The sequence below is a fragment of the Tachypleus tridentatus genome, chromosome 7 (assembly GCF_004210375.1).
Source record: "Tachypleus tridentatus isolate NWPU-2018 chromosome 7, ASM421037v1, whole genome shotgun sequence".
NCBI classification, from domain to species: Eukaryota; Metazoa; Arthropoda; class Merostomata; order Xiphosura; family Limulidae; genus Tachypleus; species Tachypleus tridentatus.
In genome coordinates, this window is record NC_134831.1 from 146,592,421 (window position 1) to 146,736,599 (window position 144,179).

The 144,179-nt window shown below is 34.2% G+C and overlaps 1 protein-coding gene and 2 long non-coding RNA genes across 8 annotated transcripts; 1 reads left to right on the top strand and 2 right to left on the bottom strand.

Moving 5' to 3' along the window:
* Window positions 1-1,825: 1,825 nt before the first annotated feature.
* On the top strand, window positions 1,826-72,922 carry LOC143256850 (uncharacterized). Of its 5 annotated transcripts, XR_013031576.1 has the most exons (4): window positions 1,826-1,946; window positions 2,364-2,428; window positions 66,132-66,295; window positions 72,722-72,922. It is a non-coding gene; the product is annotated as an uncharacterized LOC143256850 (long non-coding RNA). The 5 variants fall into 5 exon arrangements; XR_013031574.1 differs by lacking the exons at window positions 66,132-66,295; window positions 72,722-72,922 and adding an exon at window positions 60,687-61,019; XR_013031575.1 differs by lacking the exon at window positions 1,826-1,946 and having other exon boundaries at window positions 2,247-2,428.
* Window positions 65,175-120,106, bottom strand: LOC143256849 (T-box transcription factor TBX20-like). 2 transcript variants are annotated; one of them, XM_076514605.1, is made up of 6 exons: window positions 119,187-120,106; window positions 96,452-96,833; window positions 84,732-85,005; window positions 80,908-81,072; window positions 73,389-73,465; window positions 65,175-66,572 (listed from the first exon to the last, which is right to left on the bottom strand). In XM_076514605.1, the coding sequence occupies exons 1-6, from the start codon at window positions 119,335-119,337 to the stop codon at window positions 66,074-66,076; spliced, it is 1,548 nt and encodes a 515-aa protein (XP_076370720.1). In that variant the 5' UTR covers window positions 119,338-120,106; the 3' UTR covers window positions 65,175-66,073. The 2 variants fall into 2 exon arrangements, with proteins under 2 accessions (XP_076370720.1, XP_076370721.1); XM_076514606.1 differs by lacking the exon at window positions 65,175-66,572 and adding an exon at window positions 68,265-69,417.
* A 17,331-nt stretch (window positions 120,107-137,437) lies between these two features.
* On the bottom strand, window positions 137,438-141,392 carry LOC143258160 (uncharacterized). The gene is made up of 3 exons (XR_013032168.1): window positions 141,240-141,392; window positions 140,360-140,543; window positions 137,438-137,793 (listed from the first exon to the last, which is right to left on the bottom strand). It is a non-coding gene; the product is annotated as an uncharacterized LOC143258160 (long non-coding RNA).
* Window positions 141,393-144,179: the final 2,787 nt, after the last annotated feature.

Genomic DNA, 144,179 nt, shown 5'->3' on the forward strand with positions numbered 1-144,179 from the left:
CTACTATCATATATATCTCTCACGAATTTCCTGTTTGAGATTTCGGAGACTGTTGTTGTCTGTATACCCTTCTTACTGCCTTACATAATAAACATATAATGAATGAAATAAAAACTAAATTCGTACAAGTAAGCTCTATGTTAAATGTGAGACTGAAGTAAACTCTTAGTCTTTTTAAATATTTGCAGCAAAGATTTATTAATACCTTTATTTCCCATAGGGTGTATTCACCATACCAGTTTATAATAAGTTCCAGCGAGAACTTTTTATTATTGTTTTGTTTGGGTCATTCTACACTACTGTGGTGTAAGTTGTTTATTTAAGGTAGGTTTGCTGAGTGTAATCTATATGAATGTTTAAAGCATTTTGTGCTATAATTTGAAATGTTGACCTACAACGCATACCTTTCACACAGCATCTGTTTTATACTTTGTGTGTGTGTTCTGTTATAGCAAAGTCGCATCGGGCTATCAGTTGAGTCCACCGTTTATGCTTTGTTAGAATGCTGTTTTTGTCTACTACTTTGCGTATGAACATGATATAATCTCTCACATGTATACACATGAACCGAATTAAAATAGAAGTATGAAGAAAAATATTGACAAAAATAAACGAATTGTATGACAGAAACAAAGAATCGACGCTAATGCACTGGGCATCCACACATTAAACTAATGATGTACGATTAACGGCTTTCACTGTATCGTGAATAGGTTTAGGAGAAGGTTTGAAGCACATAATATAATAATTACACAACTCGTTTATATTGCATTGCTTAATGACTAATTGATGAGAAAGACATTATATTGGAGATACTGATTTTCAACTTACAGCATAAAAAACTTTTAAGGTCCAAGTAGGCGAAATAATCACCCGTACCAATATTCATTCCATATGAATAATATAATAAAAAGTATTTTACGCGCCCATCTTGTAAAACCACGCAATTTTAGTATCCTTATTTCAAGGACAGATATAAGTCATGTGCCAAATTCCATGTCATATTTACGTTTCCTAATTATAATAGGCTCATATTTTTCAAAGTTACGTATTAATTACATCTGATCAGTTATTATGTTTTATATAAACATTAATTCTGTGAAAAGAGGCATAATTACCCCTCCTTTTGTACTCAGCATAATGACATTTTTATTATTTTTACATTATTTAACCAGCTGAAAAAAATTATAATTTTAATTTAAATCTTTTTATGTGTTGGCATTAGTTTTAGTTTATGTACTAAAATATCACGGAGATTTGTTAGTTTGTTTTTTGTTAATAAATTTGAAAATAACTTGTTAGTATTTTTGTGCTAGTAAACATATTAATTTGATATAAAATTATAACAAAACCAGAGGGTGTTATTTTTTAGCAAAGATTTGGAGGGATGTGTAATCACTTAAATACTGTCATGTGATATGACGGATACTTTTTTATATTTGTTTAGTGATAATTATACTTTTACATCTTACACAATAAATTTAATTTTCTAACTAATCGAGAAAGAAAATGTTATAAACTTTGGCATTATTATGATGTTAACAGGATAGATTACAAATTGCGACGATAAAGTGCTAGAAAAATACATCCAAAATATTTTGATTGTTACGAAATGAATGTTACAAAAGACAAAAATTCTACTGTATAGGTTTCGTTGTTTACGTATTATACAGTAAAGTGTTTCATATTCAGTAATCATCTCATGATTAAATCTATAAAACAGAAGTTATATATAGCAGTTTATTTTCCTTACAACATTCAAAGCGTTCATTGTGTTTACAGTTATATGATGTAGTAGGTGGTATCTTTTAATAATTAATAAATAGCTTACAAGAAGTAGGCCTAGGCTCTAGAGGGTTAACTTTGAGCGTTTACTTGGCAGATGGAAAACATACGGTTTGATCAGGGATATGCAAAAGCTGAACTATCATGCCTAAAACAATCCGGTGAGTAAAATAGAACTTAAAGTACTGTCGCCCTAAAAAAAAATCTGATTAATTTTGTAGAACACCAGTTGTGATTAAAAAAACAGGATTCTTCTTCAGTCTTAAAATTTCCTGTTGTTCAAGTATAAGTTTCGTTTGTATCTCTATAACTGAAGGATATAGTCTAAACTAGGTGACATACGATAAAGCGAGGAGACAAAATTATTGAACATTAATTGGTGCGAGTAACTTGTTATAATATTATAGTTTGTGTTAATGAACATGTAACGTCACAGGTTTAGTGACGTTGCATGTCACGTTTTCGTTACTTCTGCAGAAATACGTTAGCTGAAGGCACACATTTAATAGAGAACCACGCCTTGTAGACTTAAATGGTTTGATTAAAAGCACAAATAAGCATTAAAACTGTGTTTATAGGGTGAATGAAAACACTGAAAAGATGAACTGAAGACGAACTTATAGCTGTTGGAAAATACTATGAGGTAAATACCAAAATTTGTGTATATTTTCATAGTGCAGGAATCTGAACTAGGCCTAATTTATTTAATACTACCATGTTAAATTCGATACAATACAGACATAAGATTTAACATTTCTGGTCTTATTTATTTTTGTATTTATTATTATGTTCAAAGCTACCATAGAATTATTTGGTATAATACAAAAGTTAACCAAGTTTTAGTGTCATAGTTTTACCTACAGTATTTTATTACTAATGCCGTTAGTTTAAGTAAACATAGATACACATTACACGTGATTTTGTGTCTCGATGAATCTTGGCTTTGAAGGTATGGCAAGTAGTTATATCTAATAAAATAAAATGCTATATTTCTTCCAAGTTATTCAAAAAAATAGCGTCAAATAAATTTCCTTGGCGGTACAGTAGACAGTAAATTTGTTTCTAACTTTGTTAATATACTTTGGTCACTCGAAGAAAGTATGCCGGTCATACATACATCATAGAAAAGTGTCACGTACATGAAAATATACTGAATGCAGAACAAGATTTGAAACTTCAGCATTGGCAAAACTGTCAAGTTGAAATTCATCTATCCGGGTTTTTTACTTTTTTTTTATTATTAAAATACAAGTGTTTGTCTGGAAAGGAGCACACAAGTTAGATTTAAAAATAGCACTACAGGATTTTTTAAACTTAATTTTGAAGTTGTGAGGAAGCTTCTATGGATTATTAAATATGTGACCCATCGGAAATCTGGTTTGGTTGTCATATGGATTTGTATAGATAGTAAATATAATCGTTGGTACACTAGACAAGACATCTGTCTATCTGGGAGGTTTTTACGTTTTCAAGTGTTTGTTCTAGTAGTAAATTCTAGTACGTTGGTGATCTAGTGACTTGATAAAAGTTGATGATCTCAGTAACAAAACCGCACAAACTTTTTGTGTTTCACCTTCAGACATGTGTTCAGTACACTTCAGATCTTATTAATGATAAGAAATAAGTTTATATACAAGATTTGATCTACTGTCGTTAAAAAGTGTGAAAAATATGACATTCTTAGCTGGAAATAAACGTTGTGATTTTGAGATGTATCATTAAAGATTACAAAATTTTTATCTGGTTGTGGATTATCAGTATTTCCCCAGACAAACAAACCGTTTTTTTCTTTATACTTTTTATCAGCTCTCAATAAAGTAATTGTTAATTTTTTACTAATATGAATGTCTTTTTTTTCATAAATTTTAAAATGTTTGATAAGTTGTAACTAATGTATTTCCAGAGGTCAAGTCTTATGGAAGAAAAGAATTATAATTTTTTTACACTTATTGAACTATTTGGTATGTATGAAAATAACGAGTTTTGTATTGAAACACGTAAGTTAAAAATCGAATCGCGCGCAAACAGAAATACAAATTTTCACTAAGTCGATAACTTTTATGCGTATTAAACTTAAACAATTAAAAGTTTTTTTTTTAATTACCCCCGAAACTGCGAAATTACTAACTTTTTTGTGGCTAAAGTAAGAGAGATACTGTAGTTGACTCTTACTTTTGATCGGAAACAATCCGTCATAATTGACTATTTGGTTGTAGCTGGGTGTAAAAAAAAAAAAAAAAAAAGTAATCTCATTACGTATAGGCTTGGTATATACAGGGTGGCCCGTAAGCCCCTACCCATCCATATATTGTGTTTAAACAACGTTATAATACCAATGATGAGTTGAAGGCAGCTGTTACCGCGGCATTTGGAACAATAACCCCTGCTATGTTGAGGAAAATGTCCCACAGAACATGGTGTCGTATAATATTATGCAGCGAAAATGAGGGACAGCACACAGATACTCTGGATACACAAGATATATGGATGGGTAGGGACTTACGGGCCACCCTGTACAGGTACTATCTTAAGAGGTCATGTATCATTTCGAAAACAGCAATAGATTTGGCGCACAGTTACTTTCTTATACTCGTGAAATGTTCGAAAATAGAAGTCAAGGATATTTATCTTTCCCGAGTCGAAAGTTAATGTCATTGATGCCATTTGGATGCGATTCATTTATAAAAGTAAATAAATTCCAAAGAGCGATTGATCCTTTCATGTAGCTACGAATATGCCACGTGCATAACGTTTATAAAAAGTGGGTGGCTTGATGATATTGACAAAAGAATAACTCTTTCAAAGTGTTTACAAGAACAGTGACAAACAGAGGAGCATTTGTTTGTTTGAAGTTAAGCACAAAGCAACACAATGGGCTATCTGTGCTCTGCCCACCACGGGTATCGAAACGCGGTTTCTAGTAGTATAAGTCCACAGACATACCGCTGTGCCACTGGCGGGCACGCACTGAGGAGTAACTCGTTTCTCAGTAGTTATTCCTTTAAGTTGTCGAATGGATGACTTTAATTGTATATTAAATTGTGGGGTGAATATGTATAGTTCAAATTTTGCATTGTTATTGTTTACATTGGTTTCTACTGTGATGTAATTGAATATTAATTTTATAGTATGGAAAAAAGTAAAAACAAGACGAAAGAGACGATGTGAGTTAGACCAAAGAAAATGTGGTAAGACTAAACCTGATTCAGTTCTGTAATCACAAATGGCATGTTGGTGCTTATGTCATATATTATGGAATTTCTTTAACAAAATCTAAAGCTGTAAGTAAAATTCAACATATAAATTTATTATGAGTATAAATGAAGTTGGAAAAAACTTATGATGAGGAAAGAATAAAACTAATTATTACTACATCTTTAGAATTGCGGGCATGTGATTATTTTGTGTATTACTCCATTTAACTTTATCTTTGGATCAGTTAAGTTTTTAAAATAAAGCTGAGATTTCCAATTTCAAATAGCAGAAAGGAGCAAGAAACCTGTACTTCCTTCTTTTGTACTAAAGAATGTATCTGTAGAAATACATGCAGTTTAGGAGTTTTTTTTTGTTTGGGAAGAGTTGACAAAATAAATTGAGGGCAGAGCTATGGTTGTGAACATCTTTCCAGACGGATTTGACAAATGTTCAAACAAATAAAAATCTGTATAAAATCATTTGATAGGTGCCAAAACAAGATGTGCTGGCAATAAAACATATTTTGTAAAAAAAAAAAAAAAAAAAAAAACCGTTGTGTATCTACTAAAGATGCTTTTATATAGGGTGTTTAAGACCTATCTATTAAAATAAGTGACAGCAATGTTGTGATCAAGGTCTCGTAAAGAGTCGACAACCGGATTGGTAAGAGGAACGTTGAAAAAGAGTTTTGAGAGCTACAAGAAGAAAAGTTTAATATATAAAAGCCTTACGAATACACTATGAAGTACACAAGTTGAAAATGGAAGTGGTAGTAGAGAATGATTGGTAATACTGTTCACGTTTTCATAAGTTTGGTTAAGTTGCTCTTATTGGTAATTCAAAAGATGTGTGCTAGTTTAGTTTGGGAAAATAATGCCTACTAAATGTTAGAGCTGGTAATATTGTGGACGTTTTTCATTAGTTTTTATTAAATTGCTGTTAAACATGATATTAAAGATCAGTTAGAGGAGATGTAATCATCGAAATATAAAGAAATATATAACATTAGGAAAACACTGAATTGTAAAAAAAAAGCTTTAAAAATGCTTACAGTAAAAACTTCAAAATATAACAGGGAAATGTTTATTTATTGTAACGGATTTATTATTATATATTTATTTTGATATCTGTGTTTCTTTTAACTAAATATATGGAAAACGTTTGTAAGTTGTATTGTTAAATGTGCATTCGCCCCTCAGTTGCACAGTGGTAAGTGTGCGGACTCGCACTGCTAACCCATTGTGTAGCTTTTTGCTTAATTTCAAACGAACAAACAAACAAAATGTGTATTGCAAGAGTCTCGCCTATTCTTTAATTTTATAGAATATTTTGGAGCGTAAGAGTCAGCATAACACTATGCATGTAAAATGCTAATTATTTATAGTATTATTGTCAACTGAATTTAGCCTCGTCTTAATGTTTATTAATCAACGCGCGAAAAGATAAAACAATATTTTTGGTTTAATACAGTTAGTATACTATACATCCAAGAAGTTATAATTATGATAAACGCTACTCAATTGGGAAACCAAGGATAATTGAACATGAACAAAACGATTTCGAATGTTTCAAGCCGTTTAACTTCAGAGAAATGACTTCGGACTTAGTATTCTTACGAGGACGTTAGATATATTCGTCCGACAAAAGTTGGCTTGTAAACGGCGTGAGGTCAGTGAAGAATAGAGAGCTAGCTAGTTTATCAACGCAGAATTAATTCGCTCATAGCGAATAGTCAATGAAATATTTATTTTCAGACCAGATAGAAAACTCAATATTATTTGTAATTGTTTAAAACTTTTGCATGCGAGTCATTATTTGTAATAACTTATTATAAAGTGTATAGTTTTTTGTATACTAAAATATATGTGTGCTAAGAAAGAAAATTGTGTTAATCTTGCTAGCAAATACAAATTTAATACATATCTGCTACATTCATTTAATCTCTTAAAGTCAAATTCAAATTTGAGGCTGTTTCAAACTGTAATACGTAGCATAATACATTAGAAACTGGTCTGGGATAAATTATAATGCGCAAAAATATATGTACACACACACTGCTAACCCAAATGTTAAGGCCAATGAACATAAAGAAAAAATATGCATTTTGCGTTGTTAGACTCAACCACTTACTTGAGTAGAACTTCGAAAGATGAAAATAAAAATAAAAAACTTTTTTAGCATTTTATAGGAAAACTTTGAACACTATGAAATTATTCTAAATACTAGCTGGTTAAAAGTTTAAGACCATATTGAGAAGAAGAATTAATCGGTAAACACGTAACGAAATTTAGTCATTTATGTTCAAGTATTAGCGTTGTCTACATCTTCCATTGACATCTTCTGTGTTACATTGGGTAAAAACATGGCAAAGGCTAAAAAGTTGACAGAGTTTGAACGTGGCAGAATTGTCGAGCTACAAAAGCAAGGTCTCTCTCAACGTGCCATCGTTGGTGAGATTGGGCGCACTAAAACTGCTGTTGCAGATTTCTTAAAAGACTCTGAGGGATACCGAACGAGAATTTCAAGTGGTCGGTCCAAGAAAATTTCGCCGGCGTTGAGCAGGAAGATTCGATGGTTTGTCTGGCAAGACACCAGCCGATCGTCGAAACCAGATTAAGGCTCTTATGGATGCAGAATGCAGTTCAGGAATAATAAGACAGCATCTACGAGAGAAAGGTTTTAAAAGCCGTAAAAGTCTTTAAAGACCACACCACACCACAAAACAGCTCGGTTAAATTTTGCTGAGAAGCGTTAAATATGGAACGTAGAAAAGTGGAAGAAGGTTTTGTTCTCTGATGAGAAAAAAATTAACCTGGATGTTCCAGATGGCTTTCAACGTTACTGGCACGATAAGGATATCCCACCGGAGACACGAAACAGTGAACAATGGAGCTTTCAGTTTATACAGGGGCGTCAAACAGCAGCTGGCTACATTGGCATGTTGGAGAGAGTATACTTATTGAATGAAGGCTCTCGCTTGTGTGGAAATGACTGGATCTTTCATTAGGTCAACGACGCAATCCACAATGCTTGCAGGACAAATGACTTTTCCATGGCGATTAACGTGATTCTTTTGGACCATCCAGCGTGTTCGCCCGAACTCAATCTCATTGAAAATGTTTGGGGGTGGATGGCAAGGGCAGTATATAGAAATGGACGCCAATTCCCAACAGTGCATGATCTTTACCAAGCCATCTTTACCACTTGGAATAACATTCCAGCCAGCCTTCTGCAAACGCTTATATCGACCATGCCAAAGCGAATGTTTGAAGTTATTCGCAATGACGGCCGTGCAACTCGCTACTGAGATCTTTTGTTGGGCATTTTTTACCCTGTTTAGGACTTCTTTTTGGTATGGTCTTAAACTTTTGATCAGTTAGTATTTAGGCTAATTTTATAGTGTCCATATTTTCCCTATTAAATGCTAAAAGGTTTTTACTTTTATTTTTCCTTTTTTATTTTCATCTTTTGAAGCTCTACTCAAATAAGTGGTTGAGGCTAACAACGCAAAATGCATATTTTTTCTTTATTTTCATTGGCCGTAAGATTTTGGCCAGCAGTGTATATCGTCAGCGTGATGCTCTATCACATTAAATGCTTGCATATTATAGTCTTCTGACTGGAAGCCCGTACATGACTAGCAAAGAAATATTTGTGATAAAATTATCACCAGTCTCATTTTAACGTACTATCACACAGTATATCAATCTGTAGATCATACTTCGCTATATGATACATTTAAATTCCGGAAACGTTTAAAAATTGAATCTATGAAAAGGTAAAACATAAACTTGGTGTGAAGTTTGTGACGTTAACTCTCGATTCTAATTTATTTCGAAATGTGACGTACCGCTTTGTTGTTCATTGTGAGTATCGAAATCCGATTTTTAGCGTTATAAGCATTTGGACTTACCGCTGAGCCACGTGGTGTGTATGAACTTAATTTTCAGTACATTACTTCAGAGGTCCTCAACTTTTCTGTTATTTTAGAATTTGTTTTTGATACTTCAATACAATTAACAGTGTGTTGTGCTACGTTTCATCGAATTAATTTATCTTTCTTTACACTGTCAAAATAACTTTTTATTTAATTAAAATATTTTTTTACTGAAATATAAAATTTGTTTAGTCATAAATAGGATTATAATGCCGAATAAACGTTGTTTTCAGGGTTATTTAAATTTTATTTTGATTTTGCTCGTAAGATACCTATATACCTAGTAAGATATATTACAGAATTTTGTATATATATTTTACTTCCTGTGTTTTCCTTTGGTATAAATATTTTCAATTTTTAATGAAGTTCGAGTCTATGAATTATTTCCTGGATCGAAAAGCAGTTTTTTTGGAAAAGTTGGTTTGAGTGGGGAGTCTGTTTCTGAAATAAGCATATCGTTCAATACTCAAGCATGTTACTGATACAGCGCTTTCTGTACCAAAAATATTTGAATACGCTACATTTTTAGCTACAGCGGTTCGATATTAATCATGACTGTTTTCTGATCATATAGATAATAATAGATATAATAAACAAATAACCTTACGATACTTTTGAGCAACGTAGTAGCCATTAAACCATTACCTTCTCTGAGTTTGGTAGTTATGGATGAGAAAGAAGTGCATTAATAAAGGTTGCAACGCATTGAAGTTTCGGAGATTGACAAGCGTGAAACATTACCAGAAAGCTCGGGGAATCCCCACTCAGTAGTTAACAGTTTGTACAGAGTCAAAGAAAAATCTCGCTTGACAACAACTGTCACGATTCCAGTATTCACACACTATTGTATAGTCGATAGGTTTGCCGATTCTGTTTTAAGTTTACAATTTCTAGACTGTTAGAAATTATCAGACACTTTACTCGGTAGTTTAATAATAACATACAGTATTTATCTATATAACTAGAACAATTTTGAGCCCAGAAATGTGACTATAAATATATCTTACTATCCTGAGGGGACATAAAATGGTTGTAGTAGAAACAGCATTATTGAAAGGAAAACAGTAATTATTAGTTTTCACATATTGCTTGAAAACAATTATTCATTTAACTTTCACAACTTTCAGGGCTCTTAAAAAAATCTCCGAATGTCCATATTGTAACGGATTTACTGTTATACATTTATTTTAACATCTGCGTTTGTTTCAGTTTAAGGTATGTGACGTATATTGTTGGATGTGTATTGCACAAGCCCCACCTGCTCTCGAAATTTGTAGATTTTTGAGAGTAGGAATCAACAATATACATTTTACGAAAACACTGGCGTATCATGAATATTGTTGAACGTTCGAAAATCTCGCCTAACTGGTATAAAAGCTAGCCGAAAGACAGTTTAATATTACTGATCAGTTACAGTCAGTATACTATAAACCTCGGAAGCTGTAACTGTGACAAACAATCGGAAAAATGCAGAATTTGACTAGGAAAGTTTATAGACCTCGAACGTTATGACCCGATCAACTTTAAAGAAGTTTGCAGCTCTCTTTGTTAATCAGAAGATGACCTAAGAAGGTCGAAACGTTTTTCTCTACTTTATTTTAATACCTATACCGGTCGTCTTGACGTACATTTTTACTTCAAGTGGGTTTCTCGTCATTACGAAGATGGTACGTTTTTCTGCCTACAATTTGGTTATATTAATCAAGAGCCATTAAATCTTTAGTTATACTCGGAACACAATATTTAATTTTAAGATAAAACACCGCCACATTTTGTAGTTTGATTACGTATTTCTTTATAATATAAGCTATAAGGATTTATGAAACCAGTTTCTTGATTGAATCTACTAGTTCTTTTTATTGTGTCAGGGCTGTCATGGACAGGTGGTTAAGAACATTCGACCCGCAATCTGAGGGTCGCGAGTTCGAATCACCGTCACACCAAACATGCTCGCTCTTCCAGCCGTGGAGGCGTTATAATGTGACTATCAATCCCACTAATCGTTGGTAACAGAGTAGCCTAAGAGTTTGTGGTGGGTGGTGATGACTAGCTGCCTTCCCTCTAGTCTTACACTGCTAAATTATGGAGAGCTAGCACAGGTAGCCCTTGTGAAGCTTTGCTCGCAATTCAAGCCAAACCAGTCATGAAAAGTATCCACATTTCAACTTGCCAAAACTAAATTGATTATTATTGTATTGTTTTTGATGCAAAACTACATACTTGGCTATTTGCGCTCTATCCGCTCCGGTGATTTGAATCCCAGGTATTAGACTTGCTGCTGACTCAGTGGAGAATAATTTTGTTTTTGTTTAAGTGCACGTTTGTACAATAAGACGTCTTCGCTGAGCCCGTCACGGGGATCGATTCATGAACTTTTAACATTATTGCTGTGGCATTGGGGGCATTAAGGTTAAATAGGTTGTGTACAAATAAGTTAAATATAAAACTCTATATTGTTCTCATATTTTGATTAATTTTTATGTAGGATTTACTACTTTGGTGTAATACATGTCTTCTCATCCAACCTAAATCTCGCTTGACTCCATAAAGTTGTTACCGTATATTGTGTATACACATCAATTTTCGTTTTTCAACAAAAAGAGAAAAAAATAGAAGACATTTGTATAAAGTTTCTACACTATTTTATGTTCATGTTTTCACCGTGCCCCCCGCTAGTACAGCGGTAAGTCTATGGATTTGCAACACTCAAGTCAGATGTTCGATTTCCCTTGGTGGGCTCAGCAGATAGCCCAATTTATATTTATTTATCGTCGCGCCAAACATGCTTACCCTTTCAGCCGTGGGGGCGTTATAATGTGACGGTCAATCCCACTATTCGTTGGTAAAAGAGTAGCCCAAGAGTTGACGGTGGGTGGTGATGACTAGCTGCCTTTCCTCTAGTCTTACAATGCTAAATTAGGGACGGCTAGCACAGATAGCCCTCGAGTAGCTTTGTGCGAAATTCATAACAAACAAACATTTTCACCATGTCTGTAACTCGTATAGTTTATTAACACTCTTAGGGGATGGTTCACGAACAAAATGTAACTGTATATACTTGTTAATTACATGTTTTAATCTTTCATACGGGTATTTTCTCGTATCTTAAACCTTCTATATTATAAAGTAAGATAATATCAGTTTCTTTGCGATTTACATATACGTGAAATTTAAAGATCATTTATTAAGTTCAATCTTTTTTTTTATAGTGTCAGATTTTTAAAAGTGGTACATATATAGCCGATTTCAGCAAATCAGTGATCTGTGTATAGATTAATTTGCAATTTCGAGATTAAGCCCCATAACGTCCATTTTAATATTTGTTAACTCGTTATGTACAGTGAATAAGCCAGTAGAAAACCTTTCATGCGAGTATTACTGACGATAAGGGAATGAAAAGAGTGGAATGGTTACAGAGAAAATAAGTAATTACTGTTGCTGCGAAATCACACTATGACGTTGCTCTTATGTCACGAAACGGTTTGATTTGCTTACAATTTCGCGCAAAACTACAAGAAAACTATCTGCGCTAGCTAGTCCTAATTTAGCAGTGACGAACTAGATGGAAGGCAACTGGTCAACACCGCCAACTCTTGGTCTATCCTTTCACTAACGAATAATGGGATTGACCGTAACTTTATAACGCCCCCACGACAGTAAGGGCTAGCATATTCGATGACGGGTATTTGAACCTGTGACCCTCAGATTGGAAGTTGAACACCTTAACCATCAGGTCATGTCAGGCGCACGTATATAAAAATAATTCAAATATTGAATTATTAGAAGAGAAAAAAATTCAACATTCTGGCACATCAAACTATTGCAGTACATAAAAAATCATGTATGTTTTTGAAATAGTTCACATACGATTTGAAACTGAAACATAATTTAATCACAACAGACTGGAATGTCAATAATTTATATGTAACTGCTTTTTTTTGGAGGGGACGATTTTTATTTGTAATCCTCCAAGAGGAACAACAAATATGCATTTTATATAAAATGTAAATTTTGGTCCGTCGTAAAGGAACCTTTTGTAAACTGCTTAAAGGTGGGGTGCATACTTTTTTTAAGAATGATCCGACGTTTTGTAATCGAGGGATAAAGGTAGGCCTGAATTGTTTTGTCACAACTACAGTTGTAAGAGTCTTTTGATTCGCTTTCTTAGTCTTCATGCGAAAGTGCTATTAAAGCATTTATGGAAAAGTATTTGGCTCACATGGACGTCGAAGGAAGGACATTAGCATGTGGATGGAAAGCACTGGGAACTGTTGGCTTATCCCCAGGATCCATGTCCAGGGTACACGAGGCTGGAATCACAGTAGAGATCTTTGCTTTAAACACGAATGTAAGACCTAAGATACAAGAGATGAAAATCTTCAGAGACTGAAATAACTAAAAGGCTTAAACGAGTGAGAAACTTTGAAAAGTGAAAAAAAGCTACACACAAAGTAATAATTAGCCGTAGATCCATTATATTGATTGATATGATGCTACTGTTGTTATGTACAGCACTGAAGTGCTGTTTGTCGCTCTGAAGAAATTTCCCAAACCATTCATAGCTTGTGTATAACACTTGGGAAATATCCAGTACAGAGCTGAAGACTTATGATTTTTAAAGTAGTCTTATGGGAAACTCCGCGATGGATCCAGTTACAAGCAACTCCAATAGTGAATCAGCTGAAGTGAGTTTTCGCATAACAAGAGATGAGCACGTACTTTGTTATGACTGAGACACAGTTCTTTATAGAGTCGGATCTGAGTTATGACTGAGACACAGTTCTTTATAGAGTCGGATCTGAGTTATGACTGAGACACAGTTCTTTATAGAGTCGGATGAACGTTTTGCATGTTTAAGGAAACAAACTAACAGCAGAGAGACAACCCAAATCCATCTATCTATCTGTATATATAGCAGCTCCCTCTAGGACTTTACTACAACATGTTTTTACTTGCACACATAACGAACTTTGGCAAAATGAAATTCTTACGTCACACGATATATTCCTGTCAACATTGATTTGTGGTGCCACCTACTCTGTGAAAAAATTTTGCCGAGCTCCGCCCTTTCAGTAGCCACATTCTAATAGTGCGATCATCTGATGTTGTTATTATTCGAATTATCGAGAACAAATCTAGGTAAAAGAAACTTGGTGTGTTGTAAGAGGAGAAACTGTCGTAGAAATCGAGTTCTGATTGGGTTTCGGATTTACGTAGTTTGTTACTGATTGATATTTCTAATGTTTGTTTTTAAGGAAGAACACCTCTGTAAACAGCACTCGATCATCCTTGGTCAACGGCTGTTAATGTTGTCATGCCTATTTACATTTTGTGCTGTGGAATAATAATAATAATAATACGTGTCACATAACACACTAAACTGGGCTTGGTCTGTAAGGCAATTAATAGTGACCTGCAAAACAATTCTTGCACACACTGAGCGGAGCTCTAACGTCGATATTGTTGACTAATATATAAAATACTGGATTTATTTAGAAGTCAGAGTAATAAAAACTTTAAATATCTGAAAATTATTCTTGTTTATATTATTCACAAGCCACCGAAAAAGATTTGTATATGGTTAAGGCACTCGACTCGTAATCCGAGGGTCATGTGTTCGAATCCCCGTCACACCAAACATGGTCGCCCTTTCAGCCGTGGGGACGTTATAATATGACGGTCAATCCCAATCTTCGTTGGTAAAAGAGAAGCCCAAGAGTCAGCTGTGGGTGGTGATGACTCGTTGCCTTCCCTCTAGCTTACACTGCTAAATTAGGGACGGCTAGCACAGATAGCCCTCGAGTAGCTATGCGCGAAATTCTAAAACAAAACAAACACTCCTTTTCTAATTGGGCCTGGCATGGCCTAGCGCGTTAAGGCGTGCGCTTCGTAATCTGAGAGTCGCGGGTTCGCGCCCGAGTCGCGCGAAACATGCTCGCCCTCCCAGCCGTGGGGGCGTTATAATGTGACGGTCAATCCCACTATTCGTTGGTAAAAGAGTAGCCCACGAGCTGGCGGTGGGTGGTGATGACTAGTTGCCTTCCCTCTAGCTTTACACTGCTAAATTAGGGACGGCTAGCACAGATAGCCCTCGAGTAGCTTTGTGCGAAATTCCTTCAACAAACAAACCTTTTCTAATCACTTTGACCTTTGTAGGAATTTTTAACATAATTATCCAAGTCACCAGCGTGAAATGTGAATTGTTATATAACTTAATAGTTTCCTTTTTCCATTCTGTTATAAAGTTATAAACTTTTAATATTCAATAATATATTCAGATATACTTTTATCAAGTAGAAATGATGGCCCTGCAGAAATAATACATAGTCACATACAAAGAGCGTACTTTCAAACATATAACGACCACATCTGTGTATCGAGTATATCTTTTTATTTCAATGTGTTTTGTAGATAAACCTTTCACAAATCTATAACATCCTACAATGAAATATAGATTATAAAAAAAAAAAATTTTTCCTAAAGCTTTATTATTTGACTTACAATTATTACGTACTATAATATATACTGTATGAGTTAGTTACACAGTTTCTTTGAAGTCGTCTTACAAGACTAGACGAATTATTTTTAATTTACATTAGAGAAACGTCAGTGATCTTATGAACTTGTAAATATGTAGTGTACAATAAGGATAATAATAGAACTAGGCCCATTTCATGTACGAATAACGCAATCTAGCAGAAATGGATTTGTTTCTTACTATTCCGAAAGATCATTAACCGAAACCCGAAAGTTCAATTATAAAGAATTGTGGAAGATAGGGGTAAAATGATATCAGGAAATACACTGTAATGTTGGAAAATGTCACAATAATTAATAAATTTTCAATAAAATTAGTTTTATGATATCTTACTTGTATCTTATCTCATTCTAATATGTCCCCGCTTGTACAGTGGTAAGTCTACAGATTTACAACGCTAAAACTAGGGGTTCGATTCCCCTCGTTTGAGTCAGCAGATAGCCCGACGTAGCTTTGTGATAGGTAAACACACATGCTGAAGAGTTATGATTCGTAACTCTAAACCTTCACTTTATAGACGAAGACGTTACTGCGTCCTAGGAGGGTAGTTTGTAAGATCTTTGTTTGTTATGTGCTGGTTTCATAGAAAACATTTAATCGTTGTCTCTGCATGGTTTAGCAATCCTGTTAGACTGATATCCTTCTTCGAAAAAGGTTGTCACAGCTCTTTTCCATGATGCCGCCGCATTGTTGAATGATCAGAAATTCGCCTTGAATGAAATATAAATACTAAAATGTGTCGCCCTCGAGCCGTGGCTTACATCTGCAGTAACACGACATTGTGTTAGCTTTATATAAATCTTTCTTATAAAGTGCAATTAACCTTCAGTAAATATACTATAAATAAAATCCACGTAAAGGAAAGTAATAGAAGACATACATCTAAAACCAGATTAATAAGCTAAGAATAAAAGTGTTGGATCGGTTGATCAATTTTATTTCCCGACAATACAAGAAACTAGTGAAACATGTCGTGAAATACATTTCTCAAAACAAAGGATAATGGGGAATTTTAATATCACGGCTATGCCAAGGCTAAGCTGTTGTTAAACTGAAATGTTCTTCATCCCATTCGGTTGATTCTTATGAAAATGTAATAAAATTGAAGCCAATCGCAGAGCTAGAGACATCTTGATGTTTTATTGGTATACAGATGTTAGTCTGAAAATCACAATATCGTATTATAAACTGGTGTTTAGTATTTCACAATGTAATTAGCAAAATACACAACTACCGAAAAACAAGTGTCACGCTTTTCCATCACCAAGAAAAGGAGGACAATTCCTTTATACAACTGTTTTTTGAATTAAAAGCCGGAACCAGAACTGGAACTCTTTACTAAAATACGGTGCGTTGGCCGTACTCCCACCATTAAGCTGCTATGTGAAATAAACATATCGGATTTAACGTGCTTTGAGTTACAATTATTATATTTTTATATAACTTTTCAAAAAAAAAAAACCACTGAACGGTTGTTTTCAAATCGACTAGCACCTTGTACCTATTAATAAGTTGACCTAACGTTGTTACAGACTTCTTGTGCATGTTAACATTTATTCCTTTAATGCGCTTTATTTCTAGCTGTTCTAGAAACTGGTTCAAAATATACCGTGTAAATTCTGTGAACGCATTCGATTTAATCTAAAACATACGTTGTATTTTCTATTATTCTCGGAATGATCGCAAACACTGAGTGTATTATCTTTATTATAAAGCATAATATATGTTGTTGTTTCCAAATCAATTAAAAAATCTCAATCCATATCTGCGATTGAACGCATTTGACTAAACTATAGCCAGTTTTGACCGACAACAATCCATACCACATCAGAACTATACAGCTTTTTGTGTTATGGGTTCTCATCACACTTTGTGAGAAGATACTGAAGATATGGCTAGTCATCTCGCATGTCATGTTGTTTTAAGCAGCCTTATAGGCATCATGTCCGTAAGTTTTGTTTTTGCAATTTTTAAAAAGGCATAAATATTCATTTATATTCAGATCTAATAAAAAAAAAAAAACAGCTGTGAAAAACGGGTGCGGTAAAAAATGATTGAGCGTGCGACTTAAAGGAACAAAATCAAAATTGGCGACTAAACTGGTAGCTCCACCTATAACATTGATAAGCAGTTTACAGCAAGTAATCATTAATTAATTACATAGGCCGTGTATTTTGTTTTATCCACTACTATGCCTCAAATGAGATGATAGAGTTAGGATAAATAATTCACTCAGGAACCCGACTGAGTATGGAAACAAACTACTTCTGAAAAATTTAAGACGTCAGAAAAACACGTGGGTTTGAAAAGTCTTAATATAAAAGGATAAAAACTCCGCTGGTGTTAAAGGTATCCGGAAAAGTGGAAGTGTCAGTAGAGTTGGCCGTCTGTATGTTTAAAATATGTGAATGTGTTGTGCTTAAACATACATAAAGCATTTACTCAAACCCTGACAGCTGGTATCCACTTGTACATATTATGCCTCAAGCGTATGTTGTTGCTCATGTTTGTCTTGTAGAATTACTACCATAGTGGTGTGATGGTGAAGTTTCGTACTTTACTATGGTGATATTCAAATAAACTACCCAACGAAAGTTTGATTGGCTCTTAAAACAATTTAGGAAAGTTGTTGCTTTAAACATCTGTACTTTAGGTATTTCTTCAGTACGAGGGACATTTGTTTCTCTTTGGAAACCACATTTTAAAGTGGTCACATTGACTAGTATGTTGCACAGAAAAGAACCCAAGCTGCAGGACACTCTTCATTGAAACACTTCAAACCGGTCCCAATACCGAATTTCATCTAATAACCAGTAGCACCGTAAGATGCACAAATCAGCTGTCATAGTATCTACTGATCATATAGGGTTACCGAAGATCAGTGTGATCAGTCAGGTGTGTGCAGTACTATAGCTATGTCAGAAATTGTTTTATTCAATTCAGTACCTACTTGTTTGAGAATACGTTAATATGTGCGTTTAGAAGTAGACAGACAGAAAGCTGAGGTTTTATTAGGTACTGTCGCTGCCACAGTTTCTTAAACCTTGCTCTGACTGAGGCCGTCACTTTGTCTACACGTATAACTTATTCTAAGTGATGGAGATGTGCCAGAGATAAGCAAAGAAGCATCACTTCATAGTTATTGGTACTGTCGTTTATAATATAAAGATTATTATATGTCATCTTAGCTGAAGCAGTGGTATCTTTGAGATTAGTCTGCTGCAGAAGTTATAAGCTAGTCTGTAGGGGCAACAAGCATGAGGCTATGCAGTATTAGTCTGAAGTGTTGCCATTGACAAGATTAATTCAGTTATGATTGGTACATATGAACAAATTACACTGGGGAACACTTTTTCAGTAACTTTGAGTTGCATTGGATATTTTAACTGATCCTGAAGGAGTTTTAGGCGCTGATTTCAAATCTGAAATTAGTTTTTCTCTACAAGGTCTAGTTTGTATGCAATTTGAGGTTAATGAAATTGTACAAATGTGAACTTGCGTAAATCATGTATAAGCATTTTCACGTCCATATATATATATATATATATATAGATAGCTTCTAATATTTTGATCATTCTTCTTTTGTTTCACATCAAACATGGCTTCCAAAAATAGATATCATTGCAGAAACAAGCCTGATGCCTTCTGCTACATATGTGGATGCTACACACTCAATCGTCAGAGACGTAACATATCCTCGTTCGTCAAGCGTGCCTACAAGGCATATTTTGAAGTTTATCTTGGTGATCAAGACAAGCAATGGGCTCCTCATGTTGTGTGCCACAATTGTGAGGAAATGCTTCGAGACTGGACCAAAGGAAAACGCAATGGTCTGCCTTAAAAATAAATAAAATGTCAAATTGCATAAAATCTGTAGCTTGCAGACAAAAACCGATTTCAGATTTGAAATCAACACACTCAAATTGACTATAGAAAGGTTTTTTTTTAAATGCAACAAAATGAGTGTTCCCCAGTGTTATCTATTCAGCTATTAATGGGAATAGTTTTTGACATGTAAATGGATGAAAGTAGAAGCTACTAGTTATATAGTTAGCGTAGACAATTCCCATACACCATGAGGTTATTGATTTTGCAACAAATTCTAGTACTGAACAACAGATATAAGCCAAGTGTTGCTTTGATAACTTGCCATTGTGTTTCTTGGACTGAAACACTAGTCACAACAATAGTAACAGATCACATACGTACAAGCGGTATATCTTCAGTAATCCACCTGTCACACAGGTTTTCTTGGAACACTAAGAATACTTCAACACTGAAAAAGAAATGATTTAAAAGGAGAAATGTACCCACCAGTGGGCGCCATTCATCTTCATTGATTATAAAGATAGGGAACCAAAGTTTGTTTAAAATTTTAGGTGAATAGGAATAGTAATGCATCTCAATATAATCTTACTTTCATGGACAGATAAATATCTTGAGGTTCATTTTAGGGTATTGCCACATATTTTAATTTTCTGCTGATAACCTAAGAATGTGTTTGACACTTATGGTTTATTAGCTATAGAAATGGAGTCTTCACTACACTGCAGTGATGTCTGCGGTGGTTAAACACTGAGCCCAGCCTGTCACTGAACAGTAGGTTCACAGTTTTATATTGTATTATCTTCCATTGTATGCACTGACTATATTAACACCTTAAATGGGCAAGGGATGTTTTGTTAAACATTTCAATCATTCAAATATGATTTAATGAAGACTGTCATCACCTTATCTCAGATTGTTATTCAATCCCCTCAGCTACAGATGACAATGACAGTAAGATCCTAGAGGATATTTAACGATTGAAAAAGAAGTGCAGTGCAAAATCTTCTATGCAGATAATGTGTTGATGTTCCTTGAATACCACTACTGCACAAGAGAGAAAAGGTTATTTACAGCTGTAATATTTATCAAGTAGTACCACCATTACTTGACTGTTAGGAAAAAAAATGGTTTGAGTTGATCATGTATCAGATTTGTGGCTTATGAATTTCAAAACCAAAAAAAACAAAACACGCCTGTATGTTTGATTACAGTGTTACAGGTAATATAATGTTCCATATACAGCATAGTGTCAAACGATAACATACTAAAAGCCACAGATTGTTTTGATAGATGGAGACTGCTTATTTGCTGATGTCCAGATTGTAAACGTTATGCTTGTTTGAAAGACATTGTGATGGTAATGATGATAAAGTCTGTAACGTCTTTACTAGTGCAAGAATTTCATTGATGTTAAATCAGGAACTTTGAGAGGAGCAACTGAGAAATCCAAATTTAGTTGGGGAAGTGCTTTTTCTGGCACTTATATGAACAGCTGTGAGGATAATATGGTATGCTGTACTACTACAATGATTATTAAAACTGTAGATTTTTACTGATTAGTGATTCCAACGTCTCTGAGACCGGAAATGTTTTAAACTTTGCATAATACAAGGATTGAAATACACCACACAACCTATAATAATGGGATTTTGAACCATATTCACAAATCAAGATTTGAATCAATGGTGTAATATTCTTCTGTGTAGAATATTCAAAGAAGAATCTGTCCAGGACAAAGGTTTAGGAAAAGAATACTTTTCATTGTAGAGAATAAACAAATGTTGTTTTCACCAAAAGATTGATGAGGAAGATTGCTTTTGGTTGCTCGTTATTAATTGCTTCATCAAGTGGGGCAAAGCTAATCCAACGGCTGATACCTCATCAAACAATGTTTCTGATGAATTAGCTGTACAGTGATAACATAGTTTGGAATGTCTTTATAACTTCTCTCAGATCAAAGGGGAAGTTTTTTTCGGGCTGTTGTTTGCTGTTTTATAACCTGGATCTAATGGGCTTAAAAGATTGTGAACTCTGACCAGACTGGGAGTGTTGTCTCTGATTACTCCAATGTGACCGATAAAGAGAAATAAGCTGGTACGATACATCCAGTGGTCTAAGATGAAAAAGAAATGACCTAATTGTCATTGAAATAGTTCAATTGCTCTACAGCTCAACTAGGACATAGAAGTAACTTTTAAATTAAATGTTAAGATGATTTTGAGGTCACTGGCTACAGCAAGTCATGACGAGGGAGACTGAAACTGAAAGTCAAAAGAGTATATAATTTCTTGGTTTCTCGTTTATATTGTGAGGTATGACAATGATTCTGCGCAACACGTCTCATTACATTCACTTGGTAACAAGAGCTACACCAGCTGATGTTATTAGATATCATGCCTAGGAAATAAGAAATAAATAATTGAGATGACTTGAAATGATCACTTAAAAATTCTAATGCATTTTTATGATTGAAAAAACTTTGCATTTTTCATAACTTTGTTAGATTCCCCTATCTTGCAATGATCACAATTAATTTGAAAACAGCTTCTCAGTAGTTAAACAATGACAGGTAAAGGTCGTTCACAATAACATGCTTTATGAAATGATTATCGAACATGTTAATTGGAGAATTAGAAGAAGAATTACGTTTATGATTTTGTAATTATAACGTAAGGTTCAGCTTTGCTCTTCTACTCCAATGCTAAGAGTTACCTCTATGAGTTAATGAAGCTTTTATTAGAATGTAATTTTAAAAAAGCGTTGGGTCAACAAAAACAAGAATTTGTTTGTAAATATTTTTTAACATTTAGGAAGCTGATGGTTTATTGTTATTTATACAAGTAAATGTAAAGTTATGTATCAGAGCACACAGAATATAAGGTGGTGTTATGCTTATATTATAAACTAAACTCTTGTTGAATTTGATATTAAATTTATTTCTAATATTTGGACATCCTTTTGGTTTTATTTTTGATACAGAAAGTAATTTTTTATCAACTGCAAATATCATATTTAAGATTATCATCTCTTGTTAAAGCCACTTCAGTTTGTCTCTGTGTCCTCTTTGGTCTTCCGAGCTCTAATGACCACCAAGTTTAAAATTATGAAGATATTAACCGTACTGTTAGGTGTGGAGACAGATTACAACAAAGATTTGCCTTTTTTGTGATTGGTTCTACTTTGACACTTCTTTTCTAATCACTTTGACCTTTGTAGGAATTTTTAACTTTAATTATCCAAGTCACCAGTATGAAATGTGAATTGTTTATATAACTTAACAGTTTCTTTTCTCCATTCTGTACCTTGCTTTTATTTCAAATACATTAGTCCGATTATTTTGGAATGTTTAAGTTTTGTCTATGTTAGTTCTAATGTCAGTTATCTTTTGTTATAGTTCAATTACTAAATTGTTTGAAGTGATTGAAGGCACTTTTTTATTTTCTTAATTTTACATTTATTTAAACTCAAGTGGGCGAAATATCGTAAACAAGATATTTTTTTACATTACTATATTGTTTTGTGTAAAATCAACACAAGGGGCAACAGTTTCACTGGGGTGCAAACATTTCATTATTATTGTTGTTGTTATTTAAATATTTTATCCGGTTACCAGCACCATCAACAATTGTCACTCTCTATACCCCAAACCTTGACCTACAAGATTTTATCTGTGCACTACCGGTTGGGTTCATATATTGTATCTTATATTGAATAATTATTTGTTCTTGTCTATTACGACACCCAGTCACACACACCAAACATGCTCGCCCTTTCAGCCGTGTGTGCGTTATAATGTGATAGTCAGTCCCACTATTCGTTGATAAGAGTAGCCCAAGAATTGGCGATGGGTGATGATGACTAGCTTTATTCTTACACAGCTAAATTAGGAACGGCTAGCACAGATAGCCCTCGAGGAGCTTTGCGGGAATTTCACACCAAACCAATTTATTACGACACCCGGTGAACAGAACTGACGAAAATAATTGGGCAAAATCTCTGAGCTTCTGTGATAAGTACATAATGGATCCCGGTTTTAATTCATGGGATTAATTTCAGTACTGATGATATTCTATGGGACTTTTATATTTTACCATGTGATGTATCCATTCAACTAAAGGTGACGGTATATGGTTTACAGGGGTTAACATAAGTGATGAGATATGAAAGCTAGATTTGATGAGAATTAGTCCAGTCGTTCGCTTGTTGTAAGTGATTTGGTTTGGTTTGTTTTAAATTTTAGCGCAAAGCTACACTAGGGCTATCTGCGTTAGCCGTCCCTGATTTAGCAGTGTAAGACTAGAGGGAAGGCAGCTCGTCATCACCACCCACCACAAACTCTTGGGCTACTCTGTTACCAACGATTAGTGGGATTGATAGTCATATTATAACGCCTCCACGGCTGGAAGAGCGAGCATGTTTGGTGTGACGGTGATTCGAACTCGCGACCCTCAGATTGCGGGTCGAATGTTCTTAACCACCTGCCTATGCCGGGTTGTTGCAAGTGAACACGCACATATATACCTTTTGTTGAGCAATGGATTTACAGATTAAGGATCCTTCAATCGACAATATCACAAACTGCCAAAACAATTGATGCATAACTGTTACAAAAAGGTGTTATAATATGCAACTCATTTCGGATCTCATTGAGTAATTCTAGGCTACTGTCACTGTTGTTCAAGAGGCACGAATCTCCCACTCTATTAAAAAGGTACGCATAAAATATAAGGTGCAGTGAAAAGAGTGTAGGAAAATATTTTTGAAGTAATACCGCAATGAATAAAACAAATACATCTGAATATTTTAATAATCATATTTTTATTGCGTTCCAGTGAAGAATGCCAGTGTAACACGTATAATATCTTGATATGCAACTTCCCAGTGGCACAACGGTATGTCTGCGAACTTCCAACACGAGAAATCAGGTTTCGATACCCTTGGTGGGCAGAGCACAGATAGCTGAATGTGTAGCTTTGTAGTTAATTCCAAACAAACAAACCTTATATGTGTGTATTCATTTTTCACTCCAGATCTCAGCCACTTTTGACATGTACCCTTTGGGTTCCACGTAGTATCATAGAGTGGCAGATGTTTGGATTTGTTAAACCTTTACACACACACACACACACACACACACACACACACACACACACACACTATGCCAATTACAGGAAGTTCTTATGTCTTCTCCGTACGTTGAACGAATTCAGATAGTGTGTTATATTTGATTTAATACACTATAAACAAGATATCTGATAACCCTAACGTTTTTGGTAGGTAGCTGTTCCTATATTTAGCGTGAAGTATGTGTATTTATCTCCATTATCTATTTTTAAAATCAAACAGACCTGCGAGATTGCATCTGTAACTGTTTTGTATGTACACACACACGTAATGAAAGAGCTTGGGGAGAATGTACATTGTTTTCACGTAACGATCATTTTGTATTTAAATCTTTAAACTGATAAACAGCTATCTGCCAGACAGCATCGTAGATGTTTATAGAAGTCTTCCATGTATTGTAACGAGTTTACTTCTTACATTTATTTTAATATCGACGTTTGTTTCAGTTATATTTAGAAATGCGTATAACTTGTACTGTTAAAACTATACTGCGAAATTCCTGCCTATTCACTAAAGTTGTAGAAGATTCTCGAGTTTAAGAATCAACAATATATGTATGTGAATACCAGTATTGTTGACAACGGAAATTTCGAGAATCTCGCCTAATGATTAAGAAAGGTAGCCATTGCAACGTGCGGAGAGAGAGTGCATATTGTTGATTTTCTGCAGTTGAGTATATTATAAAACTCGAAAGCTATAACTGTGATAAAAGCTTACTAATTGGGAAACTATAGGCATTTGAACGAGAACGTTTGCAGATTTCGAACATTATAAACTGTTTAACTTCAGTGAATTAAATTTGAACGTTAGTATTTCTACGAGAACAGTAGATATTTTCGTTGGGAAAAAAAACTCATATGAAGAAGCTGGCTGGCTTCCCGTAAAGTGAAGTGTACCTATATATTAACTTAGTGATTCGCTTATCGTGAACCGTCGACAAAATATTCAGTTCCAGACCAGATAGAAGATTCAGTATTGTTTGTAAGTTTATAAAACTTATGTATAAATCGTTTATTTATAATAACTATTTGTAATGCCCGTTATTATAAACTGTATTGCTGTTTGTATATTAAAATATATTTATGTTAAGAAAGAGAATTGTATGTATCAATTTAGTTGGTAAATATAAGTTTGATACATATCGATATTCAATTAATTTGTATATTAAAATTTCAGGCTATTTCTAATTGTAACACGTAAGTTTTTTGGTTTGTTATTTTTTTTTAATTTCGCGCAAAGCTGCACGAGGGTGATCTGCTCTAGCCGTCCCAAATTTAGCAGTGTAAGACTAGAGGAAAGGCAGCTAGTCATCACCACCCACCGCCAACTTTTGGGCTACTCTTTTACCAACGAATAGTGTGATTGACCGTTACATTATAAAGCTAGAGATGCCAACCATTACGATTTGAGCGTAATCATTACGATTTTGATGTATACATTACGACTATACGCTCATACAAACAAATATTACGACTTGTTGCAACTCCCAAATTATTATATGTTATATAGGCCTATACAATAAAGTGATAAATTGTTCCCCCAGGGCTTGAAATGGGTGAAAAGAAAATTTCTAGTAAGATACAAATACATTTTGATAATAAATAAAAGACATAGTCCAAATGGCTACTTGCGATAATCATCTTTGTGCTTGAAATAATAAAAAAAATATTTGTACCTCCGACGTCTTCCAATAGATTGAGTGCGGTGTTTCTCCATATTGGGTACGTGGGGGAATCCATAGTTACGTCATCAGTGCTTGTCAGCCAATCAGCGCTCGCGTAGATTAGTATTTCTCGTTTTCTAAGCGGCATAGAAACACCAATGCGATCGCTCATAAGTGAGAAAAAAAAGAGCTCTCGTTCACCAGAGTGTCTTGTTTCTGGTGAATCTAAAAGAACTAAAACTGTGAATCAAAAATTTAGGAAAGAGTATAGTGAAAAATATCCGGCCATTGCATCAAAAGTCAGTGACAGTCATGCGTTTTGTGCAGTTTGTCACATCGATTTTTCTGTGGCGCGTGGGGGGATAAACGATTGTTCCAGGCATACAAAATCGGCATCTCACCAACAAAAGGCTGAGGAGAAGACAAAAGGCCCGGCATGGCCAAGCGTGTTAAGGCGTGCAACTCGTAATCTGAGGGTCGCGGGTTCGCATCCCCGTCGCGCTAAACATGCTCGTCCTTTCAGCCGTGGGGGCGTTATAATGTTACGGTCAATCCCACTATTTGTTGGTAAAAGAGTAGCCCAAGAGTTGGCGGTGGGTGGTAATGACTAGCTGCCTTCCCTCTAGTCTTACACTGCTAAATTAGGAACGGCTAGCACAGATACCCCTCGAGTAGCTTTGTGCGAAATTCAAAAAAACAAACAAACGAAGACAAAATCGATGCAGATAACGATATTTATGAGTAAGAATTCAGAATATGTAAAAGAATTTCAAAATAATTTTTTTAAAATTTATTTATTAAGTACACAAAACACAGCCATGAATGAGCAATCTATAGTTATAATCATAATAAAATAATAAACGGTCTAGAGATATTGGTCAAGCCTCGCAGCCACAAATGATAAAGGGCTCTGTCTACAATCATTACGCTCAGTCACTTGAAATAGTTGGCATCTCTGTAAAGCCCTCACGGATGAAAAAATGAGCGTGTTTGGTGTGACGGAAATTGAAACCCGCGACTCTCAGATTAGGAGTTGAGCACCCTAACCACCTGACTATGCCGAGCCCACCTCCCTGTTTGAGTAAAATATTTTATAGTTATCAACTAGAATGTTACATAATTCACTCAACTCCATATTCTTCGTTTTTTTTACGGAAAAGCCATATCGGGTTATGTGCAATTTTCCCTGAAGGGAATTAATCCGCTGATTTTAGCCTTTTTTCGAATTCCAAAGATTTACCGTAATCCCACCGGGGGTCTTTGGAGTTTTCACATTTATATTTCAAATGCCATGAGCTACATTGTAAACTGAGAATAAAAACAACTGAAACTTTATTTTTATTAAAATGTACCTATATATTTTAATCTTTTACTTTCGGCTCCTTTTAATGTAGTAATTTCAGGCGATTTTAATTTTACATGTCCTGACATCCATGAAGTTTTTTATTTCAAACTAATGTTTTTTAAGCTTACAATGATTTTAGAATATCATTACGTGCTGGGTTCTTTCATACATTCAGACCATTATTGGATAATATTAGTTAATTATGAAGTGTTTTTCTTTTTATTTCTTAAGGCAAGTATAACAAGATCTATCAGTTGTTTCGTGAGATATTAGTGTCTACCTTCCTTTATGATTTCTAAGAAATTCAATAATTTGTTTTCAGATTTAGTATTATCTGTTCAGGGCATATCGTATAACCTCCTCTATACTAAAAAAGGAAAAAAATAAGTGCTGCATTTAAAGAGCTTTAAAGATCAACGGACACGAAAGAGCCATATTTAATAATAGTTTTCAAGTAATTAACTTTATTTTAAGAAATGGGTAGCTACTAAACTACTCATTCGTTTGTTTCTTCTGAGAAAAACAATTTTGTTTTTGTTGCACGAGAATAACGTTGATTAATGGGGTTGAAAATAACGAATAGGGTTAACGGGAGACTCATTAAACCAGTTACAACTGTTTGATTGACTCCCCCCCCTCCTCCCCTCCAAACAATCCTTACTTATCTATGTTGAATTACGAAAAAATAATTGAGGCTTACAGTTTGTCAGACCTTAACCTAGATAATTGTTTGATGGATTTAGAAAAATAATTTAGATTTGTGATAATGGAAGAGAGTATTTGTTATTAAGCGCGAAAGCAACATCGTGAGCCATTTGTGTTCTACCCATCATTAATACCGAAACCCAGGTTTTAGTGGTGTGAATCTTCGCCTCAGACTTGCAGTTTAGCCATTGCAGGTGATAAAATTTATTTAACTCGTATATCAAACGTGATAAGGAGATACTAAGTCAGAATTATTTATTTGGTTTTCCAAACCATATTTTAATATCTGTGAGTACAGAAGGGATACATGTTTAGTATCTGAATTAATTTTATATTGGGAGAAGAGATGAGAGAAGTTTAATTCATTTGAATTTTGTGCAAAGCTAATCGAAGGCCATTAATGCTTTATGATTTAGTTGATTAAGAATATATTTAAAATTAAAAGAGTCTTTGAAAAAGAAACCGGCTTATGTTGCACATTTAGAAAATGCCCACGCTATATACTTACCGAGGTTGTAGTTAAATTATTCATAGGTCGACATTATGGGTCGTAGTGGATAATCGGGTTTGTGAGGTTTCGGGATGCCGTATAGTTGTGGTGTGCGTAAGTCTGTCTTTCGTAGGTAAGAATAAATGTTTTCTGAGATTGTATTGGTTTTTTTTTTCTATATGTAGTGGTATTTTGTTTAATTGGTTTTCGTGTGTTTTTGTTGAGTTTGCGTTTAGCAGTTTAAATTTGTCTTTTATAAGATGTTCAGTTTTTGAATGTATACATTTGTGTTCGTTATAACTATAACACTGCCTTTACCTGCTTTTAGAATTTTGATGATGTTGTCCTGTTTTCAGTTGTTTATAGAATTAACATCTTTTTGGTGAGGTTGCTTTCTAGTTTTCTTTTCTGTGAAATTATGTTGATAGCGAAAATACTTTGAAAAGGTTGTTTAAGATACTGTTTTGAGGTGTTTCGGGGAAATAGATGTTTTCATTTCTATCCGGAAGGATAGGTTGGTTGTCCGTGGAATTGTTGTCGAAGTTATCTTCTTTCTGGTGGTTGTCTTCCGTTGTGTTGTTGGTGTTTTTCAGTTTGTGAAGAGTGGATTACCAGTCTTCTAGCTAGGTCTTCCAGACAGGCTTTCATTTCGATGGATGGAATATTTCTAGCTGTTAACATTTAATATATTCTTAATCGATTAAATAATGACCACTTTTGATGTAAACTTCCTCTTCACAGAAGTTCAAACAACTGAAGCCTGCAAGATAGCTTTATAACTTTATATCCAAGACCCCAACCCATTGATACACATTCCCAGCAACCAATTAGCAACCTTTATAGAATTCACTACCACCGAAAGTAATATTATGTTTAATAACCAAAACTACCTTCAAATAAATGGCCTAAGTATGGGGAATCCCGTGTCACCAGTTCTAGCCAATATTTTTGATGCAGATTAAATAAACTAACCTAATAGCATTTCTTCACCTCAAGATCACTAGAACTGATATACAATTCAAAACAGAAATCTACAGAAAAATCACCCATACTGGATCATACATTCCCTGGAACTAAGCACGTGAAAGAAAACGAAAACTCAACTTATTAATAAACCAAATAAACACAACCACAAAACTCTGCTCACCCGATAAAATTAACGATGAAATCAACAAAATAAAATCACATAATCAACATCAACAAATTTTCTCAAAAAACCGGGAAAAAATTATACGCACACACCCAGACCAACAACAAACAAAGAACAATAAATCCCAAGATACAACAAACTACAAAACCTTACACTGCTGCATTTCATATATTCCCAATATCAGTGAAAAAATAACCAACATTTGGAAAAACAACACTCCAGTAAACACCAAATTTATTCAAAAACCAGGAACAAAATTAAAGTTCATATTATGTAAAAACTACACTGACAAACACAACACCAATATAATTTATAAAATACAATACAACAGCTACCACAATTTCTATATTGGTGAAACAAGTAGAAAAATGGAAACTAGATTCAAAGAACACAAAAAAAACACCATGTTTTTGAACACTGCAAATCAAATAAATACAACATAACCATAGAAAATTCCAAGATACTAAGTAGAGAAACAAATATAAATAAATGCAAAATCAAAAAAGCCCTACTTATACAACAATTAAAACCAAAATTAAACCAATATATAAAGGAACACCTTTATACCTAATAAATAACGTAACATCCATCTGCAACACTCCCAAAATCCCGTACCTGTTTATACTACCGTCCGTAAGACATGTGTCCGGCAGTGGTTACTTTCAAACTATCTCTTTCTTAACCTGAAGATGACCTAAGAAGGTCGAAATGTTGTTCTCTCTTTAGCAATAAAAGTGTTAACACTCGTACCAGCCGCTCTGACATAGACTGAATGTTTGTCGTGTAATTCTATTGCACATAATGAACCATGTTGATTGTATAATGTAAAACACAACAACAAAAACAACTTTCAAACAATGTACGTGAAAGTGCAACAAATCGCGTGTCTTTATGTAATAAAACGATTTTTCCAAAATGATTTTTAAAAGTTTTCAAAAATATTGGATACCCTGTACTTTTTAATTATAACGTCTTTGGCTTAAACGTTTTAACTCAAATTTTCTAATTTTGATAAAATATCTGAGGTGTGGTTTTATGGCCGCTTTTAAAATAATATATGTAATAGAGACAGCATTGTTTTCCAAGCACCCGGATTATTCATCGCATTCACCTTTAACCCACTCAAGTTCAGGTCTAAGCAATTTGAATAAGGAAAGACTTGTGAAATATTTTAAATTAAATATTCTAGAACAATTATATGTATATATTGTGCATTTTATTAAAAGTATAATATTTCTAAGATGTATTTTTTACTTCAAAGCATGAAATAGCGCGTTAAAAATTCCTGCTATTGTTAACGTTTATGAAACATTGCATTTGGAATATAATTTGATTGTTGTACACATTCAAGCTATCATCATATTACAACTAAGTGTTTCTTATAATAATAGCTCAAAACGTGTAAGATTATTTATATGTTACTTACATGATTATAATAACAATAAATGAAAAACATTAGGTTTCACACTTCAATATTGCAAGCCAGAAAATAAGCACCTTATGAAGTCGGAAGTAAGAACGTTATAATAATAGGGAAAGGGAAACAGGTTTTTCTGGAAATATAAAGGAGAATCCTCCAACTAAATCAGTTGTGCAGACTTTATATGGGAAAAATGTCGTGAAAATAAATGAATATAAGAAAGTGTGTTATTAAAGAAATTAGTGGGGCGTCTAGAAGGTTTAGGATTCAGTTGTAAACTGAGACTTGCGGTGTTGATATTTTTATTGCAACGCCTTGACCACCCATCCTTTCAATCACGCGTTACTCGCAGTAAAAAACATGCGATTGGGAAGACGAAACGCTACGAGTTAGCTTCAAGCTATTGTCATTTATGGTAAAATTATTATGGAGATAAATTACTTTAAAAAATTCAGTATAATAAAAGTAAGTTCAGATTTTCTTTTCAGCTTTTTTTTTTACCCTTTCAGTCTTTATACTTATGTCTTGTGATGTTTTTAACTTGGGTTATCGTGTCTTGTAAACACCAGGTATATTTCGTAAAAACAAAAAAAAATTGAAAGGAGTCACCATGTGTGTTAACAGTGGCGAAACAGTTAATAAATTATGGGCCGAGTGATGGCTAAACATGATAGCAGAAGCTTCCCAGTGGACCTGAACGCTAAACACTGGGTTTCGATATCCATTGTGGGCAAAGCCTTGATAACCCATTGCGTAGTTTTGCGTTTCAGACAAGATGACATACATTGATTGTTATGTTGTATAGATAAACAGATAACTCCGTAAATAATAAGAAAAGTTTGACATTTAGAGGATACTGTTAACTGGTAAATAGTGATAGACAAATTAATTGTAGTGATAAATAAGTAGTAAATAAATAAATGGGTACAAATTGGCAAAGTGTTAAATACAAGAAGATAATAATATAAATAACCAGGGACAGAAATATACAGGAAAATAATGCATAGAACCACTTTAATAGATAGAAAAAAAAAACAGAAGATAGGGTTGACTTTATACCACACATGGAGTAAGGGCATAGTCAGATACTCCTAATTTTCAGGCATCGTCATTCATTCGAACTGTTATCTAGAAGGAAGATAACCAGTGCCTATATGGCTAATCGTAAGTGGAATTGATTATTATAATTTTATCTCTCTCTCAGCTGAAAGTGTGTAGGATATTCAGCAGCTTATTCCGTCTGGAATCTGGGACCATATGATCCATAGAACAGTATGCCACTAGTCCACGTCTGATAGAGGATTATATTAGTTTTGTATACAATGTAACGAAGTAGAACTTAAAATGCTGATATAAATTAATTAATAACTTAAGAACTTCTGTTGTTAGTAACTATTGAAGTAACAAGAATCCCAACAGATTTTGTAATTAGTAACAAATGAAGTGAAACTTGAGACTTGCTTTGTTCAACACACAGTATCCTTTTACTCTAAAGATAGTTTTAATTTTATTTTTAAACACCAGAAACATGTATTATATAAACGTATGTCCCAATAATTTTCAGTGTGGAGCATTCTCAATGTTATGCGAAACTGAAATACTAGGACTGTCCAAAAACTAGATGGCGTTAACTAAAGTTCATCCAATAGTATGAAATCGTTGTATGTTCACGAAGAAACACATAAACCGAAATTGTGTAGAAGAAGGATTATTATACCAAAATAAATTTGACCAGTCACTGCCAGGAAACAAACCTTTTGTAAAAAATTAAAAATTAGCGAAATGCTACAACTGTCTAAATAAGAGGATAAAAAAAAATCGTTACGGTAAGTTATTGCCATGAGAATAACTTTCTGCGAGCTATTACACTTTACTATTACAACTACGACGTAATTATAGTTTTATATAATGTATTAGTTATTTTATTTTTAAAATAGCTGTTTCAAAGAGGTAAATACATTTAACTATTTTTTCATTTGACGTGTGTTGAAGTTGTTGAATGATCAATACATGAATGAATGGTGAAATATAGTATCACGCAAAAAAAAAATCAGTAGTCGATTCATAGTCTTTAACAAGTTTAGTTAAAAGTAATGCGTTTATCGTGTTTAACACGAATAGTTGTTTTGAATTAATCACAAAGGTTATACAATGGGCTATCTGTGCTCTACCCACCACAGGTATCGGAACCCGGTTTTAGCATTGTAAGTCCGCACACGTACCGCTGAGCCACTGGGGAGCAACAGGACTAGTTTATCTTAATTCACACAAATCCGTGTTATGTTTGGAATACTTATATAATTTAGAGAATGAGGGAACAGAGATGAAACCGACCATTTCCTAACGCATTAAAGGAGAATGAATATTTGTTACCTTGCACATATTCGATGAGAAACTAGTAATTTAGTATGCCAGAACTTTAATCACATGAATTAAAATGTAAGCTATCGTGTGTAACTTGGGTACATATTAAGAATATTGTTGGAACAAATGTAAATCGATATGATTGCTCTATCGTGTATAAAACGTTTGATAAGTAATAGTTTAATAATTAATTAACGTGAAAATGATGTGAGACACCGTAATAGCCATTTACTCTGATAATTCTTAACTTAGTTTTTATTCCAGTTTTTGTCGTAGGTCATAAAACTTCCAACTGTTACTCAAAGGGTGAATCACATATCTCGTTATTCGTAGTACGCACTGTTAAGAATTACTTAATACTTAGTAATGAGTTGTGTTAACTTGTCCAGCAAAAATGGTTATCAGTAGTCATATATGTCCGAAACGGAGAACTTGGCACCACGAAACGAGTGTGAATAACCTAATAACTTCGTGCAATATAGCGGCGACTTACCAGATTGACTTTGAAAGCTGAAGTTGAACATACAGTACAGTAAGTTTGTAGAATTAAAACGAAAACTAATGATTGAAAAAGAAGTGACTCTAAAGTAACCAATAAGCATCTTGGAAATGGCATGTCATCAGAGTAGGGCGAGTCTTTGTAAATAGGTTGGTAAACGGACGTCAGCTGACCGAAAAGTAACTTAATAAATAATCCAGCAAGCAGACGAAAACAATGCAACAGAAACTTGGCAAATTATTGCTATATATATATATATATATATATATATATATATAAAGATATAAGGGTATAAGTTACAAGAACAATAAGTAATTAGACCAAGCAGTGGGACTGTTATGTTTTATTTTGTGAAATAGGTTAATTATTAAATATGTGATACCAGTAGGTAGAATGACTGTCTAACTTCAATAAATGTAAAGAATAAATCACTGAGTAGACTCTAGGAGTTCCTTTGGAAATGTCTCAGTGACTGAATGACAAATATCTGTAGTACAGATAATTATTTTAGACATTTTGTATTTCCGTAGCATGTTAACTACATAAGTGAGGACAGAATTTTGATTACTGAGGTATATTTTCGTAACAATGAAGTAAAGATATTAATTAAAGTTACTTTGACAATAAAACCTATTTTAGAAACAAAATGAGTAATTGTAGTTTGATAATTAGAAACGGTAGTAATGGCAGTATGACTGGAACTAGCTCGTTAACTACACAAAATGTAATATAAATTTGAAGTCCCTGGAACATTAGATGCAAGATATAACGGTTTGTATACTAATTTTGAAATAAATTTATAAGGTGACTTTGGAATAACTGTAAAACAATGTTCTACAAAAACTTCGGTACCCTTGGCTGCAAAATATCAAATTCCCATCATTATAAGATTAATTATCACTTCAGATGGAGGTTTTTTTATGCTCTGTTTCCCCCTTTCTTAGGGTACAGAATCTATCCAGTTTACCATAAGCAGTGGTGAGCTGCTTATTACAGATTTGATGTTCTACCATTCGATAATGTTCTGGGTTTACCAACTGCTGTTCTGATAAGTATGTATACACGTGGAAGATTATCTCCGTCACTATTGTTAATGAGAGGCTCGGCATTGCCGGGTGGTTAAAGCACTTCACTCGTAATCTGAGGGTCATGGGTTCGAATCCACGTCACACTAAACATGCTCGCCCTTTCAACCGTGGTGGCATTATAATGTGACTATCAATCCCATTATTCGCTGGTAAAAAAAAAAAAAGTAGCCCAAGAGTTGGCGGTGGGTAGTAATAACTAGCTGCCTTTTCTCCAGTCTTATACTGCTTAATAAGGACAGCTAGCGCAGATAGCCCTCGTGTAGATTTGCGCGAAATTCAAATCAAACCAATTATTAATAAACATTTTGTTACGTTTAAATAGTAAATAGTTTTATAGCTTATTCATTCAGATACACCATCGATTCGAAAGAACTAATTGTTTTATAGATTTATAAAGGTATTTATTTTTTTTTTTAAATCGTTAACTTGTATGGACGATTTAAAAAATTAAATAAATGTTTATTGAAAGTTTCAGTCATAATGTAAGTATTCGCTGTGTAGTTTAATACCAAACAATCTCTCAATGTCGTTTCACACTGTTTTACGTTAATAACTAATTGACGGTCATTGGCCGCATAAGTCTTGTAAGATGAAGTTGTAAGGTCATTGGTGATAATATGAAGTAGATGTAACTCGAGAAACGGCTGTTCATGTCGGCGTTATGATAGTTGTTGTGTGTAAACTTCATCTGAGTTTTAAATAGTGTCGGCCATTTTTGTTCATTGCAATCCTCCGTGGACAGTACTAGCATGCTCTCTGAGATATACAAGACTTTTGTGTGTCTTACTTCAAAATGTGTGGGTTCGAATCCCCGTCACACTAAACATGCTCGCCCTTTCAACCGTGGGGGCGTTATAATGTGACGATCAATCCCATTATTCGCTGGTAAAAAAAAAAGTAGCCCAAGAGTTGGCGGTGGGTAGTAATAACTAGCTGCCTTTTCTCCAGTCTTATACTGCTTAATAAGGACAGCTAGCGCAGATAGCCCTCGTGTAGATTTGCGCGAAATTCAAATCAAACCAATTATTAATAAACATTTTGTTACGTTTAAATAGTAAATAGTTTTATAGCTTATTCATTCAGATACACCATCGATTCGAAAGAACTAATTGTTTTATAGATTTATAAAGGTATTTATTTTTTTTAAATCGTTAACTTGTATGGACGATTTAAAAAATTAAATAAATGTTTATTGAAAGTTTCAGTCATAATGTAAGTATTCGCTGTGTAGTTTAATACCAAACAATCTCTCAATGTCGTTTCACACTGTTTTACGTTAATAACTAATTGACGGTCATTGGCCGCATAAGTCTTGTAAGATGAAGTTGTAAGGTCATTGGTGATAATATGAAGTAGATGTAACTCGAGAAACGGCTGTTCATGTCGGCGTTATGATAGTTGTTGTGTGTAAACTTCATCTGAGTTTTAAATAGTGTCGGCCATTTTTGTTCATTGCAATCCTCCGTGGACAGTACTAGCATGCTCTCTGAGATATACAAGACTTTTGTGTGTCTTACTTCAAAATGTGTGGGTTCGAATCCCCGTCACACTAAACATGCTCGCCCTTTCAACCGTGGGGGCGTTATAATGTGACGATCAATCCCATTATTCGCTGGTAAAAAAAAGTAGCCCAAGAGTTGGCGGTGGGTAGTAATAACTAGCTGCCTTTTCTCCAGTCTTATACTGCTTAATAAGGACAGCTAGCGCAAATAGCCCTCGTGTAGATTTGCGCGAAATTCAAATCAAACCAATTATTAATAAACATTTTGTTAGTTTAAATAGTAAATAGTTTTATAGCTTATTCATTCAGATACACCATCGATTCGAAAGAACTAATTGTTTTATAGATTTATAAAGGTATTTATTTTTTTAAAATCGTTAACTTGTATAGACGATTTAAAAAATTAAATAAATGTTTATTGAAAGTTTCAGTCATAACGTAAGTATTCGCTGTGTAGTTTAATACCAAACAATCTCTCAATGTCGTTTCACACTGTTTTACGTTAATAACTAATTGACGGTCATTGGCCGCATAAGTCTTGTAAGATGAAGTTGTAAGGTCATTGGTGATAATAAGAAGTAGATGTAACTCGAGAAACGGCTGTTCATGTCGGCGTTATGATGGTTGTTTTGTGTAAACTTCATCTGAGTTTTAAATAGTGTCGGTCATTTTTGTTCATTGCAATCCTCCGTAGACAGTACTAGCATGCTCTCTTTGATATACAAGACTTTTGTGTGTTTTACTTCAAACTGTGTGTGTATGCTGTGTTATAGAAATTTTTAGTGTGTGTGACTTATATCAGTCACATAAAACTATCAAAGAGATAAACTACTCCCTGATTTTAACTTTGTAAATCCGAAATAATTGCTTATGTTTCGCGAGAGAACAGAAAATTTGTCATTAAAATTTTGGCCGACTTCGATTTTCCTTTGTTTCGAAAGATATGATAAAGAAAGGAAAAACTTTAAAAATAAAACTGTTTAAAAACTCAATTCATCTGAAAGGCCATGACGTATTCTTTCCAAATATACTACTACTTTTGCATTACTTTTATTCTGGGTTAGCAGAATTACTTTTTTTTGAAGCGACATTATGTAATTCGATAATCAAATATAGCCTTAATCTTGAATTTTCTAATGAAATGAACACTATCCCATACTTCTCTAATTTTTCTTTATTTTTGGGGTGAGAACGCAGCGTTAAATATGAATGTATTTAACGATAACTTATGGCCGAGATAATATATTCTCAATAACATCAACAATGTTGTGATCCTCCAGTAACATGCCTCTTGATAGGATTTGTCCAACGACCTAGGAGTAGTTAGATAATGAATAAACAGACAGACACGCAGATTCTTGTGCTTTATATGTGTAGATTGTTTTTTTAAACATAAGAGAGGTATCTTTTCGTGCTAAACAAACGTTGAGAAACTGGTGTAACAGATTTACTGTTATACATTTATTTTAATATCTATATTTCACTTTAATATATATTTAGAAGTATATGTAATGTATACTGATAAATATGTATTGTGAAAGCAACGTTTGTTTCTTAAAATTGTAGAATATTCTCGAACGTAAGAATCAACAATGTGTGTAAAATACCTAATTTTCAAGAATTTCGCCTAATGAGTATAACAGATATCTGTCCAAGACACGGTAAGACAGTTTAATATTGTTGGCCTGCTACACTTAGTATACTGTGTACCTCGGAAGTTATAATTGTGATAAACGCTTATTAATCGGAAAACTACACATATTTGACCAGGAACGTTTATAGTTTTCGAATATTACAAACCGTTTAACATCAGCGAATTAACTTCGGGCGTTAGTATTTCTAGGAAGACATTAGATATTATCGTCTGTGAAAAACTTCCGTGTGCTTCAAGCAAGCTAGCCATCAAAAAAAGTGTGCCGTGAACGTCGATAAAATATTCAGTTCCAGACCAAACAGAAAACTCAGTAATGTTTTTAAGTTTGTAAAACTCTTGTATTTAAACCACTATTTGGAATAAGCGTTATTATAAATTATATTGTTGTTTGTATATTAAAATATATTTGTGTTAAGAAAGAAAATTGTGGGTATTATCTATTACCAAATATCAAAAATGTTATATATCTTAACTTTTAATTCAGTTTCAGGCTATTTGAAATCGTAATACATAATAAATCAGAAAACTGTTCTACATAAATTATAATACGTAACACGGCTGAAGAGAAAGGGAATAGGGTTTAAAACGTTCACTATCAATTAATTATCTTGAAGCTTCATCTGATGATAAAACGTTTTAAAATTATGTTGTGTGCTGTGTTTTTCATGTCATTTTTGGCCTGGTTATATTTCTATGGGTAATTTTAACCTGCTTTTACATTATACGTGACACAGCCAAAACTATTTCTTTGTGTTTCTAAGGTATTTTGGCTCGTCCTACACGTTTCTTGAAATTATTTTATAATGCTTCCTTTTTATTGAATTCGGACGTGAATGAGTACTCATTTACGACAGTTTTCGACTTCTCGCTCCTGGCGTCAATTGTTTTATGTTCTGTGACGCATGTCATTTCAAAAAATAAATTACCTTTGATTTCTCCGCTAAAGCGTCTCAAAGGATATAAAATCGTGACGGACTTCACTACTGTCAGCTGGATCATCTTATCTAACATGATAAATAACTATTTACATTTTTCATTCGTATACTTTTTTCTAATTTTTAATTCTTGGAACTCTTAATCGTGCAGTAATATGTGGTGTTTTCTTTTTTAAATCTTATCTGAAAAGAACAACAGCTTTTAAGATATGCGATCGCTGAGTGTGCGCGCGCACACAGTTTACATTTTGTCTTGGGAATCTAAATTTATTTAACATTTCATGACACGTCCTACATGAACAATAAACTGCTCTTCAACCGACCTTTTAAAGTGTTAAGAAGTGCCTGTAGCTATAATATGGCTATAAAGCATTCGTTTCTAGAATTTGTATATCTATCTTCATGATGAGTCTGCTGCTCTGAGTTGTCAACACAACTCTACAACGTCTTTACAAGTCCTGCATGACTAGACTATAGAACTTCTTTATAAGTAATGCATGACTAGTATATACGAGGTCTTTACAAGTTTTGCTTGACTGTACTCTTACATCATCGCAAGTCCTGTGTAACTTAGTTGAGTAGAATTCGGGGAATAATATTGTCTCTCTATCTGTTAAAAGTGTTTTCAGTTGTTTGAGAAAGGTGGGCGTGGAATCCATTCACAAAGTCGGACTCGAACATGCTGTAAGAGGCTGATGTCCAACGACAATGCCGACTACCTTGTTTGCACGCTTTAGTTTACCGTTTAGAGGAATGTTGTATGCATACGGAAAGGTTGAATTTTATCATATTTGAAAACTGAAGGTGGTAGGGTGGTATCGGCGACAGTGTTGACAAAGGCTACAAATATTTCACTCCTACAGTGCATGTTTCAAATATCATTTAGAACTTTTCCACTCCTTTACAAAAATAAGTCGGTGAAATTCATTTACAAGGCTGCTCCTAATCACAAAGAATGCTATTGTGAAATTTAAAGTATAACCTAGGCTACCATTTAAAACAAGCTTGATAGAAGAGTGGTCTTCGTGAATCGAAGTGTAGTGATACGGTAGCGATGTTAATTCAACGGTATGTCATAATCTTTTTCTCACAGCGGTAGCACTGTCTGAACTACCGTTGTCTAAAGAATTTCACCAAAATCGGTAAAGCCATTTCATGGACAATGGTACCAATAAATCTGCCCTGTTGTTCCTTTGTGAAACGTGACGTATTACTTACCGGAGGTTTGTTTGTTTTTGAATTTCGTGCAAAGCTACGCGAGGGTTATCTGTGCTAGCCGTCCCTAATTTGAAAGTAATAGACAGTAGGAGAGGCATTTACTCAATACCTTCCACTTCCACGTGCTAAAGGAGCAAACATATTCGACAATGGGTTTCAATCCCGTCTGAAACGTGGATTGTTATTCGAGCGCGCTAACCGCCAAGGCGTGCCAGGTCCTTTTAACAGTCACTAAATAAGTTAGAGATAAAGTACAGCAATAAGACTATTTTTTTACCTTCGTTTATTCTATTTATTATGACATCTTCATCCTAAGTATTCGTCCTTCAACTTCGAAAGGATATTGTCACTTAACAAACGTATTTGTTAATTAAAGCCACTGTATTTTTCTCTTGGCCTTATTTGTATACTGCCATTTATAAACAAAAATATTTTTCTTCTATAAAAGCAGAAAATGCAATTTTATATATATATATTTTTAATATTTCCTTGAATGTTTTATATTTTTGCAATGTTCTCCTTAAACATTAACTTTTTGAACGTTTATCCATGTTTTTAAGTTTCCATTTATTTATTTTACAAATTTCCTCTTTTCTTTTCAGTTCTAACTACTACTTTATTATTGTTACAGTTCTAACCACTTTCTTTATAATTATTACTGTTATCAGTTCTAACCACTTTCTTTATAATTATCTCATCCCTCACTTTAGTCTTTTCTTCTTCCTCTTGATGAGTGTACAATACTTGCCAGAACTGTACTAATTTGTTTAAAATTAATCACAAAGATACAAAATACGCTATCTGTGCTTTGCCCAACACGTATGTCGAAACCCAGTTTTTAGCGTTGTAAGTCTTCAGACATGCTACTGTACCACTGGAGGAGAAGTGGCCTAATAATTTCATTTACTTCTTAATTTTTATTGTTCTTTAATTTCATTTTTTTTTTCTATCCTACTCGCACTATATTTAGATACGTTTAAAATACAAGCCTCTTTTGTTTGATTCATTGCCTTAAATGTACCTGTTTATTTTTTAGATAACGTTTTCTACTGACTACTGTTCTACCTTCAACAATCACCATATTTTTTATGCAGTGTTATACAGAGTGACAAGTTCGTGAGGGTGAAAGTATTTTAAAGCCGTATCACGTTGTTACAGATCGTGTAGCCAAGTCCAGTCACGATCTTGACAATGGCTTTGCTGCGAAGTAGTTTCCATTGCAAAAGTCCTCGTTTTAAAGCTGTCATGTCGAAAGCAGACCACTTTTCCCTGCACACCATTTCCGACTACCCATTATTAAATGCTTCTTCTTAGCATTAATACCGTTTCATTTTCTAACTGCTTGAGGTATGCAACATCTCAAGGCAAGGAATAACTAGAAGTCTTACTTTGGAGAAAATATGATTTATTAAACTAGTTTTCGGAGGGAGATCCATCTTGATTATGTTGCGTACAGCTGCCTGTAGCATAAACACGGTTTCGTCCATTGTCATTTATGGTTGTGAATACCCACCTGTTACAAGACGCACCACTCTGTCTGCAGCTGTCTTTCTGGAGGGTAATGGTGCCTCATGATGATCATTATTTCTTTAAATAGCAATAGGGCACCCCAATCTTGGAAATTTCAAATTCATGATATGTACATACCTTTTTTTTTTTTTTTTTTGCATTTCGTGCAAAGCTACACGAGGGTTATCTGCGCTAGTCTTCAATAATTTACCAGTATGAGACTAGAGGGAAGGCTGTTGTTGTTGTTTTGAATTAAGCACAAAGCTACACAATGGGCTATCTGTGCTCTGCTCACACGGGTGTCGAAACCCAGTTTTTAGCATTGTAAATCCGCAGACATACCGCTGAGCCACTGGGGGCAGAGGGAAGGCATCTAGTCATCACCACATATAGCCAGTTATTGGACTACTATTCGTTGGTCAAGGAGTAGCCCAAGTGTCAGCGGTGGGTGGTGATGACTAGTCTGCCTTTCCTCTAGTTTTACACTACTAAATTAGGGACGAGTAGCGCAGATATCCCTCTTGTAGCTTTGCGCGAAATTCAAAACATACCAAACCAAATCAAGTTTAAATAAATTTATTTCTAGAACTAGTGGGATGAAGTTTCTGTCAATAGACATTCTGTATGTTTGCTGAAAGATTAGTACAATGACGTTGTGAAGTGAAGTAAAATGTACAACTTATGCATGCATTCATAGTGAAGTAAAGATAAGTTTTTGTGATTAATCTTGTAGAAAAGCTTATTAACGCAAATGGTTTCTTCGAATTGATAAAAGATCTTGTAATTGTTTGTAATGAAGTGTTGTTAATTTTATCAGTTTGTTTTATTTGAATTTCGCGCAAAGCTATAAGAGGGCTATGAGCGCTAGCTTCCCCATGTTAGCAGTGTAAGACTAGAGGGAAAGCAGCTAGTCATCATCGCCCACTGCCAACTCTTGGGCTACTCTTACCAATGAATAGTGGGATTGACCGTCACATTATAACGTTCCCACAGCTGAAAGGGCGAGCATATTTGGTGTGACGGTGATTCGAACCCACCACCATCAGATTACGATTCGAGCGCCTTAACCACCTGGCCATGCCGGGCCAATTTTATTAGTAGGAAGAGTGGTTGGTTGTTGTTAAGCGAAAAGCTACACGATATGTTATCTGTGCTTTGTCATAACTGATCTCAAAAGTGGACGGCCCTGCATGACCAGGTGGGTTAAGGCGTTCGACTTGTAATCTGAGGGTCGCGGGTTCGAAACCCCCTTGCACCAAACATGCTTGCCCTTTCAGCCGTGGGGGCGTTATTGTTTGACGGTTAATCCCACTATCCGTTAGTAAAAGAGTAGCCTAAGAGTTGGCTGTGGGGGTGATGACTAGCTGCCTTCCCTCTGGTCTTGCACTGCTAAATTAGGAATGGCTAGCGCAGATAGCCCTCGTGTAGCTTTGCGCGGAATTCCAAAAAGAAAAAGCGGACACAACAAAAAACAGCCCACAGTAGAAATAAAAAAGAAAGATATATTATTTGTTTTCGTGCTGGTGTTTCCATTTCACAACATAAACCCTTACCGTTGAATTAACCAGGCCGTCTTGACACGTTTTCTTCTAAAACCAAAATTTGTTTCATTAAAAATGAAATATAGTGTAGGTAGTTAAAAGATGTACGAATTTTCACATTGAATTACTATGATATGTATCAATTTCTTTTCAGTAATTTTAAAATTATTAACGCCCGACAACTAATATTCGTCGAATATAAAAGACAAAATCTCCCGTTCTGTTACACCTTGGTTATGTATATATTTATTCAAAGAATTTATACGAAGCTCTGTTTTTCTCCCTCTCTCTCGCCCATCAATAATTTCATGTCGGTTATGTCGGATGGCTTATAACGCCAGAAATCGGAGGGACAAAGAACTGATATCTCATCGTATAACTCTGTTTTTAATGACAAACTATTTTCACTCGTGAGGATGAATTATTCTGACTATTTTCTGGCAAGCACATCGCACCAGGATAAGATTATTAATTTCACATAGAAATATTCATGCGTGTGTTTTGAGATGAAGAGAAACGTTCTCTAGCTATTTCTTGCAATACATGGAGATCTTCTCTGGTTCGAACTTTTCACTTTCAACCTGTCTTTTGACCTGGCTTTTCTTCGACATGGGCATTAGATTCACGAGTTATAAATAGTTTGTCAGAAAAAAAAAAAGTTAACAAAAACTAGGATGTTAGCCTTCCTTTAAAGTTAGTTAGTTAGATAGGGAAATAAGATTTGTGTGTTTAAGAAACAGGATATATAGAAATAAGCAGATGACGCGAAACTCTACGCTTGATATTGAATACAGGTTTTAATGACCTGACAATTTATTTATAAGTTGTAAAATAAGTTTATTTAGCGTATCGATTTTATTAGTTCTCTAGTTAAAAATATATATATTTAAGAAAACAAATGTCTTTATTTAAAAGTTACATATTGATATATTTATGAGCGCGAGATGTATTTGTTAGCATGTCGGAGTATGAATCCGAGAGTCCTTGTTTCACGTCCTTTCACTATAAAATCGCGCTCCGCTCTTTCGGGCCGTGAATGCGCTGTACAAGCTACAGCTATATCCCATTATTCGATTAGAATATCTCGGAAGGTGTTGATTGGTGGTATTGATTAGCTGCCTTTCTTCTAATCTGTCAGTTCATAATAATGGACAGCCAGCGACGATACCTCTTGAGTAATGATGCGTTAATACTTAAAACAAACAGAAAAACAAAATTTAATGAATAAACTAGTAAATATTGATGTCGTATGTTGTAACCAGTAGCTCTTTTGTTACTTTTTACCTTTTTCTTTCCTCACCCATGAACGTCAATAAGTAAACTTATCTTTGAGAGAAATGTGTAGCAGACGAAATTAATGTTCAAAGTGAAAGTAATAACAGACATTGGTCACAAAACTACAGAATAGATTGTTTGTGCTGTGCTAACCACACGTATCAAAACTTGATTTCTAACGGAGACTTACTTTTTAATCATTGGGAGGCAACAGGCATTGGACTTACAGGCTTAGTCTTATTGTGTTTTAGCCTCGTTTGTTAATCGTTTCACAAAGTAAATCTGTGAATTAAAATCGGTGTTTTTTACAAGTCTGTTAAAACAAAGATGCTACACAAATAATATAAAATAATTCGTTACTAAATTATCATGTAAAATCGTACATTGGCTCTTCAAAAAACCGTTGAAAATAGAAACTTTACTAAAAACTGGCTCAAGGGTTATATATATTTTTTTAGTTTTAAATATGCCTAAAAATGGATAAAATGTATTCCTTTTAAGTTTAGGTGTAGTAAGTGTGAGTGAAATGTGACGAAACACGAGTTAAAGTTTATGCAACCTCTCTTCTCAGAACTAAAACGTTGTGCAAGTCCATTACCTGCTTTGAACCAACGCATTCCCAAACACAGTACATTCACTATTTGCATAAAAATTCCTTATGATATTATCCTTGGCAAGAGAACCTCTCTGCATGCTTTGAAAAATCACTTTGTCAACAGCATTCAATATCTTTTTGTGACAAAACCTATCAGAGTGTCCATTTTAAGATGACAAACAACGATTTTTAAGGTGAAAATATGACAGAATATTATGACATTTAACATAAACACGCAAAGTATGAATCTTTTCTTGATATTACTGGAAAATATATTAGTATAATTAACGTTACTTATTGTTTTCTGATTCAGACAGGTAAGTTTACAGCGATGAATACAATCCACATATTAGTAATTGATTTACTAACAATATATTATAGGTTTTGTTCATTAATTTTATCTACTTCTAAACCAGATTTAGGAGGAAAAAAAAGCTTCCCTTGAGTCATATACACATTAGTTTGAGATCATCTACGAATTAAATATTGCTTGTTCCGTGTTAGAAGTGCAAACTTTATAAAATAACATACATTCCTTCCCTTTATTATTTGTTAATAAAAAGCGACGCTAAATTTCTACCTTGTTCCACAAATGACCATGCTTCGTTATGATAATCAGCCTGAAAGTGTTACTGCGCATGTTAATGTGAGGCGTTGTTTACCCCCATAAAAAAACAAACAAAATAACAACAAACCTCCATATTATACTCTTTACCTTGGTATTTCTAGATATATTACGTAAGTCGTTTTCCACAAGAAGGAACTGAAAGAAATATCTTCAAGGGTTGCAAACATTTCAACATAAAGACCAAATGTAAGCAGTTTGAGTAAGAAAGCTGAACTAACTGGAAACGAAATGTGGGTAAAGAAAAATGTTTTAATGTGGGAGAGAAACGTGACGTTATTGTTCGTGGAATTTAAAATTTAAATCAGTATATATTATTTTCTCGACTGAACCTACTAAGTCGAGGTGAATGATGTTTTAGGAGCTGTCTAAACCGAAAAGCCAAGATATGCTTGAGTGGACATATTAGGAAGAACTTAGAGTTGAGATATAAAGGTATATCGTCTGTATCTTTATTGTATATAATACGTTTGAAAATTTGTTTCTAACTGAGTTCAACTCCAAACTTGCCTTTTATTAAGCTTGAATAAAAAAAAAAACGACTTAAGAAAGTGTGAAAGGAAATTAATACACTTTAACAACTTTTGTGCCAAAGTGTTTATGAAATTAGTTATTTGGACGTCAGACAGGTACTGCCTTGGAAACGAAGAGACAAGCTGGGTTAGAGAAATCAATTCTAAACACCCGTGAAAGGTCGAGCGTTAAGGCATTTCCTATATTAAAAGGCATACCAGTATACCTAGGTATAATTATAGACTTGGAGACACAGAGGCGTTGACACCCAAAATATTTATGTACTATAATTACTGGTTTTGCATCTTTCTTTTTAGTTTCTTTTACCACGTGGAAACGCAGGTGTCTTAGAACTGTGCTAATTTTGTCTGTCTTTTCACTCACGACTGTGGGGTGGGGCCACTGTGAATTCAGAAGAGGGTATTAAGAGCTACGATGGTGGAAACACTGCCACCATTGATATGTTTTTGAATTCTATATAGTGAAACGTATTTATATCTCTCCCTCTCATATATATATGTGTGTGTGTGTGTGTGTGTTTATTTAAAAGTAAATATAACTGGACAGGTTATTAGGCAGATCACTAAAAATAATGTAAAACGTAATTGTATAAATTGGGTAATAACAATTTCTGAAACTACAATGTAGCTGGAAAACTTAATCGTATTTGATATTATGATTTTGTGACCAGTGAAACATCATGTATGCTTGCTGCTCAGACGTGCGCAATTTATTTGTGAAATACAGGGAGCTTTAGGGTGAGAACTATAGTTACCCCTACAGCGAAAGGACATTAAGCTATTATTAATTCAGATCATCACAACAGTACTCAAGCAGTCTTAAACAGTAAAGACGTTGATGCGGTGCCTTTTGGTGTTACAGATGAGAAAACCCATTATGGAAGAAGAGAACTTGTTTATGGAGGGGGGGGGGTCTTGAGCGATAAGATGTGATTATAGTTGCATTATTCTTAACGTAATACGTTCGAATAATTTATCTTAACCAGCTCCTATTACGAATTTTCGCTAAATGTGAAGGGATTTGTTTTCTTTTATAATTAATAGCTGTAGAGATTTTACTGGTAATTACATGTACGAGGATAAGAATGTAATCCATGGAGTGTCCTTGCGTGAGAACCTCTTGTATTTTATTCTTTACTCATGTATATAGTTATTGCAAAGTTAAGCTTAATCGCAGATATATGTGTGCATGTTTTTGTGTGTAATTACATAAACACCTCTTACATCAGAAGTCGAAGACGTAAGGCTTCATTACCTACGTCCAGGTGAAATGATTTCTAATGCGTGTTATTCATATATTAAGTCAAGAAATTGAGCTTATTGTCTCACAGGTACTCGTCTGTATATGTATACGCTAGAGGAAGCTCTTATAAAAAATATCGTACATATAAACATGGGATGGAGAAATGGAGTGCTCCCCTTGAAAATGTTACTTTGTTATCTTTTATTAGATAACAGAAAAATGTATAAAACTATATGTTTTTAGAACACGCTTGAATCTGTTCAAATATGATCTCACCTAATTTCAACACTGACTTTCGTAAATTCCTAAACGTATATGGATTTTAGTTACATTTTCTCATAAGAAGTGTTGTGCAACTGGAGTAAGTAGTTTCTTAGATATTCTTATTCCAATTAGCCTACAAATTTCTCAAACAAGTTTCTCTGCAATTGTTGAGTCGTTAAAATATATCTTAGAAATAAGAGAATTGATTTTATGGAATGGTCAGGTAAATCACGTGATATCAATACGATTTACAATTTATGGGCTGAGTTAAACCGATTAACGAAAGATCGTAAGCCAAACACGAAAATACTTTGAAGTACTCAAAGAATGATGGCAGTCAGTCACTCAGGGATATCTGAACAAATTTACTGAAAGCATGCCACGTGGATGAGGAGCAGTACTGAAATTCAAAGGAATGCCGACTAAATATTAACTTGTGAAACTCATTTGTGTTATTTTGAGTTTCGTTTTTATGTTCGATTATTGCGGAGAAATTTGTTTCATTATTATGTAAGTTAATTGCAATAAGAAGATCCAAGAAACTACCACAGGTACACAACACTTCTTATGAGAAAATGTAACTAAAATTATGAAAAGTTTAGTAATTTACAAAATCTAGAGTTAAAATTAGAATTTGAGATTATATTTGAACAGATCTCGTCAAGTGCATTATAAAAACATATAGTTTTACATGTTTCTCTGTTATGTAATAGAAAATATAACAGATTAATAACATTTTCAAAGAGAAGACTTTTTCTCCACACCTTGTATAGTCGATTCTCTTAATAACCATATATTGTGTATTTGGAAAAATCAGTGCATTAATATGGCTTGTGATGTTTGAGCTCTATTTTATCTGACATTGCCATAAAATTTTATCTTATTTATGAGAAATTGGAATATATAAAGAGATAATGGTGTGCTACGAAGTGAAGCACATATTATAATTTTGACTAAATAGTTTATGTGGACGTTAAATTTTGTTATGTATTGCGAGATTTCGGCCCTCATACCCCAGAGAGCCCGGCATGGCCAGGTGGGTTAAGGCGCTCGACTCGTAATCTGAGGGTCGCGGGTTCGAATCCCTGACACATTAAAATACTAACCCTTTGAGCCGTGGGGACGTTATAATGCGATGGTTAATCCCACTATTCGTTTGTAAAAGAGTAGCCCAAGAGTTGGCGGTGGGTGATAATGACTAGCTTGCTTTCCCTCTAGTCTTACACTGAAAAATTAGAGACGTCTAGCGCAGATAGCCCTCATGTAGCTTTGCGTGAAATTAAAAAAATAAACGATTGTAAATACTAAACTGAAAAAATGTAGGTACGTGTTGACTGTTAGTGTGTACGTCTTAGTGATAACTGTAACAATTTTCATCCCATCTTCTAATGATCATTGGGCAAATATTTCATAACAAGCTTTTTGGAAGCGATTCCATATAACCGTCAGAATAAAGTTAGGGATCAAAGTGAACTCTGCTTATAATCAGACCAATGTTCAGGGCACTTTATAACATAAAGAAATACTGGCTTTGTACAAAAACAAGGCCAATATTGTACGAATTATGATGGATTTATTATTATCTATTATATTATATAATGTATTTTAATATCGATGTTTCTTTCAGTTAAATATATATTTAGAAATGAATGAAACTTAGTATTAAATGTGTATTGAGAAATTTCCGCCTATTCTTTAAATTTATAGAAAATTCTCGAGTGTAGGAATCAACAATGTACTATATGTGTATGCAAATACTAGAGATTGCAAATATTGTTGCCTTAGCTGAAATTTCTAGAAACTCTCCTGTTAAGCGTATAAAAGGTAATCAACGCAATGCGAAGAGACAGTATCTATTGTTAGGTTGCTATAGTTGGCATATTGTATAAACCTCGGAAGTTATATCTGGGATTGACGCTTATTAATGGTGAAACTACAGATATTTGACCAGGAACGTCTATAGATTTCGAACATTACAAACCATTCAATTTCAGAGAATTAACTAGGACATTAGATTTTGACGAAAACATTATATAACTTTCGTGGTGAAAAACTCACGCGTGATCAGTTCAGTAAAGTGTACCTATATCATCTCAGAATTAATTCGCTCGTTGAACCATCACCTAAAATATTCACTTCCAGACCCAGTAGAAGACTCAATATTTTTTTGTATGTTTCTAACACTTTTGTGTATAAACCCTTATTTGTAATAACTATTATTATAAATTTTATTATTGTTTGTATATAAAAATATATCTGTACTAAGAAAGAAAACTGTGTATCTATTTTGCTAGCAAATATCAAGTACATATCAAGATTTAATTAACTTTTGAATTTAATTACAATTTAATTTATTTTCAGGCTATTTCAAATTGTAATATGTATAATAAATTGGAGGCTTGTCTGATATAATACGTGACTGGGTTCACTAAGATAACATTTCTATTCATGCATTCAGTTAACTGTCGCATACCTCAAGCAGCTGAAGAATGAAACGGGTATTCGTTCTTTACTATACGAAGATATAATGTTCAAGTCGCCGAATCCAACGGGCCTGGCATGGCCAGATGGTTAAGACAGTTGATTCGTAGCCTGAGGATCGCGGGTTCGAATCGCAGTCACACCAAACATGTTTGCCCTTTTAGCCGTGAGGGCGTTATAATGTGACGGTCAATCCCACTATTCGTTGGTAAAAGAGTAGCCCAAGAGTTGGCGGTGTGTGGTAATGACTAGCTGCCTTCACTCTAGTCTTGCACTGTTAAATTAGGGACGGCTAGCGCAGATAGCTCTCGTGTAGCATTGTCCGAAATCGTTTTAATATAATGCACTCAGTTTGGTTCAAATTCGTTTCAGTCGATAATAAATAATGTTATAGATGTTAAAAATTATAACTTGTAGAAGATATAAAAGAGAAGAGGATTGGCAGTTTTAAAAAATCACATACTAGTATTCACATATTGTTCCAGGTTGATGAGTCAGGTCACAATTTTATTTTAGTGCAAACTCAGTTTAATAATTATGATTTGCTTGTTTTATAGCTTTCATTAAAATCTATATACATATACTATCTTTGTATAGCTGCCCGTGATTATGACTTTTATTATTACAAAGCACCGTAGGCTATGAAATTCTGGGGCGAGTGTTTTTGCAGTAATGGGACGCGAACCATGACACTCACAATTCACAGTGGGAATATGCTAACCGAATAAAGGTATGTGTTGTAAAATAACTATCATAGTTGAACTCGCGATACATTTAGATAAATTGTTTGTTTAATTCCTGAAAGTTTCGAAAATCCAGTAAATTGTTTTACTGAATTATGGGGTTTACAATTAATCAACAGTAACAATTTAATTATTTGTACATGTCAAATAATATAAATCAGCTATTTTAAGTAATTTTCCGAATCAACAACCAATTTTAGTATTATTCAAATGGAACTCTGTAAAACATATGTAATATCAAATTTGAAATAATTACATTTTTATCAGGTTTCTCACACCGTTTAACGTTTACAATATTTGAACTTGTTTCAGGGAATCTGATAAAACCTTTTTAAACATAACCAGGAACATTTAACATGCATCTCACTTTTAATTGGTTTTGTAATAAACCTAAATCTGAGCCTTATAAATACACCTATGATTTTTCATAGGTTAAAAACAAAGTGTGCAAAGTACACAAAAATTGTTTACATTTGTAAACCTTTTTCATTCAGCAAGCATGACTCTTACTGAGTTAATAAAAACTATTTAATCAATTACATCTTCATTAATATTATTGTATTACAAGTGACTTATATGGTCTAAAAATTAATATTAATTAACAGTCGTGTTATACAGTTTCTTAATACAGCTCTTCGTAAAATTTTAGCTCCCCGCTAGTACAGCTGTAAGTCTACTGATTTACAACGCTAAAATTTGGGGTTCGATTACCTCGGCGGGCTCAGCAGATAACTCGATGTAGTTTTGCTATGAGAAAACACACACTTGTCAAATTTTTATGATGGTTTCATTTTGTTTAATCAAGTATAATTTTGTGTTGTTTGTACACTTAGAAATAATGTAAAAATTATTCAGTAGGCATCCGTATTAAGTTTCATTTATGCTTAATGTATTCATTGTAAATTTATATCTTGGAAAAATAAACAAATTCAAACTATGCTTATAGTTGAGTTTCTTTTGTTTTGTTTTATTGAAGCTACCCCAACAATAAAAAGATTTTCTTAACATAAGTTTATTGTCCAGATTGAACGTTCTACTAACAATTGGTTGTACCTATGTGAAACAGATAAGTTGTCATTACGTGCAATTACAATTTGATATATAAACCGAACTAAGACATTGCGCAACTCAATCTGAATGGAATCAAGATAACTAGTCGCCAGGCATAATCAACTCGTAGACTAGAAATCCGAGTTGTTCTGTGATAAACCGCCTCTTCCCTCCTTCGTGCTGAACTGTCACGCCGCCTTTTACCTACAGTTACTAATGACAACAAAATCTAGTAACGAAATACTTTAACGAAGCTTGATAGTGATTAATAGGATTAGAGAAATCAAGTAGAATCTGGTTATTTAATTTAGAAACATGGCTTTTCTAAGTATAATCATTTAGATAAAAGAATGCATGTATTAATATGAACCAATTTATTCTAGTTATTCAGATGCGTGATTTAAATGTTCTATTGTTACTTCATTGTGAATAGTTTTTATAATGAATAAATTGCACCATAGAGTATTTTTCGCAAAGCAATAAAGTATACTTCACATAAATTACAGGATACAAATGTCAGGATCTCGTTCAAGATTGGAATACTTTAAATTACTTGTTTACTATATACCTTCAGTTGTTCTGCTTTATGAAGGAAGAATTAATTATAAAAAACAACGAATGAGAGTAAAAAATAATGTAATGATATGTCAGCCATACTAAATTTGTTATATCAAGTGTCATTGAGACCTTCAGCACAATACCAAGAATCATTAGGCCTGCTAGGATGCGACAAACATAATAGTGGTTGACTCTACTTTTATCATTAAATAGTTTGAATAACAACTACTTTGGTGTGAACTATTTTAAATTAGTAAATTGTAACTTTTGCAAATTTTATTTAAGTCATTATAAATCAGAAATAGCTTTATGTGGTTTATCAATATCAAAATAATTTTTCTTTAATAGAAATTCTTTATTTTTGAAACAGTTTAAAGTTATAAACTCTTTCACACCTCTTTTGTCGTAAGAACTGAGGACTAGTAAATTTTGTCAACTAATTGAATACTGAATGTATTTCATCAGTTGTTTTCTATTTCAGTTGATATCGCAATATTAATGCATTCTCTAACTTAGAACAGGTCTATACAATATATCCAGTTTCCGATTGCGTTCTCAAAACATATAAATTTCTTTTTTCAAGTCAGTTTCTTACAATCAATTACATACGCGCACGAATTTATTTGAGAAGCTTTACTTATTGCATGTTACGAACTTTTAATACGTCAACAAGCGTTTTAATTCCACCTCACAATAAAACAAATAACTAATCACCAAACGTTGTATAAAATATGTGATTAAAATTAGGGCAAATATCCATTTCGTAAGCAGTTTAATAAGAAGATTATAGATCATGAGTAACTCCAGATGTCATGAATCTTAAAAGTATCTACGTCAAGATTTTTTGAAGCGTTTTGAATTACAAGATAAGTTATATTCTACCTCTTTCATAAAGTCAAGTATTAAGTGTGCAAATTCGGTGAAAATATTGAATTGCCCAAGATAATGGGAAAAATATTTTAGGAAACTTTTAATTTGAAATCTACGATTCTTATAAACATAAATCAAGCTAGATGTATTGTTTACTTTCATCTCGTCATGATAAATATTTCATTTTTATTTTATTGTTGGAATATATGGTTCAGCATATTGTGAAGTAGTACAAAATGTCAAAATATTTGAACCTATTTAACCTGTAATATATATTGTTTTGTTCTCAAGCAATTGGCAAGTGAATATTTTGGTATTAGATACGTATTTTTAACAGTGGGAAGTATTTGTACTTGTAACTTTGGGGCTCAACTGTCAACTCTAAACAAATAAATAATTTCCAAATTTGTCATACAGTTTACAGAGTAAATGTGTAATATTTCTTTACTAATTTTGGGTGAATACAATAAAAATTCTTGTTTTATATTTTGCTTCGACCCATTTCTTTGTGTTAAACAGGTTTCTTTAGAAACCCTTTTTTAACCTTAAGAAAATAAATAAAGACGAAGAATGAACAGTCAGTGTTAAATAATGGCTGTAATTCATATTTTAATTTGTTTTTTTGCATCAACAGATATTGCATAATGCAATGCACTGTTAAAAGCATCGAATGATCAACTGGGAAGAATAATACTGCTTGTGTTCTGAATCGTTGTTCCAGATGTTAGTGCAAAACACAGACTAAAGGGCCTACATACACAGTGATTGTTAAATAAATAGACTGTGATTAAATACGAGCATCTATTTTTTTTTTTATATAGAACGAGGGTATAGTAGCGTATCGGAAAGGACCGTCTACTTTCATTTTATTGATATGATATAATCTGACGACTTGTTAATGGAAAACGTGATTTGTGAAACGAAGAACAGATTGTTAAGCGATAGATTATAGTTATTATAATTACAAATTGTCACCTTTGCTAATTTTAGGGTTTATTATTCCAATTGATATTATCTCTGTACTACCCCCCTTTCTCCCGAGAGTATCTACTATTTATAAGACGATGTTCAGGTAAAAGTATTTCATATAGGCTTCCTGTATGACGATATATTTATTTATTTCGCAGATATTGATGATGTATATATCCAGGCTATGTTTTTAGATAGCTAGTTGTTAGTTAATGAAACATAAATGCTAAACTTAGAAATCTAATCACCAACTTAGTCTGTCACTTTCATTGAATTAGAATTGTTATTTTGGATATTTTTATTCTTAATGAAGAACTAATTTTCTGTAACATCTATTCAAGAATTAGTTAAGGCTGTGTATCGTCACCGCGGGAGAAAGAATAGTTACAATAGGAGTTCACATTAACTGTATACATCTTATGCCTTTTACAGCTGTTTTAATGGTAGGCCATTTTCCCAGATTATGTTCTCGTTATGTAAATAAAAACCACTTTTTTGGTTTTATATACATGGTGTCACGAAACACATCTACCAAAAATAAAGTTGCATAACATTTTTATTGTTTGAGAAAACAAAATTCAAAACAAAATATCTTCTGAAAGCTTTGAGGTTTTATTTAATTTAACTAATAAACTTTTACGTGGCTTCCAAGTTCTAAAAGCACAGCTGTAGAGATGGATAAGACAACATCAATGGTACAAAAGTTTCAGTTATTCAACATCTCTTGGTTTGATTTGGTACTTTTGCTTTCAAAACGTCCCAAAGATAAAAGTTCAAAGGGGTTCTATCGGGAGAGCTCTTCAGGAGTTGTAATTCTATTCAAAAACAGGGAAAGGTTTGAAATCTAAAATAAAACGCATTCATAATTACTAATGATAAATAATGAAACTTATAAAAAAAATAACAGTTAATTCTAATAAAGCTCACAAGCCTTTAGAAGATATTTTCTTTTGAATTTCGTTATCATCTCAAAAAAAAAAAAATACAGCTTTTACTTTTGGTGTATTCATTTTGGATATGATGTATAAGTGGCCCATATTTTGGTAGTTTTTCGATAACCTTATAAATATTGTCAGTAGGCTCAAATTACTGTGAATAAGAAAAAGAAATATAAATGCGATAATTATATATTTATATGACCAGAGGTTTAAACTATGTATTAAAAATTTGATTTTATTCACATAGATATTTAGCAATCATAGAGTTCTTCCAAAAGCCGTTTTAAAATAATAGCCTGCTATAAAGTAATACACGAAATTGCTAATACATATAGAAAAGGATGTCATCAGGATATTTAGGTACAGAGAAAAGTTTAGCCACGCAGATCCTGATATGTAATAAGCATATTTATCATTTTCATCCGATTCATCATTAACTCGCTACTTTCATCAAATGAGCGAGAAGCCGCTGTATAGCAGAGCAAATTTACACCTTAACGTGTAATTTAATTGACGGTCCCTTTCTAAAAGTGATCAATCACAGTCTTGACGGAAGAGCTATATTTTAGAATAGGCAGACAAGAATCTTGTCTGATTTCATCCATCGTAACCTGAGGCCTTGTCAAATAGTTACTTGACTGTAATTGTCTTAAAAATCTTACGTTTCTGACGATGATATAGTACTTTTGTGTCAAATATGGAAGGACATGGACCATGTTTTCAGTACTACAAATGAGTCGGGGAGCGCAGAAACTCAGAGTATTTGATATATAAAGATGTCTTGAAAGAAATTACTCGAAACGTACTTCTTGGGTAACTGTTATTTGTTGTTTTAATTTATTTTATTGCTTTGAAAATATGCCTGGCACTTAAGGTAAAACATTTAATGTTATATTTTTGACACGTACATTTATCACTCTTAAATACTATTTGGACAAAAGTGTTTCTCTTATTTAGAGAGATACAAGCAATCAAATTAGCTTCGCATTAATAAGAAGGTAGAGAAACTCTTTAAATAATCGTACCTAAATAACGTGAAATGGTTAAGCCTTTATTTTTGAAACACGACACAGATATCAAGGTTTTTACTGGTGTCTTCCATGGGCAAACAGTATATAATTCATATATCAAATATCACTTATTGTTTAGGAATCTTACATTAGTATTCATATAAGTATTTCAAAACGCTTTCTCTCTGTTTAGGTAGGCTCGAGACCAAAGTTAAATTGAAGCCTATGTGCTAGACTTGTAGTATATTATGGTAACCGAAAATTAGGTGTCATTTTAGTTTAGATTTCTGTGTGTATTTTCTTATAGCAAAGCCACATCGGGCTATCTGCGGAGTCCACCGAAGGGAATCGAACCCTGATTTTAGTGCTGTAAATCCGTAGACTTACCGCTGTACCAGCGGGGGACATTTTAGTTCAGTATTCGGAAAAAATGTTTTTAAATTTAATTTTGACATATTTTGGTATTTTCTTCTTTTTTGACACAAAGTTGTAAGTAAATATTAAACCTGTGAACACTATTATAATCATGCATTTTAAAGTCACTCAGTGGCACAGTGCGGCATTTGTAATATTACTTAATCATTACTCATCTAAGATAAATTATATGTATGTTTGTGTATCTTCCAATGGATCAGGGTAAGTTTATGGATTTACAAAGGTAAATTCTTGAGTGCGATTTCCAGTAGTAGAGTACATATAACCTATTGTTTAGTTTTGTGCTAAGACCACAACATACAACAACAGCATAACCATTATTTCATTCCGCATTGGAAATAGAAGGCTAAGGTTACAGAAGAGAATCTATTAACCTAAAGTATAATGTGATAGAACTGTACATATCACTTGATACAAAACAATAAATAATGATTTAGGGTAAATAAAAACTAATAAGAGTAAACAAGTTTCCAGCCTTGACTTCAACTCTATAGCTGTTTTAAAGAAAAAGGTAGTTTAATAAACTGGGATTGTAGGAATTCCATTAGACCGTATAATTGTAAATATGTAATTGTAAATTCTCTACTTTTTGATGCAAATTCAGTGAAATTCCGTGTACTTGATTTGTTTAAAATGCAATTTTAGATTGAGGTCCATGTATAGTAGATACTATAAGAGTAACCTCATTTTCCTTTGTAGAATCTTGTCACAGTAGAAAATGCGGTGTCTGGCAGAAGTACGTAATTATGGCTATCATACTGACCACGATAAATGATGGAAGAGCTCTATTTAGGTCAGCCATGGACCTGTAACTTATTCCTTCAAAATGTGATAACTACTCATTACAAACGAGTTCCTTCTGCTTCTAACGTGCTGGATTGGGTATCTGCGGTTCCATCGTTCGTGCCCCATTACTAAACTTTGAGTCTGTAGATACGTCGTTAGGTTGATTGGCAAATTTTGCTATTCAGTTAAACAAAGAAAATCCAAGATTTGACAGTGGGGTACTGTTGACTAGACGTCTTCTCTTCACTCAGTTAGCTCAAAAGTAGGAACGGATGGTGCAGAAGGATATCTTTGAAGTATCTTTATAGAAATATTTAAACACAAGCAAACGAGCGTTCTTTCTGCATTAATATTATCAAATTGATGTATGTACTTTGACATTATTTTTTATAAAGAGGTCAATGGGATACATTAACCCCCACCCATTCCTTAAGTAGTATACCATGAACCTAACTACTTGACGAAAGAGATTAAATATTGATAAATTCAAAATAGGTGATTTGTATCTATAGCAAGTAGTATGCAACTTCTACAGTTTTAGAAACAGTGCAAGTTAATGCCTTTTATGAAAAACATATGATACTTACTTTATATATATATATATACATATATTGTAATATTTAGTTGGAAAAGTAAAAAATAAAGAGAATATATCTTTGTTTGGAATAACAAAAGAGATATTATCAGTGATGTCGAGAAACCCACTTGTTGAGAAATTTATATGCAAAAACGGCTCGTTTGGGTTGAGAAAATATTTTACATAGAAGAGCGAACAACGTTTCGACCTTCTTCGGTCATCGTCAGGTTCACATATAAAAGAGATATTAATTTCACCCACCCATTTTCTACATTTCCTAAGATAAATCTGTAATGAGTTATTAAATAACGAGGATGTGCAAATTATTATCAGTCTAATTGTAAGATAATATCAAATATAATACTTATAAATGGAACATTCTTTGCCAGCTCTGGTAATATACATCATATACCATGGTACTTTGTGAATTGTTGGTGTAAAAAAAACACTTTTTAAACTGGTGTATTTGCATCTTGTTAAGTTAAAAAGCAACTGAGAATCCCAGGAATTGAGATGACATACGCTTACTAAATGTGTGAAGACCTGGTTGCCTCGCAGCAGGGTGTAGAAGAGAGTTCGTGTATTCATGTTACAGTTGGATTTTTGTCTATATACTGTTCTATTTTGCTTTCCTAAGTGCACCATATGGCACTTTAGTTGCTACCACTTTTATTTGCCGTGAGTGTCAATGAAGAATTTCCACAGTTGTCACTTTCACCTAACCAGTACAAGTGAGATACGGTTGCGCTGGATTTGGTAAAGAGAGTCTTCTTGGAAACTTAGCTTCATTTTTTTTAACCTTATGCATGACGTGGTACATAAATCTAATCCTTGCTCTTAATGTACACTTGCTTAGCTTTTTAAAGTTTCTGTTGGGGCCAACCACTCTGAATTTTATATAGTAATGTATGCGAAGTCACAAAGAAAAATTACATTGTTGGCGCTGCATATGTGTAATTCATTGCTTTCAGCAATCCAAAGAAATGGTTGTTTAATGTCTTCATGCTCTGTTTCTGTGTGCTTATGAGAAGCTTCAATGATCTTTCAGTATTATGCAGAATATTATGGCAGTGTTAATGTGGCTGATGAGTTAAGTTATCTGTTAAAGGTTAGTACAAGGATTCGAAGTAACAATCTATTTTGTAATGTAGATGTTTAACGAGTTCTAGAATTGAGTGAAGGACCTCGTCGACTGTGTCATACAAGGAAATTTGTGCGATTGAAATGTCTATCTTACTCGAAGTCCGTTCTTGGCGAGTGACAAGTAAATTGATTTAACTTTATGTATGTATTGCTACTTGTTAATACATTAAGCATAACTCCCTTCCTTTAGGTCTAACCTTTTTTGTTAAGAGATTTGTCCGGAAAATTTTCTTTTTTTATTTTGTACAATAGCCATTAGAGGTTTACCAAGTGACGTCACAAACTTCATGATTTATTCAACGATACCATATTGGACGTCAATCTTGTCATTCTAGTATTCTATATAATAGTGATAAAAATGTACGCAGTATCAAAGCCGCGAATACTGCCTTTATCAAGCGGTACGGATCCAAAACTCTACGACTAACAAGTCTATTGTATCCGATCGTATTGGTAAACACACTTCTTATGTTGCTGTCTCGTGGACCACGAAGCGAGGGTCTTATCGATAAGCAAATCCTCTGATGACAATAGAGCAAAAATCACCAACTGAAGTGATGCTTTATTTTATTTTTTTGGAGATTTACCATAGACAATCGTTTCGAATGGTGTTGTATATGTCGCATGAACATAAACCCTTAGAAACTCAAATAGTTTGTCTTACAAATTCACATAATCTCTTTATAGTATTCCCAAAACTATATCTCCCTGACATCTTGCTCCAAATGGTCATGTTAGATACATTTCTTGGTCTCACCTATAACATAAAATTAACGTGGAACGTGCAGTGTACTATATAAAAAATATAGGTGGTAACAGCGTTGATAATTAGTATATTAACTAAATTTAGGGCAAGGCGTAGATCAGAACTCAAAATGAGTCTAGTAAGTAATGAGTATAAATAATTATACACAGTTCTTGTGTTCTTACTTACAATAATTATAATAGTTCGTCTTACGTCTTTGTTTCCCTCGCTGTTAGAATATATTTAGCTTAATTTTCAGAACATATCTGTGCTGATCGTTTTTATTGTATTTACGTGCATACCAAGAATTAATTCAACTTTCTAATAACCATGTTCCAAATTCCTTACTATCTTCAGAACAGTTTTCAATCATCGACGTCCTCTGTTTGATAGCCATAAAAATGCAATGTTATCCGACACTCCAAGTTGCTTTGGAGGGAAGAAGCCAACCAGCCACCTTTGGATTCGAACTCTCCAAATGACAAGTGCTGCTACAAACTGGCGCACAAATCGCTGAACTCTGAATTTGAAAGCCTTACTAAGTTTCAAAAATATTTTCTTTACAAATTTTAAGGAAATGAACGCGTATTTCAAAATTTATAATTGTTTTCACATGTTACAATTGTATCAATTGTCTCATAGTATTATTTGGTTGAGCAAAGATTTATTACAAATAATTGTTTAATACACTTTTTTGTGGTATGCATTTTGTATTGAATTGATACACCGACTTGGTTGTATTTAAACAATACAAATAATATTATTGGCTTAACGTTTTTCTGATACAAGTTTTTGAACGAGTAGAACTCGCATACGACCAGTAACATAAGTCAAGGGTTACCACTTGGGTCTTAGGCGTAGGCGCTTATAACATTTTCTCGTTTTTCAATATTACCTGGCGTAGTCGATAATTAGAGCATTCGACACACAAATTGTTGATAGTGGGTTCGAATTCCATCACCAAATGTGCTAATTCTTTCAATCGTTTGGGCGTCTTAATGTGATGGTTAATCATACTATTCGTTGATAGAGTAGCGGTGAGGGTGTTGACTAGCTGTCTTTACTCTGGTCTATCACTTTGCTCAAAATTCATAAACAAACATTCCTAAACATGTTATATAATTTTGAGGTGATCACATTTACTTATCTTGCTTTTATAACAACAAAGACTTCAATACATTTTTAACAAATAATAATGCTGAATGTAATATCATCTAGGTAATTTGTTAGATATTTTTAATCTAAAACTTGCCAGAAAAGAAGTCGTTTCAAAGAATACTTATGACGAATAAACTACAACAAAAAGTGATTGTGTCAGTTTGGTGACGAAAACAAAATACTGAAACCGAGCATTTCAAAATATACAGCAAAACACGGTTTAGGAAATTTTTTCCATGAAGCACGACAGTCGATTTAGAATTTTATGACGGAAACCGGCTTCTTATGTTAAAATATAAATGTCTGGATCACCAAATCTCAATTAATTTGGTGTTTAAGTTAGTTACATCAGAGCAAGTGCTAACGGAAGAGAAATGGAGGGCACAGTTTGGAAGCCGGAAATAGATTAATGTAGAGCAAAGAAATGTCAGTCATTTGCAACGACTTTGGTCAACCGATAGCCCAGAAAGTAATCAATTGTCATTAAGATTACAGTTAGTCCACACACATGATATTTTACACTTCTGTCTCTAATGGTAATTGGACCCTCCATGAGGTATAGTTTTATCCCATGAAATACAATAATGATTTTCTTTGTGAAAGTGACAGAATTATGACGATTTAATTTCATGTATGGATCATAAAGTTGAGACCCAACACCAAGAAGATGCAGCGGTCCTGGCTTTACGAAGGATGTGTGTTTTGAGAGTTCATTATACCATCTGTAATACAACATCATGATGTGCTGTTGAAATTTTGAGTCAAGGACGTTTTTATTGTAATAATGTACATGTCAAGAATTAATTCAACTTTCTAATAACCATGCTTCAAATTCCTTACTATCTGGCAAGGTGGTTAAGGCACTCGACTATTAATCCGACGGTTGCGGGTTCGAATCGCGGTCGCACCAAACATGCTCGCCTCTTCAGCCATGGGGGCGTTATAATGTTCGGCCAATCTCACTATTCGTTGGTAAAAGAGTAGCCCAACAGTTTAGGGTGGATAGTAATGACTAACTGGCTTCCCTCTAGTCTTGCACTGCTAAAGTAGGAACGGCTAGCGTATATAACCTTCGTGTAGCCTTAAGCGAAATTCAAACCAAACCAAAATCCTTACTATCTTTGGAACGGTTTTTCATCATTGACGTCCTCTGTCTACAGCCAAAGCAATGCAATATTATTCTCTGTGAGAAAACAAAATTATGATGTTAATTGAAGGCCATACGTATTGGCAGATTTCCCACAGTTTGTGATTATAAATTTCCAAGATCAATTTTAAGCATGTCGAACACACAAGTCTGTTATATCTGTACTGGAAAACTTGGCGTGTATGTTAAGGAATGAAATTCCAGCTTCTTTGGATATTTGGCTCTGGTAAATATCTGATGACTTCCAGATGTGGCACGAAGCTTGCAAGTCATCATCACTACACATTCTTGTATATGATCTTGATGAAGGTACCAGCAGATAAAAGTAGCTTCATTACAGTGGTTCTTCCATCAATCAAACCTGCACTTTGTCAGTTTTAATTTATAAGTTGTATTTGTTCTATTGACCACTCTATCATACGAAATCTTCCGTTTTCACATGAAGAATATTGGAGCTATCTTCTTCGAAATGTTTATCCTTTGACTCTGTGTAGTTTAGTAGTTTAGAAGTCTCTCTTTGTGCACATCCTAATAAGAAAGGGTTGCGACGTTATTTTTGTTGCCGTTTTTTTTTAGTTGGTGCATGAAAATATCCAGTAGTGGAATTAAGTTGAGGGTGCATTGGTTAAAACCTGTTTGCCTTGTGCATAGTTAACATCACCATTTTGCTGTGTGGCCCGGCACGGCCAGGTGATTAGTGCGGTTGACTCGTAATCTGAGTGCCCTGAGTTCGAATCCTAATCACACCAAACATGCTTGCCCGTTCAGCCGGAGGGGCGTTATAAGTGACACTTAATCCCATTATTCGTTGGTAAAAGAGAAGCCCAAGAGTTGACAGTGGTTGATGTTGACTAGCCCTTTTCTCTCTAGTGTATCATTTAAGAATTAGGGATCGCTAGTACAGATAGCCCTCGAGTATCATAACGCGAAATTAAACAATTTAAATTAAGCGACCGAGAATGTTATAATACTTCTTGTTCTGGACTGTGGATGTAAGATTCAGTAGTTCATACTCTGTTACTACTTGTTTGGGTCGTGGATGCATAATAAGAATGATTGTCAAATCCCACTATTCGTTTAGAATAGCCCACGAGTTGGTTGGTGGTGTATAATATTCTCTAGGTCTCTTCCCTCTAATCGTACTAGGAAGAGTGATGCTCGGATAGCCCTCGTGGAGCTTTGTGCAAATTCCAACAAAACAATCAAACCAATTGTTCATTACCAACATCACTGGAAGCTGAGATGTATACACAGAATCTCGAGATGTTTTTAAAAATAAAATGTACATGTTTAGGTTTTGTTTTTCAACATAAATTATTAATAATTGTTTAAAACACGGTTGTAAACGAACTACTAAAATGTTATTTGTTTTATTTTCTTCAAATATTTATGTTTGTTATTACGGTACTTAACATATTTCTTGCATGTCCTATGGTTAAGGCTCTCGACTCGTAGTCTGAGGGTCGCTGGTTCGAATCTCCGTTACACCAAACATACTCGCTCTTTCAGCCGGGGGGGGACGTTATTGTTTGACGCACTATTCGTTGGTAAAAGAGTATCCCAAGAGTTGGCGGTGGGTGGTGATAACTAGCTACAGTGGAGCGCCGTTAAGCCGCGGTATTTGGGGGGTCAACTTGCTTAATCGTGGCTTAAACCTTTGTGACTGAATAGCCGAAGTCGCCAACAGCTCCGCAGAGGAGCCTCATCCGGGCCATTGCGTGATCATTATATCGGATTATCGAATTAAAAATAATACTTTAATTATTGATCACTTTTCCACGGATTTACCGCGGATTTACTTTGATGTATGGAGAGGTGTGATTCGGTAACAATGGCGGCCTCCATAAAGCTGACATAGAGAGCGGATAAGGTAGATTAACGGTCGATTTCTATTGTAATATATTTTATTTATTTCCCAAATTAAAGCAAATCCTTTTTAAATATCCCCTTGAAGTTATAAAGCCAGGATTAAATTCGTAAGCCGCGTTTTTACACGTTCTTATATTAGCGGTGAGCCGCGATACTCCTCGCTCACAAGACTTGTTACAGCGGCTTAAGCGATTTCGCGGTTTATTGGTCCGCGGCTTAATGGCGCTCCACTGTACCTTCCCTCTGGTCTTACACTGCTAAATTAGGGACGCTAGTGCAGATAGCCCTCATGTAGTTTTGCGCGAAATTCAAAACAAACAACCCTGTGGAATTAAAACGTAGACTGCGAAAATAGCTGAACTGCTATTGCTTGTTATCAAATTGCTCTTAGAAGTCGAACGGAAAAATGTTATAGCAAAAAAGAAAAAAAAATAGACGAATGAGATAAACGGGTTGATCGACAAAAGTATTCAATACGAAGATTTCGTAAGGTAGTCTTGTTTGTTGTTATCCAATGTTGTGTTATTTTAAAAGATGTGTTATTGTAATACAAATATTTATCAACATTCATAGTACATATACTTCAGAAACAAATTATTATTATTATGTACAATACACTTTATCACCATTAATATTAGACCAATTACTTTTATACATTTAAACGATGGGTATCAAAGATTAGTGGTGGTTATCTGTTACCTAAGTTCCATTTAAATTATTTTCCTTCCTTGCTCATTTGACATTCAAGCAATAACTGGAATACGTGATGAAATTCAATAAATTGCACAGTGTAGATAAGACAAAAATACAGTTAAGCCTTCTTAATTTCGGCTTGATTTCTGTGAGTTTTATTCATCTCGGAAATAGGAATAATCTTCTGGCAAGAAATTAAGAATAATTGGTTTTAACACTTAACATAATAATTTTAATTACATTTAATTCTTGCTTGAAATATTTAATTATATCTCAAAAAATATTTTGTAGAGAAATGACGAGTTTGTTTCAGTTTATCTTGAATCGTAAAAATCAGCATTCTTCGACAATTGGTGAGAAAAAGAAACAGTTCTGGGTTTGTGTCGTTTTCATTACATTTCTCAGGAAAAAAATACATACATGATTTATATACGAACCAAAGCTTCACAAACACTATGTACATGAAAATGAAAAAAAAACACAAGTTTGATGGAACATTATACTAAATCTTTGCATTTTAAAACGTAATCAGTTTTATGCCAGAAGAAAGAGCGCTTATTATGATATAAATTCATATATGCCAAAACTATAATATAGGGCTTTTGTCTCACGAAATTAGTATTTACATCAAAATACATTAAGAGCTTTTTGTTATTCTTATAGTGAACGATTCCTATCAACACTTTCTCACAGAAATACCCGTAATTCACAACAAGACCTACACAAAGATCTTTTTACAACCTACACCACTCGTTTTAGTTATGGATTAAATGGCAGTTTTCAACTCTAAGTGGATAATATCATATATATTATGTTATCTTTCCATGTACAGAAATCAACGTGTTGTTTAACAGGTCCAGCTGGATACCAAATCAGATTAAAGTTTCTTCAAACCTCTATAGTGCATCACAGAACCTTTTTTTGTAACATAATAGGGGCCATATCTATAAACACCAGAACTTAAAACGGGATCCAAGTGGTAATCAGGCACTGGACGAAGTACAGAAGGTGAATAAGCTGAACTGGAGATGACACCCAAACTAGCAAGTGACGTCATTTCACCGAAATATCCAAACCTTCTGGAAGGATTGAGTTCACGGTGAGTTCGTGCTTGGTATGGGAGACTGATAAGAAGAGAACCGGCACTTAAATTATAGGAGGGATATATATTTTCAGGATAGTTGGGGTAAGAAGTCATAGTATTGTATACGTCTTTAGATGAAAATGCAGTCTGGTCATTTGATGGTTTCCACATAACTGGCTGTCCTGGTGTTAGACTTAACGTGGCAGGCTTGCTGTGGAAGAGCACACTTTCAGTATCTACATCAAAAAATGAGGGAAACTTGGCACGTGAGCTATCCAACTTTGATATTTCCCTGTGTTAAAAAATCAGATAAAAATATAGATTTAATTGTACGAAACATATTCAAAACAGCAACTCTGTTTTGAGCGTAACTATGACATTTCAAATAAATCACAATTAATATTAAATCAAGGTAAACGGTATATTAATGGTTGTTTTTTGTAATGTGTGCGAGCGAGCCGGGCGTGGCCAAATGGTTAATTTGCCAGAGTGTGATTATGAGGTTTCACATTCACGTTGTATTATTACCGAACAAGTAACAAATTTTCAGATGCTTTTTTTTTTTTTAAAGAAAACTAACAGTTAATCCTTATAATCGGTTTATACCCATACAAATCCTTTCGTGTGGCCGGTGTTGCCGACTGGTTTTTTATCCTTTGGTCAATAATGCAAAATAAGAGATGACTTTATCTGATTCCTAATCTCTGACCCGGACGTTTAGCTCAGGCATTGCGTAAGCTGCTTTTCAGAGAATTGCAATATATTTATAGTTGTGCTTAGTTAGTCATTTATTAATTTCAGAATATTGTTTCCTCGTAGTGTTCTTGTCATGTGATAAGTACAAAGGACTTGAAGAACAATTGTTTTTTGTTTTTGAATTTCGCGCAAAGCTACACGAGGGCTATGTACGCTAGTTGTCCCTAATTTAGCAGTGTAAGATTAGAGAGAAAGCAGCTAGTCTTTATCACCCACCGCCAACTCTTGGGCTACTCTTTTACTAACGAATAGTAGGATTGACCGTAACATTATAACACCCCCACGGCTGAAAGGGCGAGCATGTTTGGTGCGACTTGAAGAAGGTGGCGAGTTTATTTATTATTAGCGTAATTGAAATTTAGTTTAAAACATACAAGAAGAAAAATGTAAATATAAATCGTAGAAAAGAGACATCGCTTACGAAGAAGAATAACCTAGAAAGAAATAACAATCTGGTAGAAGAACTTATAAACGTTAGTAGCGACTCTATAACGACTTTGGAAGAAGGCTTTTCTTCAGAAGAAATTAATAGTTCGCAAATCGACAGAGCCACGATTCTCCAATATTTCTAATTTTTGTTTTGTAAGGCTTGTGTTTCGCGGAAAACTACTTAAAGGCTATCTGCGTTAGCCGTCCCTAATTTGGTAATGAAAAATCAGAGGGAAGCAATTAGTCATCACCGTCAACTCTTGGGCTATTTACTATTTTACCAACGAACAGTTGGATTGAATGTAACGCGGCTGAAAGGGCAGGCATATTTTGTGGGACGGAAATTCGAATCCGCGAGCGACAATTACGAGTCAAGCGCTCTTACCACATATTCATGACGGACCTTCTTAGTTTGAAACAAATGTAAGTTGATGAGTCAAGAGATAACATGTTGGTTATTCCAATCAGTTTTCTCCATTTAAACTAGAAAATAAATATCATGCTCTGGACCTCAACATTATGGAATCGTTATGATTGACCGTGTTATGCATATTTGGGTGTAGTCTATGATTTTGTTTTCTTAATTATCAAATTTACACAAAATATTGCTTATATATAAGATTTTATTTTCAGAAGAAATCACTTAAATCTGTAACAGTTTTACTTTTTCTATTAGTAAATTTGAAAAATCTAACAATAAATAATTCTATTTACAATTAAGAGCACTTGATTTATTGAACTGTAAATATAATGAACAGAAATCCGAGAATGAACATGGTATCTGTGTTACTTACAATGTACATCTATGGATGATAAACACCTGGGTGACATTTTATTTTATTTTAGTTTAAGTTATATCTCAGTACAATAATATTAACTGTTTAGATGCTAGTCATCATCTCTATGTATGTATGTATGTATGTATGTGTGTGTGTGTGTGTGTGTGTGTGTGACATAAAACTTGTACGTAAATTGCGTGCTAAACTTTTTTATTGAAAATTACCACGAAAATTGAAATATACGATAAATTTATAGATTTTTGTTATATGGACACAAATAATCAAGAAAGTTAAAGTATAAGATAAATTACCCACTTTAGCAATCTGGAAAAAAAAAAAACTCACGAAAACAATTGTACATTGTGATACAGTTTATAGGTTTTTGCCATACGGAAAATAGTTACCGATAAAGTTGGCAATGCGACTCAATTTCTAATTTGTGTCACGCGGTAGGTTTATTTGCTTATAGTGGTATACTGAAATGTGTTGGCGAATTTTATTATTACTGTATTGCACGACTTACGCTGCATCAATTGTAATCATTACGGATTTGAGAATAATTTCAAGAAGATAAAGGAAAACAGTTGAAAACGACGAAAAATGTGTTTACACATGAATACACAGGAAGTTTTGGTTGATTTATAAATCACTGTCGTTTTATTTCTCTCTCTCTGTGTGTGTGTGTGTGTGTGTGTGTCTGCATGTAGTCGCTTTTAGAAACTTGAAGAAGTTTGAGCGTTTTTTTTTGTGTGTGTCAACTTGAAAGCAGTGTTGCATATATCATTTAGGCAAGCAAGAAAACTGATAGACGTAGAAATTATGTTATAGTTTCAAATAAAGCTTATTTATGGTAATACGTCTTTCTTTATTCAAGGTTTTGTAGCGAAATAAAAATAAGTGAACCTAATCTGAATCACAGTAAACCTTTAGCTATGCTATACTGAACAACCAACACTAGTATTTATTTAAAAAACAAAACAAAACAGTAAGAATACTGAACTCAGGTGTATCGTAACGAAGAAGAGCGCAGATATTTCATCGTTAATCAAACTTGACAGGTTATTTTTGTCGCACGAGATTCCTCCAGTCAAACAAGCGGCGGCGAATTTGAATTAAAGGCCATATTAAGGAAAGGGAGTTACAGACAAGTCACGAGCTTCTCCTCAAACAGGTCTGAATAATTGAGAACAAAGTACGAACAGTTTGAGTGCAACAAATGTAACAACTTGAAACGAAGTTATAGCTGAACTGAATACTCTACAAAATTTTAAATGAACTGTTATTTTTCAAAACGAAACAACATACAGTTTGAGTATCTTATAAATGGATTTAGTTTCTGTTACATTTAAATCTCTATTGTATAATATGTTTTCACATATTGATAAAATTATAAGTAACCATGTAAGTACAACATCTCTGATCGCTTATATAATCTATACTGACCATAACATTTTCTACTTAAAACATATGCCCCTTGGGTCAGCAGTAAATTTACAACGCTAAAATTCGAGGTTAGATTTTATGGGGTGGACAAAAAGGTATATTGTCCATTGTGTAGCATTACGCTAAAACATATAACTTGTTCCCCAATAGATCATCCAGGGCTTATAGGTCTAAATATGTGATTCTTTTTTGTTTTTGAGTTATGCACAAAGCTACGCAATCGGCTATTTGTGCTCTGCCCACCACGGGTATCGAAACCCGGATTTTAGCGTCGTAAGTACGCAGACATACCGTTGAGCCAATGGGGGCTAATATGTGATTCAATCTACATATAGTTTTAAGCAGATAAAATCTAATTATACCTTCAGTAATCCATTAAGCATATGGCACTAAGAATTTAAATTTGATTTCTGTGGTCGGCACAGAGCGGACTGTGAAATATTACCTTTGTGTTTATGAAGAAGCGAAAGGACAATTAAATTAAATCACATCTTTCATCATTGTGAAAGCAAAAGATTTCCTCTACGTTATGAGTTTTCATGATAATAAGATAGTGTAATCTATTTTATTATATTAGAATTGGTACTGGTAGTTTTGTTTCACATAGAAAAAAAATATAAGTTTAAATGCCTTTCTCATCAATATTTAGAAAAGTTTTGCTCTCGAATATTAACCAGATATTTTAAGTCAAGTCCGATTACTGGTAAACTAAAAATTTAAAATTCACTATAAACTATTAATCTATAATTAAATGCACAAGCTATATAATTAAACACTGGTTAGAGTAACGTTCTTTCACTAACACAATATTCTATTCAAAAGTAAGATAAAGTGCATCTTATGCAAACTCTAGTACGTACCTTCATCAGCTCCATTATCTAAACTTGCATTATAGTTACGTTTTTTGTGTGTAAAATCATTACGCATTCAACAGATCCTACGTTTTAATTCATACTTATAGCAGTTCCTATGTATAAAACTGTACCATAATCAATGTGTCTCAATACAATATTTCCAGCAGCTTCTATAAATAGAGTCGCTACGTTTTCAACAGTTCGGGAAGTCATAATGTTCAAGAGTTAAAAGGTATAAATAAATTCGCAACGTTTTCAGCAGTTTCTGTATATATAAGTAACCTTGTAAAATGTTCTATGTGAGTAAGCTTAGAACATCGTCCACAGTCTGTATATGTGTAAACTCGCAATACATTCAGTATTTCTGTATTAATATTGGCTGACTCTTTGTCTCGGTTCCAAAATTTAATTAGTTGCTCTTTTCATGTTTCTTCCATTTAAGGAACATATGAACATTAGAAAAGGCCCGGCATGACCAGGTGGTTAGGGCGCTCAACGCGTAATCTGGGGGTTGCGGGTTCGAATCCCCGTCACACCAAAACATGCTCACACTTTTAGCCGTCGGGACGTTATAATGTTACGGTCAATCCCAATATTCGTTGGTAAAAGAGTTGACGGTGGGCGGTGATGACCAGCTGCTTTCCCTCTAGTCTTACACTGCTAAATTAGGGATGGCTAGCGCAGATTGCCCTCGTGTAGCTTTGCGCGAAATTCAAAACAAACAAAACATTAGAAATGAATTGCTACAAGAGTATTACAAGTACTCGTACGAACACAAATAACGAAAAAGTACGGTTTTGTTCGTTGATCCTTTTATCTAAACGTATATGTATTTGATCAAAATGTGTCAGGGGCTTAAGGAATGGGTGTAAAGCATGTGAAAGGAAATACAAACAATATAAAAATTCCAGTGCCATAAATGAGCATATGAAACTACCCATTCTCTAGGTGTCTCATCAAATAGGGAAATTGATTTGGTTCGCATAATTTGAATTTCGAACTTTGAAGAAGCAGGTAAGTTTGCATTACGATGAGCTAAGCGTCATCATAAAGAAGAAACCACAACTATTTATGTGGCAACTCAAAAATACTTTTATTTAAGTGCATGAAACTCCTATCAGTTTCTTGAATAAAAAAATATATGATCCAAGTGTTTGTTAAGCAGACGAAGCAGCGACAAACATCTTTGGTTCATTGTAATTGGTGGCCCCCCGCTAGTACAGCAGTATGTCTACGGATTTACAACGCTACAATCAGGGGTTCGATTCCCCTCAGTGGGCTCAGCAGATAGCCCGATGTGGCTTTGCTATAAGAAAAACACAAAAAACACACTCATTGTAATTGGACAGTAAAAAGAAAATAATATCAAGAGCACGGCAGAATGGAGAGGTGTTTGCAAGTGATATAAACCTTTATTAAACTTTGATCTTAATATGGCCCCCCCCAGTGGCTCAGCGGTATGTCTGCGGACTTAAAACGTTAAAACCTGGGTTTCGATACCCGTGGTGGGCAGAACACAGATAGCCCATTGTGTAGCTTTGTGCTTAGTTCAAAACAACAAAACAACAACAGCATTAATATGTCAACAGACTTAGATTTTTGCATTAATAGCACCATAACGGAAATAAAACTTTCGCTTGAAATAACACTGACGATCTGTTTAGCAAATAGGTGTGGCTAAGGTATATAAGGATAATTTTCCTGACCGTTTTATAGAGTTGTTTGGAAACAAGGGCAAGCATTTGATTGAAACACACCCATCTAACACTTATGAACCGTTCTTAATAGACCAGCAAACATCAGTTAAATATATCATTGCTTCTCGCTTATGTAAGACGATTGTTAAACTTCCTACTGGGAAGGTCTAAAGCATATTTTATTTATTTTATCGGTACGGTTTCTTTACTATGGTACCCACTTACTGTTTACATTCTGGTACTAAACACACATTGTTCTAATCTTTTATTACAAATTAACAAATATTACCTTGTTAAATTACAATATGCCCCACAGTGGCTGAGCTGTAAGTCTGAGTGCTTATACCTCTAAAAAAAAAAATCTGGTTTCGATACTCTTGGTGGACAAAGAACAGCTGGGCCTATTTTGTAGTTTTGTGTTAACAACAACAATCAACCTAAACATTACAATATACTCTAACCTAAGTTTACTTCTCTTCCTAGCTTCTTATATTCCTGACTACTGATCTGAAACGAGATGAGTTCTTTTAAACACAGGAGTTCCATATTTGGAGGGTGATTTATCCAAGATCAAAGTCTCATCAAAATGTTTCTGAATCCATTCCTCATATCTTATACACATCAACAACTTACGTGTTATAAATTCCAATGAAGTATAGAAATAAACCAATTGTGAAAAGTTCATGAAATGCTGAAAAAAAGATGGTGCCTTTTCTCGTCAGTCGGATGTTATAACTGAAATATTAGGCACTTTGTCAAAAATTAGCAGAAGCACAGAAATAGTTTATGACGGCTGATATACATTATCTGACAAGAGTTTTGACATAGTGAGAAAATAACAGACCAGTACTCAAAAAAGTCTTCAAAGAACTAGAAGAGTTCAATGCTGAAAAGTATTTTGCATTTTATTTGGAAGTTTAGTATCTGAATAAGCTATTAAAAACAGAACAAAAATTTATGAACTACGTGTAAAAAGGACTAGCTGACTCATTAAACTATATTTGTTTGCTGGAGGTATTATGTTCAATATGTCTACAGTAATTACCAAAGAATAAGGATATTCCTAGGACGAATCTTACGATGTTTTTCTTAAGGCATGTAAATTATTATTGTAGTAAATAAATTCAAAACTGTATGTTTAATTTCGTACTTTCCTATTTCCGTTATACGAGACGATTCACGAAATCCTTTAGCGAAGGGGTTGCTGTCAATTTTCAGTTTTGTTATCTAGAAAAGAAACATTACAGATTAACGTAAGAAACATCATAAACAACAATCTATTTATCAAGTTATAACTAGGCTCGCCATGGCCAGGTGGTTAAAGCACTCGACTTATTATCCGAAGGTCGCGGGTTCGAATCTCCGTCACATCAAAACATGCTCGCCCATCTTAGCCGTGGGGGCGCTATAATGTGACGGTCAATTCCACTATTCGTTAATAAAAGAGTAACCCAAATTAAGAACGGCTAGCGCAGATAAGCTCGAGTAGCTATGCGCGAAATTCAGAACAAACCAATCAAGTTACAACACTAATATTGTTCCTGAAAACATACGTATATGTATCTACTTATAAACATACATATCAAATTAAACAGACATCACGTATCATTTTTAACTCGAAATGTTCTACTATGTACACAGTACATTATAATAACATCAGATTTTACCTATCCTGTGAATGCGTACTCATATTACTATCTAAATGCGCTCGCATTTTATTTCAACGGATATAAAGAAAAGGCATATATTCTTTAGTAAACAATTTGTAAAACTTATTACTTCTAAATGCGCATGACGCACACTTTATTTTATCGGATATAAAGAAAAAGTGGACGTGTTTATATAAATATATATATAAACCCACTTTAATAAACATTTTGTACAACGACATATAAAAACTTATTATTAGTTTTAAATAAAAGTCTAGCTTTAGGTAGTATAATAGTATTATAAGCTTATTTATTGATAGTCTATAGAGTTCAATAAAGTTTAATCCTAACTACACTAAAGCAAAAAAACGTAAAGCACTTTCAATGTTAATTTATCTTTTTATTGAATATAGGCCGTACATATTAATGTTAGGCCTAAGAAAGTGGTCTTACAGATTTCGGTGCCTGAGATTACAATATTTTGTTTTATTGTTCTAGAAACCCTCTATTTAAAATAGTACTGTTATAATAAATATACTAATTTGACCACAAATGTTTTGTGGGTTTCTGCTATCAACACACACTTACAGTTTCGACTTTTTCTCTATATTTTGCTCACCACGAATTTTAATGCGCATCAGATCTTCAAACGCTAGTGAAATTAATGAAACCTATACCTTACAACAAGGTTCAGGATCTTATATTTATGCATTTAGGATAGCTTAGCCACTCAAAACTACAGTTATATTTTGAAACAAATTTGACACGATCTTACATTTTATTTATGACAAGTAAGAATTCATCTTGTATCTAATATGTGTATATGTGTGCTATACACATATATATCTAATGTAATATGAGGGATATAAAACTGCAATTACTTGTGAAAAAACTGCAATTCAACAAAAAACATCTGATATAAAGAAATTAATTGAAAACTTCAACTTCTTAACAATGTGTTAACAGTTTCGACATAAAACGTTTCAAAGAGATTGGAAACTTGCATAGGGCCTTCTGCTAGTTAAAGGCTTAAAACTCTAAAATTTGGGGTTAATTCCTGCTAATGGCACAGTAAGGTAGCTTTGTTCCTAAGCCAAAGTAACTGCCACAGGTTGCACAAAAATAAAATTCAACGTATAACTTTATGATACAAAGATATCAATTCAACAACGTATTAATATCTCTAATACAGGTTTGGGTTTGGTTCTGAATTTCGCGTAAAGCTACTCGAGGGCTGCTTGCGCTAGCCGTCCCTAATTTAGTAGCGTAAGACTAGAGGGAAGGCCATTACCACCCACCGTCAACTCTTGGGCTACTTTTACCAACGAGTAGTGGGATTGACCATCACAATATAACAAACATCCCACGGCTGAAATGGCGAGCATGCTTTTGTGTGAGGGGGATTCGAACCCATGACCCTCAGATTACGAGTCGAGTACCTTAATCACCTGGCCATGCCAGGCCGCTCTAACACAGGCAAAATGTTGACAAGATAGAAGAACTAAAAGAAAAAAGTGAATAGAAAAGAACAACTAACGACGCAAGCTGTCAACTTTTTATCCTGTTAATAATTATATTTATAATTACTTCCTGCAAACCATCAACTTTATCAGGTCCAAAGGTAATTCAATCTAAATCTTTAGTACCATGCGAGAATAAAAAAACAAAACAAAACTTAAATACAGTATTTCGTTGGGAGATTTTGATTAGACGCTCACGCTACGGTATCTTTACGAGAGAAAAATTATGTATAGATATGTGTTGTTATTACATTTATTCTATAGACTCCCCAAGGATAGGTGGTTAGGTCGTTTGACTCACAATCTTAGGGTCGCGGTTTCAAATTTCCGTCCAACCAAAATAGCTCGCCTTTTCAGCCGTGGAGGCGTTAAAAAGTTACGGTCAGTTCAACTATTAGTAGCCCAAAGGTTGACGATGAGTTGTGAGGACTAGCTAGCTGATTTCTTTCTAGTTTTTCGCTGCTGAAGTAAGGGCGGCTAGCGCAGGTAGTTCTTTTGTAGCTTTGCGCGAAATTCAATATAAACCAATTTTTATTCTATATTTAAAGGAATTGAAGAATGATGCGTATAAATTTTGATATGAAAGTTTTAAATGAAGTACACTCAACTGGTCATACTTTTTAATTTTATTTTTCAATCACATGAGAAATCTGCAAAGAGAGTAAATATTGATATTTATTACTAGTTTACTGCCCTCACAATAAGATCTTTCGTCACCCGCTGGTACAGCGGTAAGTCTATGGATTCACTAGATAGCCCTGGATATAAGGAAATACAGACACACAATCAGATCTCTCTCTCTCTCTCTCACTAGCATATCCCGGCCAGTTGGTTAAAGTACTCAACGAGTGTTGTGGGTCCGAATCCCTGTCACACCAAACATGCTAGCCCTTTCCGCCGTCGGGGCGTTATAAGTGACGGTCAGTCCTAGTATTCGTTGGTAAAAGAGTAGCCCAAGAGTTGGCGGTGGATGGTGATGACTAGCTGTCTTCCCTTTAATCTTAAACTACTAAATTAGGGACGGCTAGCGCAGATAACCCTCGTGTAGCTTTGCGCGAAATTCAAACCAAACCTCACTAGCATTTATTTAATACATTTGTCTTTCTCGTTCTCTGTAAGGTGGCTGTAACTAAATACATATCTCATCGAAGAAATAAAAAATATTTACTTTCTATTTTCTCCGTTTTTTTCAAATTAACACGAGTATTTCGTTATTTAAACATATTATAAGATGTTAACACAGAAGACAGTTCAAAATTATTTTATGCGCTAACATATTTATTCAACCTTGGCATTTAAATACTTACATGCAATATACGTTGCGATTTAAAACTATAAAGAATGGCAAATTTAGGAATAATTTTGTGAATGGTAGGTTTATAATTTTGTGAAGTATAATATGTTCACATCAATATCAAATTATGTGATAATTTGTCACTAATTTCACACGGTAGGTTTGTAAACATAGTTTAAACTGAAACAAACGAGATATGCCTTTCACAGTATGTAAAAACGTTTTTTATGACCTCTATACCTTGTCGTTATTTGAATTGGTTATATGACATTTTGGAAAATAAAAAACATATTTTGAACTTGCTATTTCTTAAAATTCAAGATAACATCAAAGTATTTGCAATTTTGGCAAAAAAATGAAAACAACAGTTTTTATGATTAGGGTATTGATTTTACGAATTTTAATATATGTTGTAAGAAGGCATCATATAAAGAAAACGATTCGTTATGAAAATACTCGCAACAGAAAGTATAGAACCTACATTTCAGAAGGGACTATTTCTTCCGATTCTTTGTGATAAGAAATATTTTGTTACACTCACTACATTAGTAGGAAATAGACGTCACAGCGTATGAATTAATTTTTTTTATTCTGTGTTTTATCTTTAACCCAGTAACATAGTATGTAGCTAAAAACACGATCGCTATACAAAATGTGGTTCAAGAAAAAAGTGTCGTAAAGCTTAAAAAGGATTATAAATTGCTCTAACCTTTTGCACTATATCTAGTATTTTTAGTTGTATTGAAAATGTCTCTATATGTTGTTTGTAGTGAAAATACTTCTACAAGTCTGCTTCATTTTGTACTTTGAACTGGGTAAAAGGGAACGTTGAATTATAGAATTTTCTGGTCATTGTTTGTTCACCCTCCAAAGCTGAATACGGTTTCCTTTGCACACTGAATTCTTACATTATTTATTATGTGTTTAAATGGATTAGGTATCACAATGTTTGCGTAATTTATTATTTTTTTTTATACATTATATATTATTCTTCCCCAGTGGCTCAACGGTACGTTTATGGATTTATACGCTAAAAACCGGGTTGCGATACTTGCGGTGTGTACAGCACAGATAACCCATTATGCAAGCTTTGTGCTTAACTACAAACAAACAAACATTACGATACATATAAAATGCAATATCGATAAGAAACCCAAATGTTTACAAGAGGCATTGTTTGTTTGTTTTTTAATTTCGCGCAAAGCTACTCGAGGGCTATGTGCGCTAGCCGTTCCTAATTTAGCAGTGTAAGACTAGAGGGAAGGCAGCTAGTCATCACTACCCACTGCCAACTCTGGGGCTACTCTTTTACCAACGAATAGTGGGATTGACTGTAACATTATAACGCCCCCACTGCTGAAAGGGCGAGCATGTTTGGTGCTACGGGGATTTGAACCCGCGACCCTCAGATTACGAGTCGAAAGCCTTAACCCATCTGGCCATGCCGGGCAAAGAGGCATGGACAGTGTATTAAAACTGAAGACAAACTTTTATTTTCATCAGACATTCAGTAACAGATTATCAAACGAGACCCGAAACAAACAAAATAAGATGACACTATCTTATACATTAATTTATTTGTTCTACAATATAATTCTTTAGCCCTCACGCTACTTTCACAATAATCTTCATAAGAACCTACAAGAAAGACTACATTTTTCTTCTTTTTTAAAATTAAAATGTTTCGACATGTGAAACTACTCTTGTTTATTTAAGTCTATCGATTGTTGCGGTGTTTGAAAGCATTCTCTTGAATTAGTCCCCTTATTTTCATTATAATGTATCACGTACATTCACCAATAGATAAAATTGGCATTAAGCCTATGCGGTTTGTTATTTAGTTTAATAAACAAAGGACACTGTTGCGTGACTTGTGAAACCCCACACATGTCAACTAGCTGCCTTTAAAGGCATAATAAGATTTTGTTGGTCTCGACGATAGCGGTATGCTTTCATATTTCTACTTTTTCTCTTACTTTCATAATCTCTAAAGTGAATATAAGTTTTTTTCAGTCTCGGGTTATAAAATTCTCTTAAAATTCATTGTTGGAATACTTGTTTGCTCAAAATCAATTTATTTGAGAATTCGAATTCTGCGAGTTGCTGGCTTTACACAAACTGTTTTACTATTATTATCTTTGTAATTTGCTCGTTAGTATTAATGAAACAGTTTTTATATCATGTCCCTGATAAATGAACCATTCCCTTTGAAATATTAGTCAGAGTGACAGATATTTTTACCATATTCATGAACTGGTCTGAATATATTTTTATGTCAATAAAGGTTTTACTTGCTAATTAGCAGGCTGACCTTAAGAATGAAACAAAGTGAACTTTAAATATATCAGTACATTTAATCCTAAGTGATTTTAGCTCAAATATTCTACTGTTGGCACATCTGGGCGTAAGTAAGATAGATAAATCATAAAACAGGTGGAAGAGGTTTTTAAGTTGCGTAAGTAATTTAGTGCTGGTCTATTTTTAATAAGAAAACGTAAAAGTTGTACTAGATCCAACATTACCGACAACTATTACTATATCAGCTGTTTCAAAAATTCCAAGTACACAAGATTTTATTGTTGTTACTTTTTAAAATGTCGTCAAAAGTTCTTCAGGGTTATCTTTGTTGACTTCCTCTAATTCTTCAGTGATAGACTAGAGAGAAGGCAGATAGTCAATACTACCCACTGCCAACTCTTTGGCTACTGTAATCAAATAATGGGATTTGACTGTTTCTGTTATGATGCATTCAGAAAGTGGATTTTTTAAAATTTTATTGCGGTGAAGTGGCGCGAACCACAAACCCTATAATATACTGTACGCATGCTAATTACTGGGCAGTACTTAAGTATTTTTTACCTCTCTCTTTAATAATGAAATTTTCAAAAGTTGTTATTTTGCGTTGTCTTCCCACCACATTGGACAATATTGTCATTAAATTCCTTTCACTTTAGTTGCCCATTGTACGATATCACACATCTAGAGTAGCACCAGTTAAGATAATTGAATATAAAGTTAGACAAGCATCTTTTACACTGGCGATCGAGTGACATCGAGAGGTAGGGACTTTTTTTTGTATTTCATTTACGAAGGACTAATCACGTGTTTAATATCAGTTGCTCTAGGTAAGTAACTAACGTCAGAATTATTCAATCAAGGACAAAATTTCATGTGGTTTAATCTGGAATACGATCCTGAGAGATACAGTTCAAAATTTGAGATCACTAAAAGAGAACAAACTGTATAGTAATAGCCACTACATTTTCTGACCAGTTAAATATACATTTTAACCGTGTTCGTTTTAAATAAAGATAGTTTATTGTAAATATAAGTTTGTGCTCAGTCCTTCTTTATTTATGATGAATTCAGTCATACAGCGTAGAATTACTTCGCACTAAATATCTTGTCGACTTTAACACTATTAAACGGATCTATCGTCATGTTTTGAGGATCAACCTCACTTCAAAGGACCACAAACGTATCAATAAAACATGCTATGATGTTATTCAAATATAAACATATTTTGTGATATATATGTATATTAATTAAACTGAAATAAATCAAACTATTTATTACTTGCAAGATATTTAATTTTTATATATATATATGTGTGTGTGTGTGTATGCGTGCGCTTTTGTATCTGTGTTTAACTTTTTAAATTAGATATTGAGTTCAAATTAATATCCTCAAAAATTTGTAGTATTAGTAATAATTATAAATAAGTCACTCTACATAATAGATAGATCTTCAACACAAACACTAGAAGTTTCGAATTTTGTTAAATTGTTTTTTGGTTTTAAATTTCGCGCAAAGCTACTCAAGGGCTATCTGCGCTAAACGTCCCTAATTTAGCTGTGTAAGACTAGAGGGAAGGCAGCTAGTCATTACCACCCACCGCCAACTCGTGGGCTACTCTTTTACCAACGAATACTGGGATTGATCGTCATATTATAATGTTCCCACGGCTGAAAGGGCGAGCATGTATTTGTCCAATGGAGATTCGAACCCGTGACCCTTGTTAAATTGAACACAAATTTATATTTAGGTTGTTACACTTTTATAATTATATAGTGGTTCTGTCCAACTACACAGCTTTTAAAACATATCACAAGTGTTTTAAAAACGAATGACAATATTTATCTAACATTCCTTCTATAATGTGAAAAGGAGCTCTAATGTGTGATTGGACGAAGTATGAATACTCACAAGTTGATTTTGATAGGCTGTGACGGCTGTAAACAACGTTTCAGGAAACACAAACGTCCTGAAGTCTTCCGTTTCCAGATCGCTGATTGAAGTGTTTGGAAACAAGTTCTTTCTTCGAACTAGATGAATTCTTGGTTGATACTTATGCATTGAGTTCAGAACTATCTATAAAACAGGTCAATGTAATTGGAAAGTAACTTTTTTATGTCAAAACAACTACAACTACTACTGTAATAACATTTCACATGACAGACACTCGCAGTTGGTGAAAATATAGAAAGAGATATAACGAATGATCCGAATCATTATTACGAAAATTGCTTTTTTTTAATGGCAAACAGTGAAAGTTAGTTTATAATGTTATAAAACAGTGGATAATCACAGTAAACAAATAAATAGCTCAGTAAAATTTCAAATTTATCTTTTTTTCATAGAGAAAATTCCTTTTTATAACAGTAAAGAAGTGAATTAAATTGCATTAACAAAAAAAAACACTAATATTAATTGTGACAAATACTATAACAGTAATTATAGTAAATTTGCTGTAAAATACACGCGATATTATTATGACCGAAAGGCGTTTTTCTTTACATATAAAAGTGTAGTAACAGTCAAAAAGTAAAACTGGTTTAATGTGGTTTTTGGAACAGTATCCATGGAGGTTACCTTGCCAGAATTCCGTATTAAAAGAGATCATTATCCAATAAAGCATCGTAATCTGAGGGTCGCGGGTTCGAATCCCCGTCACACCAAACATGCTTTCCCTTTTAGCTGTTGGGGCGTTATAACGTTATGGTCAATCGCACTATTCGTTGGTAAAAGAGTAGCCCAAGAGTTGGCGGTGGGTAGTGATGACTAACTGCCTTCCCTCTCGTCTTACACTACTAAATTAGGGACGGCTAGCGCGATAGCCCTCGTGTAGCTTTGCGCGAAATTCAAAGCAAAACAAAACAAACCCCAAACCAATAAAGCATTTTGAAGTCTATGGCTCCTCAGAGAACGAGTAAATTATTACGAATTTATCTGACAAATATAAGTATTATTTAGAACGTATAAATTTCAAAATCAAAAATTTTAAAAACTAGCTGATGGGGTCACAACAGTAGAAGTCCATTGACATACCGCTGTGCCACTCTGATCAGAGCGTTTAGCTTATTTCTAGCATCAGGTATCGTTCAGATTGAAAATATTAAATACCGCATCGAACAATAAACTATGTAAAAAAACGAAATTGTTTACACTCGCAAATGATTTTGAGCTTCAGAGTCGATTTCATAGCTGGCTATTTATCCATTACACATTTCTGATGCCACTGAATGGGGAAACATATTCTGAGCAATAATATAACGAACATGAATGGAAAAACTATGTGTTGAGATACTGTCTACCATTCCTGAAACAGCCAACCATCTGATGACATTGGTTACTGTATGTTTCACATTCCAATTTGAAGATCATATGGATCAAATTGGCTTAATTCGAAGTATACAAGAACTGAAACAGCATTTTAGATTAGTGCTACTATAAGATAGTGCCATGTGCAAAGTTTTATTACGTAACTAATTGTTCCCCGTTGGTACAGCGGTAATTCTACAAACACATGTAACTAGTCAGATCTTCAAAGGACTAGAAGCTTCAGTTTCTCTCATGATATCTAATTTTGTTCTATTTATTGTTTTTAGTGACTTATTTTTTGAGTATCTAAATTCTGCATACTTCATTGAGTATTTCTAGAACGATGGTTATCCCTTCATTGAATCTACAGAGTATTCCAGAAGTGTGGACTCGTAGGAAAAAACATACATTATATTATTATATTTCAACAAAGATGCTTCTAATGTTGTATAAGTTTAAGGAAAGAAAATAACTTGTTGGGACAGTACGTTAAAAATTAATATGTGTGACTCTTATTGGCGCGCAATAAATTAAGAATACATTGTGTATTTCTCCTAATGGGCTGAGACACCTAGGGCACCTTTTACTTAGTGTTTAACACTCTAGTTGAGTCAAACTAGATAGAAGTCATCCCAGCATTAAACACTTGCAATAACACGTTTCATGGGAATACGTAACACGTTGTTCTTGACGTACTGTTGAAAAAAGATTTAAATTCGTCTTTACGATAAAAGGTCATATTAATATATGTATAGAAGAAATATTTTTCCCGCATTGTTTTCGTTGTTTAGTAAGATCCGAGCGTGATACAGTTTACAGAAAAATACTTAGATTTGAATAAACTCAAACTCAATCAACTCTACTGAGAGAAATCGATAACGATTATCTTCAAGAATGTCAAATGTTATTCATTAATTCTTCATATCACATAACAAATTCACATGGGAATTTTTACCATAAGCTCTTAGTTATCGATTCCCCCACTTAGATGTACGTTGTGTAGAATAAACTAAATATAATGATCTTGTTCAAGTGATTTGCAAAATATGACAGTATGAATTATACTAGGTGGTTGTTATGTTAAATTTAAAACGCTTTTGTAAATATATTTTAGAAAAGTTTACAATTGGTTTTGTTTAGAATTCCGCGCAAAGCTACACCAGGGTTATTTGACTAGCCGACCCTAATTTAGCAGTGTAAGACTAGAGGAAAGGCAACTAGTCATCACCACCCACCGCCAACTCTTGGGCTACTATTTTACCAACAAATAGTGGGATTGATCGTCACATTAAACGACCTTACGGCTGAAAGGGCGTGCATGTTTGGTGGGACCCTAAGATTACGAGTCGAGTGCCTTAACCACCTGGCCATACCGGGCCAAAAGTTTACAAAAAACAACAACATAGTTTTAAAGATATTATTTTAGCATCACGGCCATTTTCTTGTAAGTTGAAGAGGTAAAGAATTAGGTCCTTTAGAAACAACAGATATTAGACTAGTTTTTGTTATTAAGTACAAAGATACACAGTTGGCTATCAGTACTATGCTCAACACGGATATCGAAACCTGGTTTTTAGTAGTACAAATCTGCAGACATACCGCTGTTCCATTAGGAGGGGATATATTTGAGATTCAAAAAGATAAAGACACTAAACAAATTATACAAGTAAAGAGAAATGGCAAAGAAAAGTATCGTGGCAAGGGATTCGACTTATCAGCATTTAGCGATGTTGAACCACGTGCAAAAAATAAAGAGTAGAGCAGCTATGTCCGGCATGAGTAAAAATAGCAAGAAGTATACAAATAATACGAACGTGTCATTTGTATGCAGCTTTTGACTGTTTCTGTTCCTTCCAAAGTAGCCCCCCAGTGGCTCAGCGGTATGCCTGCGGATTTACAACACTAAAATCGGGTTTCGATACCCGTGGTGGGCAGAGCACAGATAGCCCTTAGTGTAGCTTTGTGCTTTATTCAAAACAACAACAACCATCCAAAGTAATATGCTTTGCTATATATCCTTCGCAGGTTATTAAAAAGTCCTTAATGCGGTTTATTAATTCAGTAATATGCTTTGCTATATATCCTTCGCAGGTTATTAAAAAGTCCTTAATGCGGTTTATTAATTCAATTTATTTTAATTATTTGCCTGTTCTGTTTCTCTCGTCTTTTTGGTTCTTTTTTTGCTTTTCATTAGAAGAAAATGTTTAACTTAAACAGGAATTACATTATACCTTTGAAATTATCCGTCTGTCAAATTTTAGCAATAGATGTTTATGGAGATACTGAAAACTTCCATATATAACACTTACCGTTACAAAAAATAGTGTTTTTATTATTTGTTAAAAGAGAGATAAAATTATAAAATATATTTTATTGTAGTGACCCAATTGTTTCAGAATTACAGAGAAACATATTATTTCATTGCTTACTTGGTCATGTTTATTCATGATATTATTGGTCAGTTTGACATTTTCGAAAGAAACCACCTGCTTCTTCAGTTGGTCTCCGGTAAAAGGCGAGTCTCGGTGGTGGTAAAGACGGACCAGGAAAGGAGGGTTGGCTTTACCAGCAACCTGCCAAGATGACTGATGGTAAACGTAGCGGTAACGCTTGTTGTCCACTGGGACAATGTCTAGTAGTACTGCATACTCCATGTCTGGGTTGAGACCACTAAAACACACCCTGATTGTGGGAAACATGCGCCTGAGACAGAAAATATCAAGATAAGGTGTGGTTAAGTGTCAAAATCAATATATTGTAGAATATCAGAAGTAGGTTAAAACAAAGTTTAAAGGCAGTTTAAAATGAAGAGTACAAATAGTTGAGGTGAAAGATGCGAATTAAAATAGTTGGAAAAGAATCAAAATTTGGTCCTGATGAAGCCAACCAGTTACTAAAATTGCACTATACTTAGAGACCATAGCTTATATAACTATAAATATAAACGTTTACTTTAAAATGATCTTGGTGATTTTGGTTTTATTTGTTCCTCTAAACGTGTTTAACATTTACACGTCCACATATATGTGTAATCTATATAAATGTAAGCTACAGTACTGTGCAAAGGTGTTAGGACAAAGTCAGAAATTAGGTTTAAAACCAGTGGAAAATAAATAACAAATGAAACATAAAAATTTTACCAATCTTCATATTTGTTACAACATAAACTGAGTGGAAGTTCTTGATTTTTAGCAAACAATTAATCTGTTTTTTGATAGATTATTTAAACAGAGTATTTATGATGAAACTTTGTAGAATGAACGGCACTGCTTGTTGTGGAGACACAAGTGTGGAGGACGACGTTTCGAAAGTCTTCCGCCTTTCATCTTCAGGTCACTGTGTGTGTAAGATGTTGTCGGTCTTTTATAGTGCTTTATATCTGGACGCTTTCCTCTTATTTGGTAAATGGTCATTTATCTTATGCTAAAGATCAGTGTCAGTCTTCCTTTTGTTCCGAAGATTGCATAAACAAAGATACTTAACATCACTATTATTGGATTTAGGTGTCCTATATTCGAACTTATTTGCCTCTGTCTCACGATCTAGGGTGTACAAGACAGTATTTGGGATACTAGACAGTACCAGTATCATGTTAAGCTTTTATGCGGACTCTCTGCTCTACTAACAATTCTCTACGATTTTTTAGGCAGTGGCGTGAAAACAAAACTTGGTATATAATGTTATGTGATGCTTTTATCAAGATTTATTTGTAAAGTGCTATTAAATTGATTTTTATTTCTAGCATATACTGGTACCATGTGCTGGTTCCTACATAGTTTATTTCTATACAGTAAAGACGCTGCAGGGATACCATGACAGTTATTTCAAATCCTAAACCTGATCAGTATCTTCAGTCTTATGAAATGCCCGTCGTACAAGTATATGGGAATTTTAAAGTACGATATATATATTTTCACCCTAGCTTATTCAGTTCACAGAAATCAGTTAAACGTTACCATGATGTTGAAATTTACATTTTTTAATGGCATGGAAGAATTAGCCCCATAATATGGAAAGAGAAAATATTCTCTAATGCAAACAATTTTGCACATAACTGTATTTTACTGCAACACATCTAAGTAAGATGTCAACAACACAGTGGCAATGTAGAAATAGTTAATTTGTCAAATAAGACACATTAGAGGAGGAAACGTAACATATTCTGGTTAATGATATCAAAAACTCGTCTTTCTTTAGTTTATAATTATATTATTTTATTTGGTAACGAATTAGTATAATAAGAAACAGTTTTAACTATTTTGTACTGTTGTTTCAAATTTTCATTTAGTTTGTGATTTTTCATGGCAAACCCCTTCATATGACATGGACATGAAGGAACGGTTGAAGCACTTGATCCGCAATCTGAGTATTGCGGGGTTGAATCCCTGTCTCACAAAACGTGTTCGCCTTTCAGTTAACTTTTGCTCATCTGCGCAGTACACCATCAAAATGTGATCATTCCTGTTAGTTTACTTGTGATTCAGAAACTTGACAAGTGTTCACTTGATAACAAATGAAGTAGTATCTAGTGAAGTATACGTTTTCACCACACACAAGAATCAAACACAACTCTATAAACAGTTGACCAGTTGGTCCAAATCATATTATTCATTTTTGAGCCAACATATCAGCGACAGACCCAGCATAGCCAGGTTGTTAAGACGCTCGACTCCCAATCTGAGAGTCGCAGGTTCGAATCCGCGTCACCCTAAAAATGCTCATGTTGCTATTTGAGTAATTCAAGAGTTGGCGGTGAGTGGTAATGACTAGCTGCCTTCCCTCTAGTATTTCACTACTACATTATGGGCAGCTATAGCAGATAGTCCAAGTGTAGCTTTGGGCGAAATTCCAAACAAGCAAATTAAACCTTTTTATAGTCTAAAAAGCACATTCTCTGTGCTCTGGCCTGATACGTGCATTTACAGTATTTTTTTTTGTACGTTTATATCTTTACGGCTAATTTAACTAAACTTTGGCCAAACTGAATTGTAAGTGAAAGAAGCTGAATAGTTTGCAAATGAATGTTCACCTTCTGTATTAGGCCAATGTATATTCAGTTGGTTTCTTTCACAGACATAAACAGCAGGCGCAATGTCCGATGAAGACGTATCAGAATACATGAACTGCACACGGTCGAATGAGATTATTCCATTTTCTTCTGATACCTATTAATTTCAAGTTGTGACTGGAAGCTTGTAACCACCTGGCCTATGAATCCTTTTTCATTTGAAATCTTCGTATATTATTTTGTTAACGGTGTAAAGTCTACTATAAAAGCTTTTGCAATCTCGGAAATTTTGAATTGTTTCTTATTAACAATAACATTCACCTTACGAATAAAAACTTTACCCAGATTGGTTTGAAGTGTGGCTTCGAAGCTTGTCGCTGTCCCATGCGGCTTTGTTGTATAGTGAAAACAGTGAAGACTCCTTTTAACAAATGCTATGTCTTTTGACTCTACAATATTTAACGTTCTCGATACACGAATATAATTTTTTGGAAATGTTTTAAACCACGCACGCACACACACACAAAAGCAGTGTACCTGTCGTGGCAATACCCTGCCAAAACTTCGGAAAAGCTCCATGAACCAACATACATCATATATATAAATGTTAAACAATGCGTCTGTGATTTCGTTACGTAAGAGACCCAGAATGCTCTTGTATGCAGAGTGAACTCCCCCAGTGACTAAAACTAAATGTCGAAGTTTCATCCCCACGACTGCCACAGCGTAGCCAGTCGACTGTGTAGCGTAGTGCTAGGGAATATAGAGTGGAAAATTGCAACAACCGCGGAAAATCATGGATTATCTCTTAGGAGGACAAGTGATCTTGTTTGCTTGCTTTCAATAGACTTCCAGTCTTATCTGGACAGATCAATCGAATGCATCACCACACCTTATCATTAGAGCCGACTGTGTTTTTTCTTCATGCTATTACATTCAAGTCTTTGCGATGACAAGTAGAGTATTTATGTTCGTGATTGACCTAAACATCAATATTTGGTTTAAGTCTAACGCTTTTTAACTGATTTGAAGAGGAAGATAAAATTGCAAAACGTTAACATGGTAAATTACATATTGAATAGTTTATAACCCTTTCTATTTATTTCTTTTCTTGTCGTTACTATTACTAAAGCCAACTATCAGTCCTTAAATTTCTAACACAACAAATACTAACAGAGACATAGCGTTACAAAAGCCAATTAGATAGTTTAAGTTTTGCTGTAAGATAAACATATTAAAAGGCTCGTCAACAGAATATTTCGATGTCATACGCATTCATCTTGTTACACTGACGTTGCCTGATATTCCTCGACGATTCTTAAAATACATACGAATAGATTGAGGCAATGAAATTTTCTAAAATGCGTTTCTTACTTTTAAATAACAATTACATTTCATCTTGTTCACACTATAAAAGGTCTTTTACCTGCGATGTGATAATATACAAAAGTGATGCAACCACCATATTATTTGTTTCTGTCGTATCTTGATAAGCCTTGATGTTGGCAAAAGGCCTTGTCGGCAATGAATATGTTGCGGTTAACATTTGTTATGCATTGCTGACGCATAAGTTTTCAGAATTGCTAATGTAATTTTTTTTTTTTCTGTTGACGGGAACAGTAAGACTAGCTTGCTGATTGGCCAGTTCTTCAGAAAGATAAGTAAAATTTGTATAAATAAATAATAATAAAGTGAATAAATAATATTGTGTTATTAATTTTTATCTTAATTCTGATTTCTAAATAAATCAGAACTGATGATAATTAAACTTAGTCTAATTCACGTTATAGTAGCTATTGTTTATTAACTTTTACAACATAATTAGTGTCTTAACCACTACTTTGCTTGTGTATCTTAGCCAGCATGACGAATCATGGCAGTGAAACAAAGGTCTCGTCGACACTGGATAGAGCAAGTACAATACTATCCGATGAGACCATAGCAGAATGTGACTTTTGTCCAAGATCTGACGTCCTTAAGCTTCTCCACCCCACTCTAGTGACACAGTGGTAAGTTTGCGGACTTATAACGCTAGAAATCAGATTTCGATACCCGTGTTAGACACAGTGCATATATATCACTTTGTACATAACCACAAACAAACTTTAGGCTTTCAACTCTGCAGAATGGGGTGACACAACATACACATTATAAAACATGTCATCCCAGAAAATAGGCCCGGCATGGCCAAGTGATTAAAGCACTCGACTCGTAATCTGAGGGTCGCGGGTTCGAATCCCCGTCGCTAAACATGCTCGTCCTCCCAGCCATGGGGGCGTTATAATGTAACGGTTAATCCCACTATTCATTACTGAAAGAGTAGCGCAAGAGTTGACGGTGGGCGGTGATGACTAGTTGCCTTCCCTCTAGCCTTACACTGCTAAATTAGGGATGGCTAGCGCAGATAGCCTTCGAGTAGCTTTATGCGAAATACAAAACAAACCAAAACTCAACTCAAATAATATATGATTTAAGTCCGTAAAGAGAGGCTTCACTTTCAGAATGTTCTCAGCAATAGAAGCAAGATGTACAAGTGGTTAACAGAACTTATCTTACATTTAGGTGACGCTGGTTACAGTTACGTCAGAATTATTTATCTTGTTCATAGTAAAAACAGTCACAAAAACATACTAATTATAATTTTTAAGTCATTACCAAATTTTGTGAAATATGTCCTGGTGGTCAGGGCGTTGGACTCGCAAGCTACGAGTCGCGAGCTCAAAAAACTCGTCACCAAACAAAAATCTCGTTCTTACAACCGTGGGGAACGTCATTGTGTGAAATTCAGTCCCTATATTTCGTTGGTAAAATCGTAGCCCATAAGTTAGCGGTGAGTGTAATTGACCAGCTGTCTTTTCTCCAGCATATTAAGTGAAAATTAGGAAGAGCGAACAAAAATACTCCTATTTTCGTTACTCAAGTCTGTTCATCAACAGAAAATTACTCCAACAGAACTGTACCAGTTGTGACACTCAGAAGGAACTGCATCAGCCGGTGTAGATAGTTGAGTTTGAACAAAATTTATACCACAATAAAATTTTATAATTAGATTTGGTTTGGTTTGCATTTCGTGCAAAGCTACTCGAGGGCTATCTGCGCTAGTCGTCCCTAATTTAGCAGTGTAAAACTAAAGGGAAGACAGCTAGTCGTCACCACCCACTTCCAACTCTTCGGCTACTCTTTTACTAACGAATAGTGGGATTGACCGTAAAATTATAATGCCCCCACGGCTGAAAGGGCGAGGATATTTGGTGTGACGGGAATTCGAACCCGTGACCCTCGGATTACGAGTCAAATGCCATAACCACCCTGCCATGCCGGGCCTTTATAAGTATAATATTGTAAATAAAATACATTTTGGTTTGTTTTCAGTAATAACCAAATATCTACAATGTATAGAAGATCAAGACGTTACTACTGTTTAAGTTTCCAGCTCTTTTCTGATTCACACAGGCTTGACATGACCAGGTGGTCAAGGCTTGACTCGCAGCCTACGGGGCGTGGATTTGTACCTCCGTCACATCAAATATACCCGACCTTTCAGCTTTGGGGGCGTGATAAGGTAACTTCAGTCCCTCTATTTGTTAGTAAAATAGTACCTCAAGAGTTGCCGACAGTGGTGATGACTAGTTGCCTTCCCTCTAGTCTTTCACTACTATTATTATGGACGGCTAGCTCAGATAACCCTTGTGCAGATTTGCATGAAATTCAAAACAAACTATGCACAAACGCACATTATGCACAAACTTTCTGTATGGTCTTCGCAGCTACACATAAAAGCAGTCACCTATAAACCCACACTATCTACAAACAAATATACTATAAAACCCTTGTACTAGTTACATATAAAACATACTATGTTCAAACATTCTGTTGAGACCTTGTACTAGCCACATACAAACGCACGCTGTATACAGACGTTCCGTAAACTCCTTTTATCTGAACTACGTATAAACACACACTGTGTACAATAATTATATTGGATCTTTGTACTAGCTCTATAGAAACTCACACTATGTACAAACATTCTATGAGTCCTTGTACTAGCTGTATAAAAACTCCTGCTATGTACAAACATTGTGTAAGGATTTTGTACTATCCACATGTAAACTCATATTGAATAACATGAAGTAAATATTTGTGAACTAAGTACGTACAATATATGAGCAAGAAGCAACGGATGCATATCTACATAAGATAGATAACATTCATTTTATATTAGTGCTAGCTACCATATAAGAATCCTTATTTTTTAGTTCAGTTACACTAATCTACATTTTGTAACTAACATCTCCGAATCCTAATACCATCCAAACACAAATGCGTACTAAAAAGTACACATACACACTTCAAAGTCTATGTACAGTTGGTTTACGTCGGAGTTAGTCAATGTACTCCAAGCGCAAACATGTTATAAGCTTTATTTCAGGTACATATCTACTTGCTGCTAGCCCTAGAAAACTTGTACTTTTATGTGCCAACTAACAAAAATATCATTTACATGTACTATTTACGTCTATAAAGTGTTTTATCAGATACGCACAAATGTGCACAACACAGCAGGAACACGTAATGTATATCATGCCACAGTGTTCTAATGTGAACATTTTTATTTTACTTCTCATAAGATAATTAACATTAATCTCGTTAATAGATAGCTCCTTGCGGTTAGTAACTATAAGGGTATTCAGGTTCGGCAGTAACATGTTTTTATCGAATAGTAAACTTTAGTATTTAGTGTTGAAGTCAATACAGCACAAGTCTTTAAGATGTAGTAGTGTTACAGTATTTTCCAATGTTAGTCTTGTTTTCCTTGAAATATTTGGTATATTTAAATATAACAGCATATTTAAGTTAACAGAAAGGTGTAGAACGTTTTTGTTTTGTGTATATACAAAATCTGTGAATATAAAATTTCTGGGTCTGTTTATCCGCACACATGTATATTTGAACATGTGGCAAGACTTGAACAGACGTGTTCTACTTATGAAGACATTACAATTACACCTGAAAGTTACAGGTGTTATTACTGGCTTCAAGCCAAGCGTGATAAAATAAGTTTGCGTCAGTATATTGTTTGTGCGAATAATTCACCCAGTGTGTTATTTTTACGCAGTTAAGAACGAAGTTGTCAGATGTTGGAAGAGTGTTCCTGCGATACACATGCAGATTTGTCTTATATAAACCAATAGGTATACGTACATTCATATAGATTCATATATACGTAATTCTTAGTTCTCAAAGTTTGAACAGTTCGAAGCAATGACAACAAACTGAATAAATTACAACTTGCATTCAGTCTGATATAGCTACAAAATCTACAACTTTGAGTGAGGTATCTTTTGAAGAATAATTTCCCCAAATCTAAACTTGAATTCTATTCTTGTCCAAATCAGTTTAAAGACTGCCATGATATAAGAAGTAGGTTTAGCCCTTGAACTATAGTATGCATTTCAAAACAGCTGTAAACATTTCAAGTAATTATAAACAAAGATCATAATTTGACAACCAACGACAAAATGCACTTTTTGATGAGTCCAGTTCAAGTGGACAAATTTAAAACACTCATTTATGGAAATAAATTTAACTGAAACGTATTTAAATTTTTAAGCAAAAGAAAAATATGTTTTTAAAATAAGACTGACTCTTCCCGAAAATTAAAAACAATCCGACAACTAAGTTGTAAAAGCAGATTCTAAACTCTTACCTTCGAAACACGGCTATTTTGATATTTGTTTGTTTGTTTTTAGAATTTCGTGCAAAGCTACATGAGGGCTATTTGCACTAGCCGTCCCTAATTTAGTAGTGTAAGATTAGAGGGAAGGCAGCTAGTCATCACCACCCACCGCCAACTATTTACGACGAATAGTGGGATTGATTGCACCTTATAACGCCCCCACGGCTGAAAGGGCGAGCATGTTTGGTGCGACGGGGATTCGAACCCGCGACCCTCGGATTAAGAGTCGAACGCCTTAACCCACCTGGCCACGCCGGGCAATATTTTGATGAAGCGAATGCTTAGTGTACCAAACGCGTAAGTTTGGTTTCGAGGGTATTACGGGGTGAGAAAAAATCGGCCGTTTTAATGTTCTATAAGAACATACCCTATGTCTCAGTACGTTTGACTATTATTTTAAGATTTCTCTTTACAAAAGTTATTTCTTGTAGATTATAAACTTGTTGAAAAATAAAAACTGAAACAGCTTCCAGATGATGTCACTAATCCATTAATAAATCAATGTATTATAAAATACTGAGATAACGTTTGAAATGTCCAAATTCAAAACCTGAAAGACTTTCATAAACAAGATATAATTGAAAACAAGGGAGGCCCAGCATGTTTTGGTTTATATATATCAGTTTCTAGTAAGCAAACAATAATAATCCATACCCATATCTCTTTTATAACGATAACATAATATAAAACATTGTACAACTCCTCTCTCAAAGCAACTTTGGAAAAGATAGCTCACCATCGTTACACTAGACGATAAAACGGGCGACAGAATTCACAGCAGCACTGGGATAGGCATAAGTGGTTTATGTCTTTAGTCTCTTCTGAGAGTGCTTATACACATGGTCAAATGAAACAAAATTAAACAAAAAAGTAAAAACTACCTTGCGAAAAAAACAAACGAATTTGGTAATAATGTTTTGGCCATAGGCCTACATCAGGTAGATGTCGATTGTAAAATAAGAAGGAAAACTTTTGACTATTTGTTACATGACGGTGAAGCAACAATAATATAAATTTGCTTCATTTTTTATTTTGGTTTGTTTTGTGTAAACATATGAAGTACAAACGTTTCAAATAAAATTAAAAATTCCTCATATGTCTTAACAAAATATTTTTGTTTATTTACTGGCCCGGCATGGCCAGATGGTTAAAGTACTCGACTCCTAATCTGAGGGTTTCGAGTTTGAATCTTTGTCGTTCCAAATATGCTTGCCCTTTCAACTGTGGCGTTATAAGTTAAATCAATTCCGCTATTCGTTGGTAAAAAAGTATCCCAAGAGTTGGCTGTGGCTGGTGGTTTTTAGTAGCGATGATTAGCTGCCTTCTCTCTGGTCTTACACTGCTAAATTAGAGACACCTAGCGTAGATATCCCTAGAGTAGCTTTCCGCGAAATTAAAAAAAACAAAACACAACAGACAATGAAATATGAAGGACTCGGATTCTTTCTGAAAAATAAAAAAATCTGTGTGTGATAAATTATGAGTAACGCATATAATGCATATATTTTATTTTCTGTTATGTAAACTTCAAATTACTTTCCGTTGAATTAAAACTCGATCAACGTCATTCTTTTAGTTTTTTCGTATGTTGCTGTTGATCAAACATCAAATTGAAACTAGAAATTATTAAATTTTAAAGTAATCTTTAGAAGGAACATCCGCGCTTAAGGATGTGCTGTTCTGTATTTCTAAAAAGCTCAAACAGCGACCTCTAAATTAAATACTCAGACAGTCGTTTTAACTGACCTGCGTAACATGATTTGTAATGACGCTTTATACATTTCAACAGTTACTGTGTATGATGGATATTCTACACTCTTTTATAGAGCGTATGAAAATAACGTAAATTTCAGCCAAGATTTTTATATGTGATGACCTCTGACACTCTATATAATTATAATATCTGTTGTATGTCCATGTAAGTATGCCCCCAGTGGCTCATCGGTATGTCTGCGGACTTACAACGCTAAAATCTGGGTTTCGATACCCGTGGTGGGCAGAGCACAGATAGCCCATTGTGTAGCTTTGTGCTTAATTCAAAAGAACGACACCAACCATGTAAGTACTTCACTAAATTTGGTATTGAGATTCATTAGATATTTTCTTCATTAAATTTGACATGAGGTTTGTTTGGTTTATGCGGAGACACATGTAAATTTACAGTTTCACATTTGGTGTATTGTAAGGTTTATGGGCGTTTATGCGTTTTTTACAATGACATATAAGGGAAGCAGTTTTTGATGTCCTAAGATAACCTTTCATTAATCATGAACTTAGTTAACTTTCGTCTAGAGGACGGGTACACCAGCTAGTCATTAATATAGGGTCAACGGAAGCTAGATATATATTTTTTGAAAAATTCAAAGTTTTATATCTCCATGGAATCATATCAGTCGGTTATTGTTGTTGTTATCATTATTTGTTTATATGCTAGTATATTAAATAAATCAAGGCAGAAATAGTTGCTAAAAGCGTTCAATTACGTTTAGGTGGAATTTGATTGTAGGAGTAATATTACGTAATATTAACAATGTCTGCATAATAGTAAAAATATGATGTGACCAGCATTACTTATTCTATATCTTCACTCGTTTTTTGTTTTTAATGTGTTGACTATGTAGCGAAAAAGCGTTTCGTTTTCAATATTATTTGTAGAACATTACAAAAAAAAATGACCCATTTTTGGAAAGATGAACTTTTCTGAAGTATGATTTTCTTTTCAATCAATTTAATGGAAGCAGTATTTTTTATTTTATTTAGGTTGCTTTGCTATCTATCTGTAACTATCTCAAAACTATAGCAATGCGAAATAACATAGAAATACAAGACTTTAAGCTCTGATTTAGAGCCAAACGCTTGTTGTTTAGATTAGAAAATTATATTTAGTGCTCTAAAGTCTATGCATTTAAGTTTTTACTTGTCGTAGAAATCAGAAATACATAAAAAATTAGCGTATTTTAGGTGGTTGTCGTTAGCGATTTATAGTTACCAAAATAGAGATATTTTCAATTCATGAGTACACACGTTTGGGGAGAATACAGAATAATCTCTTCTCAAAGGATAGCACTTATTACACTAGGGTTACGAACTTGGTCTCAATTATTTGTTACACTGGGATTTGAGTTGTGATCTCAATTCTCGTATCTATATATATTTTAAAGAGCCATTTGCCAAATATGAAAAAAAAAGAATACACGTTCTTGAACTCCTTGAGTTCTATCTTGGTCACCGAAATTCTTAACTAAGTAATTTGTTATATTCACCTGTTCAGATGAACGTCGTGTATTTGTAATTAAGAAACAGCAAAATTAATTGGAACGGTTTTTGATCACCGACAAATTCGTTACTATATTATTTATTTGGCATAATTTAAACATTCATAAGTCATTAAAAATATCCCTTACCTTCCTAATTTTGTAATAATCATCTCTGTTCCCTGTTCGAAAAACTTCTCCCATAACTCCTTGTTCTCCAGGTAGCACTCGGTGTTGTTGAGTTCTTCACAGTTGCACAGTGGTTTCAGTACACTAGCGTTTATATTTGGATCAACTTTCTTCTGCAAACGAATCGTATCTTTATACTGTGAACCTTCAGACTGACGACGACTTCCACCATCGTCTTCTTTAACTGAGGGCGAAGGCCTCATATCGTTGTTGTTTTTTTCTATCTTAAGTGGTAGGGATGGACATAAAGTTTCAGTAAAGATTTCTTCAGGTGAGGATGGTGCATATCGTTGTCTTGTGTTAATGTCCTCCGATTGATAAAGCTCAAGAGTGGTTGGAATATCTGAATTACGTCATAATCACTGGATTAGTAAAAATAAAAACTGTTTATATTACAACAGATTGAAACGAACAGTATAACCACAACACGTTTGATTGAAAATGAAGCGTTTTCCCAGAACATAGAATCATTACTTTAAGTTTGTTTGTGATTAAACACAAAACTTTACAGCTTGAGTGCTTATCACAGGTATCGAAACTCGATTTTAATATGTAAGCCCTCCAAATTACTAGTGAAACACTAGAGGCATATATTTAAGTAAACAAAAAATTGTTTTCCTGAATAACAGTATTACTAGTCTAACTAAAACGTATTCATCCCAGAATGCGTGTCTTTAGGTAAAAAAAAAAAAACAGAAGCATATGATCCGATAATTAACTATTATATATTTCCTTAAAACAGAATTATTTTTCTACTATGTATTTTGAGCAATACAGAATATTCGGCTATTTTTAAACATTTTATTCTATAACACAAATAACGATATAATAGATTAAAAATAGTTTGCTTATTGCATGTCGAAACCAAAGAGAGACTTTTTCTCAGCCCAGAAGTTATCCGTACAGAGTCATGGCTTTCTAAGTTTTACACGAAAGACTATTTCATATTAATTCAATTAAAAAAAAACATGAAACACGAATCCGTATGGTTAATTAACCTAATTCTCTAGAATATGTGAAACATTAAGCTGCATGACTTGTAGACCGATATTAAGGGATGTATGAAACATTAAGCTGCGTAGGCCCGGCATGGGTTAAGGCGTTCGACTCGTAATCCGAGGGTCGCAGGTTCGAATCCCGGTCGCATCAAACATGTTCGCCCTTTCAGTCGTGGGGGCGTTATAAATTGACGGTCAGTCACACTATTCGTTGGTAAAAGAGTAGGCCAAGCTAGCTCTTGAGTAGCTTTGCGCGAAATTCAAAAAACAAACAAACATTAAGCTGCGTGGCTTATAAGACCGGTAACGAGGGATGTATGAAACATTAAGCTGCATGGCTTATGAGACTGATAATGAGGGATGTATGGTACATTAAGCTGAATGGCTTATGAGACTGATAATGAGGGATGTATGGTACATTAAGCTGAATGGCTTATGAGACTGATAATGAGGGATGTATGGAACATTAAGCTCATAAGGTTAGTTCTAAAGGATCTATGGGGCATTAAGCTGTAAACTCTCAATAGTTCAATGTTGGTGATGAATGAGATATTAATTGGTATGGCTTGTGATATCAGTGTTAACGGCTGTATAATATACCTTAGTGTGATAACTATTGCCAAACACCACAATAAAATTGAAACTTGTTTTACATTCTTCACTAGTAGCTGTTATACCTAACATAAACTGATGAGCGTAGTTTTCTTTTCTTGATATAGGCCTCTCACAGTGACACAGCAGTACATCTACGGACTTACAACGCAAGCATCCGGGCTTCTGTACTCGTGGTGGGCATAGCACAGTATCCCGTTGTGTAGCTTTGGACATAATTGCAAACAGTCTTAATATACATAAAAGGTTTGGAAATAGTGGCTTACAACACATAGTAATTAACATGTAATTATGCACGCACCTTTCTGAGCGTTTTAAAAGTATTATTGTACCAGATAAAGACTTTTTAACTTATTTTTACCTCTAAACATAGTTATGTGCAACATATCTACTCTCTTTCCTCACCCCTACCATTCTCGTGAGTTTTCCGATTATTCTCGTTTTATTCATACCTAAAGCACAGTCTTGGTGAAACATTGAGGTTTTCAGGTGTAATGAAAGTAAGGTAATCAGTTATTTCCATGTAGTCATTTCGTGCTGTGTAATCCGAGCTGCCACATAATTATTGTCATTATTTCTTCTCGTTCAATACTAAAGTTATTCATCTCGATTGAATGTGTAGCAGTCAAATGAATACCTCAAATTCTTGATGACGAGAAACCCACTTGAAATAAAAATATATCTCAGAGCGGCTGGTATGGGTAGTAACACTTTTATTGATAAGGAGAGAACAATGTTTCGACCTTCTTAGGCTATCTGAGTTTTGACCGCCGCAGAGAAGCGAACCTAGGATTTTAGTCTTTATAAGTCCGCAAAATTACTGCTGATTTACTGGAAGAACGAATGCAATGGTTGTAAATACGTAACCTGAAGAGGCTCTGAGTTTGTTTACGTCTGACAAGAGATAAAATTATGCTCAACTGTATGTGTGTTTTTCCTCTAACATATACACTGCTGACCAAAATCTTAAGGCCAATGAACTTAAACAAAAAATATGCATTTTACGTTGTTAGATTCAACCATTATTTGAGTAGAGCTTCGAAAGATGAACATAAGAAAAGAGAAAATAAAAATTAAAAAACTTTGTTAGCATTTAATAGGGAAAATGTGAACACTATGAAATTAGCCTAAATATTAGCTGGTCAAAAGTTTAAGACCGTACTGGAACGAAGCGTTAATCGGTAAACACATAACTAAGTTTAGTCATTTGTGTTCAAACATTAGCGTTGTCAACATCTTCCACTGACATCTCCTGTGTTACATTGGGTAAAAACATCGCAAAGGCTAAAACGTTGAGAGAGTTTGAACCTGGCAGAATTGTCGAGCTGCAAAAGCAAGGTCTCTCTCAACGTGCTATCGCTGGTGAGATTGGGCGTAGTAAAACTGCTGTTGCTAATTTCTTAAAAGACCTTGAGGGATACGGAACAAGAACTTCAAGTGGTCGGCCCAAGAAAATTTCGCCAGCGTTGAGCAGGAGGATTCGAGGGGCTGTCCGGCAAGACGCCAGTCGATCGTCGAACCAGATTAAAGCCCTTACGGACGCAGAATGCAGCTCAAGATCAATAAGACAGCATCTACAATAGAAAAGCTTTAAAAACAGTAAACATCTTATAAGGCCACGTCTCCTTCCATACCACGAAACAGCTCGTTTAAACTTTGCTGAGAAGCACCGAACACGGGACATAGAAAAGTGGAAAAGATTTTGTTCTCTTATGAGAAAAAAATTAACCTGGATGGTCCAGATGGCTTCCAACGTTACTGGCACGATAAGGATATCCCACCGGGGACGTTTTCTACACGACACAATGGAGGAGGTTCCATCATGAAGTGGGGTGCTTTCTCCTTCCATGGAACAATGGAGCTTCAGGTTCGTCAAACAGCAGCTGGTTACATTGGCATGTTGGGGAGAGCATCCTTATTGAATGATGGCCCTCGCTTGTGTGGAAATAACTGGATCTTTCAGCAGAACAACTCTGCAATTCACAATGCCCACAGGACAAAGGACTTTTTCATGGCGAATAACGTGATTCTTTTGGACCATCCAGTGTGTTCGCCCGAACTGAACCCATTGAAAATGTTTGGAGGTGGATGGCAAGGGAAGTCTATAGAAATGGACGTCAATTCCAAACAATGCATGATCTTCGTGAAGCCATCTTCACCATTTGGAAGAACATTCCAGCCAGCCTTCTGCAAACGCTTATATCGACCATGCCAAAGCGAATATTTGCAGTTATTCGCAATGGCGGCCGTGCAACTCACTACTGGGACCTCTTGTTGGGCATTTCCTACCCTGTTTAGGACTTCTTTTTGGTATAGTCTTAAACTTTTGACCAGCTAGTATTTAGGCTAATTTCATAGTGTTCACATTTTCCCTATTAAATGCTAAAAAGTTCTTTATCTTTATTTTCTCTTTTCTTATTTTCATCTTTCGAAGCTCTGCTCAAATAAGTGGTTAAGTCTGACAACGCAAAATGCATATTTTTTCTTTATGTTCATTGGCCTTAAGAATTTGGCCAGCAGTGTATAACTCGCACGTTAAGGTAAAACAAATTCATTATTTTAAATAAGATTAATTTTTGTTTAAGTTAAAAACGGAAATGTCTAACACGAAACGAAGGATACAACAAGATGGTAAAGGGTAAGAGAAAAAAAGTGAGTAATCATTACACTGCAAAATAGTGAGAAACCGTTAAAGAAAGGGGCCATTAAATTTACAGCCACGAGATTATAAATAAGAAGGGGGATTAAATTTTGTTATTAAAAAAATAATCTGAGAGGAACAAATATGATAAAAAAGAGCCATTAAGATAGTATAGACGAAGATTTTAAGAAATAATTCGTAGTTCATAGAACTACTGTTGTTTAAGACTGGTATTTTACTGTACTTAGGATTATGCCATCTGAATATCAACTTTTACCAAGACCGAATTAAGGGTTTTATTGGCCTTAGGGTTTTCAACTTATAGAGGCCTCCTTGAGACAGAACCTCTATGTGCTATACATTTATAGTCATAGATTGAGGTCCTGGGTTTCAGTCCGGGAAGCTATGCCTTAATCCAAGATCGACTATAACAGTAATGCCATGAAAATTTTCAGACTGTCGCAAGTTTATATCATTGCATTAAAAGTATGAGATTTTGATCGATTTAACTGCAACTTTTTTATGGTTTGCATGCTTTTCTCATTTTAACCTTAAATTTATTAGATCATCCAGGGATTATTTCAGTGTAACACAGATAAAGGTTATCACGTCTGCTGGTGACATTCTAAACCGTATTCGAAACATCGAGTTGGATGGCTCCTACACAATGATTTTTTATGACTTAATTTTTGTGATTCGCATGGTTATTTTATTTAAACGTCATGTCTTTATGATATTAGTCAAATATTCTTTAGCAGTACCATATTGGTTTATGATTCTAAATATTATATTCAGTAGACATTGACATATTTAATAATAAGTACCATTGAACTGAACTTTGAATTTTTATAATTCCTACAATTATATTAGTTGATATAAGTGAATTATAGTTTGCAGGATTATTTTCCTTTACATATTTTATTCTTATATTCATATTTTACGATTCCTATCATTACATCAATTGAACGTTTACCTTTTATTATTTCTACACTAACTGTTTAAAATTAGTATTACGTGAACAGCAAGACTACTATATTCCAATATTAATATTTCATGAACCATAGTTTTTTATCAATCATACAATTATAGCAGTATATCCTATGACATTATTTTCTTTTGTCTCCCCGATGGGTCGTCTGTAGGTTTGTTTATTTGCAATGCTAAAATCCGAACTAAAACGAATAAAAAAATCAGTTTTTAATTTTCTTTATTTCTCAATATAACACTGATTTATTGTGGGTTTTGAATTCATTTCTCAATATAACACTGATTTATTGTGGGTTTTGAATTCATTTCACTTTCACATTAACACTTTATTGTTTTAGGGAATGTTTCTATTTATCAATAATAACTCCTGGTTTTTGAGATTGTGTCTGTTGATAATTAATATTTTAAAGTTATCAAAGTTATCTTGGTTTGTGATAAGCCTTGCACAGACTATAAGTTATGACGCTCGACTTGCAAAGTGAGGGCCCCAAGTTCGAATCCCCGTCACCGAAGATGCTCACCCTAACAGTCATTAGGGCGTTATAATATGACAGTCAATCCTCCTATTAGTTGATAAAGAGATGCTGAAGAGTTGGAGGTGGTTGATGTTGACTAGCTGCTTCCCTTCTAGTGTAACACTGCTTAATTAGGGATGGATAGCGCAGATAGCCCCCGTGTAACTTTCCATGAAATATAAACTAAATTGCTTGTGGTATGATATCGGTTTGATTGTTTCGCGATAGGTCAGGGATAAGAAAGAGAACTTGTAACGATAGAATTCGTGGTTCGATACGATTGAGTAGCATTACGCTAAGTAAACGTAATTTTGGCATTAACAATTTAAAATTCTCAGGATTAATTCAAATTAATATTAACAGTTTGTAGATCCCATGAAATAGTATTATTTTATCATTGATAGTTTATATTTTGACCGAAGCGTGGCCTAGTACTTAGCATAATGGGGTGAAAATCGGGTTCTCTGGTTCGAGACATGGTACTATCAAACGTGTTTCGAATTTTTCCATATGGGATCATTATAAGAATAACAGTCAATACCGATATTTGGTTACAAGTAGCCATTTCAGGCGGCGGATGCTGTAGAGTTGATGCGTTCCCTCTTGTCCGCAGTTCAAAAATATGGATGGCTATGACTCAAACATGATGGATTCTGACTTGCTGTGTAGCCCTTGACGTAGTATATAAACAGTTGTTCATGCGAACGAACAAACAAAAACTTTGTTTCTGAGAATTACATTCATACAGTTTTAAAAATTTGTCAGTCACATCTTATGGTTCCTAAAACAAATCTTGTTTTACATTTATTGTTTTCAATCTTTATCGTATTTAAAATGTACGCTTTGTGATTCCCAATGTTATATGATTTCAGACATTAGGTTACTGTACCATTGATATTTGATGATGGATAGGATTATCGCATCTAAACATTAATATCTTACCTCAGTTGAAAACACATCAGTTCGTATTACAGTTCTATGGTTCCTTGAATTACATTTGTTTAATAGCGATAATTTAATGACTTATTTTAAACTAGCTCGAGTACACGTCCGTTGGACAGAAATTATGTAAATTCGTGATTAATGAAAGGTTATCCAAAGTCATGAAAAATTGTTTCCCTTATACAGGGTGGCCCGTAGTCCCTACCCATCCATATATCTTATATATTCAGTCTATCTGTGTGCTGTCCCTCATTCTCGCTGCATAATATTATGCAACGCCAAGTTCTGTGAGACATTTTTCTCAACATAGCAGGGGTTATTGTTCCAAATGCCGCGGTAACAGCTGCCTTCAACTCATCATTAGTATTATAACGTTGTTCAGACACAATATATGGATGGGTAGGGACTTACGGGCCACCCTGTAGGTAATTGCAAAAACGCAAAAACGTCCATAAAAACTGCAAAACACAAAATGTGAAACCACGAGTCTGTACGTTTCTCTTCATGGACCCAACAAACCTTTACACCAAATTTGGTGAAGATCCATCAAAAGGGGTCTGAATGGTGGTAGAGAATAACGCCCATAAAACTGCAAAACGTAAAATTCAAAACTGAACATTTGTATCTATCCCAGTACGTATCTAATAAATGTCAAACCAGTTTTGACGAAGATACGAAGCGGTTACACAGACATACAACAAACAATGTTAATTTGCATATTATTATTGTATAGATAAACGTTCTTGTTCTATGTTCACACGGATATGCCTGATATAATATTATGTATTATGGTTCATGAAATTTTCGTACAGTATCGTGTAAATTTTATTGCTCTCCTTAATATTAATATAACTTGGTATTTTATGCTCTCTTAAACTCTGTATTTGAAACTTTATAATCTTGAAACATAGCTTACCGTTAATGTTTTATGAATCAGGAAATTTAATCGCTTTAAAAACAATAAATTTTAGTACCTTAGAACTGCGTGATAACCTCTGGTTAACATTAATTATTCATGCTTACGATTATTCTTCTGATTGTATTATTATCTTTGGATAATTCCTTAAGATATCTTAGTTTAACATGCAAGACTTTTATTGTTTTAAAACTTTGTAATTCCTTCTACTTTCAAAGTGTCACGTTGATATTTTTGTAATTTAATTTACAAGGGTGATATCATGTGGTTCTTGTGATGTGTAAATTTAATACTTTTTAACCCTAGGATATGTTAGGTTTAACATGGATATTTTGTTTTAGCGCTAGTATGGTGCAATTTTGAACGATGATCGCATTGATAAATCATAATATTTTATCATTATTTATATTAGGGTATCATACACGGACATTTTATTATTTTTTAAGATATCATTGTTTATCTCAATTTCAAGTTGAGATTTTATTTTACCTGAGTTATCTCAGTTTAACATTAAGTTACATTTCCAAAATCATTTCTTAATACAGGGTGTTCGGAAAGTTACTGTGCACTTGTATATTTATTAACAGGCAAAACTGCACAGTGACTTTCCGAACACCCTGTATTTTTTGGAATCATCTCGATTCAAATGTGGGGTTATTAGGCTTTCCAAGAAAACATAAGGTTCACATAAATATTTCATCGTTCCTGAAAAGTTTCCTTTAAACATCGATATTTTATGGGTTTCAGGGTTATCTCAGTTTAACTATGAAAAATAATGAGACTTAGTCATTAATCAATTAAAGTATAGCAAAGGAAAAGCTTCTACAGAAAACCAATTTAAACTGTATTGTTGTGTTTTACACCAGTTTTCGAGTAATAATACTCTTTTTGGTGGCGACATTCATTGTTTATTATACGTTAGGTTATCTCGATTTAACACGTTATTGAAGGTCTTTTTCGATTATATAACTCTAACAATACTGAGTAATGATCCACGGGGTATGACAAAATTAGCCTTTGGTAATGATTTCCAGGATTAGGTTAGTTTAATCTGATAGTTTATTTCTCGTGCAATTATACCAGTTAAAATATTGAATATATTTCGATTAACTGATCTGATACCTAAGTATTTTAGGTACAATGTACAATAAAAAACAATCTCTGAAAACAGTTTTTCTAACCTAACAATACTGTAAAGCAACAATGAACTCAAATTACAAACAATTAACTCCCTCTACCGGAAGCTGAACAGTAAGCCTGAGGACTTATAACGATAAAAATATGGTTTCGATACCTGTAGTTGGCAGAGCACAGACAGCCCGTTGTGTAGTTTTGCGCTTGACAATAAGCATACAGATAACAAAGAGTATAATATTAACATTTTTGCTCTGTAAATCAACTGTTTGAGTAATTACAAAAATTTTGCATAACTGTACAGTCAGTTTCATAAATATTGAAGCTATTCTAACCATTTTCCTTCAAGATGGGGCCACATGTTTCAGTTGGTAATGCGAAGTTTTTGTCCAGTTAAAAATGACAATAAACATTATTGTTATTAAATATTAATATTAAATATCTTTGTTGTTCCAACAAATCCGTTGTGCCGGTGTGAGGCCAGCCGAGAAAAAGACAGCGTTAACTTAAGCGAGGGTAACAATATCAACTCAGAATCAATTTGCTCGTCGTAGACCTGGACCATCGATAAATATTCAGTATTCTAGACAGGATATAAAACTCAGTATAATTTGTAAGTTTGTGAAATCTTTTGTAATAACTATTAGTAATAATCGTTATTATAAAACGTATTGTTGTTATGTTTGAATATTAAAATAAATTTGTGTTGAAAAAGGAAATTGTATGAATCAATCTTGTTGGTAAATAACGTAAAGTTAATTAACTACTAATCTCAAATTAAAATTAAGAGTTATTTGAGTAATACGTAACGTGCATAACGTAACAAATTGGAGACTCGTTCGAAACAAATTATGATACGTAACAAAGTTAAGGTTGTAATTAAGTCTGTTAATTTGCCGCTTACACATCGGGAGGCAAAACTCACACTTAAAGAACATGTTCCGTCATTAGTTGCAGTTTAGTAAATATGAACGCGGAGGAGGGAGGACTACATCGAGGACTAACTAAATAACGCAAAAATAAAAATATTTGTATCATTTATTTAATCGGTAGATATTTAATTGGTTATTTTAAAGGATTAAACATAATAAAGAAATAAGTGAACGTTATAGTAACGCAGGCCGTAACTTTACGCATCTAGTGACAAAGTGTAATTCTACAATTGTATAATATGCGCATAACCCAAGCTGCTAAATCAGTTTCACTGGGTAATTCACATACAGCAACGGCAACAGAAAATTATAGCAATAAAGTTCAAGTAAACTCAGCATACGTCAAAACTAATTTAAACTGCTTTTCAGTTGAGTTCTTCGAGTTTGAAGGTCTGTGAGTCACAGGACAAAGACAGGTTTTAAAGTTAGAGATCTGAACATGAAAAAAAAATATATATATAAACTTAAGAGTTTCTGACTCGAGAAAATTACACTGACTTCAAGAAAAATCTAGGACTAACCAGCTACTGGTGTAAAATCTGTGTCATTATGTAAAAAAATAACTAATTTAACTATCTATATAGGCTGGAAAATTTACCAGTTTTCTGTAATATTAGACTCACAAGAACAGTGCACAGGTGTCAGGAATATTGCACTTTGTATTTTAGGTCATAATTATCTTGACTTCATAACAAGAATATTGAATAATGACAAGTTCGCATAAGTTGTTTTTATATCATGAAGACGTGAACATAAATGCCGTTCTTCTGAAATTGAGAATATAACTCACCTACATAGAGCTAACAAGTTGTTTTCCGTCTCCAATCTGTCATATCAGGTTTTTAGGAGCCTAATCAAGAGTTTTAATGACGTAAATTAAAACAAGATAAGAAGCCAAGCTCCAAATCGCAGTGCTTAACAGAAGTCTTTCGTCAGAAGCACACTGTATGTAGTATAGATGATTGATAAATTTCCAGTCGGCTGAATAAAGTGAAACAGGTTAGTGAGTGGGAAGACGAAAAAACAACATTGAGGGCATGAAAGAATTACAGAAAATTAATAGGCGATCCAATTTTAAAATGAAGACATTGGTGTCTAGACTTACTTAATTTAAATGCAATACAACCTCAACCTTGAAATATTGTTAAGCCTAGTATTTAAAAAAGCATAGGTTAAATAGTGTCAGCGTTGTTCAAGCACATGATACTGACGTTTGTATTTTTTGTCAATGTAGTTTTTTTTCTTTATTACTCTTAAAGTTATAACTTTTTCATATTCCTTTATATGTTTTCAGCTTAACATTCATAACTGTGCTTCTAGCTCTTATTGTACATTTACAACACAAATTTCAACTTGTTTTTCTTTCTTTTTTTCAGCTTAGTCTTCTGTACTTTTATTCATGTTCACTACTCAGTCTTATATTGATGTTCTGCTTTCTCACCATTAGACTTGATTATTTGTATTGCTAAACTTCGGGGTTCGATCCCAGCGACGGACACAACGCAGTTACGAATGCTGTATAAATATGTAGTGTTAACTGTGTTGACATACGTTTTGTTTACATTAACATCTAATACTAAAAACACCTCTTAAAAGCGCTTTCTGATTTTATATCAGCGTAAAAATTGTTATCCTTCAGACTTTAAAGTCATGTTAAAGATAACGTTTTACAGTACTTTTTATCATACGTGTATTTTTATTATTTTTTCTCATTCATTACACTATTCGTTTATGGATTGAAACTGGTCGGAATACATCATGGACGTCTCAGTACGAGAAAACTCTGCCGTATCCTTCTGTTTGCTCTGTGTTAAGTGTTACGTGTCAACAACTGAGTAGTCTGATGTTATAACTCAGTTTAATGTACAATGTGAACATTACAATTACCTCAGTAAATAATGAAATAAGTCGCTGAAAGTAACTTGCATTTTGACTGAAGTTAGAATATTTGGCGTATTTGAATATCAAGAATATCTCTGAAATATATAGAGGGCTCTGTGATACCTTTTTTTTATTGTTTCTCCTTACGACTCTCCGCTTTTATCCAAGCATTTACTGAATTTGAGAAATAATTACGTATATTCCTTGCTTTTAAGCTGTGGGTGCGCTATAATTGTGACAATCAATTCCTTAGTGTCGATAGCGGGTGGTAAAGTGCTACTGATCGGCTGCCTACATTCTGACCAGTGGTTCAAAAACAGGGACAGTAAAAAATGGTCTTGTGACGTTTACTATAAATGCAAGAATTTTCTTTTATAGTAAATTCAACATTAAATTGATTCACTGTAACACAAGTAACTTTTCAATGTGCAAAAGCTCACGAAGTTATAAATATATTATAATTTATACCCATGGTATTCTGAAATTGAAAGTTACATACAGATATATGTATGTAATACATATTTTACTCAGTGATGAAGTACATGTATTAGGTTGCAATAACAATGACCGAAATCGTGCTAGTGTTGTGAAACAAATACTAGTACTAATTTTTACTTCCATTTATATCTTTGCCTTTTACAAGCTGTTTAACAGTTTTACAGGCAGGACATACTGTAAATAACAGAACAGGACTGACAACTATACTAAAGTAGAGAAGTAACAATATTGAACAAAACGAAACCCAAAATGCAAAGGTGACGAGAGAACGCTACCATTCGAAGGGTAAACTTGTTCTCCACCACAGAGTCAGCATGAAATTAGATATGCACAAGTAAGCATACCTATGAAATGTCTAATGACACATTGGTAATGATAGAACAAAGAACGGATTCTTCTATAGTTTAAGCCAATCACAAAACAACCACTCTATTCCCGTGGGACAGTCAGGCTAACAACTGTAAAAAATGGCAGCCAAACAATATCACGAGGAAACGGAAACAGTCTAACAAAATTAGTGCTCATTAAAGTAATATTTCATTCCCAAGACATATCAGTTTCATATGGTTAAGAAATACCTTTAACAGGCAGCAAATGTAATGTCATAATAAGTGTGATGACCTGGACTGTTAGATAATTTCTTATGGTTCAGTTTATAATTTTATTTATTTTTTTAAATTCTATATTTTCTTTTAAGTATTTTGCCCTTGGTTACTAACTTACTTTAACATTCCCAGCATTGTTGTTTTTCCATAGACATAGCTGATAAAGGATGATTTAGACAGCCTATCTCTTCTCATTGCCTTGTTTACATTGGGAATTGCCGAACTGGATTTGTGAAATTACGAATCCAACATCACATGGGAAGAGACATTATTTCTGCCTAGTTGTGTTTGGCTCAAACATAGAAATTTATACTGTTCAGGTACAGATACTGATTTTTAAAGGTAAATTTTGAGCTTCAAAGAGACAGATTCTAAACGTGAACGTTCTGTTATGTTCTTTGTCTTTAGTCCAATTGAGCAGCAAAGAGCTGATTTTGAATGCACCTGAAGAAGCTTAGTGAGACTTAAAACAATTATGTACCTGTTTAGGCTTAACTAAGAGGTTTTCATTATTTATCAGTGTGATTATTTTCCAATGTTTTTAATAGAAGTGGCCCTGGCTTAAGAAGTGGGTGAATTCTACAAACCGAACCATTCTTGCTATGAATTCTATAATCATTCTTACGACAAGATGACACGGCACCATCATGCGTTAATTCCATTAAATGCGCCATGATCTTTCTGTGAGGAAATGATAAGTTGTAATTTTATACATTAAAAGTAACCTGTTCCCAGATAATTACAATGTTTGATTGGTAACATCACTCAAGTAAGCATCCGATGGGGAAGGAGAATTCTAGGTGATTATTAAGCAGAATCAGTACCCCTACTGATGTAAAATCCACATCCATTAATGGACTGTTGGAATGAAAGATGACTGTTGTCTTCATTATAAATGACACGAATAAGTGAGAGAATCAGATGCCATACCGGTTTTTCAAATGATCAGTGAAAGAAGTTCTAGTTAGATTTTTCAACTTGTTATTTGGAATGCCTGGTATAAGAAAGAAACAATATATTCGCCTTCTAACTTGATGGTTTGGCATTCTATTATTTGGAACATCTAAAAAACAACCTAATGTATAGTGGAATAGCTGCTGTTGCTCAACTGCGCTGACAATAATGGCAGTAGATTACGGAAACTTTCTTAGTGATAGGTTTTAAAGAGTAGCTTCCTAATGAGTCCATGTGACATAACTTAGGCAGTAGAAGTATTATATTTTAAATTATAGTCAATTATTTTGTGACCTTGTATGATATGATAATGTCAGTAAAATTATAAGAGTAAATAAAAATGCAGTTGTTGATGCAGTGACCTGCTAATGATCCAGGACATCTGCACCATGTTATGAGAGGCTCTGGAAGGTGTCACATCTAAATCACTACACAGTTTCTAGGTACAGTCTGAGATAAGGTACTTTCAAACCTGTTGCTCTGATAGATGCAGAGAGAAAGAGATGTTTCTTGTAGCTGTACTTATGAAATTTTCAACTGTATAGATTGAACAAGAGATTAATTGAAGAAGGTAAATTATAAACGCTGGGTGGGTTTGACTACTGATCTGAGAGAGAGAGGACAGCTGTCTGTAGATGTGGTGGCTAGTTGATCACATTCAGGTTACAAATAGCTTGGTATAGGGCTGGAAAAATACATGTAAGTTAAGTAGAGTGACTAGTTGATACAAAAGTAGATAAAACTCTAGTAGATTTTACGACCTATTAGTTATTACTATTAAAAACACACCTGCTAACAAAAACAGGCTTGCAGTAAATGGTGAAGTCTGAATATGTATCATCGCAAAACTTATGAAGAGGTGTTGTTATAGACCGTAACTCAAGCACTAGCATTTGTATTTGTATCCGGTGAACTGAAGCTCTGTGTTGAAACCAAAATATGAACAGATAACTACGCGTTTAGTTTTTCAACCACGGTAACTCCATAATCCCAATATTAAGTTCACCTGTGAAAACGAAAAACTTACCAGATAGCATTTCTCAACCTCAAAATTACAAGAACCAATACAAAATTCAAAACAGAAGTCCACAGAAAAGTCACCCATACTGGACTATACATTCCCTAGGACTCAAGCACATGAAACAAACCAAGAACTCAACATATTAATAAATCAAATAAATACAGTCACAAAACTATGCTCACCCAATAAAATTAACGATGAAATAAACAAAATAAAACAACGTTTCATCAATATCAACAAATGTCTTCCAAAAACCGTTGAAAAATTATGTACACACACCTAGATCAACAACACAGTCAACAACAAACAAACAATAATAAATACCAATAAATAACAAACTACAAACCTTACACTGCTGCATACCATATATTCCAGATATTAGCGAAAAATAACCAACATTTGGAAAAAACGTGTCCCAAAACATAACATTCCAGTAAACACCAAATTTATCAAAAACCAGATACAAAACAAAAGTCCATAGTATGTAAGAACTACACGGAGAAACACAACACCAACATTATTTATAAAATACAATGCAATAACTGCTACAACTTCTATATTGAAGAAACAAGCAGAAAAATGGAAACCAAATTTAATAAAAAACCAAAAACACATCACACGTTTTTGTACACTGCAAACCAAATAAACACAACATAACCATAGAAAACACCCAGATACTAAGTAGGGAAACAAATATAAACAAATTCAAAACCAAAGAAGCCCTACTTATACAGAAACTCAAATCAAAATTAAACCTATATAAAGGAACTCCTTTAATACCTATACTAGTTAATAACCTAACATCTAACTACATCGCCCTTTCAGCCGTGGGGGCATTATAACGTGACGATCAATTCCACTATTCGTTGATAAAAGAGTAGCCCAAGAGTTGGCGGTGGGTGGTGATGACTAGCTGCCTTCCCCCTAGTCTTTCACTGCTAAATTAGGGACGGCTAGCACAGATAGCCTTCGAGTAGCTTTGTGCGAAATTCAAAAACAAACAAACAAATCTAACTACCAAGCTACCTACAATTCCGTACCAATTTATGCTCTCGTCCCCAAGATATGCGCCCGGCAACATTCAGTTTCAAACTCTCTTTGTTAACCTGAAAATGACTTAAGAAGGTCGAAACTTTGTTGTGTACTTTACAATTATTAAAGTTCTAATTCGCATACCAGCCATCCAGAGAATACAGGTAATTACGTTTATGCGTATAGACAGAGACTTTAACGTTATTTAATACTCAAGTGGCGCTTCGGAATATTTTACAAACACAGACTTTACCAACTCATTCTGTGTTATAAGTTATGCCTAAAAAGACAATTTTCTATCGAAAAACCAAGCCATATTTGCACTAATATCTTTTCAAGAGCAAGATATAGACTGCTAATATGGCTTGTAAGTATTGTAAAATTGTACATAAGTTACCGGCTTTAATTATTGTTAACATGTTTTGACAGGTAGAAGTAACTGTAATTAACAGCTTATTTATTGTTATTTTGACCACACCTCGTAAGTACACAATCAAGTGGCGGCCAGTGAATCTTAACTCTTTGAGATAACATGAGTAGAAACCAGCAGAGAAAATTTGGAAGTTTCCTGACAAAATCTGCTGATATATCTCTTGGAACAAATGGTCGGTTGTGAAGAATAAACATTAGCCACTGTCCCATTGAAGATGTTTATGCTATAATACAACCACCATGCAAGCTTCCTTGGAACGCTAGATATATAGACAGCACTGTGAGAGTTGAGAGTGATTAGTACTTACAGGTGGTGGTCTAAACAAACAAACTGGGTATTTCAGGGCTCTATATGGAATTTAGATATGTTAAGGCAGCAGTACAAATTGGCATATTTATGTTTATATCTTATCGCTTAATATCTAAATATAAGGGATATATCATTCCTCCTGGTTTAGCACACTATCTAGTTAGTTACTTTAGTAACTAGCTACTGACAGTTACAGCGAGGCGAAAAAAAGCAGAACCAAGACTACTTTCTGCACCCAAGAAGCTTTGTACGAACTTTACAGCATGCCATACAATCTATGTAACGAACTAAGCCTACTTCCAAGTGGTTAATGAAATTTGAAGTACGTGGCTTCTTGTGAGAGTAATGTCTGATAATTGAAGATTACATTCTTGTTTATGATAACATATTCGAGCTAGCTTTTGAGAACCAAAGGACTATATTCGATAAGATAAATACAATCAAGTTTGAAACTGAATCCTAAAAAATGTGCTCTTGTGTGAACGTATGTGATGTTTTTCAGACATCATACTATAATCATGTATAATGGAACTCTTGCTTATATGATACTGGAAAAAACTTTTTATTACGCAATGTGCAACTCCAACTTCGCTAAATTTATATCCTGTGTGCATGTAGATATGTCATATGTACGTCACACACGGACCTAATGCACTAGCGTCACGGTTAATCGGCTAGTGTGGTCAAACACGAATAGAATGTGTAAGACTCTTGCGAACATTGAAACAATGCCTAAACGATTTCTTGGGTTTTTGTCCTTATATTGATGCTGTGTGCTTAACTTTTATAAAACAACTGTGCCATTTTTGTATTAATTAAGGTTGATACACACATTGTAATGAACTGATGATTACAAAAAAGTAATTTAATTTGCTAATATGCACTTTGTTGGATGCATTAGAATTAAATTTCCTGAGAAGGAATGTTCCGATGGTCCTACATTCTGATGACACTGAAAATGAAACCAGAGCAGCATTATTGCAAGTGTGGAATGATTAAGAGAATTTCGTAAAGTATGCAAGTAAGACACTAATTTCCACCAAACATCACTAACGCACAACAATGAAAACTGCTTGCAGATGTAGTATTTTCGAACGCTTCCGCCACTGAATGTAGAACCATTTACTGCGAGCCTAGACCAAGTACAACTAAAGTGACTTATAAATACATATTAACTATAAGATAAGAAAACACATTTTACGAGTGTTGCATGATAACGATAAATTGAATGGTCAGCTCATTTTAGCAGCTGCCAATGGAAATGCAGCTGTTCTTTGGCTGTACTTTAATTTTACTACTCTCAAGCATATTTCTATGTTGTGTACATATACACGCATATGTAGGACAAACATCAATAAAATTCCTTGATTCATACGTTAATATGCTACTGAAAAAATTATCTGTGTGGATGAAATACGACGAATACCGCTGAGAACGTTTATTGTCAAAGCTGCAACAGTAGAAATGGGTGTAACTAACTGCTGGAAAGCAGTACAGGAAGGCAACCACCATTGTCCTGCATTGTGCATAGGCCTATGACTTCAGTATCCAGTTAAACTTAGGACATAAGTTTCACTTGTTCTCGTTAAGTCACATTTTGATTAGTTTTAAATTTAAAGTTAAGTCAGATAGGGAGCCGTCATAAAATAAAGATGGAATATTTGTATTAAGTAATTATATAACATATTTTAAGTTTAAAATATATATATAAATACGTACGCTTTCAAACCTTAGCACTTGTTTCATATTTGATTCCGCATTTTTAACCACAATACTCTTTGTTATACATATATTTAGTGGTGTTTTATACAAAATAAAGACGATTGTTCAGATATTTAAACAGTATTTAAAAGTCAGTTGTTCTACTACAGTGTTGTAAAGTTATTTCTAATAGGAATATAATGTACCGATAATTTGATTTAAAGCAGGCCTCAGTAAAACATTTCAACAATAACTAATTTTAAAACATTTATACGAAAAATATTTATATATATATAGTTACTCTGGTTATCTTTTTAAAATTAAGCTGGTGCGTCTCCTGTCGTAAGAGTAGCATGGTCTTAACACAGTATAGACTCCATGAAATGGTGGAACATTCCTGTTTGATTATAGCTCATTCATCGATAAGTGATATGTTATTGATTTGTATGTATTGTTAGAAAGATATGGTGGTAAGTGTAACATCCAAGTTCATCCCAAAGAAGTTTAACTGGATTGAAATTTTGTGACAATATTGTTCAGCAAAGACGACTGAAGCTGTTGACGTATTTCACAAACCAATTTTCAGCAATACCAACAGAATAGGTTGTGGCATTATGATATTGGAAGAGTCCTTCTATATGAAAATTAAAATGCAACATCGAGGGGTAGGAATGATCGAAAATGTTATTTCCTTTATTTAGAGTGTCAGAGACTCATTTAACGAGAAAATCCTCTCTTATGTCACACCAAATACTGTTACTTTAAAAGAAAAATAGAAATAGGGCAGACTAGGTGTATCCAAGTGGTTAGGGCGCCCGACTCGTAATCTAAAGGTCGCGGGTTCCAATCTCCGTCACACCAAGCATGCTTGTCCTTTCAGCCGTGTGAGCGTCATGATGTGCAGTCAATCCCACTATTTGTTAGCAAAGGAGTAGCCCAAGAGTTGGCGGTGAATGGTGATGACTAACTGCCTTCCCTCTAATTTTACTCTGCTAAATTAAGGACGGCTAGCGCAAATAGCCCTCGTGTAGCTTTGCGCAAAATTAAACAAACAAACAAACAAGCAAACAAACCGGGCTAAGTACTTCGTGTTATGTGTAGTAAACTCTACAGTAAACATAAAAAAGGATGAACACAATTAAATGATATCATACACTTCCAATCTTTCATGAAAACAGATCAAATTATGTTTATTTCTTGTTTATGTTTGACAGAACCTGTTGACTTGTATACTTTTTTTCATAGTATTATCGAAAATAATTGATTCCTGATTAAACTGATCGCTTTGAACACTATCTAATGTATTTTTAGCCTTATAAACCTGTCCACTTATTAATACCGGCAACTGACTGACAAACTGTTTCGAACTGTGAAACACACTTCCTTTCGATTGTCGTCGTTTCCTAAAGTGAATATCATTAAACAGTCAAATTATTAAACAGCCTTTGATAGCAATGTTCTTGCCATATTGATACTACCGCTACTATATTTTGAAAATCAGAATTTTTTTTTTTTGCACTATACAGTATATTACCTTACAAACTAACCATTACGTGACGCCATTAACACAGTTACAGGCAGAGGCTTCCGCCAAACATATCACACAATGAGTTTATTTATCAGAGGAAAATAAATGTTTTGTGCCACAAAACTGTGTTTGTGTGTGTATGTTTATGGTTAATAAAATAATTCGTGAGTTTAGATCAACATGCTCCTTTATGGATCTTGTTAGAGACATGATATTTATATAGTCATAAAAATAGTTAACTTAAAGATTTGTTGGTATATATATATATATATATATACTCACTATTTCTGAGGATAACTTTATTTTTAAAAAACGCACTCTGACCAGGGATAAGAGAATGAGTTCAGGAGGTGAATAAGCAATTGTGTTTTATTAACACCAATATATATGTAGTTTTTTTAGAGTTTGTGCGTGTATTGTAACTGTAGAACCGTTAATTTAGTTATATTTATTATTGTATAAGTTTAACAGTCTTTTTTTTGTTCCTATATTTATTGACTACTGAGTTATGATATGTCATAAATCTAAATGCAGGTTTAACAACAATCGGTTATTGCTCTCGGCTATGTTGTATTACTATCACTGTGGGCAAATTATCACTTCTTTTAAACAGTCTCATTTTAAGTTAGCTTTTCAATGACGCGCGTTGGGTAGACAGAGAGATGTGGTTGTTACACCATTACCAGTCCGAGATTAAACCTGCTTTATGCTGCACAGTGAACAACAAATTAAAAGCACGTAAATTAACAAATTCATAAAACTTGTTTGTTTGGTTTGAATTTCGCGCAAAGCTACACGAGGACTATCTGCGCTAGCTGTCCCTAATTTTCCAGTGTAAGATTAGAGGGAAGGCAGCTAGTCATCACCACCTACCGCCAACTCTTGGACTACTCTTTTACCAACGAATAGTGGAATTGACCGTCACATTATAATGCCCCCACAGCTGAAAGGGCGAGCATGTTTGGTGCGACCGAGATTCGAACCCGCGATCCTCGGATTATGAGTCGAGTGCCTAGCTATACCGGGCCGACAAAACTTGTAATAACACTTTAATTTTTTATTATGCTACATTATACGTACATAAGATATGCTACATTATACGTACATAAGATCTACTCAGGTTACTGTTTTTTGTCTTTTTACTGAAAACGTATTTTTACGCAGTAGTTTTAACTGAAATCCTTTTTTCGGTGGCTCAGCAGTAGTCTTGAGGGTTTCTGAAGATTCGCTCTTAGATCTGTATGCTGGAAACAGTCAAGATGGCCACTCTACAGCTTTGCGTTTAACACACAGACTTAAAATCAAATAACTTTGTTTGAATTATTTGTATGAGCAAGTTGTTTAATGTTATGGCGTGTTCACCTGAGTGAACATTAACATAATTTTGTTGTTCAGCTGAACACATGAATGTTGGACTTTCATTCAATCTACTTACCAGCAGATCAACTATTTTAACCTTTTCATAAAAAATATGAAACAATTTCCTTGTCCGTCTGGACTTAAGGCCTTTTTATTAACCTCTTTATAGCCCTATTAACATTTTATACCTTTTAATGTTAATTGTTCTCTTTATGGTCCATTTATAACTTTTACCCTTTCATAGGAATGTTTACATATTCTCCTTGACTATCCAATACATGTACTTTGTTAAGTCTCAGTGGCTCGGCGGTAAGTGGGTGTATTTGCAACGCTAAAAATCAGGTTTCGATACTCGTGGTTGGTAAAGCACAGATAGTTCTTTGTGTAGCTTTGTACTTAACAACTTATTAACCACTTAATAATACACTTCGCCTTTTTTAAAATAAAAACAGTAACATATTTTCACTAGTAAGCTGAATCGGAGTTTCTTTATAGTCTATATAACGTATTTTACCTTCCCACGAAAGCATGAGACCCAGCATGGCCAGGTGGTTAAGGGACTCGACTCGTAATCCGAGGGTCACGGATTCGAATCTCCGTCACACCAAATATGCTCGCTCTTTCAGCCGTGGGGACATTATAATGTGACGTTCAATCCCACTATTTGTTGGTAAAAGAGTTGCCCAAGAGTTGGCGGTGGGTGGTGATGACTAGTTGCCTTCTCTCTAGTCTTACACTGCTAAAACTAGGGACAGCTAGCGCAGATAGCCCTCGTGTAGCTTTGCACAAAATTCAAAACAAACCAAACAATGAATATAATCTCAATGGCTATTTAAATCCATGGGCGTTGATTAATATCTTTATAACCCCAATACAGTATTTGATCTTTTATAAAAATATTGTCATATTTTCACGTGCTTTAGATTTTTTAAAAATATAAACATGAAGATATAATTAGTGGCTAATTCTAAGTACAGATAATCTCCTTGTAGCCAAAATAATATAAATGTTATATGAGCTTAATCGTGTTACTTTAGAATGTTAATGCATAGGTTACAACAATTTCTTGGTTTATGACTTTGTATTATGCCAAATATGTTAAATATATCACTTGTTCATATTTTTCCTTTATGATGTTTTACATTGATTTTACGCTATTCCATATAATGAGAACATGCTACTTAAACGAATAGCGTATCATTGTTTTCAGGTTTGTCGTTTTAGGTTTAATTATTTTCTGAAAACCTACTGTTAATTCATTTTTTAAAAACCAAAACTATAAAACCTTGTTTAATCTCAGTTTGAACTTGTGTTTACTTTTCTAACATGTGGATAGTTTAATATCTTACTGAAACAGTATCAATTATGTTACAATATACAGTAATCATTGCTTACTGTCGGATCTTAATAAATAAAACTCCTGTGGTGACAGAATGAAAACTTATGAAAAACCTATTCTTCCTGAACCTGAATGATTTCAGTTGCGTATTTGTTTTCACCGTGTTTGAGGCTCAGAATTATATATAACAAACAATAGGTGATGTATAGAAGAGCTTAATAAATTGACCCATTTCTAATTTTCTGAAGTTTTCCATTCTGAGATTGGAAGGAAACAATTTTAAAAAAGCTTTTCATGTCCCATAGAATAATTAAAGTTTCACTAACTTACGTGTATCTGCAAGAACGAATCGAACCTACCTGAGTTTAAGGCACCTTTCTTTGTCTTCAGTGGTTTAAGGGACTTCGGATCTTGTTGAGACATGATCGCAGCAATTGAAAAGTCAGTAGCTTTAACCGAAAACTTCGGTGTAGTCGTAGCACACATGCTGGTAATTGGACCTCTCCGCATCTTAGCGACTTGCTTCACCGCAAACACTGAACGTTATATAAGCCTCTTGTTCGCCACGTGTTCATCTGTTTAGTTATCGCGTTACAGGTGTATTAGATACAACATGCATGCATCATTCATTACATCATCCTGTGTTGTCATTCAGGAAGCCCAAAACTTCCATAGATACTTTTAATTAATTTAACATTTAAATGTCTTTCCTTTTTACGATGAGTTATCATAGATCCAAACAATATTTTGCGGGTCTTAAGTCATTTTATGAAATACGAGATATAACTGAAGAAGCAGTTTATTCTAGATATGGCAAAATTTCATGTGTTCTTTTTTCCGTTAATGTAATTAAGTCTGCACGTTTTTGTTGGTGTGTCACAATAAAGAGAAGTTCACGCTTACTTAAAACTGGTTTACCTGTGTATAGAAAAAATACGCTTTATTACACTTAACTACTTTATATGCCAGTATGTATTTTGTTTAATCTAAAAGTGTTCCTCGAATGAGCTTTATAAAAGTCACTTAGATATAGAGTAGACACACATGAACTGATTATTAGGCATAGAACTGTCGAAAATTGTAAAACTGTATCGTGACCTGTGCGCGTTATTTCCACACATTTTTCTCTGTAATGCTTTCGTAGTGGCTAAATCAAGCAGTAACGGGTGGCTATATTATCCAGTTCAGACCTAAGTCAAATTTACTCACCGATATATGTATGCGAATTAAACAGGGAGGGCACTTCATTTCTGTCGCGGATAGCTTCTAGCAAGCATGTCACGTCTGCGGCAAATAGTACCTTTCGCGCTACGCAGGCGGAGCAACTGTTTTCATTTGGAGGGCGGGATTCGGTGCAATTGACGTAAAAGTGTAGCGAATTGTTAAGAAACACATAAGTGATGGGCGGTGTTGCTTTCGGATGTCTTTCACACCAAAAACTTACCACAGCAACAAAAGAACAATTTGAAATCATTGGCTAGTGGTTAACATGTTAAGAGCACACAAACTGTGGAAAAATATATATATATATTAAATAATAATGAACTTTCCTGGAAAAATAAAAATTAACGGTTAAAAAAAGCCATCATGTAGCTGTGCAAATTTGTGGTATAACATGTCTACATGCATATATGATATATCCATTCACTTAATATTGATTTGTAAGATTTTTACTGGATTTATGTTTCTCACTTGATCAATTCAGAGGAAGCCTTGTGTTAATTCAGTTTTCAGTATTAACCTCTGTTGGCTGAGCTCTCCATAGACGTTATCTGTTGTATCAGGAATATTCATATCATATCTTATATCATCTGAGTGTAAGGCTGTTTCGTAGGTATCTCATAATTCACGTGTTTTTGACCTATTTTTATGACTGTTCAGCTGGAGAGAGAATGTAGGTTACAGGGATGCTGTATATATTGTCTTCTTATCAAATCTTGTGTCTTACAATTAACCAATGGAAAATCACTACACTTCATTTTCACCATGGGGATCTCGAGTCTGTTTTCTTGTAGTGTTTTGGTGGCTGTGTATTTTCTTTATCTGACAATGTTCCCAATATTGGATTACCGCGGTGTTTACTTTCTCTTGAGTAATTTGATTTAGCAAAATTATGATAAATTCTAAGCTTGAAAGCTTACTATTTTATTGTTATGTTGAGCCACTCTACTGGGTTATTTTTATACATTAAGAACACTTTTTGAACTGACAACGATTTTCGTTATTTGTGTTTTGTGCAAAGAGCATATGCAAAGCAGAGTTCTAGCTCAATATATAAAGCAGATATAAATATTTATAAAGCCAAGTCTGATTACATTATTTATAGATTGTTACTTTCCATCACAATGCTGATTTTACTGTTTAGTATCTCATTTATTATTTATTTTTATAATTTCATGGGAAATTTTGTTTTACACTGTGAGCTTGATATATATATTAGTACTAACCTAAATCCTTTAAGCTCGCCGAACCTTATGAGATATTATTGGAATTATAACCAAAAATGTCTTCAATAGCGTTGATACACAGTAAATAGTTTTTATATAAACATTCTATTTGAATTCCAATTTAAAAGGCGCCAAACATAGAATAACATAGTTGGAAGTATGTTTTAATTACACACGCTTTAGAAAAAGAATATTCGCGCGAACGAGGTTCTTGTCGTTGCATCTATAAAGTTAAGCACAGTAGAAGAACCATGTTTTATTTCAGTTGTCTGAAAGCGTTATTTAATACAGGTGGACGTAGTACACGCGCTGGAACTTGCACTAAACCGCAGGTAAAGAATGAACATGACTTTGTAGATATGAAGCCCAATAATACATTCGGTAAAACGTTTTACTTATGCTCAGTTGTTGCTTCGTGACGTGTACGTGATCAGGAGGGGTAAAATAAACAGGGAGCAAACGCAGTGTCTAGGCCACTTGCATCTAGCCTGCAAGATTCTTGTGTATCACCAAACTCGATCTGGTCCTGTAAGAGACACGACCAACCTGAGAAGCATTGTTAGACTGGTTTACTCACTCGAGGATGGTAATTAGATTAAACCCTGTTAGGTATGGTTTTCTAAATGTCAAATGAAAGAATAAATACTTCAGTGGTGAAAAAACAACAACATATTTGTCGATTCGTTTTTTAAGACTTTTATTGTTTAAGGCACAATGTTTTATATTTACTTCAAATTTAAATGTCATCTATAAACTATTCGTTCATACTCAGCTTTCCTCATGTAATGTCGAAAATAGTCAAGCGTTCTCAGTATATTTTCTTATAGACGTTTTTAACTTTAGGAGTATCTTGAATTCTTCGGGAGTTCTTTTTGTAAAATGTGATCCACGATATCTATTTCATCTAGCTTTTAAAACAAAACTTTCCTAAATCTGATTTGGAAGTTTTAGTAGCGCACATTGTGTAAAGTTTCAGTGTGAAAATATAAAAGTAGTTTCGATAAATCACATCATCCATCCGTATTATTTGATCATGTACTCAGATAATAAGGATGCTTAAAAGATATACAGTAAATAGGTTTATTTTTCTTTGGTTTAAACAGTAAACAAAATTGGGATAAACACACCAAACTCAATCATTCCCCGTCACACCAAACATACTCGCTCTTTCAGCTGTGGGGGCGTTATAATGTGGTGGTAAATCCCATTATTCATTGGTAAAAGAGTAGCCCAAGAGGTGGCTTGGGTGGTAATGACTACTAACAAATAAATGCGAAGTACAATCTGTTATTCAATTTGCCATTTCTCACTGAGTTACACTGATTTCAACAGCATCTAGCTCATTATGAGGGTAAATCGAAAAAATAGTATTAGGTTTCACATAAAACTGGAGTGTATATTATATGCATGGTATTTTGCACTTTGTGAGTAAAAGTTATTTCGTAGCATCATATATTCAATCTTAAACTTTGGCCTGCATAACCAAGTTGGAATAATTCAAAACGCTTGAGTTTTGTGTTCAAGATCGAACCTTTTATAGGTATAATATGTTCCTACAATAACATATATATACATACACACACACAACTGGTTCTCTACGTTTTTAATTTAAAATAAGTTACACTTCTACCGTCTTTCAAATTCAAATACTAAGGACATATTAATAGTTATTGCCTATTGATCGAGTCGCATGCTTTCAGGAGAAATCTAAACTCTAAAACGAAAATGTATTTACTTAATTGCATTTTGATTGTTATGGACAAACATACATAACATTAATTAACATGTAAGGTTTTCGCAAAATCGATGGCACTGTTGTACCTTTGTATTGTTCCTCAATAATTTCACATGATGGTACTGTTGTACCTTAGCATTGTCACTCGGAATTTTCACATCTTGGTATATTGTGGCGTTCAATGCTCTCTCTGATTTTTTTTCAATCCATATACGGAATGATATTTTTTCATGTGCAACAGTTTCAAGGCAATGTGCGGATGTGCGCTACCAGTTTTTTAGGAAGGTATATTTTTAGATCATCGACCCTATTGGATCATTAGGCCGTGTTGCAATACTGTCAGTTGGTCCTTTGGGCTTTAGGCCTATCAACTACCAGGGTTATTAAGGCCGTCTACGTGTTGAGACTCCTCACCATTACTGAGGATATGCGCGGCTGGGATAATGAAGTGCACGGCACTTGATTTGTTGTTGAAAGGCCGTGCAGCCTGGAGAAAACATTGGTCTTTATATTATATAGGTAGATTCATAAGAAAACTTCAACTTTTCACGATCAACTGAAATGAATTTCTGCATCAAAATATTCCTTTTCTTCAGTGAGATACTTAAGTTCCCTCATTAAATATATTCAAGAAAGAAAGCACTTGTATATTCAAAAAGAATATCCCAAGCTGTAGACTTTACATAACAAGCTCCATATCACATAATAAAAATAGATGAATGTGTTACAAAGAAAACCACTAGACTTTTGTTAACACAGTCCCCCTATTACCTTGTACACAACCAATACCAATTAACTGTGATCATATTATTTTCTTGTATCTCATTCGAAGTCAATACCTTCCGACTCATTATATTTCCTTACACGGCGTCCTCTAATGGATAATATTCACAACCTACATTAAATCACTTATAAAATCAATAATCTATTTAAATAAAAATGAAACAGTTAAAATAACTTATGTGGCCCGGGGAAGTTATTTCACAGATTTATACAGATAAATAATTTTTATCTTTACGTTTGTTACAAATATTACACAACACCTCAGGCATTACACTTAAATTTTTTTCTACAGTTTGATTTGCTTTGAATTTCGCGAAAAGCTACTCGAGGGCTACCTGTGCTAGCCGTGCCTAATTTGGCAGTGTAAGACTAGAGGGAAGGCAGCTAGTCGTCATCATCCACTGCCAACTCTTGAGTTACTCTTTTACCCACGAACAGTGAGATTGACCGTCACATTATAACGCATCCACGGCTGAAAGGGCGAGCATGTTAGGTGCGACGGGGATTCGAACCCGTAACCCTTGGATTACGAGTCGAATGCCTTAACCACCTGGCCACGCCAGGCCTTTTTTCTACAGTGTATATTCTGAAATATACACACACTCAAGTTTGTATTTTACAACATCAATGTTACACGATGGTCGTTACTAAAAAACATTTATAGAAATATGTATGTTCGAGAGATTGTCCGTGAAATAAATAAAGGACACGTTTATTTACGAAATGAAATAAATTCCGTCATTCAAGTTTAAAAAAGTATGAGAAATATAGGTCAATGCAATCACAAAAATGGGACAAATGGGTGTGAAAATTTCAAAATGGTCATATCATCTGCATTAGGACTTATAAGTAACTTAAGGCTACAACAGGGCTGGTTGAGACGGTGTTATAAAAGCGCTAGTTTATATTTAATGAGCATAATTATAGTTTTTCACAAGAGGGAGAGCGATCATCTTGAAGCCTTAAAATGAAAAGCTGTCATGTAGTCCTGAGGCGGTAAACAGAAGAAAAGAGTCATTACAAGTAAGGTCTTTCACGTTTTGTACTGTTAATATGTAATACCTAAGAAATACAACCAACTTCCCCTATATAATACATTGTTCATGACGCAGTGAATCTGAAAGTTTTTGTTTATTCTTATGTTAATTCTTTAAAAGAAAACTCGGCAAGTTATATAAAATTGGGTAAATATGCATTCCGTAGAAAAATAGTACACTTGTTCAAAAGGACCTCAAATATCTGGATTAAAAATAATTCGTTATTTATTATATTAGCGGCAGCTTGGGATATTGATTAGTGATGTGGGCTAATAGTCGAAAGATTGCGGATTCAACCTTACATGTATCTCACCTAGGGGTGGTGTGTCCTCATTTCCATCTACTAGAATCCTAGGAAATTGGCATTAAGCACCGTTTTCTTTATTTACAGGTGCGAAAAAAGATTAATTTTATTCACTATATTGAACAATAAAATATTTCATTTTAGTTTTATGTTCATACTATTTATTCTTTTAAACGTTTTTTTTTATTTTACCATTTCGTTAAAAGTTTCCGTTCAGTGTTATTGTGGATCTAAAAAGGTAGCAAATTTAGTTTTTGTCTTTTTTATTAATATGACAAGGTAATAATAAAATGGAATATTTTGTTTTACTTAAAAGAAAAATTATCTGATGAAGATCATTTCCTACAGGTAGCGTTCGTCGAAGTATATGAATACTTGTTTATTTGCCTAAACATGTGACGCATGCGATAAAAGTCCAAGTCTGAATGCCTTAGGATTCAGTCAAAAACCATCTTATAACTTAGAACCGCTCCTTAAATGAAAGGTAACTAATTAGCAGCAATCGTTGCTTCTGCGACTGCTCTTATTTCAATATCGGGATTGACAATTAATTATGTCCGAAAAACAGAAAGTATGGTATTATAATTGTTTATTATTACTAAATTTCAATTTAATAACACTTATAATTCGTCTTTAAATTTATAAGTTTTTGTTTGTACATATAATTCTTACTTTGTGCAAGTTGACAAATTTACATTTACCAATCTCTTTCTTTTCAAATTCCTTCCCACCAAGCATGCTCGTCCTTTCAGCCATGGGGACATTATAATGTTATGGTCAATCCCACTATTCGTTGGTAAAAGAATAGCCCATGAGTTGGTGATGGGTGGTGATGACTAGCTGCCTTCTCTCTTGTCTTACACTGCTAATACCACTCGTGTAGCTTTGAACGAAATTGAAAACAAACCAAACCAAACCTTTTCAAGTACACTTACAATATACATGTATATATATTTACAGAAATATTTCCCGTTAAATTTGTGTAAACCAGGTAATAAGTACCACGCAGATTCAATTAACAGAATTGTTTATCATGGTTTTAACGAAACGTTTTAAGTAACACAATACTCAAACGTACTTAAAGTTTCTCTAATATATGTTCATAGTAAACTACAACGTTAAAATTTTCAGTTTTATAATCAAATACTACATGAACAATTGTTTTACCTGATCTATTATAAATCTCATATCAGGTCTACTGTAAACTGGTTTTATTTCTGTATTGTGTTTTGTTTAGATGGAGTTTAGGAAAACATTTTAGTAATAATTAGTTTGATTTGTGATTTGATTATTAAGTAATCGACGAGTTTGTTATTAAGTTATGCTGTACCTTAGTACTAGTATTGTGCTTGTGTGTAAAACGACATTGTAGAAAAGCTACCACCTAAGTAACTATTTGGTGTTAGGCCTGTGATTCGGTCAACAGTAAAAGTTTATTATCTATAGATCTTGTAGCCTATCTATTTTGAGTGGGTGAGATTAACTCTTTCAATTAATATTTAATTTAGTAGCGTTTGATATAGAAGATTAATGTACAAATAAATATCTCGTGAAGGGGGGAACAGGGCGATAGATTCTTTTTTATAATCACTTTTTGTTAACGTTGCTATTTCTGTCCCTTTCAGCAACAGTATAAGGTTAGGAAACGTGTGTGTGTGTTTTCTTTAACAAAAGAATCGAACCCCTGATTTTAGCATTGTAAATCCGAAGACTTAGTGCTGTCCCACTAGGGGACGGTTATGATGTAGTGGCATTCTCTCCCTGTATAAACTTCCTATGATAGTATTGTAAATGTATTTTGAGATGCTCTGATTGTGCTTTTCAGCTTCCGCTTCCGATTTTAATAAACGTCTGAGTGAAAGAAAGTAGACGTTAATAACATGTCACCCTTCCTATACATCTAATGTTGACGAAGTGTGTCATAATAAGAGAACTTTTCAAATAATCAGATTATAGTAGACGTAGTACGATGTGAGATTTTTTTTTATACTAGAAAACTGTTTTAAAACTTTTATGGTGTGTAATGGATTAAGTTCATGAAATATAATTTTTCATCAAATATATTTTCTTCGCAATATATCCGAGATAGAATAAGTAATTAAAACTATAGTATTTATATATTTTAACACCAATATCCTATTAATTATTATTATTTTTTAATAAAATTGCTTATCATTAATGAAAACTAGCAAACCAGCAGGGTAGTTATGGTTAATTCCTCAAGTATGTGTGTGTGTCTGTGAGTCGGGGATAATATATTTTTCATCTTCCGTTTTACTAAGTTGATATCTATGTACGAGTTCGGAAATACTAAAGGTATCTGTCATCGTGGCTATACCATCTATTGCAGTGGTTCTCAACCAGGGGTGCTCGCACCCTTTAGGGGGTACGAAATAACAGTTGTTTTGGCCACCTTCACCTTTATTCTTAAATAAATAATTACTGTGAGGGGTGCGAGAACATAAAATATTTTAGGGGTGCAGTGCATAAAAAAAAAGGTTGGGAACCACTGTTCTATTGTAATATAGGGGTTTCAGTCTAACCATTGTGTTTTCATAACACGTAAAACGGGTAAGTCACTTGGACACAATGTTGGGACTCGTATAACAGCCCTATCGATATGATAATAGCTCTTCAGATTAAATTCAAATGTGATTATTACTTTCTGTCCGTGGACACGTCTACCCCTAAATCAGTTGACCGATCCAGGTCAAACTGAGCATGCTAAATTGGTACTCCAAAATCAAATTAAATTCGTATAAAGTTTCCCATATATAGCAAAACAAAATTATTTTACAAATGACTTAAAAATTAAAATTAAATTAAGTAAATTTTACTTACACCACAACAAAAGCCGTATATTGTAAATAAAATACGGAACATTTTGGTTTGTTTCACATAACTAATTACAATTTACAGAAAATCAAGACGTTACTACTGTTTAAGTTTCCAGCTCTTTTCTGATTCACACAGGCTTGATATGAATAGGTGGTTAAGTCTCTACTCGCAACCTACGGGTCGCGAGTTGAATCCCCGTTCCTCCAAGCAAGCTCGCCCTTTCAGCCTTGGGAGCGATATTATATTTCTGTCAATCCCACTATTCGTTGGTAAAATAGTAGTTCAAGAGTTAATGATGATAACTAGCTGCCTTTCATGTAGTTTGTCACTGCCCAGATAGCCTTCGTATAGCTTCGCTAAAACTTTAAACATTAAATCTTAAATATTTAAGCCTAGACAGAGATTTTTTGATCCAAATAAACTGATTACTTAAACTAGCTGTACCTATATCTGGATCACATATCGGTGACTTGGCACATTTTGAAAACTAACACTTAGCTTGTTTTATTAAACAAGTGACGTAGATAAATTTGTAATTTGTAATAACAGGTTCTTATGTTACAAACTGCCCCCAAGTAGCACAGTGGCATGTCTGTGAACTTACACCGTTAGAAACGAGGGATGCCCATGGTGGGCAGAGCACAGATAGCCCTTTGCGTAGCTTTGTGCTTGATAACAAAGAATAGCATCGATGCTAGAAGCTTTAGTTCTTTATATATATTTTTATATATATTTATATAAAATATAAATTATTTATTAATATATATTTATATTAACTCCGTAAGGAGTTAAGTTGCAAGATCCACTTTCTGTTTACATTTTCTACTTCATAAATTTGTTGTTCCCATACCAGTGTCTCAAATTTACCTGACCACATGTTATAGCATAAGCGTTTTCTCGAATACTTTCCCCCAAGAAAACTTTCACTAGGTCCATCATCTTTATTAGAGTCAGACTTACACACATTCTTTCAACTATAGAAAATAAAAACATAGCCACAGGAAGAGTTGTAAATGTTTCATTTTTCGTTCTCACCATATAATGTTCTAATTTATTTTCAAATTAAAGATTAGCTATCCGAAATTCGATTATAAAAGATAAAAAACAAATATTTTGCTCGTGTTTGACTTTACATGCATGACAATAATTGTTTTATAAAACCCTAACTGCTTTCGTGGATTTCAACAATATACTCGATGCCAAAGCATTGTTGTTAAATGCGTAGTTACTTTGAAGTTCATACATTCAACGGGAATCATTAGAACGTTATACGACAGTGGGTTGATCTTAATATAATTTTATCATGTTAAGGATGACAAGATAAGAGATTTTTTACAGTTAAGAATATTTATTGATACAAAATATGGGCAGAATATTCGTGATTTAATCAAATCACGCGTTATATTCTATATTGTATTCTTGTATACTATAATTACAAAATTGCTAAATAAACGGCTAGCTTTACTCGCGATAGGCATATTTTATTTTTTGAAAAATAATACGAGACTGAATAAGAGAAACATAAAAAAATGTTTACGTAGACTGCAAACTGCTGTACACGATCTCAAATTAACTATTTATTAAAGTTCCCTACTCCTATCTTCATTTGATAACCTAAACCCGCTGATTCGCATTACGAGAAATAAAAATGTTAAAAATAGAGAAAATAGAGCCCTCTAGTGGTGATAAAAGTCTTAAGCAACATCCTGATCCATAAGAAACAAAAAAGTCAATGTTATTGGCTGAAAGATTTAGTTGTGACTTTCCACGTAACTGTTCAAAACATTGAAGTGAAAGGGGATTTGGCCCACTTTACATCCATTTGAATCTGCTAGGGACCAGACTATCGATCTGTTTGTTCTGTAATCCTGTACCGGCTTGTTAGTGGTTAGTAGCTTTAACCATAATGTCTGAAATTTCAAATGCGGGCAGTAGGAATACAATCTGTATACTCATCTCTTCACGCTTTAACTGAACCCTTACGCTATTATTTACTTTAAAAAAAATCAGGTCTTCGGGTCTTCACAGTATTCAGAACGCATGTAACGTAATATATATATATACCCTGAAATATAAAATTAAACAGTTTAAGAAAGAACAAAAAAAGAGTCTCAATAATGTTAATTAATCTCTATATTTCATTCATTTCAGAGTCCTAGATGTCGTTTTCTCTTTTTCATTTTGTTTTGGATAATTTAAACATCGAATTTCTCAAAGCTATTAAAAATGGTGAACATAATATGGCTAAGCATTAAAAAGAACGTACTCAAAGCCGTCTACACACTCATGGAGCGTATAATAGAGACAGTGTGTATTAATGTATGTAGGAAGTTATTTACAGGCCAGGCTGTTACGTTGGACGAAAACGCACGAGCATACAGAATTTAAACCATCCATTAGGTGGGTTGACACTTGTAAAAGACACAGGTAGCCAGTACTTCCTGTGTCTCAGAGAAACGAGTTTTATACGGTATTGTGAAAATTCAGCCAGGCACAACAAACGACACCCAGTCTGACGCCTACCGGGACGACAATTACATTGGAAATGCTTTTCACCGATCTTTATATGGTCATCCTTCTTTCCAAAGCTTTATCTTTCATTCTACAGGTCCGTAAAGCCTTGACTTTTATAGACCAAACGTGATTAGGGAATAGTCTCTTGGTTGAATAGCTAACAGCCTTCAACAATTTTACTATTACCGAAACGTCTATCAGAAACTCGAGATAAACAACTAGATAGCAGCAGAGCGATTGATGAATAGTTGTGAACTTTCAAACTTAGTTACTGGATGAAAGCGTATCGTGAAACTCCTAGTTTGTTTGTTTTTTTGAAGACCTTTCTAAAATTCTGTCTTCCAAAAAGGCTTGATATGCATATGTTCTATTATTGGGATGTTGACCTGAAGAACAGGATGTCTACTACTTTGACCTGAAGTGAATAACTGGTGATTCCCTCGAAATGGATTGAGCAGTGAAGGATTTTGGTAAAACTGATGGATTTTTGTTAAATTTCAGAAAGTTAACAAAGTTCAACATCGACAATAGCAACATCGAGCCGGATTAATAATGAATATAATCTGACTATGCAAAGAACGTGCCTGGTCATGTAGTAAGTGTATACTTCATTAATCTTGTTTATTACAAATAAGTGTTTTCCGTGATTACGAGAAACCCACTTAAAGTAAAAATGTATCTCAGGATGGCTGGTATGGTGAGTATTAACACTTTTACCAAACTAAAACGTGTCATTAACCTGAAGATGACTTAAGAAGGTTGAAACGTTGTTCTCTGCTTTATTTGGGTAAAAGTGTTAATACCCGTAAGTGTTTTGTTACAAATTAACTTTAATATCATTGTACGGGCAGCAATCTTCATATTGAAATGATTCATAGCTGCAGTTTCCCTAATTCATTAAGTTTAATGTGACCTAATAATTCACATGCCAAATGCGGATTGAAGGACCCAGAGTTCGAAACGTGACGATGCTGAACACGCGTTACACTTTCAGCTGTGAGTATGTTATAAAACTGACAGTCAGTTTCATGACTTGTCTCAAAGTTCTTATAGCAATGATTGCTGCTAGCTGGCTGTTTTTTTTCTCTGTTGTTCAAATTTACGGACGACTGTACTTGACCCATCGGGCTGTCTAACCCACCTGAGGTGCTATTAAAGTTGAGAAATTCCAGTTCCAAATCCTTAGTGTATTTTTGAAAACATCCTTTAAATGACTCAGTTTTTATATACACTTATCCTTAAACATTTGTATGTATATATATATATCGTTTCTGGTCAGGAAGCTTCATTTTCGATTCTTTGCCATTAAGTTGGGATAACAAATATTTTAAGTTGAGGATAGGAGTTCAACATTTCTACCCAAACTTGTGGTTAAATCAGAGAATCGCTCTTGTAACGTATGATGTAGTTATAGACATTTCCTACCCAGTTTCTCAGACTCATCAACATTTAATTTGAAGTTCAAATTATTTTTCTGCCAAGGAAGAGTAAGATAAAACTAATTGTATAATAACCGTTTTATTGACGATATAAATTTTTTTTGTTTGTTTGTTTGTTTTTTAATCTCGCGCAAAGCTACTCGAGAGCTATGTGCGTTAGCCGTCCCTAATTTAGCAGTGTAAGACTAGAGGGAAGGCAGCTAGTCATCACCACCCACCGCCAACTCTTGGGCTACTCTTTTACCAACGAATAGTGGGATTGACTGTCACATTGTAACGCCCCCACGGCTGGGAGGGCGAGCATGTTTGGCGCGACGCGGGCATGAACCCGCGACCCTCGGATTACGAGTCGCACGCCTTACGCGCTAGGCCATGCCAGACCTTTTTAAAGCTGATTTAAACCTGTTATGCATATGCGTAGTAAACGTAATAATTGTGATCATGTTGAGTTACGTAATAATCAGGTTATTGAAAAACACTTGATTGATAATTAAAACAGTAAGTTTCAATTAAGATATCGTTCTTTTATGACAGGAACTTTAATTAATTGATGAATTAGCATTAAGTGTCCTTTTCATGATGAATCAATTATAATGTATTAATTAACTAATAACTCAGTACTGGTAATCTTTAAACAATAAGTTTTAGTTATTGTATCATTATTTTAAGGATGAATTAATTAGTGTTAAGTGTCGTTTTTATAACAGTCTGAATTAAATGATTTAATTAACTATCGAATTAGCGATTAGTTATATTATCGTCGAGACATGTATGAGTCATGTCTATTTAGAAACATGTTCTCTACTTTGTAGTAGGATGGTTTAATTATTAATTATCCAATGTAACGTTCAATCTCCTTTTTATGACGATTGAATTATAAATGAATTAATGTGTTATTGTGGACATGACGAGACATGTACTGCATGAGTCATGGCCACCTGTCATAGTAACCTAGGAACACGTTCTATACTTTGTGGTGGGATGATTAGATTGTCAGTTATTTAACTAAGTAATGAATTACAATTCACTACCATTTTTATGACGACTAATTATAAATTATTTAATTAATCAGTGTTAAGCATCCTTTTTAGAAGGAATTAATTATAAATGAATTATAAAAAAATGTTTTTAGGCTAATTTAACTGATTAATTATCGACATGATGAGACATATATTGTATCAGTCATAGCCGTCTGTCATGGTGGCCTATCATCGCGTCCCTTACGACGTGCCTCTGATGACAGCTTTTAAAAATATTACGTAGTCATTTTTTACGACATCACCCGATATCCCCCTCCCTCGACATTCATGGCGCTCTCATGCGGTGCGCGTGAAGTGGGGAACATACATAAAAAGTCATCTGGGCACAGATAGCTGTCTACAAGTTTGAGCTAATAGATTAGCGCAAAGGCAGCTGCTAAACAATATCTTCCATCACATCTTGGGCTACTCTTATCTAAACAAAGAGTAAGATTCGGGCGTCACTATTTTAGAGCTCATCAAACTGATGAGTACGTTTTGTTTTGTTTTTCAGCAGTGGAACGCGAACCATGAGTTCTCTATTTCACAGTTGGTATACATATTTGAAGTATCAGATACTGCACTTGAGACTCAGTGCACAAGGAGAGAAAGACAAGGTGAAAGAAAATAATTAAAGTTTAAAACTTGATCTACAAGTTGCTGTAAGGTTAGTTTTAATTCTATTTATAAGTACTGACTTACTACGTGATTAGGTATATATATTTAATTACATACTTATCGCAACAACATTATAGGTGTAAATGCAAGTGAAGACCAACATGGAAAAGATAAGATCTTAAGATTTCATGTGTTTATTAAATGTGCATTAAAGAGTTATCCAATGTGTAGGTTCAGTAAAATTTATCATGAATTATTTTCAACTACATTGCTAGTTTTCGGCATAAGTGGCCCGGCATGGCCAAGAGTGTTAAGGCGTGCGACTCGTAATCTGAGGGTCGCGGGTTCGCATCACCGTCGCGCCAAACATGCTCGCCCTTTCAGCCGTGGGGGCGTTATAATGTGACGGTCAATCCCACTATTCGTTGTTAAAAGAGTAGCCCAAGAGTTGGCGGTGGGTGGTGATGACTAGCTGCCTTCCCTCTAGTCTTACATTGCTAAATTAGGGACGGCTAGCACAGATAGCTCTCGAGTAGCTATGTGCGAATTTAAAAAACAAAATAAACAATCGGCATGAGTATAGTGTTACTATGTATTAATTATACGTCTGGAGTTTAGTTTTAATTACATGTACAAGACTTAAAGCCTAACACAGAGACCAGTCTACTGGTAAAATCAATCGCAGTATTAAACCACTAGAACCTAACTGTATGTAACATTAGGGTTGGTGATCCTCTGGAATATTGGATCAATGGCTAACCCAATTTAAATGTGCAAGCAGTACCAGGTAGTGCCAAACATACATATTCAGTAGGTTCACAGATTATCAAACAAAGAAAGGTACTTCACCATTCTCTGTTAAAAGGCAGTGTAAACAGCAAAGAGTAGGGCTTATCGGCTTTACTTTAATGCCTTGCATCAGGAAGGCTTCTTTATGGTGGTGGTTGTAGGGGGCTATCTTTTTTTAGCCTCTTAGCCACTGTATACTCACCTATAGGCTAACGCTCTACTGTCACTCACCACATTATTAAAGTAGACAGGACAAGTAACAAGAATCATGAACAGCAAGCTGTTAATGCAATACCCACAAATAAAGATACATTTAAAGATATAGCATCTATTTAGCTGGGAGTGATGGAGCTTGTGTACTCAGAGATGGATTTCAACTTACCAACAGAAAAAGGTAAAAAAAAGAAACCAATACTTAAACGCCAAGCTTCTAAGCATTGTATGTATAAAGTAAAATGTTCACTACACTTAACCATGTGCACTACACTTAATCAGGCTCACATTATACTTAGTTAACTGCAATATAATGTCTTGAGAAATTTTGTATTTTATGACTCCTTCAAGAGACTGAACTTTCAGATCCGGAAAAGTCACTCTCACTAGCTTTACTTTCATACAACATGGTGACCAAAAGGATGGGATAGCCATTGCAGTCAAACATAATAAAAACACCGTTATGACAGTTCTGTGCAGAAATATGAAGAGAAACACACACACACACACACACACACACAAAATTACACTTAAATAGCTCATCAGAAGTTATTCACCACACACACACAAAACTACACTTAAATAGCTCATCAGAAGTTATTCACCACACACACACAAAACTACACTTAAATAGCTCATCAGAAGTTATTCACCACACACACACACATAACTACAGTTAAATAGCTCATCAGAAGTTATTCACCACACACACACACAACTACACTTAAATAGCTCATCAAAAGTTATTCACCACACACACACACGCATCTGAATCAACGTATGCATGAATTGCAGTTTAATACATAACGCTGATAATTGAAGGTTCTTACCTATCACAGGAGACTTCAGTATCAGACACCTTACCTCAGATGCAGGTGCAAACATTAATGGCAGTAGTTTACATTCTACTTACTCTTCATGGTATAGCCACTAACCTCATATTGTTAAACGAGTGATATAAAACAAACTAGAAATCCATAAAATGATTTCCAGTTTTTTGGGGGTGCCTTAACTTCACACATCTCTTCAACATTGGGCAGTGTTAAGGCAAAAAAAACGTCTGTAAAATAAACACCAATACTAGCTGATCAGAGGCAGTGATAAAACATGGAACTATCAGCTGACCACAGATAGAATCCTTGAAATATGTACTGGTATTTTATCAAATTTTTCTCAATCAACTTAAGAATCACTTTCATCGTAATGGCCATTGAATCATAATTCTATCTTTCACTAATTGTGTTATTATTTGGGGTTTCAGCTTTAATTGCGTTGAATTCCTTTATGCTGTAAAGAGTAAGACAAGATGAAAGAAAATAATTAAAATCTAAATTTTTTATGTCGATCTACAAGTTGCTGTGAAGTTAGTTTTAGTTCTATTTATAAGTACTGCCTCGTGATTAGATATGTACGCTATGAACTGTTGCATTATAATAGAATTTTGGAATATATGGAACATGGGTGTATGTATCACAAAACAAAAAGGTACAAGAATTGCAAGCTCATTTTACGTATTTACTGTATGTTGGAACCCAGCATGGCCAGGTGGTTAGGGTGTTGGACTCGCAATCTGAGGGTCGCAGGTTCGAATCCAGTTACACGAAACATTCTCATCTTTTCAGGCGTGGAGGTGTTATAATGTGTCTTTCAATCCCACTATTCATTGGTGAAAACGTAGCTTAAGAGTTGGCAAGGGCTGGTTATGACTAGCTGTCTTCTCTCTAGTCCAACACTTCTAAATTAGGGACGGCTAGCGCACTCGTGTAGCTTTGCACGAAATTCAAAACAAACAAACTTTTAGTTGATTGAGAAGAACGTTTATACAGGACCACATGTATAAATTATTTAAACGTTTTCATCATTCTGAAACTATGCTTCCATCTTTCGGGATACTGTCGAAATGAAATACCTCATTGATAACACCTAACATATATAGCCGAAGGTAACTAAATAATATAGTACTACTGTCCACTAGATGATTTACTAGAAGTCTCGTGGATTTAATATATAAGATATAAATATTTATCACGAATATTTACTTGTAATTTTTAAGAAAGAAGAAAGTGTTTTATTAAACGAATACAGAGTTGAATATCTGTAAGACTTTAACAACCAAATGGGATATCTTTTGGTTTGTGTTTTTCAACGATAGAAATTCGGCACTTGTAAATTTTTTTCCACTTTCCAATAAGTGAATATATTTAAATGTTAAACATCATTTACTGTGGATGGCTAAACGCTACAAACATTTTTCTGAACAGTTAAATAATGTAAAAAATATGAAAAGCGTGATTACTAAGAGAACCAATAATTAAAACTATCGTAACTTATAACATTTATTTCTTTAAAAAGTGTAAGATTTAACTTGAGAAGTATAAGTGTATACACACATTATCAAGAGATATAAAACTGAAAGACATATGGTGCAATATAAAAATTTTAAGATAAAATCTTAAAAAATTAAATTGCAAATACCTCTGAAATCATGATGGTAGAAAAATGTGTAGAATGCCAAAGCATAAAACTTGTTTTTGAAACAAAACTGTATACGCTAAATACGAATCAGTTCCGTTTTATCCAAATTACTCGGTACTTGCGAATCAAGTTTTTTTTTTTGTTTTAATAATGGGGAAATCAATGAAGAAGGATATCTGAAAAAGAAGGCGTTAATGGCGTCAAACCCATTTTGGCATGTCTATATAACATGAGAGGACAATATTTATAGACTGTGACAATGTGTTTGACAAAAACATACCTATCTGCAATTTGATAATTTTTTAATATTGTAAAAAAAAAAAAAAATTGAAAATGAAATTGGCTATGTGACCAAGTTTGACATTTCAAAAACATACACTGAAAACAGGTTGAGATTAGTGAACTTTTATTGTAAGAATTTAAGTACAGAAGAGTATAATATGCCAACAATATATGTCATGTGTCACAAGTTATAAACTACTGTGTTTTATGATATAAAACTTTCTTGGTTGCGATCTAAGAAATACGGAGTCTGAATTCAGCCGTAAATAGACTATAGATGGTGCTATTAGTGCCAGGATAAATGTGCACTGTCAACTAAACATTTGCTGATAAGGGACCGTTGAAATAATCGGCGTATATGTAGTGAGTGTCATGTTGTAGTTTCAATAGAACTTGTTTGCAGGCGAGTCTTTTAGAGTCACAGATGTTAAGTCTCCAAATCCATTTCACTCGCACACTTTACTGGTGGATAGCTGTCACATGAATGAAAAATAAAGCACATAAATTTAATGTCAAATGCATAACCTTCATAAGAGGCGATTCTTAGAAATACATACTTCTTACAAGGAAATCGAAACACGCTGTTATCTTCAGTAAGGTAGTAAATCAGTTGATAAGCCTTAGCTTTTTAACTTTACAACTACATTTTACGACCGCTTTTCACACTTCGATGTTGTGCTAGCATCAAGTGTGCTCCAAGTCAAAACCGCCCGGCATGGCCAGGTAAGTTAAGGCGTTCGACTCGTATACCGAGGGTCGCGGGTTCGAATCCCCGTCGCACCAAACATGCTCGCTCTTTCAGCCATGGGGTGTTATAATGTAACGGTCAGTTCCACTATTTGTTGGTAAAAGAGTAGCCCAAGAGTTGGCTGTGGGTGGTGATGACTAGCTGGCTTCCCTCTAGTCTTACACTGCTAAATTAGGGACGGCTAGCACAGATAGCCCTCGTGTAGCTTTGCGCGAAATTCAGAAAACAAACAAAGCTTATAAAAAAAGATATTGAAATTATTGTAGAAGTTTCCAAAGATATACATTTTATGTTTGCTAAAATGCAGATATCTTTGCGATATTTTTCAAGTTCACTTACACGAACTATAAACTATACTCAAAGTACCTTGTTAAACATTTTTGAAGTCTTATGTTATGATTCTCACCCACTTTAGGCTCGACAATCTGCGGGTCACGGGCCCGAATTCCCGTCGCACCAAATATGTTCGTCCCTTCAATTGTGAAAGTGTTATGATGTTTTGGTCAGTACCACTATTTATTGTTAAAAAGAGTAGCCTAAGAGTTGACGGTGGGTGGTGATAACTGCCTGCCTTTCTTCTGGTATTTCACTACTACATTAGGGGCTGCTATAGCAGATAGTGTAAGTGAAATTTTGAGCAAAATTTGTAGCAAAATAATCCCACTCATAAGTTAGTGTATGTTGATGTGACACTCGCGCGCGCGCGCGTGTATTATATATATTAGGCTCTAATATTTAAGCATAAAGTTCCTATACGGTACTGCTGTAATGTTACAATCAAAGAATGTAGTGCTAGTATTTAATATTACATATTTCGGGTGATGTATGAAGTAGAAAATAGCCAGCTGCGTATAAGGCTGCTCTGCTGTATGTGAATTCTGTTTTGAGTTCTTCGGACATTTATCTCATGTGAATAGAATATCTTACACCGACAGAGAGAGAGTGTGCTGAACAAGGCTCGATTAAGGATTTTATTGGTCCTAGGCTTTTCAACTTATAGATGCTCCCTCGAAAGAGAACCTCTTCGTGCAATACATTTAAAGTCATAGTTTGAGGCTTTCTAATTAGTGTGAGACCCTGGGCTTCAGCCCGGTAAGCCCATAACTTAATCCGGGGTTGGTGCTGGGATATCTTGAACTTGACTGGTCACCTTTCTTGACAAGAATAATATAGATTAATTACTTTTTTTGTCTGCGTCGTATCCTCGGTTTGCTTAAATATTGATCTGTTGTCCTGACCCATAAAATTCTGGTTATTCAAGGGGCTACTGATTACAATGTGTGCTTATATGTTTGGTTAACTGTTAATTATGCAGCAAAATTACCACGTAACGGTCAGTTTGTTTAAAATGTCTACAGTGTTGGTTTGTTTGTTTTTGAATTTCGCGCAAAGTTACACGAGGGATATCTGCGCTAGCCGTCCCTAATTTAGCAGTATAAGATTAGAGAGAAGGCAGCTAGTCATCGCTACCCATCGACAACTCTTGGGCTACTCTTTTACCGATGAATAGTGGCATTGACCGTCACATTATAACGCCCCCACGGCTGAAAGGGCGAGCATGTTTGATGTGACTGGGATTCGAACCCGTGACCCTTAGATTACGAGTCGAGCGCCCTAACCACCTCGTCATGCCGGGCCATGTTGGTGTTTAACTATGCTAATTCACCAAAAGTACTTTGAGGTTACTAACCCATAATTATATGATGCCCATTAAAAATAATGTAATGAGAAAGATTTCTAATATTTGTTAATATACTTCTGTCGTGGGAATGAAGCCTATTGTCAAACACAGACTACGACATTTCAGGGTACATTATAATGCGAGTTCTTTGATAAAATGTAGCGCAATAGATGACAGTTGGTAGTTTTGAGTTGCTATTCAAAATTAGGGACAGTCATCGCAGACAGCACTCCTTAACTTTAGGCGAAATTCAACATAGAAAGTATAATTTTATCTCGCATTAAAAAAGAATTTGGAAGTTTATTACGTTGTTTTTCAGTATTTATTATAAAAGCATTTGTAAAGAAAAACATTGAAAAGGTTAATGTTTTTATCTTAAACTTCAACAAAACTGTCCTAAAAAAGTATATCCCTGGTTATCCTTAGATTCGTTTATGACGTCTTCCAAGGGAATTGCTTGTCCTGTAATCAGAACACTCACATACAGTTTTCTTGACTTGTTCCCCTTCTTATTTTCAAAACTCCCTCATTCTTTCTCTCTTTCACACATAATTTTTTTTTTTCAAAACTCTAAATCTTGTACCGGCAAGTGCGCATTGGCGAAGCTTACCTTTTAATCAACTTCTTCAAATCATGATTTCACCCGATTTCTAGTTCTCACTGTGAAGTGAAAATATCTGTTTCATAACGGAAACTGTTCGTGTCTTATCTGCGCTTCATTATAGCCAACCACTTCTACGATCTCAGTTCGTGGGACGTTTGTACCTTCTATTTCTCACACGATCTATGGCGTTCTGTTTGGATTAAAGATTATATTTACAAACACAATCCAATCACTCATTAAAATACTTATTTTTGGACTCTTTCACGATTCTGATTGTAATTGTTTTGCTAATAAGTTGTTTTTAATGATTAAAAATTAAAACTGGTAGAAATATTCTTACGTTATCTCATTTTGGACATTTTAGAGTAGGGTCAAAAATATGATGTTTTCAGTAACTAATTTACCTATAAATTAGTATATTAGCAGAGGACATTCTTAAGATACTAAGAAATACCCGAAACACTGGGCCCATTTTCTTCTGATCGACAGTTTATATGTTTGTCAATTTTACTTAAATTAGTATAACCAATTCCAAGAGCTCGCCATACCTTAGTACTCCTATATAAGGCTCCAGTATTAACATTTTATTAATATAAACTGAGATAGTTATTTGGTAAAATCCTGTACTTGCCTGTGCTAATAAATTCAATTTACATAAGTGGATGGAATTACTGGTGATCAGTTCTCGAGTTATAGATAGTAAAATAAGCCAACTAAATTTATATAATAATCCCTGAAGTTCTAAACATCATGATGGTCAACTGGCAACCAATAACAATTTTATGAAATATTATGCGTTTTATATAATGGCTTAACTATAATTTATTTATCTCAGAAAAAAAACACTAACAGAATCAATTAAATTTATAAATGAAGAAATACTTACAGAATATGTACGTTTTTACTATCTATTTATCTGTATGTTCAATCAGAATCGTGGCACTACTCGTTTTTAAGTTTACTTGCACTTGAAACTTAAGATAGCAACATCTGTGTACCGTACGAACATCTGCTCGTGGAATCAGGAATGTAATGTTTAGTACTGCGAGTTTTACTTTTTATTCGAGATTCTTGCGCAAGACTACATAAAAGGCTATTTGTACATAGCCGTCTCCACTTTTAAATGGCTATGCTAGAAGGAAGATAGAATAATAAACATGAGCAATTACGCCACAATCAACTATTGTAGGATAATCTGGACGTGTAACTCTAGCAGTAACTTTTGTGTATCGTAGCTTCGTAAGCATGTGAATCCAAGGTAGGCAGGCCTCTACTCCAAAGCCTGTTGTCTTATTAAATAAATAAATACTAAATATTATATATATATAGGTATCATAAAATAAGAAAAATATAGCCGTTTTCCTTCGAAGTTTTTGAAGTTATTTAGTTACATCAAAGAAAAATAACACTGTTTACGGAACTGGCATTTCGTGTTACATATTGGCTATACTAATATCATCAAATACTCTTATAATTTTTAAAATATCTAAAATCTCATGTATTTTTTCCTGTTTTTGTTTGACTCTTAAGTGTTCATTATTGCTCACTTCCAACTGTAATCATGTTATCTATTTACAAACCTGAGTTTTACTTCTACTAAATTGGGCTTTGTGTCCACTACTATGTTATGAGATGTTTATGACCCAGCAGTATGTGTATATACAAACATTTTCAATTAATTTCTATTTTTGTTCAGTTCAGTTTTTGAATGTCTATATTTCAGTAGTGGGTTCTAGGTTTTTATATAACCATAATTGCATGAATGCTTTTATCATTCCATCGTTTACAGACGGACTTAAATCTAAAATAAAGTGGTCTAGCCACATATATGTTATCATAATATGGAGTTTGAAATTTAGATATTTGCTTAGACAAGGTGAAACTTGATCACAGTATGGACACACATAGTTGACTAAAATATTATACATACACATACACCTTTTGTTTTATTAATAATGATTCACTTTTTTAGTCTTTAGGGTGGCCTAAATTCGCGATATTTTATTGGATTTAGGATCAAAACTATTGTTAATAGCGATGGTACACAAATAAAACATTTTAATGACTATACACCATGTAATTTGAAAAGTATTTAATTTCTCCTAATTGCCTCAAAGTACCTCGCACTACAATCACGGTTGAACCAAAAAACGAAAAGAAAAAAAAAAACAGATGTATTACACCTTGATAGCCATAAATATCCAAAGTATGACCCATAAACTCACGAAATACAAAATTCACAACTTATCGCAAAACACGGTAGAAACATATGACCCTGACCATGACTCGAAACTAACTTTAATATACAGTACAATTATAAATGGAGGTTAATAATTATTTCAATAAATCCAAAAGAAACATAATTCCGAAATAATAATATTCTGTATTTAATATTACACAACTACTAATGACATCGATTAATAATAGTAATACTATACAGCTAGAACCATGGAAGGTTTGAATTCACTTGTTATATTGCGAGCTTGTAAATCATGTGATCATAATGTACATACACTCATGCAACATCAATGATATCTGTATGTCACAGCTAGTGGGAACTGTTCTCAGTCTCATAATACATGCAAAATACTCAAAACAAACCTAGTCATTTAGAAAGAAAGTTAGCATTTTAAATATAACTAAATATTAACAGACAAGCTCAAATATATAAGGTATAATACCTGAACGATAAACAATATCATAACGAAATAAAAACAGAATTCGGCATCTCATACATTTGTTAGTGGACCAGTCCTGAAGGTCTTTTGCATTACTGTAGATACCTTTCCTGTTGGCAGGAGAAAGCTAATGCGTTGCAGATGAGATAAAGGTTTGGTTTGTTTTGAATTTTGCGCAAAGCTACACAGGGGCTATCTGTGTCAGCCGTTCCTCACTTAGTAGTGTAAGACTAGAGGGAAGGCAGCTAGTCAGCACCACCCACCGCCAACTCTTGGGCTACTCTTTTACCAACGAATAGTGTGATTGACCGTAATATTATAACGCCCCGACGGCTGAAAGGACGAGCATGTTTGGCGCGACTCGGGCGCGAACCCGCGACCCTCAGATTACGAAGCGCACGCCTTAACGCGCTAGGCCATGCCCAGGAAAAATGCAAAATATTATGGTTTTGGGATAAAATAAGATGTGTTTATTATATTATTTCATACTAAAAGCACTAAAAGCTACGTTTTTAGTTTTCTTCAAGAACAAGAAGTGTCAGTTCATCTCCTCGTAAAAGTTTGACTACGTATAAGGAACTAGTATTTATTCTGAGCAAATTATGTACGTCACTAGTTAGGTAATGAAGGAGATAAAATATCAATAAAAGTACAGAATCTGCCAATAGAAAGTAACAGAACTGCAGAATTTATATTGTTTATATTTTGGAATACGTGAAATGTGGAAGAGAAGATTTTGATGGATTCTTTATTGTAATGTTTTACACAAAAATGTAAATGTTTAGATTAAACTTCCCAGTAATGTAGCAAATAGAGATACGTTTACAATAAAGTTTAAATATTTGAATCGAAACTAATTATAAGATTTCACACATTCTCTTCAGTCCATGTGAAAAGTCGAGACTATTTGAAAATTGTGTAATTGTTTTGTTAGTGTAGGCTTAAGCTTTACTGTAAATTACTCGGTTTCTTTTTACACATTGTTTAGACAGAAGACTTTCGAAACATTGCCCTCTACACTTGTATTTTCTACAACAGGTAGTTGTCACCCATCCCTGTACTTTTACTTTACACGGTATTGTCTATTAGGCTATTTTTTTTGTCACGCGTCTGTATATTTTTATTAAGTACTAAGCTACACAATAGGT

Bases quoted from the DNA above. Each gene is read 5' to 3' on its own strand.
- LOC143256849 (XM_076514605.1), bottom strand. From the start codon at position 119,337: ATGCGGAGAGGTCCAATTACCAGCATGTGTGCTACGACTACACCGAAG. The intron at 85,006-96,451 runs GTAAGGGATATT...TTTCTGTCTCAG, and splicing joins ATTATTACAAAATTAGGAAG to GCGCATGTTTCCCACAATCA. The intron at 73,466-80,907 runs GTGAGTATTCAT...TTTCTTTTCTAG, and splicing joins CAGCCTATCAAAATCAACTT to ATAACAAAACTGAAAATTGA.